The 117,008-nt window shown below is 49.8% G+C and overlaps 5 protein-coding genes across 9 annotated transcripts; 2 read left to right on the forward strand and 3 right to left on the reverse strand.

Annotated features, from left to right (window-relative positions):
* Positions 1-18,944: 18,944 nt before the first annotated feature.
* Positions 18,945-31,398, reverse strand: LOC122384963 (breast cancer type 2 susceptibility protein homolog). Its single transcript, XM_043372831.1, has 14 exons — positions 31,279-31,398; positions 25,618-29,958; positions 25,150-25,238; positions 24,403-24,597; positions 24,002-24,152; positions 23,693-23,863; positions 23,157-23,364; positions 22,597-22,829; positions 22,004-22,150; positions 21,676-21,812; positions 21,054-21,300; positions 20,509-20,688; positions 19,826-20,012; positions 18,945-19,303 (listed from the first exon to the last, which is right to left on the reverse strand). The coding sequence occupies exons 1-14, from the start codon at positions 31,279-31,281 to the stop codon at positions 18,945-18,947; spliced, it is 6,648 nt and encodes a 2,215-aa protein (XP_043228766.1). The 5' UTR covers positions 31,282-31,398.
* LOC122384933 (translocator protein-like) lies at positions 31,348-44,493 on the forward strand. 5 transcript variants are annotated; one of them, XM_043372769.1, is made up of 6 exons: positions 31,348-31,492; positions 32,118-32,227; positions 32,402-32,522; positions 32,695-32,789; positions 33,258-33,474; positions 44,392-44,493. In XM_043372769.1, the coding sequence occupies exons 2-5, from the start codon at positions 32,132-32,134 to the stop codon at positions 33,429-33,431; spliced, it is 486 nt and encodes a 161-aa protein (XP_043228704.1). In that variant the 5' UTR covers positions 31,348-31,492; positions 32,118-32,131; the 3' UTR covers positions 33,432-33,474; positions 44,392-44,493. The 5 variants fall into 5 exon arrangements, with proteins under 5 accessions (XP_043228704.1, XP_043228703.1, XP_043228708.1 ...); XM_043372768.1 differs by lacking the exon at positions 44,392-44,493 and having other exon boundaries at positions 31,350-31,492; positions 33,258-34,217; XM_043372771.1 differs by lacking the exons at positions 31,348-31,492; positions 44,392-44,493 and adding an exon at positions 31,840-31,858 and having other exon boundaries at positions 33,258-34,217.
* Positions 35,769-37,585, reverse strand: LOC122384932 (hydroxyacid-oxoacid transhydrogenase, mitochondrial-like). Its single transcript, XM_043372767.1, has one exon. The coding sequence runs from the start codon at positions 37,303-37,305 to the stop codon at positions 35,908-35,910; it is 1,398 nt and encodes a 465-aa protein (XP_043228702.1). The 5' UTR covers positions 37,306-37,585; the 3' UTR covers positions 35,769-35,907.
* LOC122384964 (protein O-mannosyl-transferase Tmtc3-like) lies at positions 38,966-72,799 on the reverse strand. The gene is made up of 15 exons (XM_043372832.1): positions 72,761-72,799; positions 71,632-71,817; positions 59,245-59,381; positions 58,838-58,919; positions 54,204-54,303; positions 51,122-51,237; positions 50,706-50,878; positions 49,266-49,518; positions 44,798-44,946; positions 44,427-44,648; positions 42,437-42,530; positions 40,809-41,102; positions 40,143-40,424; positions 39,676-39,870; positions 38,966-39,384 (listed from the first exon to the last, which is right to left on the reverse strand). The coding sequence occupies exons 1-15, from the start codon at positions 72,797-72,799 to the stop codon at positions 39,121-39,123; spliced, it is 2,586 nt and encodes an 861-aa protein (XP_043228767.1). The 3' UTR covers positions 38,966-39,120.
* A 28,773-nt stretch (positions 72,800-101,572) lies between these two features.
* LOC122384965 (uncharacterized protein K02A2.6-like) lies at positions 101,573-105,235 on the forward strand. Its single transcript, XM_043372834.1, has one exon. The coding sequence runs from the start codon at positions 101,573-101,575 to the stop codon at positions 105,062-105,064; it is 3,492 nt and encodes a 1,163-aa protein (XP_043228769.1). The 3' UTR covers positions 105,065-105,235.
* The last annotated feature ends 11,773 nt before the right edge of the window (positions 105,236-117,008 follow it).

A 117,008-nucleotide genomic window follows, 5' to 3' on the forward strand; every position in this document is an offset into this window, starting at 1 on the left:
TATGAGCATATTTTTAATTGACCGAATCCTCAATGTAATCTGAATAAAATGACAATAGCAAAAATTCGGGTATATTCGATCACAGATCTTTGTCAACCGATACCAGCAGGCGCCACAATTGTAGATGTCAAAATACTTTTTGTTCAGTACACATGCACAACAGTAGATATGTCCTCAGGGAAAAGATTTATGGTTGGTACTTCTAAAAGTCGCAGCAGTCAAACATAATATGTACAGGGAAAGCAGTCAAACATAATATGTACAGGGAAAAACCTATACACAAGATTAAAGTGCGTTTTGCCTAAGCATATACGAATTTAAGATGAAACAATACTTGCGGATCAATTAAATGGGCAGCAAGTTACACTCTTACCCTGGACAAAGTTAGGGCACATATAACATTTACACTGTGCGAAACAATTAAATGAGCATATTATACATAAATGAACTTATATACGTAAATGAGCATACATGAGCGTATTATCATACTATGACTACTCATACCCTGGACAAAGTTAGGGCGCATACAGCATCTATGAAAACGATCTACACAATCACTTTTTAACGTGGTGAGCTCTTGAAAATGCTACCCTACTTTGGAAGTAGCTGCCAGGAGGTGCTGTTATCGTTAAGAGCTGGCATCCTATCGCGGATGTGATGGATTCAGCAATCCTCCTGTCAGCTTCATCCTTACATTTGCGTACGATGCGTGCTATCAGAGTCGTGTCCGTTGGGGTCAGGTCTGGGTGCTCGTGCGCGAAATGTTCACCCATTGGTGTGCCTAGTTTCTTGTTGGTGCCATCTCGTAAGTGTTCGTTATATCGCAGTCGTATTGGCCTACCGCTTTCTCCTACGTAAGTTTTGTTGCACAGACTACATTTCAATTCGTACACTACGTTTTTCGTGTGACACTTTCCCGCAGCCCAGCTTGACATGCGTGGCAGTGCTGTCTGCCTGAAGGACACGGTGGGTCTTTGAGAGCTGACCGCACTAGCTGTCTTTTGAGTGTGTTTGATTTGTCCATGCTGCAAGGATCGGAAACCCTGATGTTTTCAGCACTTTTTGGACCTTGGAGGCCACTTCATCATTTATGAATGGTAGTTTGACGTAAACTGTTCCCCTGCGCTTCCTTTTGTCCCTCTGCACCCCAGCTACCCCCCTGTTTGCACGAGAGCATTCCCGTAGCATTCCTCTCGGAGAGGAATGCTACGGGAATGCTCGTAGCTACGGGAATGCTCTCGTGCAAACAGGGGGTAGCTGGGGTGCAGAGGGACAAAAGGAAGCGCAGGGGAACAGTTTACGTCAAACTACCATTCATAAATGATGAAGTGGCCTCCAAGGTCCAAAAAGTGCTGAAAACATCAGGGTTTCCGATCCTTGCAGCATGGACAAATCAAACACACTCAAAAGACAGCTAGTGCGGTCAGCTCTCAAAGACCCACCGTGTCCTTCAGGCAGACAGCACTGCCACGCATGTCAAGCTGGGCTGCGGGGAAAGTGTCACACGAAAAACGTAGTGTACGAATTGAAATGTAGTCTGTGCAACAAAACTTACGTAGGAGAAAGCGGTAGGCCAATACGACTGCGATATAACGAACACTTACGAGATGGCACCAACAAGAACTAGGCACACCAATGGGTGAACATTTCGCGCACGAGCACCCAGACCTGACCCCAACGGACACGACTCTGATAGCACGCATCGTACGCAAATGTAAGGATGAAGCTGACAGGAGGATTGCTGAATCCATCACCATCCGCGATAGGATGCCAGCTCTTAACGATAACAGCACCTCCTGGCAGCTACTTCCAAAGTAGGGTAGCATTTTCAAGAGCTCACCACGTTAAAAAGTGATTGTGTAGATCGTTTTCATAGATGCTGTATGCGCCCTAACTTTGTCCAGGGTATGAGTAGTCATAGTATGATAATACGCTCATGTATGCTCATTTACGTATATAATGTTCATTTATGTATAATATGCTCATTTAATTGTTTCGCACAGTGTAAATGTTATATGTGCCCTAACTTTGTCCAGGGTAAGAGTGTAACTTGCTGCCCATTTAATTGATCCGCAAGTATTGTTTCATCTTAAATTCGTATATGCTTAGGCACAAACGCACTTTAATCTTGTGTATAGGTTTTTCCCTGTACATATTATGTTTGACTGCTTTCCCTGTACATATTATGTTTGACTGCTGCGACTTTTAGAAGTACCAACCATAAATCTTTTCCCTGAGGACATATCTACTGTTGTGCATGTGTACTGAACAAAAAGTATTTTGACATCTACAATTGTGGCGCCTGCTGGTATCGGTTGACAAAGATCTGTGATCGAATATACCCGAATTTTTGCTATTTGTCATTTTATTCAGATTACATTGAGGATTCGGTCAATTAAAAATATGCTCATAATCATCAGACGTTGGCTCAATCTACACCATTGAGCAGTGGTTCCATCTCGACGGAAGTGGCGCAAGACGTGGGTATATTCGTAAATATTGAATGTGTTTGGGGCTCAGGCACATGGGAGCGACATGGTCAACGCCTGTGGTAAACAAAAACGGTAAAATAAATCAATCACAACTCAGGCATTTTGCAAAATGCCTGACCCGCCAGGTATTTTGTAAACTGCCTAGGCAGTTCGCAAAATGCCTGGTGGGTCAGGCAGTTTGCAAACTGCCTAGGCATTTCGCAAAATGCCTGGCGGTCAGGCATTTTGCAAATTGCCTGGGCATTTTGCAAAATGCCTAGCCGGTCAGGCATTTTGCAAATTGCCTAGGCATTTTGCAAAATGCCCGAGTTTTCACTTTGCCTGTAACATATATATATATATATATATATATATATATATATATATATATATATATATATATATATATATATATATATATATATATATATATATATATATATATATATATATATATATATATATATATATATATATATATATATATATATATGTTACAGGCAAAGTGAAAACTCGGGCATTTTGCAAAATGCCTAGGCAATTTGCAAAATGCCTGACTGGCTAGGCATTTTGCAAAATGCCCAGGCAATTTGCAAAATGCCTGACCGGTCCAGGCATTTTGCAAAATGCCTAGGCAGTTTGCAAACTGCCTGGCCCACCAGGCATTTTGCAAACTGCCTGAAATTATTTTCTCAGGCAGTTTGCAAAATGCCTGACATCGAACTCACACCAGCGACGATGCGTAAGCATCTTGTAAGTGCCGCCAACAGGGGTTAATCACAAGCGATACGCACCAAGTGGGAGGACACACAGTGAGACATTCTCTGGGTAGCGCTGCCGAGTTCAAGGTCACTGAACCCCAGGTAACGCGAGCGGCCCGGCCGCCGCGCCGGCTACCGGGCGCCCGGCGCGGTTTTATCGGTAAACACGCGTTAAACACGGTTATGTTTCTAAGAGCCTTGATAACTCTGGAAATACTTTGTGTGGATATTGATCAGAAAATAATGTTCTTTCGATGTATGGTAGCTTGGTTGGCGAGCCACACGTCTACATTATCAATGCATTGTGACTGTGTAAAGATGAACATGCCCGCTGCATGTAAAACTTGTAATTTCTAAGCGTCTATTTATTACAAAGGTGTGCACGTGGGTCGTGGATGACCAAAAACTTGCTTTTCTGGAAAAGCGGAAAAGCCACATGTTCTTGTTGTCTATGGAATGTATCTCATATCATTCCATTCCAATGCATTGCCATTGTTTTTTAAATGCTGTTTTTCCTGAAATGTACCAAAAATGGCTGATTTCTCAAGATAGGTATAGACTATTTCTTTCCACGTGACACGTGATTAACAAAAATGTTTATTGGATACGCTTGTCTCTGTTCTATCGAACGCTGGCAACCCCGTGTCGCTGCGGCCCTCTCTTGCCGTGATGTAAATAAGCACGGGTAGCGAAGAATGTCGGGTCAATATTCGGCCGGTCGCCGCGTTTTTCCGCACCCATGTTTCTCTGTGCCATGCTCCGCGCCCCATCGCAGCATTCCTACACACGAACGGCTACAACTCCGTATACGAAAATTATAGGGAGACGTTGGCTCAATCTACACCATTCAGTAGTGGTTCCATCTCGACGGAAGTGGCGCAAGACGTGGGTATATTCGTAATATTGAATGTGTTTGGGGCTCAGGCACATGGGAGCGACATGGTCAACGCCGGTGGTAAACAAAAACGGTAAAATAAATCAATCACAACTCAGGCATTTTGCAAAATGCCTGACCCGCCAGGCATTTTGTAAACTGCCTAGGCAGTTTGCAAAATGCCTGGTGGGTCAGGCAGTTTGCAAACTGCCTAGGCATTTCGCAAAATGCCTGGCGGTCAGGCATTTTGCAAATTGCCTGGGCATTTTGCAAAATGCCTAGCCGGTCAGGCGTTTTGCAAATTGCCTAGGCATTTTGCAAAATGCCCGAGTTTTCACTTTGCCTGTAACATATATATATTTTTTGCATACAATAAAGGTTGTGTCTATCGAGCTAACGTATACCTATTTTACCGTTTCGGATAGTCATGGATGCTTATTTTTGGGAATAAAATGTCCGAAGCCTGAGATCGTTTCCTATTTCGTGCTAAATATTCATCAAAATCAAGGTGTTTGATAAAAAAACACTGGGCTGCAAATTGGATTAATTGGATTTTATGAAAATTCAGCGAAACCTGTTTTTCATACTCGTATTTTGCAACTAGTAAATCATGCATTAACAATGACGTTATATCTTTGACTGATGCCCCATGGAAGGCAAGTCTGGCAAAAACAGCCCCTTCACTAGCTGACAATGGCGCGCCCCTCTCAAGGAAAAAGGCGCCCCCTCGAGCACCACCACCACCTTTTCGCTGATATCTGGCTACGCCACTGCCACCAGTGCTCATTTACCGCGGATTTGCTTTGTCTGCATCAAATTGTCCACAGAGAAAAATCGTGCTGAACTTCTGACATTGAGTTTGGGGTAAGACGGGCAACTATGAATCCAATGGGTCTGCAATGGTGAAATATTTTTGTTGCTGTAGGAAAAAAAAGAAGCATTTCTAATAAGAATATGTTCGATTCTGATACTCACAGACATGTGAGCAATATTCCTTCGGCACAGTTTATTCTCGAATAATGAATGTGAAAAACTGTTCTACATGGTTTCTGAACTAGGGCCTCTATACGAGCATACGCCTTCTGCACGAATCTCGTATACTGCCATTTCCGAAGCACTTGAGACCAACGAGCGACTGTATCAATGCGGCTAATCTCGGGCATTTGGTGTGAGCTGTGCTGGTCGGTGAAAGAAGCTGGCCGTCTTGCCCTACCCATGTGACCGTCTTACCCCATGGGGTGGGGTAAGACGGATTTTTGAAAGGTTTTGCAAAAATAGCTGCAGTTTATTTGTTGAATCAGGTCTAAGTCACATCTTCTGGCAAATGGAAGTAAGATGTCAAAAAAAAGTTTTCACTCAGTTTCCCTTTTCTATGATGTTTCTAACCGGCCGAAAAATGGCTCCAAAGTTAAGGTGTCCGTCTTACCCCACTTTCCCCTACATTAAACAATCAAAACAACAAAAATAACCATTGCCGAGTATCAATACCTATCTGCTCGTTGCACACCGGTCAGTTGATAGTCAAATTCTAACATGAATTACACGGGATAGTTTCGTTCTTGTCGATGAGACCACGCCCAGTTACGGTATGTGCGATTTTGTCAAAAACGGTCGGAGGTTGTACCTATTATGACGTCGTAGCTCGGTGACCTGATATGACCCTATTTTTTTTTTTACCAAAAGTTGCGCAAAGGATGTCCCAGAGGCCATTGAAAATTTAAGCACGATCCGACTAATAGTTCGGTTTGCATCGCAAAAAGGCTCGGGCGACCTGCCAGGGCGAGGGTTAATTATAATCTTCGCCATAGCTCATCAAAATTATGACAAAATGCAAAAACGATACCAATATTAATGCACAAGTCAGTTTGGAGGCCGCATGCAAAATTTTAATAAAATCCGTTCATACATTTTTCAGTCATGGACTGAAAACAAACAGGTAAATATCTTTCTGCCTCACCCTGTACATAGGTCATTAGTCTGACCTGGAAGCCGAAGGTCAGGTCAATGACCAAATATCAGGAAAATCGAGACCTTGTAGAACTTCTAAAAGTGATGTTTTATGTTTCTGGAGTCCTGATTTCAAACTTAAGAATTATTACGATCAAAGAATATGTGTATCCATTTGAGTAGATCAAACGAGGTCAGGTCAGGTCAACCGGCGTCCCGTCGGCTATCCATTAGTCACTATAAACCATCGCTGTCATTTTTGTAACATATTGCCAGAACTAGTTCCGGAATGTTTATATCTGTGCTTAATTTGTAATCAGCTCATAAAAACTACGCTGAGACGTTTTGAAACGCCAAACGAGGTCATCTAAGGAAAATAACTTTGACCTGAGTCCCAGGGCTGCGGAGTCGGAGTCGGAGTCGGTCGGAGTCGGAAGTTTTGCCCTGAGTCGGAGTTGGAGTCGCTAAAATCTTACCGACTCCGACTCCGAAGTTAACACTGCATTGCTCAAAGTCATGCCCGACACCTGGTTGCTTCATGATATTTTACTTGTTGACCTTTCAAAATCTGATTTTGTTGAAGCTAAGAACATACCCCTGTTTTGGACCAGCGTTTTCATTGAAAAAAAAAACTGAAGAAGGCTGCTGCGTCAAAACCTGTTTTTATGTATGCATGCTATTTAAAAAGTAGGCACTTATTTGCAACATTGGCCTTGGAACGCGCAAAAGGTCGCTTCAGGCAAGATAAAAAGATCTCCGACAATTAATTTTATTTCATTATATGGACTTGCTGGGCATTGTCCGGAATCGCAGTTGGAGACTGGAGTCGATTTTTGAAGCCGCATATCTTTTTGGCCGTAGTCAGAATCTGAGTCTGAGTCGGAGTCACCTTAAAATCAATCGTCTCCGCAGCTTCATGTGACCTTGACACCCACCCTATCAACAAGTAAACACAGGTAGTTAGTTTATCACAAAGAAGTGTGGAGATGACAAGATAATAGCCATTTTTAGAACGGTTATCTGGAACACACTTTGTGACATTCTGTGCGATCTGGTTAAATTAGGTTTATAACTGATTCTTAGTAGTTTTCATCTTGGGCTGCACCAGTTGTTCAATTCATGGATGACTGAGTGTCGCCACAGGAGGTCCCCCGGTGGGTCGGGGCAGCGCAGGGGACGGGCCCCGCCACTGAGCCGACCATCGGATGTGCCCATTGTAAGAGCGTACCGGGCAGCGGAGCAAATCTCGGACCCACCTCAAGGGTATCCTCATCAATCAGCTTCCCACCCCTGCTGTCTCATGACAGGGGCAGCGGTGACCGTTAGGCGAGCCGGGCCTGCGCTGTGAATAGGGGTGCGCGCCACCTCCCAGACGGTCTGGCGCTCCTGCACCCCGCCCTCCCGGCTGCGGCCGGGCTCCCGGTGCTGGACCGCAAAGCGCTGGCCGTACATGTGTCCAGTGTTGACATAATCAAGTCGCTTTACATGACCTTGTTTATAGCGTGTACCAGGTACCTATAGTTTGTGCACAGTGTGACATGATCTCTCACGTGACTACGATGTAGCGGTTGACGGTAGCCGTACCAAGGTCAAACCAATTAAGGTGTTGACATGAATAAAATCAGTCTCTATTAATTTATGTTTAAATCGGGGCAGTGCGGGGCCCTCAGAGGCATTTAAAAGCTAGTCTTGGGACTGGAGAGAGAGAGAGAGAGAGAGAGAGAGAGAGAGAGAGAGAGAGAGAGAGAGAGAGAGAGAGGGGGGAGGGAGAGAGAGAGAGAGAGAGAGAGAGAGAGAGAGAGAGAGAGAGAGAGAGAGAGAGAGAGAGAGAGAGAGAGAGAGAGAGAGAGAGAGAGAGACCATTCATTCAATAACAAACAGATGAATATAACAAATCAAGTAGGCAATTGGCGCAAAAGTGCTACGCACTTAAATCATGGCGCCGCTTGCTAAACGAGAAGTACTCAATGTATTTAGCAACAATAATAATGATGAAACACAATGGAACAAGAAGAACGGAATAAAAATATTTATGTTGCAAAACATGCCAAAGTGATCGACCGGACCGCCCAAGCCCGGCAACGCTCTACGACCCCGGCGGCACTGCAAGGCTGCTCCGCACCGCGCCCACTCGTCCGACCACGGTAGTGGTGAGGATTGGGACTGGGATGTTGCATTATAAGCGATGGGTATGGATGATGAAGGATTGGACAGCGATGGCAACCACACGGCCCTCCTCACGACTCAGGTCTGTACCGTGGATAAGGATGTCGAGTTGTTTGGAGGAAGGGAGAGTGGAAAAGTCAGTGCGGATGACGGGCGATACGGTGTTGTAAGGAATGTTTCGCTGAGTATGATAAAGTGGACAGTAAAGTAGAAAATGTTTTGTGTTTTCAGAATTATAGCCGCAAGTGCAAGAGGGTGAAATAGCTTGTTGTGTGGAGAAAAGATGAGCATTAAGTCTTGAAGTATTCAGTCGTAGTTTTGTGTATAAAATGTTGCTTGTTTTTGTGCCTAGGAAATAATACAGAGGTGGACGGGGTTGTGTAATCAGTTCTTTTAGGTGTTTTTTGAAAGCAAAGTAGTTATTGTTTGTACGTAGATGTTCGGGTTATGTGTTCCAGACTCAGAGGCTTGTAGAGGATGGGACGAAGGATCGGTAATAGGATGTGGTTCTGGCCAATGGTAGGTATTGTTTGAGCTGAAATATTTCGTAAAGTTCGTGTTGTGTTTTGCTGTCTTGTGTTGGGAATAATGGTCTTAATAAATACGGGAACTATAGGATTGAATATGAATTTGTGATAAAACTGAAGTTTGTGGATTTTCCGTCTGTCGGTCAAAGAAGTCCATCCTAGTTCTCGTCGCAGTCCGTTAGTCGATGTCCGAAGTCCAGTCCCAATGAACAGTCGTGCTGCTCTGTTTTGTGCTTTTTCTAGTCGCATGCCGTCAGTCGTTGTGATGTGTCCGTCGTAAGTGATGTCACAATAGTCGAGGAAAGGTTGAACGTAAGTAATATAGAGTGATGAAGCATTCCTTTAGGTATGTGTTTTGCTATTGGGTATAAAGGGCCCATAGAACGATTAAATTTTAGAAGGACGTCATTAATGTGTGTGTGAAAGCGTAGAGCTGCGGATAGTGTGAGGCCGAGATGTTTATGGTCATTTACTATTGGAATGGGGTTAGCGCCGAAAGTGAGGGTTGGTCGATTAGTTTGTTGTCGATGTGAGAAAGTTTGTTGTGTGGTTTTCGTTGCATTGAATGTTATAGCCCATGTTTCTCCGTAGTTGTGTATGATGTCTAGGTCTTTCTGTAGTGTCATTTGTGCGTCGTGAAAGTTGTCAGTTGGAGAGTAAGACGAGTATAAAGAGCAGTCATCGGCATAAAAAACATTTTGTTTGTGGTTTTGTCACATAGTCCGTTTAAATATAAAATCGCCAGAAATGGCCCTAAAACCGATCCTTGCGGTACCCCAGCGTCAAGTGTCAGTGTCTGTGATGTAATATTATTAATGTCAACTGTCTGCTGTCGGTCCGTCAGATAAGATTCAAGCCACGTCAGTAAGTTGTCCGTTATTCCAAACTCCTTTTTACATTTAATAAGAAGACCCTTGTGCCAAATCTTTTCAAAATATCGAGAAATGTCTAAGTATATTATGGTGAAGTCGCGTCCGTTGTCGAGAGATTTGTACAGTAAGTCTGTTATGCATGTAAGTTGCAGTTGAGTGTTGTGTCCTTGGTCGGTATCCACTTTGTCGGTCGGTTAGAAGCGAAAATTCAGTAATGTGTTGATATATATGAGCGAATATAATTAAAAAAAAAACTTTTGATATGCACGGAAGTTAACTGATTGGGCGATAATTATTTAATTCAGACGGAGTTCCTTTTCGCTTAAATATTGGTCGAACTTTAGCCTTTTTCCAAGATGTGGGGTATATTCCGGTAGTGAGAGATTTGTTAAAAAGTTGTGTCAAAGGTTCGTAAATCAGTAATGCTGTCATTTTTAAAATTTTCGTAGGTAATCTGTCTGAACCACAAGCTTTATTAGCGTCTAAGCTGTTCAGGGTTCGAAGGACTTCACCAGGGGTGATGTCAATGCTGCTGAGAGTGGGTACTGGTTCAGTGTTTCTTGCTGTGTATGTTTGAAGTTGTGCAATGTGTGCGTTTGTGATGTCAAGTTGTGCTTGTGAGGCAAAGTATGTATTCAGCATGGTGGCTTTGTCAGTGTCAGTTGTCGCTGTTGTGCCGTAGTGTTGTATAAGTGTCGGTATGGAATGGTTTTGTTTATGACCTGTTATGTCTCTTAAAATTTTATGATGTTTGTGAGGGTCGTGTTTGTTCTGAAGTAGAAGTGATACTTTATTTTTTACAAGTTCGTCGTAAAGTTGTCTATTCAAATTTGTCATGAAGTTGCGTTGGGTTTTCCATTTTGCCCACGCTTGTTTATCGGTTTTTCGTTTTCGGGCAGCATTAAATAAACGTTCACGTTTCCTAATTTCCTTCAGAAGTTCTGGTGTCACCCAAGGTTTGTCATGTCTTGGTTTGCTTTGTTTTATCGGTATGCACTCTCTGGCTGCGTCAATTATACGGTTAGTAAAATCAGTCGCTGCGTCATCAGTGTCCTTGTTAAGAATAGATGTCCAGTCTGTTTGTTGTAAAATGTGTGTTAATTTATCGGCGTCTGTATTTGCATAGTCCCAGTACTCGGTTACATAATTGTCATCATTCCTTTCTTCCTGGATTGATAGCGTCACAAATACAGGAAAGTGGTCAAGTGTTGAAAATGAAGAGAGAAGTCCGCTATCAATGATAAATTTAATATTGGATGTGACGAAGAGGTCTCGTAGGTTGTGTGTGTGTCATTTTCAATACGCGTAGGTTGGTCGATGAGTTGCGTTAGTCCAATGGTGTCAGTTGCGCCTCTTAATTTTCGGTCGAAAGCTGTCAGTCCACTATGTTGATAGGTATCTGGAGACTGGAGGGAGGAATAGGTTGCCAACATTTAAGTCACCTGTTAATAATACATTTGGGGAGTAGAGATGTGCACGAGTCACACTGTCGGTTAGTCTGTCTATAAACTCTTCTTGTCGATGTGCTGGAATATTGGGTGGGAGATAGATTAAGCACAGTAGAAATGTAGAGTCTTGTTTTTATTTTTATCCAAATCCATTTTTCACCAGGCAATTCGAGTGAGGAAATTCTGGAAAATGTGAGTGAGCTGTGAATGTATACTGCCGTGCCTCCTCCGTGTCTGTCTCTGTGTCTTGTAATGGTTGGATGAAAATTGTCAATAGTATATAGGTACGGGTTAATTGAGTCGTCCAATTTAGTTTCAGTGAGTGCGAGAATTGTGATTTTATTAACGTCGACAAAATTTGTTAGCTCTTGGACTTTGTCTTTGCCAGTGGCCGTTATACTGTTTATATTTACATGGGCTATCGTAATATTATTCGATAATTTTTTGTTATTTATTGGCCCAGGGTTCGATTCAATTCCTCCGATAACAAAAGAATACGCATGTCTGGAGGATAATTAAATAGTTTCAATGATGCATGGTTTGAGAGACATAAATGAGGCCACCAGAGGCCGGTGTGAGGCCCTCAGCCGCCGGTTGGGATCCTGAGGCCGGTTTAGGGGCCCTTAAAGGCCAGTAGAGGGCCCTCAGTGGTCAAGGTGGGCGCTTGACCGCCACTGAAGGGCCCTCAGAGGTCAGTGTAGGACCCTCAAAGACCGGTATGGGAGCTGTTAATAGCTAGCGTGGGTTTCTCGAGCCTCGCGACAATCGAATACGGGCCAGGGCCCCATACGCCTATGGGGGCCCATCGGTTGTTTGGGAGGGGGGGGGGGCAAATAATATGATGGCCCCCCTGATTTGCCTTTGGGGGGCATGCCCTGATGGCCCCCCCCCCCTGCGACCGCCACTGGATAGGCGAGACGTTTAAAAGATTTTTCTACCTACGGGCGGTTTAATAATTTTATCCCGTGCCGCCAACGTATTTCATGTAATGTCTACTAGACGTTTAACAGTTTGTTAATCGTCAAAGTAGACGTTTAACAACTGTTAAACGTCTAAAACCTGTTAAACAAATCAATTACTCAACATCTGATAATTTTCTCTCTTAGCACGTGAAGCAATTGTAAACACTGGCTACGGTACGGGATAAATGACAGATATAAGATATACCGCTACAAACAAGCATTGCAAAATTCACAAAACGCACCGGCATGGTTTCTAATAAGGCTGAAACAGACTTTTTCCGCAGTCAGGAAATCGCATGCGAGAGCCTATTCAAATATATCAAATCACGCTCGCATCAATCGTACGCACCTCCCGCATGCGTTTGATGCGGGAAGTATTGTAATGTATTTGAATAGGCTCTCGCATGCGATTTCCTGACTGCGGAAAGTCTGTTTCAGCCTTGATCATTTTATTTGCTTAAATGCCACAATCCAGAAACGGCTATATTGTGATGCATTGTTGCTGATTGGGGTAAATAGATAACGAAGACATTGAAAGCAGTGATTTTTTTGCAATGGGTGAATTTATTGAGCTAGGTAGCTTTGCTTGCAAATGCTGAAGTATTGTTTTTTTAACGGTTCTCCATCCAGTCATATTCTCCGAAAGCACGTTACTGACGTTAATACGTTTCTGCTTACCTAAATAATAGAGTAGTACCGCCGAAACTGGAATATTAAATGCATTATCTTTACAAACGGAACTCATACTCATAACGTTAATATGTTAATACTCATGACGTTAATACGTTTCTGCTTACCTAAATAATAGAGTAGTACCGCCGAAACTGGAATATTAAATGCATTGTCTATACAAACGGAACTCTATAACTCATACTCATAACCACTGGCGGATCCAGGGGGGGGGGGGGCACCGGGGCCATGGCCCCCCCCAAAAGCCTGAAAGGGGGGGCCAACATATCTTTTGGCCCCCCCCCCCCAAAACGCTTGGAGAAAAATTAATGTGAGAAGGTTGCGTAGTAGATACCTACTAGAATCAGCAGCGTGATTCAATAGCGTAGAGAAAGTCAGGGGCGCGGGAACTACTTTCAGACTGGGGGAGCACACCATAATAGAGATCAACCTAGGGTCCCCCCAAATCTAGTTTTCTCACCGGTTTTAGGCCACTTATTTTTCATCCCTTGGCTTTTTCAACAAAAAAAAAAACAGTTGCAAAAAAGGACGGTATTCCGTCTGAAAGTTGTGGGGGCACCGCCCCCACTGGCGGATCCAGGGGGGCCACCGGGGCCATGGCCCCCCAAAAGCCTGAAAGAGGGGGCCAACATATCTTTTGGCCCCCCAAAACGCTTGAAGAAAAATTAATGTGAGAAGGTTGCGTAGTAGATACTATTATCAGCAGCGTGATTCAATAGCGTAGAGAAAGTCAGGGGCGCGGGAACTACTTTCAGACTGGGGGAGTACACCATAATAGAGATCAACTTAGGGTCCCCCCAAATCTAGTTTTCTCACCGGTTTTAGGCCACTTATTTTTCATCCCTTGGCTTTTTCAACAACAAAAAAAGAAAACAATTGCAAAAAGGACGGTATTCCGTTTGAAAGTTGTGGGGGCACCGCCCCCACTGGCGGATTCAAGGGGGCCACCGGGGCCATGGGCCCAAAAAGCCTGAAAGAGGGGGCCAACAATCTTTTGGCCCCCCAAAACGCTCGAAGAAAAATTAATGTGAGAAGGTTGTGTAGTAGATACTTACTAGAATCAGCAGCGTGATTCAATAGCGTAGAGAAACCCAGGGGCGCGGGAACTACTTTTAGACGGGGGGGGGGGGGAGGTCACACCATGATAGAGATCAACCTAGGATCCCCCAAATATAGTTTTGTCGTCGGTTTTAGGCCACTTATTTTTCATCCCTTGGCTTTTTCAACAAAAAAAGAAAACATTTGCAAAAAGGAGCGGTATTCTGTCTGAAAGTTGTGGGGGCACCGCCCGCACGGCCCCAGAGTTGGGAGGGGGGGGGGGGGCAAGCTGCCACCACTGCCCCCTCCCCCCGGTTCCCGCGCCTATGGAGAAACTACCGGGTTTACTAGCTTCCTTCATAAAGTGTCGTCATGTCTTATCGTCACCCGAGAAGGTCTTATTGCATAAATATCGATTGAGCTGTCAAGTTAACAAACTTGCCGTGGCAGCCTGACCTGACATGACCCGGCAATTTTTCATTCACGGAATATGCGCAATAAATTTTTTAGGAAAACTCACTGAGTTTTCGTTGAAAAAAAAAAACTTGTTTTGTTTCGTAATTGTACAAGAAGCATATGAGGGACCTTTTTGTCCCTTCCTGCGAAACGGTAAAAGACTTATTTCGGTCACAGCTCAGGCCAATCTCTAAGGGTCAATCGGGTCACTTATTTCTTTAAAGGGTCCTTACGGCATCCAAGGACCAATTCCGGCTTTTGAGTGCGCCACATCAGCATTTGATGCTACGACAGATGTCGAAATCTGAATATATGTTACAGGCCGTATGAAAATTCGGTCCGTTTGCAAACGGCCTGGCCCAGTCAGGCTATATGAAACTACCTGAAAACACCGGCCGTTTGCAAACTATGACCTGAAATATCAGACCCTTTGAAAACGACCTAGTTAGTTTCGGCCTAGCGGATCCAGGGGGGCCACGGGGTCATGCCCCCAAGCCTGAAAGGGGAACAACATATATTTTTTGTCCCCAAAAACACTTAAGAAAAATGAATGTGAGAAGGGCGTAGTAGGTAGAGAGAAAATACCGTATCATTAAAAATCTGTGAGCTTGATAGAAGTGTTGGTCTTGTCTTCACCCAAGAAGTTCTTATTGCACACTTTAACCATGGATGAAAGAACCTTCATCCCCTGGTTCTCCTTCATCCATGCTTTAACTCTCGATCGACGTGTGAAGTTATCGTGTAAGGTATCATGAAGCCGATCGCGACGAAACTTTAGTACCCTCATGGTGACAAAGTCTGAAAATTTCATGACCCTGACCCAAGTGAACTTTGACTTGTGGCCTATTTCTCGAGACTATCCGTGCGTTCGGAGAGCATGGAATATTCACCGTCCCCGGGAATATTCCCCGTGCCGCGTTCGGAGGCGTATCTCTCTGAACGGCTAATCTCCGGAAATATTCCGCGCGCATGGAATATTCAACGGATTCCACGTGGAATGTGCCTCTCCGAACGCACCATATGTTTGGCCATGTTGGAGGCCATGTTTGGCCGGAATAGCGATTCGGCGTATGTCGGCTCACATTATCCGCGCTTTCATAGTCTTTTCGTGGTTTAAAACGCTCAAACATGTGATATGATGTTGCTCCCACGCATTAGGGCGGATGCCAATGTCACCTTACGGTCAAGTCAGGTCATTGACCTTTGATGACCTCGGTGCACTTTTCCGAGTTTAACATGCTTCTAGGATAGTTTCGTTTAGCTGATTTTGAATTTAGCATTTTGCAGCCATTTGAACATTTACAAAGTAGTTTTGATGCCTTCGTATCATGTTACGTAGCTGCCAGTGGTAGTGGACACCTGCTATACGGACGCCCATAAGTACCCCTACTGGTTGATCTGACCTGACCTGCCCCGACATGGTCTAAACGCATGAAGACATTATCTATGATCCAAACTAACATGAAATTTGTGATCAGCACAAAAAAAACGTATTACAGCCTTACTTTAGGAGGTTGTGACAGGTCCTGATTTTTCCGTCTTTTGGGTCTGTGACCTGACCTGGGCGGTGTTTCACGGCACGCTGCCAGCCGCTGCCAGCGCTGATGGCACTTTTGGTTTCAATGGAGACATCAACAAGCCTATACTCACAACACTACCGAAGGCTGACCTTAGCTCGCGGAATGCGCTGTCAGCGGCTGTCAGCACGACCGTGAAACACCGCCCTGGAAGGTCAACCAATGACCAAGGACCTTAAAATCGGGTATCATCGGCTTCGTCTCGTCACTCACGGGCAACACGCCTGTTTTTTTTCCGCGAGCTATAGCTTAATCAGGGGCCGAACGGCAGGGGGTCCAACCGACACCTCCCAGCCCGCGAAGGCTGCGCCACGCACCGACCCGGAGCGGGCTAATTGGTCGACAAAAGCAATTTGAAGTGTTTTCAAAGTAATATTTAGGCTCGGGTTGGGTGGGCTACCATTTCTATATTTTTTATTTTTAGTTTTAAAAAAATATCGTTTCAGGGCTGTGACGAAAAAATAAGTGGCCTAAATCCGATGAGAAAACAGGATTTGGGGGTACCCTAGGTTTGGTTACTTGCAGGAGTTGGCCCCCCCCAAAACGCAAGTCTGGATCCGCCAGTGCTCATAACCAGGTGACAACCAAAGTTGGGGCGTTTTACCGGTACCCGTAATGTAAAACGCCCCGTTTTCAAAGGTCTTGCAACAGCTCATTCATGCTGGAATGTAGCATTCCAGTGCTTTACATATTATTGTGTTCAATAGTCTAAAGATGACGCCTATAAGCATATGGTCCAATAACTAGCCTAGCGGTGACACACTTTCTTAAAGGGACACTCCCACCTTAACATTAGTTTTGAGTTGAGATAGCCAAATTGGTGGCCATGGCCTGCAAATACCGGTTTGGGCACTCACAACATCGACAAATGCTTTAATTCGGAGATATGGAATTTCAAACTTGCAGTTTTCGGATTCTAAGGGGCTAGTGCATTGGTATGCCCCTTAGAATTTGTGACGTCAGCGGAGATCTAACGATTTTTAAATCTTTTACTAAAACATTTGGTAGCACGCGGTGGTATATGCTGCTTTGCGCGCAACAAATGCCGCACTTTCAAATAAAGTCGCTAGGAACAGCGGAGATCCCGAAAAGTAAACAAAAGTAAAAGTATAATATCTTGAAAACCGGTGAATATTTTTCGATGAAATTTGGTAGATATTCGTTTTCGCTCTTTCTGAACCGAGCGAGTAGCGACATCACTTTCGTGCCAATTCATTAACTTTTTTGAAGGTGGGAGGGTCCCTTTAAGGGGACGTTTTGCACGGTTCACCTCTACCTAAGAAATTGCTAAGATCCGCAATCATAAAACATGGCTCACAGCAGGGCTGAAGCATGAAATACGCAAGCATGACCGGTTATTCAGGCTTGCTCAGCGCCACGACTCAGAAAGCCATGCAGTTCAGTTCGCCGCCGATGGCGACAGCATGGTCGGGTGGTTCGTTTCGCGACAGGGTCCGGCTGTTTTGTGCGGCTCGGCGGGGCGGGAGGGGGGAGGCAGGCGACGCGTCTGACAGGCGACACTTGAGCGTCCCGGGAATCAGCTGTCACCGTGTGGCGCGGCGGGCCGTCCCTCCGACCCTTCCCATTGTTACCTGACTGTGGGCGCCGGCCGCCGGTCCTCCGGAAGGGTCACTTTGGTATGCGAAATCTTCACCGCACTTGCCCACTGTCAGAGAGTGCACTGAGGTACAGTAGTTTCTAACAGCTCGTTCGATTGGTCTGCCTGCTCAGCCAATCATATTCTGGCAACCTTGAGCCTTGGGACCCAACGTCGCTATGGTACTTCCGTATAGCCTGAGGCACCTGGGTACTTATGAATCTTGGGTCCCGTTGGATCTTGGGTCCGACTGTACTTGGGTACATTTGATACACACCCATTCCGGCGCGCTCCTTCAACTGCCCTCAAGAAAACAAAACTGAAATGATCGACTACGTCATCGGACCAACTTTTACATTTTCCCCACTTGACTCAGATGAACCTCCTGAATGCTGCGACTAGTCAAACTGTTGAGAGCATTGATGACTATTACGTCATAGATTTTCCGATGACCATTCATTCCTCTAGCAATACGTTTACAAGAGGCCATTTCTACTTCACTTCTGTTTCGGGTCAGATTGCAGCAAAATGCTCAAATGGCTCTCAGAGGACTCCTTTTGACTCCTTTTTGGTCATGCCGAAACCATCATCATTATCAGGTGTAGGCTGGGGGAAGTGTGTCGTGGCACCATCAAAATGGTTTTAATTGAAAGCAAAACATTTCATAATCCAAATCACGTTCTTTTTCATTTGGAACGCATCGGACTCAAAACGTCGCACATTAGCAAATTGATAAAAACATTTGTTCGGCTTCCTTACTCAAACTCAGTTTGATCGGTATCTTGAGGACACATCAAATGGGGGAAGGGAATAAAAAAAAAATTGTTGATAAGCGTTGGACAGGTTTTTGCCGGCCAATCCTTCAGTCACGGATTTGTAGCACTCGGCAGGAAATACGTAACAACTGCACGCGTTCATGGCAAAAGGCATTGTATTCCGATCAACAAGCAACTATCATCACACCACCGTCGGCACTTCAGCGCAGCACCATGACAAATATCCGAGGCGTTACCCGACTCAACTGAACATCAGCACGATTAATATCACGGTGGTCTCGTACTCGTGCAGTGCGGACATATCACAGCGCTCGGACAACAAATAATGGCGAAACAAATAGACTAGCGTCCGCCGCCGCACAGCGGAGGGCTCACAGCCGATCTACAGCTCATACTAGGCAAGGCACTGAACGGGTACACATCAGGTTCCAGAACATCCCTGCACCATGGAAATTGGAAGGCACGCGGAGCGTGAGTAGAACTCAGCAGCTTTCAGGAAGCTCGGTGATGAGTGTATGACAATCAACACTGGTCATTCTCTGGACCAGTAACGGTATCGTTTACCCGTTTCCACTGCCAGACTCCAAGATGGATGTCTAACTGTTCAGTGGCTACACTGGCCCCGCCCATGTTCCGTTCCAGCTGGGACTCAGGGGCTCAGCTCGACCAGACCTTCGGGGACTGGGATACTATGTAGCCGCTCGAAGCCCCGTCGATCCCACCTCAGACCAGCGGGGACTGGGGTACACGATGTAGCCGCTCGAAGCCCCGTCGATCCCACATCAGACCAGCTGGGACTCGGGCTCGATGGGCGGACTGTCGGTGGCCGCCGAGGGCAGCTCCAGTTTGGCCAGTCGGATTATCTCGGCCGCCGCTCCGCTGTCTCCGCCGGCGGTGGTGGACGCGGCGGTCCCGCCGTCCGTCCCGGCTCCGCCGACTGCCGCGCCGGGCCGGTGGTCGCCGATCGTGGGGCGCGGGCTGCGGAACGGGCGGCGCAGGCCGGCCGGCACGGGCGACACCAGGGGACTGATGGGCGGCGCAGGGCCGTACCGAGTGAGCGCCTGAAGCCGCCGCTGGGCGGGTCGGACCGAGCCGTCGCCGTCCGCGCCGGCATACAGCGCAGACTCGGCGGGACTCCAGCCTACGGGCAGACAGGGGAGAGAAACACACGGTCAGACAACGCCGCATCGGCGGGACTCCAGCCTGCTGACATGCAGAGGAGCAGTCAGTAGGAGTCAGACACCACCGCCTCAGTCAGACTCTAGGCTCTAGCCTGCTAGCAGACAGAGCAAAGAAGCAGACGGTCAGAGCTGGCAACCGGCAACGTCCCACGGGTGGAAAACGATGACTCCCTACTAAAAAAAATTCATAGCCTACGTTCTAGCCCGAAGTGAACAAAGAACCCGTAAATGCGACTGTTCAGTTGCTAGGGTGGAAACAGAATGAATTGCTGGATATTTAGGACACCAAACTCCTTAAAATATTCACAATCTCACCATCAAACAGCTGATTTCCGGCAAAGGTCATATGAGTCACATCGGAAATACGTGAATCAATCACAGCTGCAGCTGCATACCCCAGTTAAGTTTATCCACTTATTTGATTCCGTTACTGATAAACAGCTTTATCGCCAATGTAAAAACATCAGCGTGCCCGGCTTTACCTGCGCCGGTGGGTGTGCCGCCGCCGGCCGGCTGTCCCGGCCCGCCCGGTGTTCCGGGGGAGGGCGCCCCGTACGGTACCGGCGACCGGAACGGACCGACCACCGCCGGGGACATGGTGCGGCCCGGAGCCGCCGCCAGCGCCGAGTCCAGCGCGGCGCCAGCGGACGCCTCGAAATCAGAGCACTTCTGTAAAGGAGAGGTACGGGGTTTTAGCGACGGGAACAGGAAATAGATCGTTGAGCAGATGCGGAAATGCATAGCTACGTCCGGCCAGCTGCGCTGCAGTTTCCATGACGCATGAATCGTGAGTTCACAAGCAGATGTGCTTCCTCTATCGAATTCCAAGACAGATAACATACGATGAATAATTGCAGATGGACTGATAAGCCATTGCAAAGCAGACTTTGTAGGGTCTACATCATATTACACCTGCCAAACGTTGTAAGCCAAAGGTGTGATTTCGTCGGTTTCACCCGCTATCGTAGCCACCAGTCACTCTCAGCTCAATCATTCAGTGTATCTCTTCAGGTCCCTCCTTAGCTGGTGTGACATCGTCAGCCCTTCTCCCCCTCTCCTCGCCAGTGTATAATAATCAGCAACCCTTGTTCCCTCCCTCACCCACACAGGTGTGATATAATCGCTCCCTCCCTCCCCCACCGGTGCCAACCATCACCCGTCTCACCGTCATGGTCTCGACCAGCAGTCTCAGCTCGTCGTTCAGGCGCCGCGCCGTGGGTCGCCGGCTGACCTCTGCCCGGTCAGACAGGGAGCAGAGCGGCGGCCGGGCGCCGGCGGAGCACAGCTGGAGGTTGGAGAACGCCAGCACCGCGCCCGGCACCACCAGCTCGTCCAGACCCAGCGACTGCGACAGAGAGGTTATGCTGTCGGCTGTCGGGAGTGGTGGGTAGAAAAAAAAAACTAACCGGAGTTAAATATTATGATTGACTAGACATACACTGATGTATGATAGATAGACTGGGGAAGTTAAGTTATACCGTAAATAACTACAATTTCAACAGTCAGTAGCATATAGCATAGTATTGTTTAGCCCCGGTAGCATTTCACAGTACTTTAGAGCCGGTCTACACAGGCCCACTCAAACTTCAAGGCCGAATACCTGTAGTAAAACAACCATCTCGCTACCAGCATAGCCTACGACACCCCACTCAAACGAAGGCCGGCCACTGACCTATTCCACCGTCCCGGCCACCTCCCTGCCCCGCTAACCTTCAGTCCTGGCCAGCAGACGGCCGCTAGCAGCGTGCCCCCGCGGTCACAGAGGTGCACCGTCTGGCTGTCCGCCGCTCCCGGCGTCACCCGCACCACCAGGGCTGCCACGTCCAGCTCGCCGAACGGAGGCCGGCCGGCGGCCAGCGATACCGCCGAGGCCAGCACGCGCGGCGGGCAGCTCAGACCGGCCGGGCCCGGCTGGACGCGCAGCTGGGAGCCGGCAGAGAGCTGCAGCACGCCGTTACTGAGGGGCGGGGGAGTAGCGGTGTTAGAACTGGGTGGAGGGAGGTGTCATGTCGGTGCTGAGAGAATAGCACGATAACATGGTGCTTCGTGGGGACGGTGTTGGAGAAAATGTCATGCAGGCTGCAGATACTACCGGGTGGGAGGGATGTCGTGCTGTTACGACGGCCGGGTGGTGGCGATGCGAACAGATGTATAACTAAATAAAAGACCACGCCGGATACCAAATATTTACAAATATGTAATAGTGGGATAATTCGGTTTTCAAACCACTAGTCTTACCTACAAAACTCTTGACTTCGTTTTTCACAAGCTCACTGGTGCCGATACAGCACATCCTAGCCCGCCGCTTCTAGTCTCTAATCGTCACACGTACCGTTTACCGTTGGCAGTCACCCCCAGTAGGGACACGGATTTGCCCTCTGCCAGGAACGTCTGTAGTTCGTCCGACGGCCGCCAGAGTGTGAGGATGGCGCCACTGGCGGGCACGTTATTCTTGCCGGCCAGCCGGATCTAGTGGGGTTGGGCCGAGGGGGCGTCAGTAACCTGTGGCGAACATGTGGCGAGCATGGTAGAGTAGATGTACGTACATATGCTGCAAACAGCACACGACATACACATGTTCAATGGACAATGTTCTACCCAATTACAGACTCGGTGAGCTAGTGTGATCGCACCACCCACAGACCAGTCCTGCGCCCCACCTTGAGGAGCGGCGCGGCCGGCCTCAGGGCCTGCGCCTCCTCCTGTAGCCGGGCTCGGAACTCTGCCTCCACCCTGCCGCGGTGCTCCTCCTGTCTGTGGCGCTGGTACTCGGACGCCAGCTCCTTCTGATGGTCCGTCAGCAGCGCCTGGGGATGTCGGAGGTCGTTAGCTATATAAGCGGTTTACAGCAGCGCCTGGGGACGTCAGAGGGCGTTAGCTACAGCAGCAGATAGATAACAGCGCCTGGGACAGCTGAGGGATAGTTAGCTACAGCTGCAGATAGAGAACAGCGCCTGGGGGGAGGGGAAACGACGACAGGAATACCTAGCTATAGCAGGGGATATGCACTGGCAACGCCTAGGGGCGGCAGACAGCTACATCAGCGGATGGACAGCAAGGCCAGGGGCGACAGAGATAGTTAGCTTCATCAGCGGATAGACAGCGGATACAGCAGCGACTCATATTAGCATCAAAACCTGCTGCTCAGCCTCACTCACGGTCATCCAGAGCCTCTAACCAATTACTAATCCTGTCAGCTACTCATCTCCCAGCTGTCCTCTCCCAACATTCCACCATCCCCTCGTCCCCTCACCTCGACGCTGCCAGGATCGGCGGCGGCCGCCACACACTCGTATATCTGTTGTCCGGTGCTGAGCTGACGGACGGCGGCGCGGCTGACGGGCCGGCGCACCACCCCCGCCCCCGCCGGCCGCTCCTGGCTGCCCAGCTGCCGCTCCACAGCAGCATACAGGCGCTCCATGCGGGACTCACGGGCCGCCTCGGCCGCGGCAGCGCGCCGCCGCTCACAGCGCGCCGTCCGGAACACTGGGGAGAGGTGGGGGTGGGGTGGTGATGCGCGATGTAGGAGAGGGGATGATGACACGGCAGGTGAGGGATAATCGTAGCACAAAGACTTGCGAAGCTAAGGAGTCAAGTAGACCTTCGACCAAAGAAAAGCTTTAGAAAAAGAAAGCTTTAGAAAAAGTTAGCTTTAGAAAAAGTTTCATCCATGAACTCAAAGAAGTGGATTCGGTACTGGACGAATATAAAAGATTAAGGTGTGTCTAAATGTTCCATTTCACAAACTTACGGACTGCTGATTGTCAAAAAGTCTCTCAATAAAAGCAAAAGCCAGTTTTCAATTCAGCTTACCTCCACCGCTCTCCCCCTTCTCATAGTAGAGCACCGGGTACACCCGTGCCACAGCGACGTCCAGTCTGGCAGCCGAGCCGCCGTCTGGCAGCACGGCGCTCAGACAGCTGGCGAACGGCGCCGGGTTGCTATGGTAACCGAGCCGCGCGTCCCAGCGCGCGCGACGACACGAGTTGGTTGAAAACCGCAGAAACGTCTCTGAGGAAACCTGCGAAACGGGACGGAATGGTTCTTTTATAAGACAACTACTAAAGCAGCCGTAGCATAAGCTACAACCAGCAGCTTTCATTCCTCCCCAGTCGACTAGCCGACGGATAACTTTCTGAAGTCGAGTACCGAACAGACCGCCCGTTCCACTCTCCCCTCTCAGCAGCCCGGCCGGTGAGCTCTGTACCGCTCTTCTCTCACCTCGAGCGGCGAGCAGGGCTCCTGGTCCTGGTGTCCCGTAGGATACTCACAGCCCCTCGGTTCTCACCTCCAGCGACGAGCAGGGCTCCTGCTGCCCGGTAAGATACTCACAGCCCCTCGTCTCTCACCTCGAGCGGCGAGCAGGGCTCCTGCTGCCCGGTCAGCTCGGCGCCGTGCACCGCCAGTTTGAGACCGGGCCGCAGCCGGCCGAGCCGCACCAGCCGCTGTAGGGCCGAGTCTCCCTGGGCGGGGATACAGTACCAGCCGTCCGACACCACCAGGCGGATTCCCTCGGCCGTCTGAAAACGTAAACAAACAAGGCATCATGCCGGTGTGCTGACATACGCCTATACTCATGATCAGTAACGGCACACACTACGCAACGTCATACACTATACAGTTGCATTGAGTTGCATCATGTCTGTATGTGCTCTTACCGTGTTCACTTCAGCCACACAGAGTATGAGCGTCTTGGCGGCGGTGTCATCGCCCTCGGTAATTCGGCGCAGTGCCGGCCTCTGACATCGGTCCAGCTCTCGGTCGTAGCGGTACCGCAGCTGGCGAATCACCTCCTCCACCGTCAGACACCTGGAGAGGGGATGGCGGGAAGAGATTATACGTGAGGACGGTGGCAGATGAATGGATATCTGCGTTAGATGTTCCTGACAACAATGTTACAGCTGGATCATCAGCATCGTTCAGCGATCGTGTGGTCATCCTGTTAGGTACGCTGTGCAGCATTACATATCTAAAAGCTAACAACACGAGCAGTATCCCCCCTCCCCGCATACACACACAGGCTCATCGGCCGTCACCCATCCAGCCCAGCCGTACCCACCTGCCGGCCATCTCATCTGGGAACTGGCGCTCGTAGGCGGCCAGCTTCCAGACCACGTGTCGGAAGGCGTTCTCCACCCATCGCTCAGGTACCAGGCTCGGCTGGACCCCGCAGGAGGAGAGGAGGGCGGAGCGTAGCTCGGCCACACCCACCGTATCGTCGTCGGCCGGCACCACCACACACCCGTCCGCGGAGCTGGGAGGGTCGGAACGGTGGTCAGAGGGGTCACAGGGGTCAGAGGTCAGAACGGGTCAGTAAGGTCACTGAGATCAGAGGTCAGAGCGGGTCAGGAAGGTCAAAAGCCAGAGGTCAGAGGGGTCAGAATAGCGGGTCAGAGGGGTCAGAATAGCGGGTCAGAGGGGTCAGAATAGTGGGTCAGAGGGGTCAGAATAGCGGGTCGGAGGGGTCAAGAATAGCGGGTCAGAGGGGTCAGAATAGCGGGTCAGAGGAGTCAGAATAGTGGGCCAGGTGCCAGACGGGTCAGAGCCACGGAGTGCAGGTGTTCGAAGAGCGGAATCCGAGGAGTCGAAGACTTAGACGAGAATATATCTATAACCATAATCTAGCTACCTAGGTTCTTGATAGACAATATTTAGATAGATAGCTCGAGTGTGCACTGCCTGAAAAGCTAAATTAGGAGCACAAGATTCACAACTACTAGAAATAATAAACATAAAACACCGATAAAACGCCAGATTGATTGGTGATTTCGACGTAGGTCAGTGCCTACGACGATAACCGACTCACATCATTGTCTCGGTGCATTTGAAGCGATACGAGGGCGCGGAGGCGAAAGTAACATCCAGAACTTCGGCAGGAACGTCCAGTGATTGCAGCTGCAAGAGACGACAGAGGTCAGTGTGATCTTGAAGACAGCAGCCTCACATAACCCAGGTTTACGTAATTCGCAAAGCAACAACAAACGATTCACATTCAGTTGGCTGATGCCTGTTTAGAAGGTGAGTACCTTTCATACAAAGAGAGAAAAATGTACAGGTCATTCGAGCAGTTATGCGCGCTACATAGCCGTATTGTTCACGCGATACATGCTAGACTCCAGATACCCCTTTACAAAGAATGGACACTGCTATAGTTCCGGGGTTCCTGTCACGAGCTTTACCACTCTTTCTCAAGACAGTGAAACGCCTCATGCAATAGTTGCGTCTTTATCAGCCTTAACATACGTCCAGCCGATATTCCGCCCTTGCCACTCACCTCGTCCCGAGTGAGGTTGGCGGGCCGCGGTCCCAGCGCCTCTCTGAGCGACTTCCTCCCGGTGCCGACCGCAGCCGCCTCCTGTCGAGTCTGCATCAGACTGCCGACCGATCGGACGACCCGCCGGTCCGCTCCCGCCGCCACACGCTCCGCCTGCCGCCGCCGCTGTTCCGCCCGGACCTCCCGCCTGCCGTCTCCAGAGGCGCTCTCAGTTGGGGCTGGAGAGGCAGCCATGACCGCTGGAGGCTCGGGCGGCGGCGGAGCGGCCGGTGTGTGCGACTCCTTGGCCGGTGCGTGCGGCGCCGGTCCGCTCCTGTACGGGGTGCGGAACACGGCCGGCTGGGCCGAGCGGCGCCGGCGTCCGGCGCGCCTAGGCGTGCCCAGCACCGGGCTGGTGGAGCGCTCCTCCTCCGCCAGCCGCTGCCGATCAGTCACCACCTGGGTGAACTCGAACCGGTCATCCAGCAGCTGAGTCAGGCCCACCGTGTTCGACTCGGCGTCGTCATCGACACACCGCGAATCGCTATGATCGTGGTCAGAAGAGACGACTGTCGCTGGTGGTCCCGGGCTCGTTGCGATGTGAGATGTCCGATGTGAGCTTCCTCCACGACCACGCAGGCTTTCAACAGGAGCAGCACGGCTTGTTGCGACTGGAGCAGAGGTTGCAGTACTCGTTGTCTTGGACGCACAAGCGTCCGACTGTAGATCCGCATTATCATGTGAAAGATTGTCACGGCAAAGGAACCGAACCTTAGGTTGCCGAAGAGTTGTCACGACTGGTGCGACGGCTGCCCCATGGCTCGTTGTTTCGCTTACGGAGTGCTTTCCATCAACCGAAGAGTGGGCCGGGACTGGTCGGCGACGCTTCAGCCCCGGTCGCGCACATCTATCAACGTTTGGTATCTTAAAGCCACCATTACTGCTCAGTTCTGCTCGAGGCTTTTTCAACGCAGCATCCGTCACTGGCTCAGGTCGTTCACCAGTGGTGGAGGAGTCTTGTGCGACAGTTTCGGTCTCCATAGTTTCCTCCACACTTGCCAGCATCGCCTTGGCCTTCCTCAGGGCGTCTTCGGATACCTGGACGGAATTCCCGGCAGCTGTGGTGAACCCACAAGGACGATCGACAGCCAGTCCGCTTGACGGGTCGGCGTAAGGTTCATGGCTGATACTGTCCAGCACAGCTTTTGCGTTTTTCATAGCCACTTTGGACACCTCAACGGGCCTTCCACCAGCAGTAGAAAAACCACCGTGAGGCCGCCGATGTTCCTGGAAGGCACTCTCGCTTGGCATCGTTTCATCATCATCACAAATTGTCTCGACGTTCCTCACATTTGGTAACGTCTTTACGGAACCACCGCTTGTTCCGGCAATAGCATCAGGGTTCCCCAACCGAGATTCTGCGTTGTTGTCTGGCTTCAATGATTCGTCATCATTAGCAACACTGTCAAGAATCGCTTTGGCTCTCTTCAGGGCAGCATCTGATACAGTCACAGACTTCCCACTTGCTGTTGCAAAGCCTACATTTGGCTGACATGGACGTCCTACATGAGGCTCTGCGACGTTGTGCACATTCAAAGATGCGTCACATTCACTATCAAGCATTGCTTTGGCTTTCTTGAGGGCGGAATCTGAAACTTTTACCGACTTCCCACTTGCCGTTGCAAACCCAACAGGATGCTTCGTCTGAGGCTCTGCGACGCTGTTAATCTTCAAGGAAACGTCACAATCGCTGTCAAGCATTGCCTTCGCTTTCTTGAGGGCAGCATCTGAAACTCTTACCGACTTCCCACTTGCCGTTGCAAAGCCAACAGGACGTTCTGCATGAGAATCTGCGGCGTTGTCCACCTTCAAAGATACGTCATACTCACTGTCAAGCATTGCTTTGGCTTTCTTGAGGGCAGCATCTGAAACTTTCACAGACTTTCCACTTGCCGTTGCAAAGCCGACAGGATGCTTCGTCTGAGGCTCTGCGACGTTGTCCACCTTCAATGTTGCGTCACACTCACTATCAAGCAATGCTTTGGCTTTCTTGAGGGCAGCATCTGAAACTCTTACCGACTTCCCACTTGCCGTTGCAAAGCCAACAGGACGTTCTGAATGAGAATCTGCGGCGTTGTCTACCTTTAATGCTGCGTCACACTCACTATCAAGCATTGCTTTGGCCTTCTTGAGGGCAGCATCTGAAACTTCAACAGACTTCCCACTTGCCGTTGCAAAGCCAACAGGCCGCTTCGTCTGGGGTTCTGCGACATTGTTCATCGCTTCACAATCGCCGTCAAGCATTGCTTTGGCTTTCTTTAGGGCGGCATCTGAAACATTCACAGACTTTCCACTTGCCGTTGCAAAGCCGACAGGATACTTCGTCTGAGGCTCTGCGACGTTGTCCACCTTCAATGTCGCGTCACACTCACTATCAAGCATTGCTTTGGCTTTCTTGAGGGCAGCATCTGAAACTTTTACCGACTTCCCACTTGCCGTTGCAAAGCCAACAACAGGCTGGGACTCTGTGACGCTTCGTGCCTTCAATGATTGACTCACATCTTCGTCAAGAAACGCTTTTGCCTTTTCCAGCGCCGCGTCTGATACTTTGACAGGCTTCCCACTAGCTGTTGAAAATCCGCAAGGAACCTGCATCTCAGGATTTGAATTACGGTGTTCTGTCACGATCTTGAGAGAGCCTACATGGCCAGACATGACATTTTCTTCAATTGTGGCACTGTCACCTGAAGCCTTCAGTTCACAGCGCATGGAAACATCTATCTCAATAGCTGGATCAGAAATGTGATCAGCAAACACGTGCTCGGCATTTTCCAAGACAGCTTTCGAGACAACCACCGGCACTGCTGTGTCCGCGTTTGAGTCTGTGTCACAACTCATAGGGTCATTGTTGAGATTCATGCCACGACAAGCTGCTGCTGGAGCGGACAAGTCGCCGCAAGTTGATGGCCCATCAACCTCTCGCATCAGAGCGACGGCTCGTTTCATCGCCTGATCGGAGACAGCCAGCTTACGTCCGGAAGCAGTGCTGAAACCGGCGAAACTTCCACGATCGTCTCCTAATGCTGGCTCTGGCACAACTAGTGGGGGCAGCACGCCTGGATTCTTCATCTTGTCAGCACCAACAGCTCCGATTGATTCTACTTTCTTGCTCTTTTCCAGAACCACTTCCATGGGTGATTGTGGTGCAAGAACCGCGTCTGGACGGCGTTCACGTCTTCGCCTCTTTTTGTGACTGGACAGGACCGGGGAGCAGCCGGGTTCATCATTTTCACTCTCAGCGTTATCGGCGGCGGACCACAAGCGCTTGGCTGGCGGGACGCGTCCATGACGGTCAGGTGGCCGTCCGGCGGGGGTCCGATGTTCGCTCCCCAGCGCCGGGAGGGCGCACCCGGCGGACGTCCTGCCGGGTGCCGATGTCACTGGCCGGTTCGAGTTATTCGTGTTGTTGGGGTCGGTGCGGATCATGCTTGCTGGTGACTGAACAGATGGGGAGGCAGTATGCGGGGTTTTCAACTGTCCCGCCACTGACTGTAAACTGGGGACAGTACCTCGACTTGAGGTTATCGTCGCTGAGCCGAGTCCCGCGGCATGAACACCTACGTGACCGGAGCATTCTGCCCTGCCGCTGTCAGGAGCCAGCTGAATAGGACCAGTGGTCTCCATGGGCTCACAGACTGTGTCCATGTTCTCTTTAGCCTCATTCACTTCGCGAAAGGGAAGGGATGGAGTTCGCTCTTCACCCTTCACTGTCTTCTCACCACGCGCCACCGTCGTCGCACTAGGTCGGTCGGGAGTCACCCTGACTCGACACTGCGTGAAGAACGTATCGCCGTCGTCCTCGAGGGTTTCCATGGCCGTGACCAGGCAGGCCTCTACGTCCTGCTGCTCCGCGGGAGTCAGCGCCGCGTCTGCGGCCGCCGCGGGGCGCTGATCTGCCGGCGTCTGCGGGCTCCGAGCGGCGATGACGGGTCTCGGTCGACGGCGTCTGTCGGGTGTATCGCGGGCGATCTGGCTCGCAGATGGGTACAGGAAGCGGCGCACGCGCGGCGCGGACCGAGAGGAGTCCCTCGGACGGGTCGCCGCCGCCGGTGTGCCAGAGGACTGCGGGACAACATTTGTCGCGGCACTGCCAGAAACATCAGAATGGTTTGAGCTGACTAGTGGCAGTTGCTTTACCCCACTGCTGGTTTGGCTGAGGCCCTTTGGGGCAGCATGCTCTGATATCAGCGTTGAGCTTCTGTCAGCTAGGCAGCTTGATGGTGGCATTGGTGGTGCTGCATCTTCATCCCAGAATGCAGCATTCAGTTCTGAGTCCCAGACAATGCCATCCTCCTCCATCACCTGGTGAGAAAAGATGATAGTAAGGTAAGATGATAACATGATTGTGAAGAAATGAGATAAGGAAGTGGCAGAGATGCATAATATAAAAAGCAGGCGTGGATGACAGGTTGAAACTTATTCACCACAACTGTGTTGCATTGTGCAAATGATGATCAGTAAATGGTGCAAAGCTATTACCCTTATAGCTAGCTAGAAGCATTAGCTTCAAGCATTTCCCTACCTCTTCAAACATTACCCTTATGATAACAGACACATAAAATTGTACCATGTAATAGGATGAAAAATCAGTCACCAGATATAAAATAAACACATACAGCATAAAGCACCTGTGTCACCAGTTGACAGTTGCACCAGTTCAATTTACAGGATATGGGTTACCAGAGGGCACTTGAAGCAACTGACAACAACTACTTCACAGTTTTGGCCAGAATATATAGCTTGATTGGGATTATAAGAAAACTCAAGACAAATTCCAAAATAAATGTAACTCAGGACAAATTCCAAAGTAAATGTTCCACATCCTTATATTATGTAGGGCCTGACCAATGCCAGCAAGTCATACCCTGAGTTTGATAATAAGATGTTTTCCAAAAATTTCAATGTGCAACAATTTCCATTAGTGAACTTTTAGGAAAGGTGGGTGGTCAAAACTCAAATCTATCTCGATCTGCCACTGCCACTATTGCTATGTGCACTGCCAAGATGACCCTCAAGTTTACACCCACCATCTGCTGCAGCCCCAAAACTTGGCAGGCAGTACCTTACATTCTCAAATATCAACCTGAGGTTCTTCATAAAAATTTGGTCTAAGGGCCTGTTCCAGCGCCTCCAGAAACCTCCAGAAAGCTCCAGAAAGCTCTAGAATCCTCCAGAGAGCGTTCCAGCGCCTCCAGAAAGCTCCAGAAAGCTCTCGCCAAAGCTCCAGAAACCTCCAGTAGCCTCCAGAGAGTTGAGAGGTCCAAATTTCTCTGGAGGCTCTGGTCTACAATTATGGTGCACATGTGACAATCACGAATGTAAACAAAGGACATTTGACTGATTATTTTACAACTTGAATGTAAAGAAAATTACATTGCTATAATTTTATTTATCTTTTTAACTAAAATTGAAAACAAATTTTGCGTTTCAAGAGAGAACAATCGTCATTCTTTTGGTATCTATGACGCCAATCTCCAGAAATCTCCAGATTGCGTTCCAGCGCCTCCAGTAAAACCTCTGGTAGAGCCTCCAGTCAAGAATTTCTTCTGGAGGCGCTGGAACAGGCCCTAAGCCACAGCTCTGTTCAGTCACTGTTTTTGTCAGCATGCTGTCGATTTTTACCATATAAGGAAGGTATTTCTGGTGCTTCTTGGCCTCTCATTGATGAAATGAAGAGACTACGTGAATTTGACCGATGAGGAGCCACGGAATCGCAGCATGCTTGCAGCCTGCTGATAAGAAACTGTGACCGAACAACACCCTGGTGAAGAAGTGAATCAACCACAAAAGTCCAACATTGATAAGTCAATGTGAAACTGTGAAACATGAGCAATAGGTAGGTACTTATCCAATCTGCAACTTTAATTACAGTTTGAGTTTGTTGGTTTATTTTTTTATTATCACATACAAGTGAGTTACAAACCACGGTATTCTTACACAACCCACCACCTTCAGATATGAGCAAGAGGTTATTTTTCATACTCCTGATAACCCACCACCTCATAACATTAGCAGCATTGCTTTTCGAAATTTGAGTGCAAATGGTAGATAATAGCATTAAAATTCAAAGCACAATAGCTGCAAACAGCAATGTCGCCCAAATCCCAATGCCCGCTGGGCGCGCTGGCGGCTGGCCTCCTTATCCCGATTCTTGCCACTGCATGGGGGGTTCGTGCAGGGTTCGTGGCTCGTAGCTCGTGAGGTGATCTCGTGAAGCAGGCGTGGCCCTCTTGGGCGTGGCTAGCGTGTGTGTAGTTGCAGAGTGGGTGCTGAACTGCTGAGTTAGGTATATTGATATTGTTAAAGCCTTGTTACACTTAGCAAATATTGATATTGATATAGGGTTGATTTTTCGATCTTAATTTACAATCAGTTTTTCCGCTGAGTGTTTTTCACCCTTGTAATAACTTTTCACATGTTTCATGATGCTCATTGAAATGGTTATTTGTGTGAATCCCCAGAGGACAGAATCACCATGGGTTACGAATGGCTGCTGGCCACTGGGCTGCCTCATATAGGAGGAATCGCTGGGGCGTTGATAACGTCCAAAAATGTTCCCACCTGGTACAAGGTGAGATTGACTTGCATGAAGTGGTTGTTGTCTGAACTCTGAAGAGGGTACGGCAGATTTACTTGTGGCAGTCCGATATTTTCATTTTGTAATTGTTACTTATTAGTTATGCTGAAGTGCTTAGTGGGGAGTTTTTACATGTGTTGTAACAGTTTCGGTGCTTCTTTATTTCAGGGTTTAAAGAAGCCCTCTTTCAATCCGCCCAACTGGGTGTTTGGTCCGACCTGGACTGCCCTGTACACTGGCATGGGATATGCATCCTACCTGGTGTGGAAGGACGGAGGTGGCTTTGAGGGTGAGTTTGGCTATGGCCTATCGGCTTATGTGTGCAAGCTCATGAAAAATAGTTTTTTAGTGTTTTAACACTCAACCACAAATGCTTACTTTTTTCCCTCCAGCCTTCCCTCCTTATTGCCCACCCCAGCTAGGTCTGCCAGTGCCTGTCAGTGATTGAGTTTGTTTTCCAGGAGATGCCAAGCTGCCGCTGACCCTTTACGCAACACAGCTAGCTCTCAACTGGGCATGGACTCCGATATTCTTTGGGGCTCATCGACGCGGGCTGGTAAGCCGTGTATTTTTATTACGCTGCGTTCCAAGTGTTCATGTCTTGGTTTTGTGCCAAGTCCGAGTGTTGAACGCGATTTTGTCGTTGTCGTCCTCTGGGCCCTGTTCGGCGGCCGGCTAGCACTCTGCCGGCGCTCACATATGTGCTTGTTGCCCCGGCAACGGGCTATTGACCAATAAGAGGCGTGGAAAGTGTAATGTCACTGCGATTTTTCATATACCTGTGCCCCCCGGAGCGCGCTTCTCATTGGTCAATAGCCCGTTGCCGGGGCAACGAGCACGTATATGTGCGCCGGCAAGAGCACTAGCCGGCCGCCGAACAGCGCGTTTGTGGGTATCGTAAGTATGTGAATGACATCACCGTTTTCTCTGTACCGTAAGGTGCTGAGGGCATCCATCACATTCTGCATGTTTGAATATGTGGCTGTTTCTGTCCATTTCACTTTGTCGCTGTTTCTGTCCGCAGGCGTTCCTGGAGATCATGGCCATGCTACCGTGTGTGGGCGCGTGCGTAGTCACCTTCAAGCCCATCAACTCGACGGCCTCCTACCTGATGATGCCCTACCTGTGCTGGACCGGGTTCGCCGCCGTCCTCAACTACTTCATCTGGAAGCTGAACAAGGACAAGAAGGCTGAGTAGACGCCGCAAAGAGTGCGGGCGCTTCCACCAAGTGGTTCGTAAAGTAAGAAGTTATTTTTATCAAGAAGTCGTAATAGATTGCCTCAAATAGCTGAATCCGACTATACCTATACGATACATTACCTATAGCAGGTACTACTAGTACAGAAAAAATGTGTCAAATTAATTACCCATGCGTTTTCTTCGTAAGTTGCTTTTGAGTTTTAATCCCGCAGAGGATTTTAAACATCGTCTTGTGCATATTAAACATGATGCTGTCCTGCATGCCCATCATATGGTTCGTATATCGTACAAAGCTTTTGGGTGTTCCATGGTGATTTTATTATAAGGTTGTGGAATCTTGGATGCTAACCTTCAAGCTATAGATTTGCTGACGCTGTGACCGTCTTCGCCGAAGGAGTGCTGCAAAAATGGCACCGCTGATTGACGCTTTTAGTTTTGAGAGCGCTGTAGCTGTCTCTATGGTCAGTAACTTTGAATATGGGCAAGGGTACTTTTCTGCCAGTTATCTAGCGCTTCTCGTTTTTTTTTTTTTTTTTTTTGTCTAAGTAGAATAGCGATATCTTCCAACGAAATATGTTATCCAAACTTGCCCGTAATTCACTGGGGTTTTGGAAAACCAGGAGAAATGCGGCACTTTTGGGTTCAACGTAGGATGTTGCATGATGTCAGTGTGATCTAACCGATTCTGACATTTGCAAGTCATATATGGTACAATGTATCAACTGTGATTGCCTGCTTTATTAGCATTGAAATATAATTGCGCTTTGTGCTAATGGCTATCAATTTGCGTGCATTTTGAATAATCACTCATCACCAGCTGTATTACAGCTCCCTAAATCTCAGCGAAGGTTACATAATGCATTAACCCGCGCCCCGTAGGGCTACCGGCGGACCCTACCACCCGTAGGGGGGGGGGGGGCCGTTTCGGCCCCCCCTAAGATCTCGGAAAGTTACCGGCCGATTTTCAAAATTCAAACGGCGTTCGATAGCCCCACCCGGGAACTACCTTGGGACCAAATTTCATTGACCTAGGTCAAACTGATGACGTCACAGGTCAGGTCAAAGGTCAGATTTCCACCGTTCACAGGCAATTCAAGAAATGTGCTGTGAAAGCGAGTAAATTGGTAATTTATTGAAAACCATCGATGGTACATTGTTCGTCAAACACATACTTTGCTATCTGAGGTCACTGATACCAGGTCAGGTCACAGCGAGGTCAGGTCACCGGGGGTCACAATATGAATGCGTCGTGTGATACATGTTTTATGGTCCATTTTACATGACAAATGCGATTATGTTGGTTAGGCAGCCTTTGGGGCCAGCCTAGGTCACGTTTTGGTGAAGGTCAGGTCAAGGTCAGGTCAAATTAGGTCAAATTTCAAAGTTGATATTTTTGCATAAAATGGGTATCGATTCGATGCAGCTCGTCACGGGGAGTCTAATGGTGGTCTTCGTTTTGCTCTACGAGTTCTAGAATTGCCAAAAATTGAGTTTGAAAATTTGACGTCATCATTTTTGAACAGTTTTTTCGCTATAACTTGGCCAAAAAACGAGGTATCGATCTGAAATTTGGTATGTAGATAGAAGACGGTAGGCACTATCACATATATTCCGGTTTTTTCGAAACTCAAAAAACTTTTTGGATTTTTTGGCGAATATATCCAAAAAAAATGTTTTTTTGATTTTTGGGGGTCAAAACTCAAAAATTTCAAAAATTCGAGATAGCAGTTTTGTAGCCCTGTCAATTCTACACCTTTTATGTCTTGATCATTTTTCTGTATCTTCAAAGCTGTAGTCCTGACAGGTCTTCTCGCGAAGGTCTTTTTTCGGTCGAAAATGACAGAACATGACGTCACTCTGACGTCATTTGTGGCCAACCTATCATAGCCTCTGGAAAAATTTTTGGTCACAATGTGTAAAATTGATGCCCGGAGGGGTCCTGAAAGTTTGGTGGCGATATCTCCAGCCGTTTAGGAGATATTGACCGAAAAGGACAGGGAGGGGCCGTTTCGGCCCCCCCCCCTACGGGGCGCGGGTTAATGACGCGCTTTTATCCTGATACATCGGTCTCCCTCCACTCTGGCATTTCACTGGTCCCGGTCACTATCAGGACCTTTCGGATCTCGGTGGTTATACAATCGTAAGTGGCTCTTGAGATAATTACAACTACAGTCGCAGATAAGGCAATTGCTGGGAAAACAGTTTTTGGCCGCCAGCTAAAACGAGCGAACTATGTTAACGAATTTATACAAGTTCCCTTTTTTGTGGCAGCATAAAGGTGCTTGCGGCAGGAGTAGCTATTCACGTCATCTCAGGTAAAACGCAGAATGATATTTTTGGGCTATATTATTGTTAGAAGGTCACGGAATGAACACGTGATCCCTGGACCATGAATGCACCGCGCATTACGCAGCGCCCACGTTTATTGCACCACATATCTGGCCATGCTACTGACTTGCCACCATGGGGGCCATCAGTAAACGGTGAGTGAATCCTCGAACATCTTGGCCAGGTCGTCCTCGGACTGGGGCCTGGGCGCCAGTTTGGTGACCCTGTGCTGCGGCACGGTGCCGCGCACCAGCGCCGGGATGTCCTCAGACTTATAGCCCAGCGCCGACAGGCCGTTCTCCACCTTCATGAACTGCATGAAGTCGAGCAGCACCTCGGCCAGGACCTCGCCGGCCTGCGCGGCGCTCTTGCCGGTGACGTCGGCTCCGAGCAGCTCGGCGGCGCGCAGGTGTCGCTCCGGACACAGGGGCGCGGTGAACCGGAACACGGCGGGAGACGTCATCACCACGGACAGGCCGTGCGGGATGATGGCGTGCTGCGCCGAGTAGTCGGCCGGCTGGTGGCTCCGCACCATGCCCGCGATCGGGTAGCTCATGCCGTGGCACAGGTGCACGCCCGCGTTGCCGAAGCCGATGCCGGCGAACGCGCTGGCCATGTGGATCTGGCTGCGCGCCTCGACGTCGCCGGCGTCGTACACGGAGCGGCGGAAGTACTTGGCCATGATGCGCAGCGTTGCCTCGGCCCACACGTCCGAGATGGGGTTACTGCCCTGGTAGGCCGGCCGGTGGATCGGGTTGTCCGGCCGCGGCGAGCGCTGGTTGTACGGGATGGCCGTGTACGACTCCAGCGCGTGGCAGAGCACGTCGAAGCCGCTGTAGCAGGCCACCCGTTCGGGCATGGCCAGCGCGTGCAGCGGGTCGACGAGGCCGAGCGTGGGGCGCAGCTCGCGGTTGGCGATGCCCGTCTTGGCGTGCAGTGGCAGGTAGTCGAAGATGGCCACTCCTGTTGTCTCGGATCCAGTTCCGGACGTGGTCGGAACGGCGATCAGCGGCTTCACCTTCCCCAGGATCGGCTTGCCCTTTCCGATCGGCGGGTTCACGTAGTCGAGGAACTCCGCCTCGGGGTTACAGAGGTACAGGTTCGCCGCCTTGGCCGTGTCCATGACACTGCCTCCTCCGACCGCCAGGAAAGCGTCGAACGGCTGACTCCGGGCGAACCGGATGGCGTCCTCGAAACTCTCATTGGTCGGTTCGACCCGCACCCCATCATACAGCTCGAAGTTAACCCCGTGCTTGTGCAGCGACTCGAGGGTCGCCTTCACAGGCGAGAGTTTCACCAGGTTGGAGTCGGTCATGACGCACACCTTCTTGGCGCCCATGTTGTTGAAGTCCATGCCGACCTCCTGGGTGACGCCGGGTCCATAGCGGATGTTGGAGCACGCCATCTCGAAAGCGTAGTCGGTGGAGGGCGGCGTAGCGGTCGTGTGCCGCACCGCCCCTCCGGAGCCGTGTGCCGGACAGCGGCACGACACACGCTCCATGGCCTGCAGCATCGATAGCACGCGGCCGCGGCCCGACGCCATCGCTGCAGCGGTGCGAACTCACAGCGCAGTGCAGTCACGTACAAACCAGTCGCCACACAACTCACAAAGGTGTTTGCAGGCGTTTGCTCGTTTCTTGCGAGGGCTTATGTCAACTCTGGTCGGTCGTTGTCGGCAATCACTCTCCACACAACTCTCCTGGCGCGGCACAGGGAGCGACTGGGCCGCGGTCCGGTCCGATCCGGTCCTGCCCGGCTGAACACACATGTCTCGGCGGCCCGACGTTCAAGGTTACCCGGCGCCCACGGCCCGCCCCTCTCGCGACCTTGGCGGTGACAGGCGCCGATACCGCGTTGGTAGTCAGGAGGCCGGTGAACCGTCAGGGCAGGGGGCTCGGCTGCCGGGCGGGGAAATGTAAACAAACCTGCGTGACCGCGACATGCGATCGTGGCTTATACAGATATAGCTAGACTACCATTACGCCTGGACTTTTTATCCGTTCGTTGATTATTCTTGCCGTGTCAAGACCTTCGATTGAACGTTCCTCAGATATTTCGAATAGTATGTGCGTGCGAGATGAGGTAATGTGAATATAAAAACTTCCAATCCCTAAAAACTGCAATAAGACGGATCTACTTTGGGATTGACTGTTTGTCAGAGCGGGACTTGAACAAATAACAGCCTTCCATCTAGGTAGGAGGTGTGTGGGCTGAACCTCTAGGATATTATTCCAACCAAAGACTTTCGATATCTGAACACTTTACAGCGCATTATGTATATTAAATGTATCACAGACATTGTCGCTCGCACGGCACGACCTTTGTTTCAGCAACCCTTCCGACTCAGAGTCAAAACTGAATAACGCTTTTACATATACGTCGGCCATTCGCCTCTTTGAGATCGAGCCTTGAAGAAGGTGCCAGTCCCCTCAAACGGGAAGGATATTTGCACTGCTGCAGTGAGAGCTGAGTGCCTTTACGTCGGACACTTGTGATTGGTAACAGTTCAGTTCAATGACAAACTCTTCATAACGATGAGACGTCCTTTTTCGAGTTCAACTCAATACATAAAGGTAAACAACCATCCCCTGAACTACTGATGGCCTTGAATAACGTTGCGTTTCTCTCATACTTCGTTGTCACTTGTCGCGTACCTAACAATACACATAGCAGCCATTGGAACGAATTAACAGTATTAACACCAATGCAAGTCATTCGTGATACACCGCTCCGTTGAAGACACCGCACGATACAATGCACAATTCAAAAAGCGCACCACCTGTCTCGCACGAAAAGCATGTTCATTGGTCATCTTACAAAGTGGAAGTTTAATTATTTATGATAGCGCCGGCCGTTAGGGAGCGCCGATATGACTTGGTCGTCGGGTGAGACGGGGTGTTGCCCAATACTGGCATACGTTCACTGATAGGCGTTCGAAGGTTGGCACTACTGATGGCTGTTTCACAGTCGTCCAGAAATGCAGTGCCGAGTCTCAGTTTTAATGACTTGCTTCGACTAGTTGAATTAGCTCTTGTATGTAGGCGTTCCTGAGATTCCTGTCGAAAGAGGCTATTTCCATTTGTGGGGTAAGTAAACCCAAACCCTGAAAATGAAAGAACTTGTGTTAAATTCATTTGAATTGTATCTTCGCTTCATTATTGGTCTTTCCTTAGTGTGTTCAGCTGTGCACTTTTTACGTAATTGTTAGGCATTACTTCTGGTTTTGTGAACAAAGACTCCCACCCACAAGTCGAGTAATGATACTTATACATTGCAATGACACCCTGATTGATCCACCGGACCGTTTATTTTTAAAGTTGGTAGCGGCATTGTACACAAAATCCAGCTGAACTGACCCTCAGCTGCCGGCGGCCCGGCCGGTCGGGGCGGTAGCGCCGGCGCCACCGGGGCGCGGCAGCGCCTCCTGGGAGTCCGCTGTCCGCCGCTGCTCCCGCACGATCCGCAGGTGTCTCTGGATGTACTCCTCGTGAGGGGCTAAGTGAACCGCTCGCAGCAGGCACTGCTCGGCCCTGGCCAGCTCTGATCGCTCCACGTACACCACACACAGGTTGTGCAGACCCTGCACGTGGTCAGGGTCCAGACGCAAAATGTGCTCGTAACACTGCGGAGAAAGGGCATTGGGGTGTCAGAGCGCTGAATCGCTTGTGATTGTGGTAATGACAGATTTAGGCTTGATCTGAAAGCCCTGAAAACAGACAAAGCTGAGGCTTGGCAAGTGATGGAGTACCTATGGCAAGTGTGATACGATCGTAAAACGAATTTATGAACGTAAATAAAATGTACAATGATTCTAGTTCAGTACAGTTGCGTGATTCGAAGTGTTCATGGTGCAGGGTGCACCGTTAAGCAGCATAGCAGCATTTCGTTTCGAGAAGAAATCGTCACCACTCACTCGCTCTGCGGCGTCCAGGTCCTTCGTTCCGCTGACGTAGATGTCTCCGAGCAGGATGAGTCCCTTGATGTGATCGGGCTGGTACTTGATCAGCTGATGGAGGAACGGCGCCGCCTCCAGAGGCCGGCCCGAGTCACTCAGCAGTAGCGCCAGGTTGAACAGGGCGCTGTCGAAGTCGGGCCTGAGCTCCACAGCCTGCGAGCGAAGACGCCGTGATTGGATGCGATGAGAACGGATCGACCGTTCGATTTCCGCTTTTGTTGCATCGGAACACCGATTTCAGTTCGACGCTCTGGAGTATGAACTATGAAGCATAGCTTATCGTGTATAATTATTTGTCGTTATCGAGCGTCAAGCTGTCATTTCGGCGAGCCTATCATTCGCGCACGAGCTCAGTTCCTGCACAGCTCGAATAGTTACGGCAAAAGTCGTGCTCCTGGTCCCTGCTCTTCCCGTCCCGTCCATACCTTCCTGAAGTGCGTCTCGGCGGCGGGCAGGTCGCGCTCGTCCATGGCCAGCATGCCCAGGTTGAAGTGGACTCTGTCTGCTCCCACCACGGCCGGGGTGAGCTGCAGCAGCCGCCGGAGACGCAGCCGTGCCGTCGGCCGTAGTCGCGCCGCGCCCGACTCCTGGATTATGGCGGCCGAGTTGAGCAGCGCCTGCTGGTGGTCGGGGGCCAGCTCCAGCGCCCGGTCCAGGTGGGCCAGCGCCTGCGCCAGGCGGCCCTGCTCCAGGTACACGATACCCAGCTGGGAGGTGGGGGAGGGGGGGTCAGGTCAGGTCAGGGGCGCACAACATTCGGCTTAGGGAGAGCTCAGGTCAAACGCACGGTATTTAAATGTTGGGACATACGGATGGACCAACTCCGAGGAACATATTTGTATTCCGGCACTCAGGTTACAGTTGATTCACGAGTCAGTTTGCGTCCTACCAAACTTGCATTTCCTGTTCGACTTATCCCTAACTCGTTTTCTCACGGCAAGGTAAATGCACGGTTATCCCGCATCCTGTGACTTGTGTTTCAGCGAGTGTGCAGATTGTCGTATTGGTATCCGTGAAGGACTATCTGCTGGTAGCTACTCACGTCATAGTAGATGCCTGGGCTGTGTTACACTGAGTGTTACGATACTCACGTTATAGTAGATGTCCGGGTTATCGTTGTCGTAGAAGAGCGCCGTCTCGTAGGTGCGCTGCGCCTCTCGGGTCCGGTTCAGACGCACCAGCACGTCGCCACGGTTTATGTAGGCCTGGGTGTAGTCGGCCCGCATGCTGATGGCCTCGCGGTAGAAGGCGTCAGCCTCCTCCAGCCTCGCCGGGTCGCGTGACACCAGGTTGGCCAGGCTGAACAGTACGGTCAGGTGGTGGGGCGGCACCCTCGACTGGTGCGTCCCCGCTCCGGGCCGGCGCCGCGGCAGCAGGGACCGCGCCTATGGAATGAGTTCGGTGAGGTTAGGAGAGCACAGTGGGCTCAGGCGATGGCATCTGGTATTTCCAACATACCAGTGAAGTTTGCCGTCTCATGTGAAACTGTCTCCGCCAACTGAAGCCCTTTCAGCAGTTGATCTCATTATTTCGGTTTGTCAACATGGACCGTGATTGACTGTTTATCAATCCGGAGTGGGCTGCTGCGGCGGCAGGGATCGGCTGGGCCGTCTCTAACTTGTGCCGCGCTCCTGACGGCACGTGCCGGCGCCGTCTGAGTGATGACCTCTGCGTCGGACCGGCGGTGATTAATGGCCCGTGTACCCACCGCTCACCTCCGGAGGGTCGGAAGGAGCTCCGTTGGACGGCCAGGGTGGAGCAACTGGTTCGTTTCGCAACGCATATTGCAACAGGTGTCGAATAATGAGTTCTGGGTGATAACATTTCCTCCCATTTCGCAACGCTACCGCCAGAAAGGTACACAACCGGGACATGCAATACATTCCTAGCTTGATGTTCCAAACTCTGACTTCAAAGAAAAGCAATATAACTACTTAATTGCATTCAGTCCTTGCGGAATGTTCAGATTCTACTGTCTAAAGTTCACGCATTCTGTAAAGTCCCTTGCTCGGCTAACTCTGGCTGAGACACCGTCTCGCCATTCGCATTTCTGCTCTGTTAAATGCATGAGTTGAGACTGCAGGGGCGGCAATGTCGGAACACAAAGCACGTCTGTTTGGTAGTCGGTCCGCACGCTAAGCGGTGACAGAATTCACCGGTCCGCGCGGCCTGCTCAATTGAAAATCAGTTCGGCTCGCTCCGGCAGGCCGAGCGGCGCCGCTGTCAATCTGCTGCCCAAAACACCGTGAGTGATTCGCGGTACCGAGTTAGTGGTTCAGAAAATAGCTGCTCAAAGTTAGAAGTTGCCGCTATGAGTGATACGTTCTGGGAAACGCTCAGCCAAGACGATGGCGTTCTCAAAGGCACGAAGCTATGGCTACAAGCAGTTGATGCCTTTAGCACATTTCGCCTGATTTGAACAACACTAGCTATGCCCCATGCCGGACTTGAATTCCCGTCAAGAATCCATCAAATGCAATGTCTATATTCAATTCCTTGTATTAGTATTTATGTGCAACTTGGGGAAAGCATCAAATGCACTCCAAGCTGGAAAGAGCTGTCGTGAGCTATTACATATGCCTACGCCTTATACCATTAGTTACTTGCATCTCTAAATAATGGAGCCGGAGCCAACTTCCATCATAAATCACGCATGCATGTCTCCTACAGCAAATGCTACGAAGTTCACAATCCACCCAGGCTCACAATGAGTTCTTACCTTGAGGTAAGCATGTTCGGCTTCTGGATACATCTTGAGGCTGTTGAACGCTCTCCCAATGTTGATGTGTGCTCCTATATCATCTGGTTGTACCCTGCAAACAAATAGTGTCAGTCACACATGTCGAGAGTCGCGCCGGCCTCCATTTACATCGTTATCAGTTACTTTTCGTTTAAAATGGGCACTGCATTGCTTCTATCGTCACAATGTTCATTTATTTCAGATAGTAACTTTCTGGTCCGGTAATCTGTGTTATGGACAGTAACTGCTTTCGTCGCATGCTCGGTGAAAAATACTTTTAGCTACATGGGACATCTCTTTTATCATAGGGGAAAGTGGGGTAAGACGGGCACCTTAACTTTGGAGCCATTTTTCGGCCGGTTAGAAACATCATAGAAACGGGAAACTGGGTGAAAACCTTTTTCAGACATTTTACTTTCATTTGCCAGAAGATGAGACTTAGACCTGATTCAACAAATAAACTGCAGCTATTTTTGCAAAACCTTGCAAAAACCCGTCTTACCCCACCCCATGGGGTAAGACGGTCACATGGGTAGGGCAAGACGGCCAGCTTCTTTCACCGATCAGCGCAGCTCGCAACAAATGCCCGAGATTAGCCGCATTTATACAGTCGCTCGTTGGTCTCAAGTGCTTCGGAAATGGCAGTATACGAGATTCGTGCAGAAGGCGTATGCTCCTATATAGGCCCTAGTTCAGAAGCCATGTAGAACCGTTTTTCACATTCATTATTCGAGAATAAACTGTGCCGAAGGAATATTGCTAACATGTCTGTGAGTATCGGAATCGAACATATTCTTATTAGAAATGCTTCTTTTTTCCTACAGCAACAAAAATATTTTCACCATTACAGACCCATTGGGTTCATAGTTGCCCGTCTTACCCCAAACTCAATGTCAGAAGTTCAGCACGATTTTTCGCTGTGGACAATTTGATGCAGACAAAGCAAATCCGCCGTAAATGAACACTGTTGGCATATGAGTGTACCACAAGTGATTGCGAGTTTTTAACTCTATAGTGCTGTACACAAAAGCTTGCACAATACATTATGGATGTTTTCAATGAAATGAGTGTTTTAAAGAAATCAAAATAAAAGATTATCGACTGAACACAAATTCACCAGACTTGAATGGTGGTGTGTAGTGGGAAAGGCAATTCTGGTCCTAACTTTTCTTGCTCGTAGCGCTATTGGTTTGGTCTGCAGAAGGGGTGCCCGTCTTACCTACCCTGACCGTCTTACCCCACTTTCCCCTAAGTTATCATGATGGCTCTCAAGTGTTAAAGACATTTCTTCGTATGCTCGGATAATTTATTACAATTTAAAACGTTGATTTGTTTTGATGTTCTTACTATTTAGATTAGTTTACGTGTTTCAAAGGCCAAAGCTTCCGTGAGTTGGCAAATAGTCAGTGACATTGTGAGAGAATCTAGGTAGAGTTGCTTGACACATCAAAGCATCATGATTGAAATAATATAAACTTCGGCTTTCACGCCATGAGAGGCTCGGCAACACTATTAGCTTTGACCCGGAGGCCGGAAACTCGACGGACATGACTAAGAAATGAGCAAATGCACTAGAAGCTTCCAAAGTGTTGTGATGCTGTTCACCCAGCGGAAGGCATTTCAAGAAGCAACACTGCGAAATAACAGTCCTTTGAATTTTAGTGTAGACAGTTGGTAGTTTGTACTTGGCAGTTTGCATGTTAGAGCTAATGCTGCATTCAATTTCCTTTTTAATTGTTTGTTTGAAAGAACAAGGAAATTACCAATTTTCTCGTGCCTCATTTTGATTGAAAAACAATGCAGAAAATTAATATTCGATGGTTAAACTCCTTAGCCACCTTGCTCCTTTCGATATTGCTACACCGCTTTCAGATACTCATGTCATGGATATCATTCAGCTCCTCGAAACAAAACGCACAATTTGTGTTCCCTCGGCGCCGGTGTTATCAGCTCCTCTCGTATCGCTCACCTGGCTGCCTGCTGGAAGAACGCCAGGGCCTCCTGCAGCTGGGACCGGTTCTCGAGCACGTGGCCCACGTTGTTGTACAGCTTGGCGTTGTTCCTGTTGACGCGCAGTCCGGCGGTGAACAGGGAGAGCTCGTCCCGCCAGTCCTGGTTCCTCCGGTACGTCTTGAGGCCGTGGCACACCAGCAGCAGACAGATACAGACGCGGAGGAGGGCGGAATACCGTCTGGGGGGCGGGGCGAGTCAGAGGTCAATATTCAAGTCTCGAGAAACTTGGCAAAAAAGTGAAGTGTTCGGTTCTCTGTTTCCATCAGTTCGATTAATATTTCCAGTCATCATTTTACGTCTTCATTCTTCGGGTACATGTTTACTGACCTGTATCGAGTCATTTTGTGGAATCCGGCGGCCACGAGTAGGCAGAATCCCATGGAGGGTATGTAGAGCACCCGTTCGGCCACGACGAACCCCACCGGGAAGAGCAGGTTGGAGGCCGGCAGGAACGGAATCACCAGCAGCGACAAGCCCTGAAACAGTATAGCGTGTTTTTACAAATGAGCAGTGACATAAGAAAGCGTCGTACAGACTGCGCTGGAGTATGATGGATCAAAACAGCTTGGGAGCCGAGGCCGCAGCTGCCACCACCGCGACTTGTCCTAAATTGCTGCCGAAACATCCGATTAATAATTGTCATGCGATTAGTGGAGAAATAACGTTTTCCCTGCAATATAAATAAATCTTTCATGCATTTAAATCATTGTTTTTTATAGGTTTTCCGTGTATTTAACCGTATCAACCAGCGCACCAACATTTCTCTTCATTTACCAATTCATTGGCAATCGAGTCATCAACATCATTGCCGATTAGAAGCAACATGCAATGTTTCATCAAGGAACACCACCAATTTACATCAGTTCTCCAATCAGAGGAGAAAATCGAAGCATTTCTCGAACGGCTCGGTGATTTCACAGTCGCTCGGAGATCTCTGGCACCCTGGGGAGACTTCACATAGCCGTAATGCCGCCATCGACTGGCCAATAAACGACCAATTACAGTCACTGCAGGAGTTTATAGCTGGGAGTTGGGTGAGGCAGCACACAAGCAGACAGACAGACAGACAGACAGACGGACGGACGGACGGACGGACGGACGGACGGACGAAGGGACGACCATAGGCATAGACAGGCATACACGTACAGACAGACAGATGGAAGCAAGGACAGACGGGCGGGGGAAAGCTGACGGCAGATGGTTTTAAACTCTGCGGGTCGCGATTCAATGCATGCCATGATTCAGTCTCGTCGCTCGTCTCCTCAGTCTTGAAAATTCCGTTTCTTTTTCCGGGACTGATAAATACGGGAATCAAGTCTGAATTTCGATAAAAGCATAGGTCATGCCTTCTTTTCGCTCAATTTTTCGCAAAACCCACCATTTTGCTGTCGAATTAAATATGACACATGTAGCATAGCAGCCAACAGGATCTGGTGGTCGGTTGATACCGTGGTGCCCTGGCGGCTGGCGGCCGTCAGAGCGCCTGAAAGGTAGGCTGTCCCGCAGCGCAGCATCCGAACGCCTGGAAGGTAGGCTGTGCCGCACGACACGCCACCGCTCGCCAGGCGGCGTCTCGTCTCTGCCGCTGTCCGGCGTAAGATCGCCGGAATTTCATAATTTTCTTGGATCTGTTGGAATGATCAGCCGCACAGGTTTCACTACATGTCATTTTTTCGGTTTATTAGTGAATAGAAAAACAAAAGATCCAGGCAAAAGTGACTCCAAGCTTGTCATCATCTTTCTCTGGAAGATATGTGATTGTGCACTGTTGGTTTTCGATCCTCTGAACCAAGTGGATGCGGAGGGCTGGAAATGAGTATTGACTGCCGTTTTCCCGATCTCTGTGCCCCACCCATCCGGGTCCACTCTCCACCAGTGCCGGGGGAAGCGGCGGCTGCCGGACCTCCGATAACCACTATCCCGCCGCGCCGCGTGTGTTGTGGTCCGGAAAATAGACCTGTTCTCTGTGGCGGTATCCAGCGAGCAGGCAGATGGGGGACTGTACCCCACACTACGTGAGACGCCTGATAGGGTGCTGGATGGGATAATGTAAGGAGCAGACTACTGTGGTATCAACATACCCGCAAAAACAGGCTACCCAGTGCCAAGAGGCTTCTGAAACCGACACAAAAATACGAGATATTAGAGCATATGTGTAAATATAAATACAACTCATGCGGCCACAAATAACCACATAAACAAAGCGAACAGCAGTAAGATGAGCGTCATGTATGGTTTTATGAAAGGGGACTTTTTCCAAGAAATATTTTTTAGCAAAAAGGTACACACGTTACCCTTACAAGCTTTAAAGCTTTCCGATGAATTTCGTTAGGACTGGAATATTTCCACGTCAACACCATTAAAAACTGAGTGGCGACGGTCTGCAGCGGTGACAGTTTTCTGCGCTCAGTTTAAATGGGTGCTGCAGCTGCCTCCGGATCTCGAGTGAGATGGAACGGCAAACACCTTTAGATACGCAGGTGCACTGCTATCATCGCTTCATCTATGAAAGTAAGAGAAAAATAAAGCAAAAAGAAAAATTCAATCGACATTTGAACGTTTCAAAAGAATTTTTAGCAAGCTTGTGTGTTCGTAACTTAACCGCTCAGTTGTTAAAGCCGCAGTTTTCTTATTTAAACTTGAGTTATCCTTATTTAAATCACTTCAGTCTTCCATTCACGTAGAGTGAAGGTTAAAAAATGTAAGTGACCTTCCCCTAAATTAGCACAACAGCAAAAGGCAATATTTCATATACTTGGTATTCGTTTAGCTGCACATTTCATGTGCGCTGCAAAGGTCAAATTCGCGGAAGTGCACCGTGCTCGTCAGTCACTGGTACACACATTGCGCATCGGCGCACGATTGTCAACATAGCAGTCGTTTCCCGGGCGTAGGTAATGGTTCCTCACACTGACATAAATGATTGCGCCTATGTCGATTACAGGTAGGAACTGATGGATCACTTCCTCATAGAGGTAGTCGGATGTGATTATTAGCTGTCGTGATGTGTGACATGATTGCGATGTAGGAAAAGCTGAGTGGGGTAATGTTCCTCTGAAAGCATTATTGGTGAGTAAGCAAGGTAAGGCAAGAAAATTAACACGCTTATCATACACTGCATTACCGAAAAGCATTTTAGTATTAAAACAATCAGCATTTTAGTTAACAAGGCATGAAAGTCGGGCGCTACTACGGTTGCACTGTCGGTTAACGACCATCCGTACATAACATTACTAAATATATCAATACTGTATGGGGTAGCGGGCAACAGTAAAAAATATTGCCCGATATGACGGCACTGTAGCCCGAGGGTTAAGACACTTAAGACTGAAACATGTTTTATTGTCCGAGGCGTAGCCGAGGGAAATTTGAGATAAATTTGACGCACATATAACCACAGCCAGGCTCACATACGGACCCGCTCGCTCCGCTCCACAGTGACTGGTGTCCGCCTCTGGCGAGTCATTGGGGAGCGAGGCAACTCTGAACCGCCCGCGCCCCTCGGATCCGCCGGAGCGGACACCAGCCGCTCCAGCAGTGGCGGGGAGGGGAGCGACCTCATCTGTCAGCCCGTTTATGGGTGTGTTGTTGACTCCCCATGTTTACAGCGCCCGAGATAAGACTTGACCACTGATATAAGCCCCGGCGTAAGGCTGTGAAAAACACCGTAATCTTTTACTGCGAGCACAGGGGGAGGCAACATATTGCCCATTCGGAGCGGCTATTTGGTTCGACAAACACCTACTGCGGGTCGTATTGGACGTGATATTGAGGCAAATACAAAATGGCTCGCACCACATAAACATGCCAGTCGGTTGATATTTCGCAGCGTGTCCCGGAGAAGTGCTTCTATCGATAATGTGTACACCAGTCACCAAGTAGTAGGTATGATTCACGACAGATGCACGGCATCAACCTCGTACACGACAAGCGTACAGTGCCTTTTATGTTTACAATAGAAGCCACAAAGAAGCGGATCCGGTCGATACAACTTGAGCGAGCAAAGTCGGGACATGGAAGCGAACACCTTGTTGGGCTTGATGGCGTCTGCCACACACCCTTGCAGAAAGTGGCATTCGTGCAAAGTGGCTTAGCGAGCTGATTAAAAATGCAGACGGTTGCTAGTTCAATATAGCAGCCCTGTTGGACGCAAATTCACGTCGCACCTTCTACTTGGACAAATATTGCATTAGGTAAGCGTGCTGAATGTTGTCACGATGTTGTTTACTGGGAGCTTCCTTTGACGGATATTGAAGATTCTATGTGTATTGTGTAGTTCAATTTGACTGCTTGCCTGCTTATCCGTTCTAGCACTGAGTTATGTATTCAGTTATCACTTCACTTTCTTTAGTGTCTATCTTGTGTGCTTGCTTCTTAATTTTCCTTTGTCACGTTAACTAACATTTGCCCTTCATTTAAGTTAATTTCCTGAAGTACACCGGTTGCACCTAGCCCCTGCAAAGCGGGCTGACGGCTCGTCGCCATTAACCGCTCACTGCCGGTGCGCCGAGTGACACCCAATGAAAGGACGACTCGCCGCGCCGGCCGCTATGCAAATGGGGCTGCATTTTTAACTGGGTAACGTCACCGGGCCGACAGCCGGCGTCAGAGAGCTCGTCCAGCCATGAATAACGCAGTGGGCACCCCCGGCGGACAGCGCTGCGAGCCTGACCCTTCCGGGACAGGTGGGAAACGATTGGTCCCTCGTGGCCATGGATTGGTTCAAAGTTAGCAGGCCATGTATTGGGAAAGTCAAATTATTTTTAGGTATTTTTGGTACTCCCGTCCCACTCACCATGAGTATGACAGACGAGTGTCGATCGTAATCACCGACTGCTCGCCGCAGAAGGAGGCAGAGAGCTGCGGCCACCGCCAGCGGACTGAAGTTGCGCCGGTCGCCGATAGATGTCACCAGCGGCACGGTGCCCATGGTCCAGTCGCAGCAGAGCGGGTCAGGTGCCAACAGCAGGCCGCTGTTCACCGCCGTTAGGTAACTGTGGGTCAGCTGGCGCGTCGGCCAGCCGGCGGCTGCCGCTGGGTTGTCGAACCTGACGGAGACAGCGAGTGTCAGATTTTAGTGAACGTGGAAATAGCCATTCTCTTTCAATGTTACGCAAGTTGTGTGATGGGCTGGCGTGACGTCACAATAAGTTTTACATGTTGAGCAATATCCCTGATTTTAAACAAAAGCGCGTGATTCTCGTGCTGAATCTGTGAAAGTGAATCATAAGAAAGTCTACACGAGCAATGCGGTAACGTGCCGACTCACACACATTCAATTTTCAAACTTCTGCCAGCAGTTCGATGTTTCTGAGGACCTCCCACATACACCCAGCCGGCGCCTAACCCGAACTCTGACGCCAATCAGTGACCGGTTGATTACCCCTTGTCCAACACGGCCCCGGGGAGCCCTAGCTTCCGCTCCCGCGGGCACAGAGCAGCGACACGGCCCTCTCCCTCCCCCTCCCCGCCGCCGCCGTCACAATCCCGCTGCCACCACCGCCGCCGTCAATCGTTCGGCTTCTGTTTTTTTGCGAGAGAGAACAGCCGTTCGAACGACGGACGAACAGCACTCTCGGGATACAGGGGAGGGGGGTGCATTGTTTACCTTCGGCAATCAGAGACCTGCGTTCTCTGTGCCTCTATCTCTCTCTCTCTCTCTCTCTCTCTCTCTCTCTCTCTCTCTCTCTCTCTCTCTCTCTCTCTCTCTCTCTCTCTCTCTCTCTCTCTCTCTCTCTCTCTCTCTCTCTCTCTCTCTCTCTCTCTCTCTCTCTCGCTCTCATCCTCTCGTTCCCGCTCATCTTTTATCACTCCTTCTCTACATTGGTAAGCTAGTCTGTTTATTGGTCCGGCCAATCACAATTTGTCTCTCCCGTCGGTGTGTCGTTTCGATTCATCTGATGTATCAGACCAGCGTCTGATAACTTCCATTCGGAATTTACGTAAATCTGCCAAGATTGTTTCCGTAATCCTGATGCGGGTCAGGTTATAGCCGATCGTCAATTCAATCCGAGGTATTTCGGTCATAGAGCGATATTTATCTTTGGCCTCGCATTCACACGCAAAGGCGCTGAATTGCTAATGCAAATAAAGTGTAATTTTTGACGCAGGAATTATTCGTGCCAAATATGTACTTTCATTATAATCAAACAAGATATAAAGCAATATAAAACAGTAAAAGAGTAACATCCAAAAACACATTTATACGCGCTATGCGCATTTCGCTAACTCCTACCTGTTGAACACGGGCAGTCTGGCACCCATGACTCTGACTCTGGCCAGTAACAGGCTGAGTCCCGTGACGGTCAGTGCGGTCAGCCGCGGTGCCGACTCCGTTAGCCAGCCGGGAGGAGGTGCCTTCCCACTGACCAGTGACCTCAGTAGGTACCGCAGCTCCGACCGCCGCAGCTGGCGGCACGACAGGGACGGCAGAGGGGGACTGGTGTCAGTTCGAGATGCGGGTTCTGTAGTCAGGGGTGGGCTAGAGTGCATTTGGTATGGCCGATAACTTGCATTGACTTTTTACATACCTACCATGAATGACACAGCAGGCACCTAGCCCTTGTAAACCTAAACACAGTAGGCCCAGGGCTCGCTTGAATTTACGACTCAATTTTGAATAGGTCCTAGCCAACAAGCACGGACACTCACCTTCTGCACAACAAACAGCTCATAGGCGACACAGACTCCCACGATGGTGATGCCCTGCTCCTTGCTGAGAAGAGACGCAGTGACGCACACCATAGTGACAAACATCCACCGCCAGTCTGTGAACGAGCAGAATGTGACAGTCACCAAATATACGCCAACAAAGTGAATGTAGACTTTCTGATTTAAGCAAAATAGTTGGACAAAATAGATCACATTTGGCTCATCGAGGCTAAGTCAAAAGCGTGATAATTACGGGATTATGAACAGTAGTGTTATGATTTTATTTAACCGGCATCGGTTTGAAAGTTTTCCTCTTATATTTGTGCTGCTAGAATGTGTACATATAACCATATAATATAAGGGCACTTGCAATGTGATTTTGTATATTATGTACTCAACTAAGTTGTATTATGTGCAACGAGCACATAAAAGCAAAGTTGGGGCAACAATCAACAAGAGGCAGCAGGAACAACATGACGGGAAAATCAGAGAGTGAATATGGCCTCACGTCGGGAGATTGGATCTCACGAGCCACTAACGCGCTAAAGGGCTAAACCTGCGGAAATAGTGTCATCTCAGCCTGACGGCCTATGAAGGAGTGGCGACCCCAGCGCTACGGATGACAATATCCGGCTGCGCGGCTTCCAATGTCGTTTTTATGGGCTTGTTTGCTCAGACGGTGGTGTCGCAGTTCATAAGGGGAAGACTCCTGGATGTGGGGTCTGGCTGATAGCGCGATATCTTGTGAAAATGTGCAATAATGCGGTTACAAATGATATGATAAAAACAAGCACTATCTGAGGGAACGCTTCTGAACGGTCAACTACTTTCACGAAAAAGAACAGAAACAGATCCGTATACTATGCACTACGCAAGATAAAGCATTGATATTTATTACTATGCATGTTTATTTACCTATATCTATTCGTATGGTAAGCAATCATGATATTGCAGCATCAAGTCAAAATGTGTACCTATGTCAGGATTCGAAACATGTTACTCTTCAATTTCCTCAAATATCCGCTATTTTTCTTGAACTCTTGCATTGAAATAAAGGAAGCGATAGGATTTGGTTAAATCTTATATAAGCTCGAGAGCAAACAATTACTGAGCGAGTGCTTTTCTTCAAACTGAATGAGCTCACCATTGTTGTCGGCCAAATCCATCACTTTGTTTGCTACCGGCCTTCTTTGGGGAGCGAAAAATATGAGCTGGTTTCCGCTGCTCTCTTAACAATAACAAACTTAAGTAAGCATCTTAGCCCGTCCTCTCATAGCCTCCAGGCTCCGCCAATCGAATTAGAAGGCCTAGTTTCGGTCGGCTGGTTCAAACGCATCAGGCTAAAAATGAGTCTGACGCATCTGATAAACAAAGACTTGTTTGAAGAAGTGAAGCGAGAAATTAGACAAAAAATATGCAGTGGAAAGTCGCAAGGTGAAACGACATCTAAATACACAATATGACATATGGTTGCATACTTTGTACTATGTACGGTACATACATGATGTTTGTCGCTCAGTACATATGTGTCTTTAAACATACTCGGCATATTTTGCGATTGAGGAAAAGTCTCAGGTGTCACCAGTTCACTATTCAAGTGCTCTAATAAATCCAAGTAAAACGCTACACAGAGCAAAAAAAAAAAAACTGAATGTTTCGGCCAAAGGACAATGAGAGCGAAAGCTTTGTAACGTCCTTGGGAATCTGAAGCTTTTTGGCGAACTTTTACTTCAATACCGTAAGCGCAATAGGTAATAAAATCGTAATTTATTTGGAAGACGCATCCCTAGCAAGCAGCAATCATTCCAGTAAATGACTGAATTCACCACCCGATGGGCCATCAGTCACGGCTCATTTCCTTCACATGCCAACTGCCCCCAGTCCGTTCATCAAACGTCGTCCTACACGTGCCTGTCATGCTGAACCCGTCGGCCGCTTACGTCTTGATTGGTCTCTACCTGTCTCAATCGGTGAACGTTAAAAGAGACTTATGACATCGTCAAAGCTCAAATTATCAATAAACGGAATAATGGTGACTTAACAGGAACTCATTAAGTCTCCGCAGGGTTTCGACGGCCGGTAATGCCACAGAGCAGTCGGTATTTTATGGCGGCGTTTCTAAATAACTAGCTCGGCACCGTGCCGAGCTTCAGAGCTCCTTGCACAACAGCCCCTGGCTCACTAACTAAAACAACGGGGATAGGTACGTGATGAAAACTGAGAGCTACAGCTCAGCGAATCAACCCTCCTTGAATTGGTAGCATAAAACGACCTCTTCTTGTAATTGGGTTAGTCTGTATGAGCCGTGTGTATGACATTGCATTTTACCTTTTTTCAGTCCATTTGCTTTTCAGGGTCAATAGGCCTTGTTTACGATCCTGCCATGAAAAGAAGTATTTTATGAGTATGGCTATTCCTCCTTTTATCATTCAATATTTGAATGCTAACGCCCGAGGCTAGTTCACTTCAATTGTGAATTAAGGCGGCATTAACGACCGTTTGGAAGTCATCAAATAAATTAGAGCTGTTCGAAACAGTGTTTTCGTGAAGTGCGCTCACAAATCCATCACTAGTGGTGGCCCGTCGTCGAGTTACGAGTTTTACCGTAATCTATCTGCCATAAATTTTACCAATTGGCATATCCTGTCACGCTGTGTGAGTTCGACACTGGAAAAGTGGATTCAAGTGAGCCTCATCAGATTGAAAAACATCGTTCTATCCAGGAAAGCTTTTACGGTATTAGCTCAAAAGAATGTAACTGTGCGTTAAGCCCCAAGGCCAAGATTGTATTCAGATATGATGGCATGCGATAAAGGAACCTCGAATGCAGTGTGGAATGGATTTCCTTGGTTTGTAATTACTGATAACCATTTTTAAATAATTTAGTAAGTTATCATGGCAGTATTATTGGTTAGAACCAAAAGTACTTTTCATGTGGTTGTTTTTTTTTTTAACAAGAAAACATTTCAACATGTCTCGAGCAACGAATTATGTTCATATGAGCTTACAGAATGTAGTTAACCATTCTTCATGGGCAAATTATTTCTATAATTCCCTTGCCGCAAGGCACGCTATGGCTTACCTGTCGTTGTTCTCGTTCGGACGGACCTAGTGTAGGCCAGGAATGCAGAGGTGAAGAAGAGCGCTGAGAGCAGCTCTGCTCGGCCCACCACTCCTGTCACCTGCGGGAGAAACGATAGGGGAGATCCGTGTAAGACGCCCAGGGTCGGTAAGAGGCCCCATCGCTTTTTTTACCAAACCAATGATGTTATTTATTTTTTAATGTTCTTGTAAAGCAGAAGCCCTCTTGAAACAACAACTCACGAAACCTGAGGTATCAGGTGCGTCGCAGCGACTTTTGGTAAGCCTGTTTCTGTTTTTGCCCCTTTACTTGCTAGATATATGCATCTTTATCACCCTTATATATCTGAAAAAAACAATGGCTATCGAATGCAATCTTATCTCATCGAAATTGTCACATGTTAGCTTCAGAATAGACCATGTTCTGGTGCGCTGCAAATGTCTCATAAACCATAAATATTGTGACGTTAAAACACTGCATTTTTTTAAGAGGCCCTCCCTTCGAGGACGATAAAACGCCCCCCGATAAAAAAACGCCCCCGATGCTAAAACGCTTGCACCTGTGGCAGGCGTGACATTCTTTTTCAAGGAGTTTGTTTTTGTTTCTTTTTTCTGTTTCCTTTCTTAGAGGTAATAGGTACAATTTTCGTTGGTCATCAGCGTTTGGTTGTGCTAGTTTTCGCATTGTTCGAGCGCTTTGGAAGTGTTATCGGTTTCGATAACACCGTATTTGCTTAGCTTTTCGAAATAAAAGGCCTTGCAGCTGTGTTCGCAAAGCGTCTTTTACAAGTCGACTTGACTTGTAAAACGCCCGAGGGGGGGGGGCGTCTTACCATACCCATAGTGTAAGAGGCCCTTTTGCAACTTTTTCCAAAATGTTAAAGTTTACGGTTTGTGTACCCCCTAGATTCATTTTGAATGCAAATATGTATGGGAAAATGATGCATGCTCACAGCGCATGCACACGTTAGCTCTTAAATATTATCAGTTGTCTAAGAATAGCAACTGAGCTTAAGGGGGGGCCTCCTGCACCACTCTCCCCTATTAAATGTAGCTTAAGGTGCATTGTATTGCTAGGTCAGCACCAGCATAGGGTCTCAATCGGTTTATAATGCAATACAGGCATACGTAACAGCGACGGGTAAAATGGCTGGCAACAATTAACCAGGTGCATATGCCAGGCTAGGGCTATTAAATTTATAGCATAACTCTTGCCAGACGCGGCAGGAAGCAGGGACGTGGCCACGGGGGGGGCATGGGGTCATGCCCCCCTCCCTGAAGGCGAAAAATGAAATAAAATGAAATAAAAAAAAATAAAAAATAAATAAAAACGGCTGCACCACACCCCCAAAAATAGTGGCCCAAATCCGAAGAGTTTTCCTTTTTGGAGGGGGTACGACACTAGGCAGCGACCTGTAGCCCCTCCCTGAGCAAAATATGGGCTACGTGCCTGGCAGCAAGCGTCAGTTACACGGCACCAATCCTCTCCCCGTCCCCGTGCGCCGGCCAGCATTCATCCGTGTAACGGAAAGACAGCGGGGTGTCACGCCACATCCCTGGCCGTCCATCAGACACCGAGGGGCGCCACAGTCCCCCGCCGCCCCAGCACCGCCCCTCACCGCCCGACGGACATGTTATTCCAGTAAAAGCCACCACCGGTAAATTACCATAAATGAAACAAGGTCCCATGTGGCGTATGATTTCATCGTTTTGACAACAGAGCTGGGGTGGGCTGACGGGGAGCCCCCACCGAACGGAGGCCACCTGGGAGGTGTAGGTATTACACGGAAACTGTTCATGCACACAGAAAAATATTGACACCGTTAGCGGTGTAATTGCACAGTACATATCTGAGCACTTGAGGAAAGTTAATTTAGTCCCTTCCCCGCTTAAATTACTCGCGCTTCTAAATGAACACCAGGAAGAAGGTAATAGAACACTGTTAGGAGGTTTGGGTGTTTTACTACATGTAGCAAAACACCCAACCCTCCTAACAGTGTTCTATTACCTTCTTCCTGGTGTTCATTTAGAAGCGCGAGTAATTTAAGCGGGGAAGGGACTAAATTAACTTTCCTCAAGTGCTCAGATATGTACTGTGCAATTACACCGCTAACGGTGTGAATATTTTTCTGTGTGTGTCATTTGGAAATGAAAAATAGTTGAACCAATTCCATATCTGGAATTCGTTCAACTTTCGTTTCGTTGTCATAGGGTGAATAGGTCAAAAACGCCCCCCTTAAGCGCGAAACCTTCTGACACTCAATCCAACACAGATTACTTAAACCTTTGGGCACCATCATGTAGCTCATTCTTTTTACTACGTTTTGAGACCAAGAAAAGACACCTGCGTGTGGTATTTAACCCCCAAAAAAGGTTTTCGCATACCCTTGCAAAAGGGCGTTTTGCCCCATACCCTGGGTAATACGCCCACACCCATGTGCAAAGCGCCCCCACCCCATCTATCAACAGAAAATGATGAACATGGCAGAACTTGACGTCATTCTGACGTCATTTGTGGTCAACCTATCATAGCCTTTGGAATAAAATTTTGTTGCAATGTGTAAAATGGATGCCCGGAGGAGTCCTGAAAGTTTGGTGACGATATCTGCAGTCGTTTAGGATATATCAGCAAAAAAGGACAGGGAGAGGCCTTTTCGGCCCCGACCTACCGGGCGCTACCCTGCACTCTCACCACCGTGCAAAACGCCCCCCTTTCAGAAAACTGGGGGCGTCTTGCCCCATGCATCGAGTAGGCGTCTTGCCCCATCCACTCCATTTCCGGTCAACAAAATGTTGACAAAAAACGCGCCACTACGCCGCAGCATAATATATTCAACAGAATGACAATAAAACGCAGTTTTGAGTGATGTGCACAATAGCAAGGTTTGTGATATAAAGAGGGCATCAAAATGTTAGGAATCTTCTGTAAAAACAACAAAAACAACATCCAAAACCAACATCAGCACCTACCCACGCTGCTCCTCAAGACTCAGAACCGGAAATAGAGACCTACGTAAACAAGCAGCTGACTGTTCTGAAAGACAGGATAAAACACCTATCTGTCGATAAGAAATACGATTTTTTTAGGGGAGGCGTTTAACCCAGGGGTGCGTTTTCCCCACAGTTACCCTATATGACAACGAAACGAACAAAACCAGAACAATTAGGGACACGTTTTTCCGTAACAACAGCGGGGAAAGACATTATGCAAGCTGTAGAGTTCATTCATTACATATATTTCAACCTATCACAACGGTTGATCGTATACCTACACACAGAAAAATATTGACACCGTTAGCGGTGTAATTGCACAGTACATATCTGAGCACTTGAGGAAAGTTAATTTAGTCCCTTCCCCGCTTAAATTACTCGCGCTTCCAATTGAACACCTAGGTAAGAGAACACTGTTAGGAGGGTTGGGTGTTTTACTACATGTAGCAAAACACCCAACCCTCCTAACAGTGTTCTATTACCTTCTTCCTGGTGTTCATTTAGAAGCGCGAGTAATGTAAGCGGGGAAGGGACTAAATTAACTTTCCTCAAGTGCTCAGATATGTACTGTGCAATTACACCGCTAACGGTGTTAATATTTTTCTGTGTGTAGTTACATAGGTTCATATACGAAATACAGTAGTTTTGTGCTCATATTGAAATAGATATCAACAACTGGTAATTACTAGATGATTGTCAACGTGAAAACAACGATGACCGATTTCGTGATCAACATATTGCAAAATGGTACTTATTTTTATGCATCGATTTTTAGAAGCATATATCCGCGACTTGTTACATGTATGTATGTACATGTACAAGCAAGAAGCATTAAAACGGCTCCGTACGCTGGCACTTCACAACATTTTCAAGGACGGGTCGATATCGCTAGGCTTGGGACATAAAACTTGACATCCCCACTTATTGTATGTAGGTACTCAGCATTGCAACGCGTTGTAAGCCAACAAAACGTTGTCAGGCCCCACAGAAACTACGTCGCTGTTGAGAAAGTCAGCCCATTCACTGGCATCTGAAAGCTTAGCCATAGGGTCAACACTTCAGTAAATTGCCTACTTATATTCATTTATTCAAACTGATTAGCTTCCAGCATAATCTCTCTCGGAATAACTTTCAGCACGTGTACTATACTGGCATTAGCCAATAATGTGGGAAGGAGATTAAATGGCGGAAGTTATGGGTTTTAGAATGAGTCGGAGGCCCGGCTCTCGTTCTTTCTTCACTCAACTTGGAGTCTGAAATACATCCTGCTCTGAAAACTCATCACGGCTTAGTCATGGACGAACCGTAGGTAGAATGCACTGCTACTGTCTTCCTTGAAGATGGATACCTAAACTCATTGAAAGTGGATAAACTCATACTATAATGTTTGATCCCAAATTTTCATTATCACACCATTGGCGCCTATATGCAGCTATTATAAGTGCCCTGCTAACCTATTTTCGTCTTTATTCGGTCAGCAAAATCGAGCGAGGCGATACGTAACATGGCGCGCTATCAGTATACCTACAGGGCCGTTTTTCACTGTGTAGGTACTGTAATAGATTTAAAATCTTGTCACCCTTGCCCCACATATAGGTGAAATTGTATGCTAAAACACACCCCAGCTACATAGTTCCCACTTACCGCCTCAGTATGGACGGGATGGACAGCAAACATCATGGCAGCCAAAAAGCTGCACTTCTTCGATACGAACAGATTGCACAGCCTGTGACGAAAGAAATGAAAGCTGTTAGTTTCATATACAAAAGAGTATCATCATTGAAAATGTTAATTTATTACTGAGAATTAGCCAAAAGCGGTCGTCTAAAAATTTAAGTACCCGAAGAAACTGGCAAACATGAAATGGAAAATATTATTATGCACATCTAACAACTTAGCAAACGATCTCTCCCGTTCAATACCAAGGTTCATTGCATTCTACGTTATGTCTATAATAGTATTCGGTAAGCTCATTTAACCCGTTCAATGAGCTTACCAAACTCGGTAAGCTCGGCGCTCGTTTGCCGAAGTCAAACTGTATGTAAACGGACCTGAAGTAGAGGAAGCATACGACACCATGAAGAATAACGTTGACGAGATGGTAGCCCATAGGGCTGAGCTGGTGGAAGAAGTAGTTCCAGCGAAAGGTGAGAACGCAGAGAGGCCGGTACGACTTGTGCGAGTGATCCTGGAACAGAAATACGCCGGCTTATCAAATGCAAATCAAATGTGCACTGCCAATACTTTAGAAGGTGGCGACACATGGTCGCTCACTTGTGGAGTTCTTAACCCTCGCCCGCACATGCCATTTTCCCATCCTAGAACGCACATGGGGGGGGGGGGTGGTTGCCACCCCCCCGCGCCATTTCGTTCCTGTTGGAGATAGAGCTTAGCAGTAAAGACCAAAAAGATTCTTTGGGAAGAGACGAATCCAATGATACCCAGTTTTACCTTCTCAGGTCAGTCATTGACCTTCCAGGTCAGTTCAAACTAAAAAATGTTGCTGTTTTGGGTCACCGTTGGATATCAAGTGCGCTGCTTATCAAATACCGATGACGATGCTGTTTTCTGGTGCCAAGCCAGCTAGAACCTCTTTGTCACACTATCCGACCAGAATTTTGCTGCTGAGGTCATTTCAGGTCAAGTTAGGTCAAGGTCAATTATTTATTATTTTTTATTATTATTTATTATTCAACAGACCGTCAACAGGCACTTGACCCACTAAAAGACGGAGTCACAAGACTAAAAACAATAAATATGGCACACACACAGGCAGCATACACACGCCGGGATAAAAACGCAGATACATATGTAACTAAAATAGAAAACAATGAACAATATAATGAAATAGGCAATGAAGTGAAAATATGAAGAAAAAAATGTGTGAACGACCACTGAGCATAAGTTTTAAAATCCCATGTAAGGTGGGAAAGAAATCATGATACAAGATACACCAGAATAGCTGAACAAACAGTAAATATGAACACAGAGATAAACGATGTATAGGTACTTTAAAAACACGTAAAAATGTATAAAGTGAAATGAAAAATATAAGAAAACATTAAAAATAGACATATTTAAAATCATAAAAAAATATAAAATCAATAAGAATCACCTACCAACAGTGACTAGTAGCCCGGAGGTGGTGGTAAGTTCGCAACGTATTTGATAACATGAGCTTTGTACACAAAAAAGCTGGTCGTGAAAAAGTCGTCTTTGGAATGAGCGAGGAATGAGTTTGTCTCTCTCGCGACACGACAGACCAACCCGTTCTGGACCGTGCTGATTCGGGCGCGACTCTCAGCAAACAGTGCTGCAGTGCGCGTCGGTCGGATAGGCACGCGTAAGGGGAATCGGGATAAGAGTATCTCAGAGTTCAGTTTCTCGGAGAACAGACCCTTTAGGAACAGGAGGTCGTGTTGGGCTCTTCGAGAGGAAAGGAACGGGACACGGAAATGCTTGGATAAATCTGGATAGGTAAGTGATGGGCAAGGATTGTTGGAGTGGTGGTTTAACCAGAGGAGAAACTTGTGCTGAATCCGATCGACGCGAACTGTGTGGGAAGTGGCTGCGCCTGCCCAAATGACCGTTCCGAACTCAAGGACAGAACGTACGTTTGCGAAGTACGCAGCCAACAGAGATTTCGTATTGAATTTGGCTTTTTTAGATCCGGTTTGAAATGAGCGAATGAGAAGCCCGAGAGACCGGTTGGCTCGGGCAGCAATATGGTTTATATGGTCCGAAAAGGTCAATTTTGAGTCCAGAACAATGCCGAGATCACGAATGCTCTTGACGGACTCGAGACTGGTGCCTCCGATGCTATATTTCACTTGAATCGGCTGGCGCCGAAGAGTGGTGGTGAAGGCCTTGCATTTAGACGGATTTAGAGTTAAGACCCATGTGACGCACCACTCCTGAAGGCGACACAGGTCGTCCTGCAGGAGCCGCGCGTCAGATGAGTCTTTGATTTTACGATATACTTTGAGGTCGTCAGCGTACAATAGACAGTTCGAGGTCAGGTTGTCCGGAAGGTCGTTAATGTAAAGAGCGAATGCCAAAGGAGCCAAAAGTGACCCTTCCGGCACGCCGGAAGTGACAGAGATCCAATCTGACGTTTTGCCGTTCACCACAACTCTCTGGCGCCTTCCGGAGAGATATGAGGCAAACCATTTGAGCGCTGACTGTTTTAGGTGGTATGATTGATTGAGTTTGTGAATCAAAAGCCGATGGTTGACACTTTGGAACGCTGCCGAAAAGTCTGTATAAATGGCGTCCGTCTGAAGTCCCTCCTGCATAGCTTCCCACGCCGAGCACAGATACACCGCTAAGTTTGAGGTGCACGATCTCCGAGGAACAAAACCATGTTGTTCTGAACATAGAGCCGAAGACACATGTCGGAAAAGTTGATCATATACTACTTTTTCAAAAACTTTTCCAAAGAGAGAGATGAGACTAATCGACCGGTAGTTCATGGGATTCTTTTTGTCTCCTTTTTTGAATAAAGGAATGATATTTGCCTCTTTCCAGAGTTCTGGAAAAACACCGGAGTCCAAAGAGTTGTTGAATATTTTTGTAAGTGGGACGGTCAGCTGGTCTGCACATTCTAGGATGATTTTTGCGCTGATATTGTCAGGCCCGCATGCCTTGTTTTGGTCAAGTGCCTTTAAAATTGCTGACACTGTCCCTTCTGAAACCGTAAAACGTGGCAAGGTGTCTAGAGTGTATACTGGTGCGGCAGGGAGCGTGTTTAAAGTAGGCACTACAAATTTTGTTGCGAAAGCCCGGTTCAGAAGCATCGCCTTTTCACTGTCATCATTGATGATCGCTCCTTCGTCGTCCTTGAGACAAGGAATTGAACCTGACTTTTTGCCTGTGCTCTTCAGGAAAGTCCAAAAGCGTTTCGGGTTCGTTTTTAGATCATCTGCTAACTTTCCGAGATAATCGTAGTACTTCGCACAGGCCAGGTTTTTAAATATCCTACGTTTCTCGGCGAAGTCAGCGGTAGCATCTGTGCTCGGGTTGCGGCGCATCCGTTTGTGAGCCGCCTCCTTCAGCCGGAGCGCCGCCCGAACAGCACGGTCAAACCACGGTGGGCATTTGCGATTGATAGTCACTGATGGTACGTGATCGGCTATAGCACTTTCAAGCAGAGAGTAAAACATTTCGACAGCGCTGTTGACAGGACGATCATCTAACATGCCCCAGTGAATAAGTGAGAGTGAACGGCGCAGTCCGTTGAAATCGGCTTCCTTATAATTGTAAGCCGTTCGACGTGACACTAGTACAGGGCGAGAGTAAGGTGTCACAAAGTGTCCGACCACTTCTCTGTGATCAGTGTCAAAACAGCTCTCCAGCACATCAATCTGTACGCAGTTAACACCTTATATGTGTTTGTATGTCTGTGTGTGTCTGTGTGTATACTGATGTGTGCACCGATTGTTTTTGGATCCATATCACATGAAATCATGATCTGAGAAGCTTTTACCAAAAATGCAGTAAAAAAAAACTTCACAAAAAGTAAACTCAGCTTGCCTAAAACGCAATTATCTTAGATGACCTAGGTTGACCTTGACCCTGACCTTGACCCCTTTACATCGTCGAACAACATGTTCCATGATAGGTGGGAGGTAAGACTGGCAAAAAAGGCCGAAATCAGGGTGTCAAAAGCTCACAAGGCCCATGGCAAACGCAAGATGTTGAGAATTGGCCATTTGGGTCATGACATGACCTGAAAAACAAGGTCATATCTCCGAAACCAAAAATCACAGAAACTTGAAATTTTCAGTGGACATCAAGAAAGGATAGACGAGCAGCTATACGAAAAATCAGCCTTCTAGCTCTAGAAATGTTGAGTGCAGAGCAGAAAGACTGCCTGGGGGGGTCGCAACCCCCCCCCCCCCCATGTGCGGGCGAGGGTTAACCCGCGCCCCGTTGGGCTCTGCCGAGCAACGCCATTTGTTGGGGCCCCCCCCCTAAGATCTCGAGAACCACGCAACCTAGCGACAAGCGGCAAACGGTGTTGGATAGCCCTATCAGGGAACTACCTTGTAACCCAATTTTATTGACCTAGTTCAAACCGATGACGTCACAGGTCAGGTCAAAGGTCGAATTTTCACCGTTTACAGGCATTTCAAGAAATGCGTTGTAAAATCGAGTAAAATGCATTTCATTGAAAATCATCGATGGGGAAATGTTCTTCAAACACATATTTTGCTATTTGAGGTCACTGATACCAGGTCAGGTCACAGAGGTCAGGTCACTGCAGGGGGTCACAGTGGCCGTTTTCACGACGGAATAGCAGGCATCTATTTAATCCCCATTTGATCCTTTGGTTCCTCAGGAATTTTAGTAGTTCTTTTTAGTAAGTTCCCCAGCTTTCGAATGAATGGTGCGTTAGTTTGCTATTTTTCTATTAAATATCACATCGATTTACTTTATCTAAGGATTTATCACTAATATCAACATAAAGCGTAAGCACAATTATAAAATTATGAAATTATTAAATACTAGTACAATAGTTAAAAAAAGATACTGAGTTGCCAGGCTACAAAGAATATATTCATTTATGGCGCACGACAGACATTTAGAAAGCAGCGCCCTGTTTTGTTGCACGCTGCTAGCCGCTTCCATTGGGTTTTGCAGGCCGACGTCATTGGTCGTTACACGTATGATGTCACGCGACTTGTGGCCTGTCACGGCCACAATCAATCTCCACTAAATGAATGCAACAATGGCCTTTTAAGTTGATCTCTGTGGTCATCTGTCTATGGAGCGACCAATATGAAAGTTGGGTGAATTTACCGGGGTTACATGACTATGAGCAAGCAAATGTGTATCAGGAATGGATTTAGGTGGAGAATTGCGCTGGACCATGAGTGCTCGAACGCTCCCAATTCCACGCCGGTTTGGCTTTGGAGCCGAGACAGACGATGCGGGTCAAGGTCACCGCTGGGGTAACGGTGGATTGGCTGCGCCCGAGCACCCGTAACGCGGCACAATTCTCCATCTATGGATTTTCCTATTCGCTCAGCATTGTGATAGGCGTTCGTAATAGCATTTACTCTGCTCATGTACCTATCCCCGGTTATTTAAAAGAAGTTTTTGTGGGGGAATATCACGGCTTTAGGTACTCGGTGGCCCTATTCACGACTTTCAAAGAATGCTCCGATAACTAAACACCGCACAGACCTACTGCATTAGTGAATCTGACAGAAGGTCTGTGGAATTACATCCCCCCTCACCACACCCCTAAAAACTCATCCAGTGTCCAAAACCACTTTTATCGACTCGCCAAAAAAAAACACACACACACACACACATACACACACAAAGCATGGGGCATGTCAGCTCTCAGTTCATTTATCATTGTCTTTACCATGGTTCAATTGCATTGCGCGATTTAAAGCACGTGAGTGCCTATATAGTATATATGTAGAAAATAATATCTACAGCAAAACATCCAAAATTACAAAGGCTACAATGCTTAAAAAGTAGGTTCATCAAGGAAGCCCATTTTTACTTGCGTTGTGTTGCCAACCATGCGATTCCAACGCGGGCTATTCGCAACGTCTGTTAAGGCACGTTAACAACTGACAAGCCGCCACCGCTGCCACTTATTCATAGATGGTTGATATCGCAGCTTGGGCGTCAGCAGCGCGGCCCACAACGCGTCGGCGCCAGCGCACGCAGCTGTTGGCACTCGGCAGCCGGTGTTGCGACTTAACGGCCGGCCGGCCCCATGAAGGAGAAGCTCTTGGTGAAGCTTTGTGATCGCCTCATAGCCGCCTTGGATGTCATCTTTCTTGGCAGATCCATCCGTTCAGATGGTACGGTGCAGTCTGGATAAAGGACGAAGTCCAACGCCGCTAACCCCGCGACCGCCACCCCACAACGTGGCCGCAGACCGAACGGGCGTGAGGGCCGTAAGGGCCACCCCGCCATCCGGTAGGTGGCTGAGCAGCCGGGCGCAGCGGCGCCTGGGCGGCGGCCGCGCTGAGATGAAGTCCCAAACCGCCATGTCGCCATCACCGCCATCACCATTGCTGCAGCTGTTCCCAACCGCCTCAATCGCCGCCGTTTTGCCAGCAGTCGCGCCGCGGAATGGCAGAAGCTCCAGAGTAGCCTCCAGCGCCCCTCTCCGCACGTGTGCAGGTGCACTGCGGCCGCCGGGTCCGACGTCCAGGCAGAACATGATATTTCCATGCTGCTCCGACGGTGGGCTGGTCTTGTTTGGGCGTTCCTCCACTGTGACGTCGGTCACGCCTGCCCCGGCCAGGGCGCAGAGGCCGACGTGTCACCATCCGGTTGCAGTCCTCAGTCGGGTCGCAACGTGTACCTCTTCCGCAGCGTGGAGCGCGCTCCCGCTGGGCAGCGATACAGCCAAAAGTAGCATAGCATGCGGGCGGCCAGCGCTGCGCCGGACAGCGGACCCGTGCCGGGGGTATGCCGGTCTCGGCCATTAGCGGGGTCGTCGGGGCCGAGGCTGTACATACAGCTGGTGACCGCGTGAGCCGCCAATCGAAGCTCACGGCTTATAAGCTCGACGCGGGCATCACACGCCGTCCCGATGGGAGCTCCACGACGCCGCCGCGAACTCCAGCGCGGCTCGCAGCGCGAAGACCAGTACGGACGGCCGGGGCAAACGGCGTGCGGGAGTCGCAGGCGACGTTCTGCGGACAGAAAGGGTTGGACATAAGCTGGTCGGCAGGACACTCTTGAGCCGAGCCTTTGATGTAATTACAGATGATCCAGAAGCATGCACAAAAATTCATGACACACTATTCTCATTTATGTATTTGCTACATATGATATGATATACCAGCTCATGATCAGTGACGCATTCTGGGCAATATGTTCTAAAGTGAAGTAACTGAAGTTACAGCTTAAAAGCTTAAAAAAAAACAGCTTAAAAAAACACACACACATTCGATAGCTTATGAGAATAACATGCCTTGTGTGCTTAATGCAGGAAAATATTTTTTCACTTTTTTAGAAACAGCAAGAGTTGTCAACAAGCCATGTCAACTATCTAAACAATTTTTATGGAAACTGCTCTAGCTAGCTTAAAGTTCCACAACGTTTCCGGAGCACCGTACCCAAACTCAGTTCATGTTACAAGAAAAAACAGTAATAATGCCTCCTAATTTTGAATGAAATATAGGTATGAGTAATTTGATTTAGAAAGCAACAAATTTCCGCACATCATTTTAGCAAAATTACTATTTTCTTCAGCCATCAGGTTACACAAAACTATAGTAAACTTTATGATCTAGTTTACACAAAACCAAAGCCCCGATTTTAACAAATGTAGATAAAATTTAAACAATTTTAAAAAATGTATCGTGGAGAAAATGAAAAGTGTAGATTTGTAAAGCCGGGATATTTCAATTTCACGGATTAGGCACTTAAAGAAATATCTACACCTTTCTTTGAGCCACCAGCCTTCACCCAAGTTTTACACGAATGTAGTAAAGCAGACAATGTGGCAACTCAAAATTGTGATGGTTTGAGATAATTATGACGGTAAAAGAAAAAGCAACACAAGGTTCCTTACCCTCGTTTTTTTTCACATGGGTTCAGATGAGGCTTCAACTGTTGCCGACCTGAGGAGCTATAGGGACTTGAGCTTTCCAAAACTCAATTTCTAAGGGCACTGAGCAGTGTTTGGCTTTCACACGAATGCGATAGTAAGTTATATGAAGTTGACAAAGCAAGCAAAGCAAAGCATGATGCCCCGCGCGTCCGCCCGCGACCACGCCCCGCGTCCGACTCCCGACCGCCGCGTGACCCGAGGCGCCCGGCGGTCACGTGACCTACCGGCCGGGACTGCAAACGGCCATCACCACCATTCTTGTATGACGTCATATCCTACTGAGGTGCTGATTGGTCGGAATTAGATACCTGAAGGTAATTATCTGCCGTAGTTATTTTTGTTTCATTGTTTTGCGTGTTTTCTTATATGAAATGTAATTAAAAAATTTGTCATATTTTAATCACCATTAAAACATAACTGAATAGGTATAAAAGAGAACTCGATATATACTTTCCTTGTTTTTAAGAATTCCGGAATTAGATACCCGAGGGAGCAAAGAGGGAGCAAGTTGCCACGCTGATTTAATACCTCATAGTCGAAAGGTGGGCTACTAGAACTAAAAATTGCTGTGTTTGTAAATAAATAAGTGATTTGAGGGCAAAAAATGCCCGGATTTAAACTTCTAAAATTATTTTGAACATAAAATATTTCAGTTTGAGGGATGTTAAGGCCTCTAAGGGTAGGTACTTTTTAGGTATCAAATAAGTTCCTCTGCGAAAGTTCCGTCGTGAAAACGGCCAATATGAAAGTGTCGTGTGATACATGTTTTATGGTCCATTTTACATGAAAAATGCGATTATGTGGGTCAGGCAGACTTTTGGGCCAGCTTAGGTCACGTTTTGGTCAAGGTCAGGTCAAGGTCAGGTCAAATTAGGTCAAATTTCAAAGTTGATATTTTTGCATAAAATGGGTATCGATTCGATGCAGCTCGTCACGGGGAGTTCAATGGTGGTCTTTGTTTTGCCCTACGTGGTCTAGAATCGCTAAAAATTGAGTTCAAAAATTTGACGTCATCATTTTTGAACAGTTTTTTCGCTATAACTTGGCCAAAAAACGAGATATCGATCTGAAATTTGGTATGTAGGGGAGAGCGGGGCAATGGCGGACGGTGGGTAATGCCGGCCACCCATCTCTAGTGAGTACTTTGTCCATCACTAATCAGCTGATGTTGTTTACATTTCAGTTGAGCGCCATTCTAGCACGTGGTGCAAGTTTGTCACGGTAGCTCCATTATTTTCATTTTTATAGCGCTAAATGTGTTTTTCGTATCTGATTTTTAATTTTTGTTGCATCTATTTGCTGACTGTGAAATGTGTTAACGCATTTTCAGAAGTGCTGCTTTGCAATGACCTTCAATTAAGCCTTTCTTAGGCGACTGCTGGAGATGAGGTGTTTGCGACGCAATGCCTTTGACTGCTGCCTGCTTTCTTAAAATAAAGCTGACCTCGAGGTAATACCGGACACGTGTCCGGAATGACTCCACGCGGTTTTGTTTGCGACTTCTGTCGTTAAAGCTCAACGTTTCGGGTTGCTGTGTTTACGGCTGTGTTAGTTTGCTTGCTGTTTACGGTTGTGTTAGTTTGCTGCTCTGTTGGCGCCGCGCTGTTGTGTTGCAGCGAGTGCAGTGTTGTGTTGCAGTGCAGTGCACTGTTAACTGCTGAATACAGTTGCCGTTTCTTAATTCTCACTTAAATTCCCATCGAAAGAACGGTTTAAGGATGAATACCAGTGACGATATTTCGACTTTTTGTGCTATTGCACTTAGTGGCCGGCATTACCCCTCGCTTTTTTGCACCTCCATTTTTCACCACATTTTCGCGTAGGCTCTGAATCTGTCATCAGTGATCTGAGATACTAAAACTGGGTGTTATCTGAAAGCCTATTCCTTTGGCTATAACCACAGTCAAAATCACCATAAAATAGCTTCAAATAGCTAAGCTATTGAGCAAAATGCTTATGGTGTCGCCATTGCCCCACTCTCCCCTATATAGAAAAGCACAGGGTCTATCATATATATTCCGGTTTTTTCGAAATTCGGATTTTTTTGGATTTTTTTGATTTTTTTCTAAAAAAATCAATTTTTTGAATTTTTGGGGGTCAAAAACCCACAATTTTGAAAATCCGAGATAGCAGTTTTGTAGCGCCGCTTTTTGTCCACTAGACCATATAAAGAACTTTGAAATTGCTTGGTAACTGTAAATTTGGTGAGCGTTTCAAATTGCATGTTTTTTGCTCATTTTTGCTCGAACATGACCTCAGTTTGACCTCAATAACTCCTGACCTAAGATGACCTAAGACTTGAAATTTGGTGATAAGGTGTCAAATTGATGCCCGGAAAGGCACTGAAAATTTGGCGGCGCTGTGCGCCGCCGTTTTCTTGCTATTTAGGAAAAACCACAGGGGGGGCCAAAATGGCCCCCCCCCCCAACGGGGCGAGGGCTGCGATCAGAAGTGGGTCTTTGTTGCGTATCCTCAACAGGAACAATCTGTTCTGTCTTGGATTTTCATTGTCATGAAGCTTTTTCAATTGCGTGATATCAGCAATCAAGCTATAGCGCGTGTCGTTCCAAGTTGTCATTCATCATGTCCATTACACATACCATACTGCAGCAGGCAGTCATCATTGAAATTGAGCCCGTGTTCAGGCGTGCCACCCTCCCGTTTCGTTGTCAATAGTGGGCCACTCGACACGCTTGACCGTCACGTATTACATCCACTTACAACGATTGGTGCGTGAGCGACCGACCCGGGCTGGCCAATACCAACACTGGCAGTTGTCGACACCAAAGTAGACCAATGTCGCAGTCCAGTGCCAACTCTGGCGCCGGTACAGACTGAGCAGCCAACACAGCTTAGCAGTTCATCACCTACCAATGCTGGCAGCAGCCGACACTTTCACTAGTGTAGTCCACGCACCAACTGCCTTCACCATTTCACCGGTGTGGTCCAGTACCGACCTCAAGACAATCTGACCAGTGCTGTCTGACAGTTATCCCGACTACCAGCAACTATGAGTCACTGGTCTGTCATAGTTTGACCTTTGGGCAATGACTGTCCCCTCTGCGACACGTCTAACCAGTGACCATGCAGTCAGTGATCACGGACCGCTGCTGATCTGTGATGGTTTGAGCAATGACTGTCCACCAACACTGCACGGATGATGCCGCTTCTCCTTAAACATTGACAGCGTCAAATGACCGCTCCAACGTCAGCGTAAGCCGTGAGTACGGAACGACCTGCATTCAGCATTATCAACAGCGAACCGGCCATCGCCGGCTCTGGCTGCCGGAATCAGAACTGCCGCGAAGTAATTATGCATCCACACCAGTCGTTGCCCGGTTTTAAACTAGTTTTTTACATTTATTGTAACTAGAAAGTCGAATTGCTTCGATTATTTGAAATAGGGATGGAGATCTACCCAATACAACACCGTCAACACACACGTTGATATTCTAGTAAAAGCTTTGGCCATGTGGGTACCTGAAGTAAAAAGTAATAAAAACCGACGGTTTGTTCCATTATATAACACGCACACGCCTTGAGACAACCACTGGATGGTTGCATGATTGTTGAATCCAATCACCTGATGCCTTTTGTTCGAAGTCACGAAACCCAGCTTAAATAATTATATTATCGTGTCCACAGTAACGAGTAAGGACCCTTCAATGGTAGGTGTCCTATGTAATTTGTGACCGTTGTGAAAAAAAACCTGAGCGCCGTCACCTCAGTGCCTCGGCACCACGTCTGGGAAAGGAGGGGGAGGAGGGGTAGCTGTATTGGCTGGATCGCGTGACCGTTGCCAGGGTGATGCACGATGATTGGTTCTCAGGAAAGTGCCGCCGTATTTACACCGTGAGAGGACCGAGCGCGATAGCCTGCCGTAACTCAAACTCGGAACGAATACGGCGAGAGAGACGGTCGCAGGAATGGCGAGGGTCAAAGTGTAACGTTGATGAATAGGGCTCGAGTTTGAACTATTCGAAAGTATGTAGAAAATGGTTGCAGCATAGAAAGTGTCATCTAAAAAAAAAAATATGTAGATTAAAAGATCGACAGAAACACCACGGCTATTTAGGACATATAACATGCTTTCAAATTAATAACTGCCCCATTTAACGGCCTATCTGTTATTAAGCCAAGACAATATCCCCTCATCACGGCTTGATGTCTTGTTCAAAGATTGTAGGAATTTCACACCTAATGTCGTGATTTACGAGCGTCATTTATCAGCAATGCACGGCACGAGCCGACTTGGGGAGAGCAGTTGCAAGAAATTCCGGCACTCATTAAACTCGGATCAAATCCAGATGACGGCAGCTATTAGCGGGAGCGCAAAAGTTAAACTGTAATCGTCTCTGTACGGTGCTGCCAGCGTCCAGACGTGAGCATCGCTGCAGCATGGTAAAACATCCTGATATATCAACATCAGTTAAACAAGAAGTAAAAGGCTTGCAATTTCGGGACGTTACGTTATAATAGTGGCATATATACAACATGTATTCGTCAATTAGCTTTGTGCACATATTTACTTATTAGTTCACGCAGTTTGGTTAGGAATCTGATCTATCAATGCGATTTCACCATATCAAGCGCAAAAAGGAAACGTATCATAATCGCACCATAGGCATTGCTCCGTTGGTATACCTACTGCGTCACTCCTTTTTACGATGCGTGTCATACACAGGACGGCACCCCTTCCCTCTCCGCCCAGCAATCGTGCAGGTGCTGGTGGGCAGTGCCTGTCACAGGCCTGGTGCGCAGTTACCGCGCCCATTCATCGTCATTGGACACTGCCATTGTTCGTGTGGCGACAATGGCGACAATTGTGTGCCAGTGATTGGCCTACCTTTTCCATGGGTGTTCCCCAGAAGTCGTTGCTCAGCAGACTGGAGACGGGCGTGTCGGGACGCAGGTCGCGGTTGCCGTGAATCGCTCTGACGTCATCAAACACCAGGTCACAGTGCAGGGCGTTCTGGTAGCAGAGCGTCACAGCCAGTGCTAGCAGACAGGGGTACGACCAGCGATGCAGCATCTGTGGAAGGAAAGGGGTATAGCGTGAGATCGGAGTTAGTAAAACTCGTGGCACATCGCGTCACTCTCAGAGCTGAGAGTGACGCGATGTGCCACGAGCATCACAGCTCTGTGATGTCACGCCAAAAACAAAGGTCAAGTCGTTCCCGGGCCTATCCGTTGTCGCCACGGCACGAAACATTTCTAACGGAGTAATAACGCACGTAGCCCTCTATCCGCCACCCCACCCCAGTCGGATGACATCCGGTTCAAGGTCAACAATCACGTGACAGGCGGGCGGCCCAATCACAGCACACGGACACGGTCCGACACGGACGGCCTCGGGCGCCAAAGGAAACGACCTGACCTGACAACTTTACTAAAACACCAATGATGACTGCATTTACTAAACGTTAAGTTACATCATGTGTCAGAATTTTGAATGCCATGCCATCCCAACTAAACCTATGAAATAAGAACTCCAAGAGTTCAGAGTCGCCTCCTGACGTTATGAGCAGTGTTCCTGGGACGTCCAGCTCGCTCGTACAGGTTGATGTCCACTTTGTCCAGTCTGAGCATACCTCAGAGATGCACTCTGTTCACAGAAATAATGCATCTGGTCGGACCTGGGACAGACGCGGACATTTATCAAACTAATGCGTGCGGCCGGCACGGCGACTTTTTACAGCCTCGGACAGCGGCCCGACGATCCATCTCGAGATATTACAAAACTCGGCCGAAATATAGATGCAATAAGCAGGCGCGTGCATTTATCTTGATACGAGTGCTGTTCCGTTGAGGAAGACGGGCATCTGGCGGCTAAATTGGGCTTCTCCCAACGGACGGGGCCAATCACACTGCAGGGAGAGAGAGTATGAACGGCGGCGTATTCCGGATCTGAGGGTAGAGTATGGAGCAGGAGGTGCTCTGACCTCGTCCGTAGTGCGTGCACTGTCCGTACCTACATCTCCCCGGTCGAAGAGTAGCAGACAGACTGGCCACATGGTACACATCTCCCGGTAATATCATCGTCCCCTAATAACTTGTTATGAATAGCCATCTCTCAGCGCGGGCAATATCGCACTGGCCCGTCACACGTAATGCCGGGCTCATAAGGATCATCGCGGCGAGGTGAGCTGCGGGAATTTCACCTCTGCTGCAAATGACCACTGGTATACGCTTCCGGCATGGCTTAAGTGTCTGTATGCTATATTGTGAGCAATACGGAGGATCAGGCAACACCCACTGACTTCAGCCTTCATACGTATTTTAGCTCGGAGCAGGATCGACCCGGCTAGCTACTGCTCATTTTTGCCACACACAAAAAAAAAAACTGCGAATTGCATACAAGAAGTAAAAAACCGACGTACCCATGCATGTAGTTGGAGAATTAACATTCTTTACGTACACAGACCGTCCTAAAGAGAAAGAATATGGATCGACACCGATCAGCAGGATCTTAGAAATTACACATGTGATAGGTACATACGTACGTGGTCGTTTGGGTCGAGTGTTGTCCCTTGTCAGGTCACAACCATGAGCGAGAATCAGTGCTCAGTTCCTCCTGGCTGCATAGTGTGGTTGTTATTCCAGGGGATGGGTTGGTTTGTTTTGCTCTCCTGTGTAAGGAGCAGCACCACTCCAGGGCACGTTCAAGCACCCGAGTTCAGAACAAACTATCTCAGTTATCTGCGTCTGAGGGACCCAGACTGAACCCTATAGGAGCCTCTAAACATGACTCTCATGAAAGGTAGGACAGCACCGATGCCAAGCATTGCATACGTGTGGACAAAATGTAAGACAAAGAGTTCATGCTATTCATTTGTTCTTATTGCCCGACTAGGAACGAAATGGATAGCAAAATAAGCCTAGGGAATGCGAGTATTCAATAATAGGTGTATGTGTTCACTTGTTTCTGAAATAAAAGTGTCAGCGGGAAAAAAATCAATAATAGGTTTCTCATTTCTGGCGCACAAAGTTTAATTGCCTGTAGGCTGTATCTAACTCCACAAATGCCAGAACCATACATAGTTCTCCCGGTGGACAGCACCGTAAGTGAAACAGCACGAGTTGGCACTTCATTTCCTGAGGCGGCTTGCTATCGCCTGGGGCCGTCCGAGTCTCTCTTGCTAATTGCGCCGTTGGTCTTTACGATCGGCGGCGGATGACTGAGCTGGCGCGGTGTCCAAGTTCTGGCGGCCCGGTCTGACACCAAGCTGTCCCCGGAGAGGTCCGGACGGAGCGGCCCCCTGATTACGTCACAGTCCGGGGAAACTGCCGGAGACGAATGGTCCCCCCGGAGCGGCTGCGGTACGCTGGAACCGAGCACCGCAGGGAAATAACGCCTAAAGTCTAAGAGTTTTTTCAGAAGGGCGTATTTAGCAGACGGTGATCGAACAATGCTCGACGTTTGAGCACAAACAAAACCAATTTATGTGCTATCGACGAGAAGATTAAACGTCATAGATCACTGCATCAGCGAACTTCAGTTCGTCAAGTTATCAAACCACTTTGACGATTATGACCGGGGCTAGTCGTTATTCTGACTTCTGTCAATAACTGCCATGAAATGGGCCTCAGCCACTGCATCGTCGAGACAGCTCGACGCCCGCACTTTACATTCGAGTCCATCCAATCCCAAGGAAACCGCACTTATTGTATTGTCCAGCGTTGCAGCTCACTCCAGCAAATCATGTTTGCCACCTCATCTAAAACATTCGAGCATCTCTCGCGCTCTGACTACATAGACTCCAGGCACACCTCACAAACTCATCACACCTCACACTTCTACCTGATGCACTAATCCCTTTCAGAGCTGCCTTCTGCAATGCTTCATCGATCCCTTGTGCCGGCTTAATATCGTCCCAATGAACCCACAGCCGGCTGCGAACCAGATCCCCGGCTTAACCCCATCACACTCCCTTCCACAGCCCCGCCACGGCGCCCGGAAAACAATCCACACCGCCATAGGCGTAGGAACGTTCTCGAAAGTGGGGGGGCCAGGGTCCCAGAGGTCCAAAACCTAACCTACCCCCAAAATCCGATTTCTCCTCGGATTTCGGCCACTTTGTTTTCGCAAACATGCTCAGAGGTAAAAAAAAATCGAGACAAAAAAAGAAAAAAAAATTGGTTGAAATTTCAGGGAGTCTCCCGTCCATAAGCTCAAACTGATGGACGCGTTCCCCTGGCCTCCGCAGCCGTTGGCACCCATGCAAATTCCAGAGGCATCCAGCAACTTTTTCATTACGAGCAAGCGTGAAACGTGCAAAGCGAGTCTTTTCAATATACCTATAAAAATCAGCATGAACGGCCCAGCTAGGCTCAGCCAGGCCTATAACGTTTTTAAGAGGTTTTATATCAGCGACCACTGCAACTGGGCTGATTGACTATCACTTATCAGAGGCCGGTGTGGGATTTTTAGACGGTCTGGGCCTTCAGAGGCCAGTTTAACCCTCCACGGCCCGGTCCTATTACTATAGGTTTTCTACATACGCGCTGGCCGAAGGGGCGGGCCGGCGGGTACGACCCCCTCGCCGTTTCGCCCCAGGTGGAGCTAGCGCGTCGCGGTAAAACGAGCGTGTGCGCCGTTACGGGACGCAGAGATCGATACCCGATTTTATGGTCCTAGGTCAACCGGTGACCTCTGACACCGTTCCGTGCTTCTATCCTCAGGATACTGAAATCCTTCTCCTCCACACCGCAACCCCCTCCGGGCTGGACAGGCAACTTTATCTCATGCGGGCTGCTCCCTTGGAGCGGCACCGCTGCTCCCGAGGGAGCGCACCCCGTAGCCGGGTGCACTGAGTGCCTTGGGGCTGGGTGGCCTGTCCTCTGGACGGGCTCAGCCCCGGCGACTCACTAGGGTGCCTGCCCAGACCAATGTCTCCCCCTATATCCTATCATCCTTCCGGCTCTGAAATGGTCTCATTGGACCGAAAGGGCCTAACCCAACAAAACAAACAAAAACCGGTGACCTCTGAGGTCAGGTCAAGTGCCTCAAGGCACGGTTCCGTTTTTGGTGAATAACTTCGCAAAAAATGGCCGCAGAGCCGCGATTTTGCCAGCATCGTGTTCGCCTCTGTCAGGCGCGTCGAATGATATACTTTTTGTTTGGGTGAGGTAAACTTAGGGTGTTGACCTCGGGTCACGGTCAGGTCGGCGTCCCCAGGTCACGAAATTGGTCGAAGGAGGTCATGTCGCATATCATTCGATTCGGCAGGTCTTCTTGAGTCCATAGGTGGCTTTCCCGACTCGCTAGCTCAATTTGATCGGTACCTAGTTATTGACGAAAAACTAATAAGACCCTTATAACTTCATAAATGACGTCGCGCAAGGTCAACATTGCAAAAGTGACGCATCGAACCTTGCAAGGAGTGCATGAAATCACGATTCGGTGTGCTTGAGATAGTTGGAGATCGATCATTCCCGGCGCCAGAAAAAGTTTTCAGTTTATCCCCATTGACCTCACCTAATGGTGAGGTCACGAAAATGACCTGACCTCATATGAACTTAAGGAAAAATCCGAGATATACATTATACAAGTTGAAAGACTCCTATTGGATACTAGGTCCTCCAAGGTTCATTTCCCTGTGAAATCTCCTCTGGCAGTGAGGGCGTTGCGAAGTTGCGACATCTGAAGACCGTGCAGAGGTTCACTTATGACCACATGGGTCAGTGACCTGATCTGACCCGAAAATGCGGTTGGTGTCAAAAGATCCCGTTTGATTCAAAGGTCAGGTATGCCAAGCTTCAGCTCTCTATCGCCGGCGTGTTCGGAGCTATCGCGAAAAAAAACTATGGAGGGGCGGCACCCCCCCCCCCCCGGCTGGCGAGGGTTAAGGCCCTCAGAGACCAGTACAGGGCCTGCAAAGGGCAGGATGAGACCTTAAGATGCCGACTTGGGCCATCAGAGGCTAATGTGGGTCCTTACAGGCCAGTATGGGCCCTCAGAGGTCAGTGTGGGACCCTAAAATGCCGGCATGGGCCGGTGTTGGACCCCAGAGGCCAGCAGAAGACCCTCAAAAACCAAGATGGGCCTCAGAGGCCAGCATCGGGTCTTCAGAATCCAGTGCAAGGCCCTCAGAGACTAATGCGTGTCCTTACAGGCCAGCATGGGCCCTTAGAGGTCAGTGTGGGGCCGTAACAGACCGGCATGGGAGGGACTTGGAACCTAGAGACCAGCGGAGGGCCCTCATAGGCCAAGGTGGGCCCTCAGAGGCCGATGCGGACCGTTGGAGACCGGCATCGGATCTCCGGAATCCAGTGCGGGGCCCTTAGAGGTCAATGTGGAACCCTAAAATACCGGCATGGGCCGGTGTTGGAACCCAGAGACCAGCAGAAGGCCCTCAAAAACCAAGATGGGCCTCAGAGGCCGGCATCAGGTCTTCAGAATCCCGTGCAAGGCCTCATAGGCTAATGTGGGTCCTTACAGGTCAGCATGGGCCCTTAGAGGTCAGTGTGGGGCCCTAAAAGACCGGCATGGGCCGGCGTTGGACCCCTCAGGCCAAGGTGGACCCTCAGAGGCCGATGCGGACCCTTAGAGGCCGGCATCGGGTCTTCAGAATTCAGTGCGGGGCCCTCAAAGGCACCTAAAGGCACCCCAGAGACAGAAATGAGGCCACCAGAGGCCGGTGTGAGGCCCTCAGACGCCGGCTGGGCCCTTGAGGCCGGTTTAGGGGCCCTCAAATGAGGTCAATGTGGGTTCTCAGCGGTCAATGTGGGCGCTTGACCGCCACTGAAGGGCCCTCCGAGATCAGTGTAGGACCCTCAAAGACTGGTTTGGGAGCTGTTAATAGCTAGCGTGGGATTCTTGAGTCTCGTGACAATCGAATAAGGGCCAGAGCCCCATACGCCCATGGGGGCCCATTGGTTGTTTGGGGGGGGGGGGCAAATGATATGATGGCCCCCTGATTAGCCTTTGGAGGGGGGAAGGGCATGGCCCTGATCCCCCTCTGCGACCGTCACTGCACTGAAAGTGGAAGGGGGAGGGGCAGAAACAGACATTGCTGGCCCCCAGCCTGTTTGAAACGAGGCTGAGGCACGGTCACCCTGGCCCCCAGCTAGTACGTCTTTGACGAACTATGCCGACCCCAAGCAGATAAGGTCAAGCGTTGGTCGTTTGTATACGCATTCTCCTGCACCGTGCTAGTATTGTCTTAGTATTGCCTATACCTTTTTAGTGCTCGCTGTCCCGCGCCTCGTATTCAACAAAATGCTGTCACCAGGACTCACAGTCTTGTCTCTGATATGGTTTCCTTCATTGAGTGAAGGAAATTGCGGTCAATAACGCTGTAGAAACAAAAAGGAATCCTCATTAAAGGGCAAGCTGAATAGTTGTCAAGTTACCGGGTGGTAGGTTAGGTACAGACAGACACTTAAGTCAGCAAAAAGTGGGGGGGCCAGTTAACATTGCTGGCCCCCCCACCTCCGAAAGTGGGGGGGCCATGGCCCCCCCGGCCCCCCCCCTGTTCCTACGCCTATGCACACCGCGCTGAAAAATAGACGGCCACCGCGGAGGGCATCTGGAACATCCACGGAAATTTATCACCGATGGCTATTTATCGGATGTCTCGGTAATCATGGTATATCCGGGTCCCATGAAACGGTGAGAGTTGACCAACATAAAACTGTTGATAAAGTATATTTGTATCCATCTTTCAACTGTCAACATTTGTTCAATGTACCTATATCTTTAGATATCGTTATCGCTATTGCGTTCATCGTGTCGATATGTTTCAGTGGCGGCCAATCATTGCGTCAGAAAAAAAAACTTTGTGTAAAATCCAGTCGTCCCAGGCACTCAGGCTGAGTGTTCTATCAGCGCCTGTTTCCGTGTAGGTCCTATACATATAGCCCACCACTGCGCCGGCCGCAATCCACCAGCGCCGCCGGGTAGGTATATTGGCTCTGTACTGCGGCCACAATACAGTCATTTCCGACCTCATTGCGGCCAAATGTCGCCGTTAAACGGGCAATGACCGCGTCAAATTAGTGGCTTCATTGCGTTCAATCGAGCCGTCTGTGTGTAACATAGAGTCGGCCGGTAAAACTGGATGAAACTGTCGAGCCAGCCGACACGGTCGTATATCTATGTTTTATATGGTTGATATACGCAATATTACTTCACCAGAAGGAGCCAATCATCAGCCTCATAGCTCCGATAAAACTTCACTAAAAGCAACTAACACCATGATCGACCTACCTGCTTCGATCCTGGCTAAAAATAGCAAGATCAAATTTCCTCCAATAGAAACCGAGGCCTACATCTCCGTTTCGATTATCGGTCAAATTCACAATTCTGATCCTAGGTCAATATTTCTGCTGTGAGATCCCGATCGCCAAGTCTCTCATCCAGAAGAAAAGTACGGCTAGTCGACCAGCCCCCCAATCTAATGACGTCACACCAATCGATGTGACCATGCGACAATAACCAATCGCTGTGTGTGGTCCGACACATGCGCCGCCGAATACCACGGGATACGAGCCAAAGATGGCACAGCACGGCAGGTTGCGATCTGAGTCGGTTTGTGGTATATCGGTGCCGGGAACGTTAGGGGACGGTGGCCGGTCTATAAACCACAGCAGCGGCAATGTAGGGGAAGAGGCCACGTGGGATATCGGGGTGGGGTAACAAGGCACATGGGAAATTTGGGGGGGGGTAGCCAGTTTGCATCAGGATTGGGGAGGGTGGCCGATGGTATCGAAACGTGGGGATGGGTGGCTTATAACGAGGGGCACGGGGGACTGGGGTCGTAGGATACACTGAGTGACTGACCTAACGATCGGAGTTGTCGAGTTGCATGGAGCCCCTGTATTGGCTCACCCGACTGGCCTCGCACTGAACGGTTATTGTTATGGCCTGCATGGCGACTTTTGTATGCTGCAGGACCGTGCACACAAGTTTAAGTGGATTTATTTATGAGACAACTTCTGTAGCGACTGACAAGCTGCTTTCAAAACACCGAGAAATACGAGCCGATCTATTGGTTTTATATCATTCAGTGTAGATTGAACACGTCAGCAGCTTACGAGACAACTTGGCAGCTGTTCAAAACTTGCATGGTAATGTGCATCAATATTGACTTTTACAGCAGCACATCAACTAATGCATATTGAGCAAATACCGCTAAATGAAGGAATTATAGAGCTTAAACGACTCTCTAAATAGCGTTCGTATAACATTTTCTTTAATATATCAACGCAAAACGCTGGGAGTTATCGGTGAAGTTAACAGGTCTAAATTTAGCCACCAAGTGTTAGTTATCCTGCTTTTGCCCGACGTTTGGTTCGTCTTTGGACCATTGTGTGTGCGCTTATCTCTGCAGTCGTTTTCCATCTGCCTAACCTGCATGGGTTACCCTTTGTTGGGTTGGGCTAACAATAAGTCCGTCAGGGAAGACATTTTGCAGTTTGTGACTTCTCGGCTCTAAGAAGAATACTCGGACGCTTTCAGAATGAAATCAATGGTCTCCACTGGCACTGAAACGAGATCTCGGCGGCAAAAATATGGAAATGGGACGTGACAGCACCTTTTGTCTCCGTTCGGTTTCGATGTTATATATTTTCAGAGCGTTCTCTCGTAAAACTGTTCTTCGAAATATCAACACCCAGTAACAGGGGGAATGCTTTTTATGACATAAGTGTCAAACCATGCGCTAGCTGTGGACTATTGCTCAGTGTCGTCCTATCTGGAGTATTTTACATTTCCGTCACTTTTTAACAACCAGTTTTTTAAAGAAAATCATTAAGTCAAGGGATGAGTAAACCTAAAAGTTCCTTAAATGTAGAACCGTTGGCGCCTTAATATCTCTTAAGCACAAAGGCATCCTAATTTTCTTCTCTTGGACCAGCAAGCCAAGCATTGTCTTTCATTAGATTTCTTGGTAATGTCAGGCAAAAAAAAAGGTTTAAACTGCTACAACTGGGATTCTAGCTTCGAGATTATCGTAGCTCTAACTGGTTGAAGGACGCTAATTCAATGCCGAAGTATTTAACAAGACTTTTGGTATAAAGTACACAAAGAAATAAATGACATTCCATAATCCCTCAATGCGACAAAGGAGAAATAAAATGGAATAAAAATATAACAGCCAATCACGAGTGGTCCGTCCCAAGTGGTCAATACCACATGAAATGGTGCAGTGCTATATTGCAGGCGTTACCAGCGCATTATGACTATTGCTCGCCAAGGCTGCTTATTAAGTACTCTTCCAGGTCATTTCTCAGGGCCGATATTCTCTGGCTAATGCATAACTCATGAAACAACAAACCAATAAAATAAAAACATTCCCATTCATCGCTCCATCCAGCCGGCCCGATGCCGTCCGCCGGCCCCGCGGTGACTGGCCATTAGGGCAGCTATATGACGGAGGGCCGGGCCCGCAGGCAATGAGCCGTGGCAACGCTTCCAGGCGAGTGGCCAGGCCGGTCACGTGACCGGAACAGCCCGTCCGTCACGGCCGGCGCAGAGTGGTCACGTGACCGGAGCGCTGCACACCGCGCCGCGCTGACGGCGGCGGACCGACCGGCCGGGCGGGCGGCGCGGTGGGCGGGAGGGACAGGCCAGCTATGGGGGTATGATACGGCCCGGGTCTAATGGGACGCGATGCCCGACTGTGGCGCGCACATTAGGGCACGAGGCGCCCCTGCCATCCGAGCCGCCTCCCCACGGAAACAGATGATCGCACCCCACCGCCAAACTAGCTGTGAAGATAGACTGGCGGTAGATGTTCTCGGGAGGACAAGAAATCCGAACAATTTCATTAATGTGACGTCAGTTTGAACGACTACGGTGGGCATCCCAGACGCTACAGATTACCAAATACATAGTAGCCACACGAATCCTGTGATTAAAATGACGGGTCCAAAGGTATAAATAGCAAGCTCTTCAGTCGCACAGCTCGCGATTCAATGCAGCGCTCTTGCTTGATGCATTCAGCTTTCTAAAACACCATTGCCTGCCATCAACAACACTTGATAACATATACCGTGCAACCTTTGTTTGACACATTACTGACATGTTTGTGGCTGCCTTACAGCTCATCATAAAGAAACGACTTTGCACTGCAGCAATAATACCGGCTAGTAGGCCTTGCACGCCACCTTTGTCTTGACGACAGAACCGAAAATGCACTGGCACATTGGTGGCACGTTTGTAAAGCATAACATCTGCCGTTCCATTGGGTTGCTGTCACGAAGGCGGCTATCCCGTGAGCAGACAGTAGTCGCAAAAGACAACTGTTTCTGCATTCACTGCAAGCTGTTGAAGTACAAGGGAAGCGTCAGGATTTATCGTGGAAATCACACTCGCCGGAAGAATTACACTCGCATCAGCTTTATCTCTCAACATCGTAAAGCTAAGCCCGATCCTCATCGTCGTAAGCTTATGGAAATGTCAACCTATCTCAACCCCAGTTGACATTTTAAATAAGCTCGGTGTAAGCTAATGCGAGGAGTCTGGACTATGTTCCGAGATTCGAGGAACCCGGTGCCGTCCCACTTCAACCAGAATCTACCGTGGCATGCAGTGGTGCACCCGCGTCATCCGCCACGACGCGCGGCTGGTGGAACTGTGGACACCTGCGCTGGTAGGCCGACCCGCATGACAGCCCTGCTGAGCGGCACAGTATACAGCGCAGCGCCGAGCGCGGTATGCTACTGCGGCGCACTGGGTTACCATCAACGGAAGCATTGGAAACAGCTAGGTACATTATTTCAGCGACTGGAAACAGCTACATAATTTCAGCGTTGGTGCCCCACTAATATAAGTAAGGCGCATGACTCGTCAGCCACGCACCTAATGGTGTATTCTTGCAAAAGCCTGAAGCTGTGAAAAATCGTCGCATGGGTGCAATTCAATGTCATTTGGGCCTCGCTCCCTTTTCAATGGAACTGCACCGATTCAGCGATTTCCTGGAACTCCCCGTCACAGGGCGCCGGTCTTCTCGGTAAAACTGCCGCCTGTTGACTGTTGTCGGATAATTGAATCAGCACCGGCCGGCCGGCCTGCGCCCCGGAGCAGACGGAGACGCTAATGAGCCTATTGGCTCCGAAAGCCCGACAAACGGCGGACGGCTGGCGCGGATCTGCGAAACGTCGCTGGACGATATTTATGGCCGACAGACTGCACTCATCGCCCAGAAAGTGGGTAGTACTTATCGCCCGATGCACAATATTTATCGACAGATATAGGTGGGCGGTACCTACTTATCGCTCGAGAAGAGCGTATAACTAGACGCTGTCGATCGATCGACGAGCCGTGTTAGTGCTACAGTATCGACCACCGACTCAAGTACCGAACCTGGAACCTAGACAGCTTTTGTACGGCTGAAGGTTCGCACTTAGAAGATAATCATCGACCTAAGGGCCATGCATGGGCGACAGTACTACAAACATAGTCTCATTGACAAATGGCTGGAATGTAAGCACGTCTGTCGGCAGTGCCCAGAATTATACGGTGACTGTGAGCACGGTCCAGCCTAAAGACGGTGTTTGCGCTTACCAACAACGCTTCCGTCTATGAACTGAATGCACTGATAATATATGGTCCCCGCTAGAAGATCCGTCTGGCACGCTCTATGCGGTAAAAGGTTGTAGCGGTCGCTTTGACACGAATTGTCGGCTGGCACGGCAGCAGCCACTCAGAATTATCACGGATTATAACAACCGGACGTCGTTATGTAAGAATGCCACATTCATTACGGATGCCACGACCGGAATGCAGCCTCAATGTGCTCCTGGAAAGCCAGACCGCGTCTGTATTAGCAATATCACCTTACATCGAAGTTAGATGGCTTGGTGTCATACGCTGATGACTTCCTTTGTTGTCATATTAATCAATGTAACATTACCATGAAGTTAAAGTAGCATGGACTCCGGCATCGAGCTTGACACCTCTACATACAGTGTCCTAGATATCACTAGCATCTAATTTGATGAAGTAACGAATAACGGTGCCGAGCTCATAAACCAATAACCAACATGTCAAGGGATGCCAGTCAAAAGATGCAGTCTAAGGCTACATACAGCAGAATATCAATCTTATTTGTAAACTAATAGGAAAAGGTGCATTGAAGCATTGGAATGTAAAATTTCAACGAACAATACCATGTTAGACAATGCTGGATTCACATCAAACGATGGCAACTAAGAACGGGTAGCGATCAGACAATGCCCTGCTCCTCCTTATGAGTTTGCCCGTTGGGGTGTGCCATCTCGAGTGGCAGCCGCAGTCCATTAGAGCCGACCCGGCCACCAGACGAGCTGGTTTCAGAGCTCGCCACCCTGGACGGCTTCAAAGTTGCCGCTCGAGCTTTGATCTGGCCTCGGTGAGGGACTGCGAGCTGTTGGCCGTCCCCAGGTGGCCTGTGCAGCGTCAGTGCCTCATTGCAGCTAACCGCTGGTCGCAAAAATGCGGTATGGTGCTAATCTTTTGTTGGGTAAATTGGCGGAGCATGCATGATGCATGGCAACCCACGAACCCAGCCTGGGAACTGTAAATTTAAAAATTACACATCACTATGCGCAGGGCAGCTGCTGAGAGGGCTCGGGAGAAGTCGCGGTCACTTGACCAGTCGGCAGACGGCCTTATTGAATGCTCCGAGTGGAGCCAATCGGCAACGAACGCTCCACAGGAGCGCCATATCGATTCGACGCACGGCGCGGGCTCCAAATTGTGTTGACATTTGCCCCCTCAGGGAACTCTCTCGACCTGTGTGCATTGCCGGCGAGAATTCACTTCTTGTTCAATTAACCCTCGCACGACCAGGCCATTTCTCATAACACGAACGACCAGGGGGGGGGGGTTGTTACGACCCCCCCCCTGGCGTTTCGAAACGGAAGGTCGTAGAGCTTAGCGGAAAAAACCAACGGATTGCTCTCAACGAGATCTCGCGAATGGTGGTATATTTTTTGGTCCTAGGTCAACATTTGACCTACTTTTGACCGGTCAAAGGTCAAATTTTCGGAAAAATAGACTTTTTCAAATTTTTCGTGGCGATTGCGGCATAACGGTGGGAGATATCGACTTGAAACCTTCACTATCGTGTTCCTTGATCAATTCTCTATCGTTTGGTATGTATTTCGTTTCCCTAGCTCTAAAAATGGCGCGTTGGGAGCGCCGGAAGTCGGCAAGGTCACAGTCGGCGGCAGAAATTCGAAAAATCAAAATTTAAATTTTTGAAATCTGATTGTATTTTTGGATTTGGGATGTCCATTTGCTCCTTATAGAAGCTAATATTGCTGCATATTCCCATTGAGGTGACAAGAATTAGCAAAATAGTGGTTCGGGCGCTTTTCAAAAATAGTACCGGACGCTGTTCCTCTTGTGACGTCATAGCTCCGTGACCTGACCTGACCCGGTCAAGTTTCTTATACCATATGATAGCCAATACTTGCCCCAACATGCATGGGAAGTTTCATCACGATCCATCAACCGATGTCCGTACAACCGGCAGGAAACCTTGGGCGTTGGCACTCAGTTTGTGAAAATCCGGCCGGAGGCTGTTCCCTTTGTGACGTCATAACTCCGTGACCTGACATGACCCGGTCAAATTTTTTTTATCAAAAGATGCGCAAGGTTTGCCCCATAAGGTACCCAAAATTTGGCGGCGCTGCGCGCCGCCGTTTTTGCACTATTTCCGAAAAACCTCAGGGGGGGGGGGGTTGATACAACCCCCCCCCCCTAGGCGTTCTAGGGTTAAGGACGTGTAAATATTTCCTGGAAAACCAAGGGCACTAAATCCTGAATGATTCGTGCAAAGCATGATGATGCTGGTAATCTTCAAATGTCGCGATGGTGGAATAGCGTCCGAACAGTAAAACTCTTGCAGTCTGCAGAGCATATCAGTCCTCTTCAGTCTTTAGACTTAATTTTGTGTTTGTGTGAACGGTTCTGCAAAGATATAAAGCATTAAGAGTATGGTTGAAAATTGAAATACCTAGCATGTGGTTACAGATACGTCTTGCTGGCATACAATAAGCTTTGTTTGCCTGATACAACATCGAGCAACAAGCGTAGTTACGTCGTGCAAAACTTGAATGCCATAGCACCTTAAGGTGTGTAGGTACTGTGTTAAGTGCAAACCCATCAGCTAAAAAGTTTAGCAGGTATTGCGTCCGACAGAAACGACCCGCACATCACACACAGCACAGCAACCATCACATAGCACAACAGTGACCATCACATAGCACTGCAGGGTTGCAGCAATCATAACATCACACAGCACAGCACCATCACTTCACATAGAATGCGTCATCGCATCACAGTACAGCGTACATTACTTCACAAAGCACAGCGACCATCACATCACACACAGCACAGCAGCGAGCATCACATCACACAGCACAGTCTCTATCACATCACGCAGCACAGCGCCCACTATGTAGACCACACAGAGCACAGCCTCCATCACATGCCTACAGCACAGCCTCCATCACATGCCTACAGCACAGCCTCCATCACATACCTACAGCACAGTGTGCGGGGCTGTCGGCGTGCTCGTCACCTTCGACGTCCGGTCCCGTGATGGAGACCTCAATGAGGCGGCCGCCACGGCTGGTCCCCGGCGCTAATTAATTGGAACACTGCCCCGGACCGACCGACGGGGAGGGACACCGATGGGAGGGTCACTAATCCCCCGTGGGCTCAATAAGGTACTATGCAAATTGTGTAAGCTAAGCCCATTACATGTTACTTGCATTGCAGAGTGTGCACTGTGCACGCTGCGCTGGTGGGAGATACAGAAAAAAAAGAGCGGCGGTCGGAACGAGTAGTAAAGTAATCTTGGTCGGAACCCGTGCATGACGAGGGCTTTATGAAGCCCCAGCGCTGCATGGCAAAAAAAAAGTGAGCAATTGATTTTGTTGAGCTTGAAATCAAACGCATGTATTGAAAACCAGCAAATAAGAAAGCTCGTATATCATACTTTTTAAAAGCACTGAGTTCGCACTGAGCACCTCCTTGAGTAATTTAGAATTATCTGCCAAATGACAAATAGCCACTGATCGTTGTTGCGATAAGCCTTTCCGGGCCGGACGGTCCGGCCGATGGCCGCGGAAACAAGGCACAGGTTGGCGAGTCCGCTGTTAATTACGCGCCGCTTTATATGTTTGCACGAGTACCTCGGCGGACTTATTGCCAATTATCCCGGGGTCAGCGGTGGCGTGTGTGACGACATCGCTGCAAATATTGGACAGAACCTCGTCCATAAAACACGGCATGTCACATGCTTGTTTAGCATGCAGACTATGGAAAGAACTCGTGTAGTTATGACTAATGAATGCGGCGCAATCAATTTCAGTACGGCCGATTTTTACAAGGCACGAAGCGTCGTTTCCAAGCGCACAGGTGCGTAGAAAAAGTGAGTGTAGCTCCTTGAACATTAAAACATTACATTCAAAGATTTATTTAATCAAAATGTTTTGGATAAAGCTATTTTATATGGAACATCAAAAACAATACACACTCTTACATAACAGAGGACGGTGGAAGGTAGAGGAAGAGCTCCGCGCACGGGTTGACTGAAGGCAAGAGACAGAAACAAGGTTTGATCTTTAGTGCTGGATGAGTCACGGCACCCGTCACGGGACATCGTGTGCGAGTCGTGACCTGCGTGACCCGTCCGTGCCGTGGCCACTGCCCTGGTCCGACGTGACCAGACCTGCAGTCACTGCAGTCCTTTGACAAATTACCGAACAACTGGAAGCCAGCTGGGCCCTGGGCGCCAATGCGGTCACGTAATTGTATTTGTTAGAGAGCAAACACGTGCACAATGCAATCAGCGTCTGCACTACTATAGGCAGAGCACATCCTTTAGAAGAAATCCGTTTTACTGACGCTAAGAACCACAGTCATGGAAAGTTATCGTGCATGCGTCACCAGGAAAGAAATCATTTTGCCATATTTCCCAATAATTATGCCCCAATCTGCAGTCATTACCAAAACAAGCAGCTCAATGTGTCCCTGAAGCCTCCAATTGGTGCCTCTGAACGCTGCGATTGTGCTTTCCCGTGAATGTCACGTGAACAAAGGACTGGAGCCTCGTGATCACGCCACGAGGCCAGTGTCTAACGTACCGGAGTTAGCATGGGTATGGCAAAGGTTTAACGCCTTTATTTTCTGTCCGATTTAAGTGAAACGGAGCTTTAAAGTGGAAAAAATTGCTGGTTCATGGTCCCTCTGCCTCTCCCTACCTCGGGATCTCTGGATCTTGTGAAGGCGCGAACTGAATGTGACCGCCTTTACGCGAGTGTCTCCCATGCATGGCCAGAAGTAATAAATGGCTGTACCTTCCTAAATCCTTCTGAATATCCAACACCAATTAAATATGCAACTTTTAACCTGGGGCGGTTTTTCATTTAACAAATCTCTCTTTAATTGAATTATCCAGCCACATACGCATTAACATCCCAAACATATTGCGCCAAACCGCAAGAGGGTCACGAGTCTTACCTTGCCGTGGCTGTCCGAATCAAGAACGTCTTCGAGCCGCAAAAACTTTTCACGATCCTACCGGGTGGATCTACGGATTGTCTCCAGACGAATGTCTCTGAAAACACGTGAGGATCCAACCAGCGCTGACGAGGTCGTGACACCTCGACGGCAAGCCTGAGGCAACTGATGTCGCCGGCCTCGGTCAAAGCCCCAACACCGACGCACCGATGCCAGCGCCTCTGGCGGCCGCTGGCGGAAGCGCCGAGCAACAGGCGGGGTTTACGTCCGACGGCGGACGGGGCTGTCGATACCGACGGTCGGGGGGGGGGGAGCGTGGGGGACGGGAGAGGAGCACAGCTGCCTACAGGTGGATCGCGTGGCGGGGCGGAAGGTAGTGAGATTCGACGGGTTGTGGTTTGGTTTGATGACCTATACTTTGGTTAGCAGGTGCCAAACATGCGCGAGAATTATCAGCGCACTACGAGGTCCCGCTCGTACACATCGTTTCTTAATCAATAAAAAAGCGCAACACGAAAAACATATATACTACCGCATCAATAGTACCAGTTATGTAAGGCTCTGAAGTCGTTTAGGGGTACCTGGGAAGTTGGGGGAACGCCGAATACTTTTTTCTGACGCCTGTAGCACGCAACGTAGACAACATAAGCTATTCTTGTTGGCGTCATTCGAGAGGCCAGTCGTTTGCCTTTCAAACATACCAGGCGCATTTGATGAATTCGCATACCGTTAAGCACACAAACTAAGAATATCAAAGAAGTGACTTTTTCGGCGTTGCCCCGGACTGCGGGGAAAGCCGAAAATGGGAAAAATGATCTACGGGGAATGCCGACATTGATGTTTTGCCATTTTATCTCAAACTTTAGGTATCCAGAATTCATCAAAGCTGACACGCGTTTAAGATCTTGAGGACGCTTGGTGCACACTGGAAGTTGTAATTGTGTGATATAATAAGAAAATGCCAGGTAAATCATTCCTTATAGGTAACAGGCCGTTGTGTCGGTTGAAAGTGTAATTTGTGTGGCTAAAAATACGCGTTGCTATTCTACAGCAGTAAAGTCCACGTAGCGTGCTTTAACGTGCGTAATTGCACGTTTTCGGCATTACCCCAGCCAGCCATACTTTCATTTGCAGGCCCATTACTTTTCAACGTGCTGTATAAATTTCAAATAGGCAGCACACTTATGCAAAGACATGCTGAAGATTACTTGACCGAATTGGCCAGACAAACGGTAGCACTGCATAATGAGTAACAAATGCAGCTTCAAAGGCGCATGTAGTACAAGGGAAACGTACCTTGAAAACGCTCTTGGTGCCCTCACAGCCGAAGTTTTCCGAATGACGACTCGTAACAAACATGCGATAATTGTAGTCACTTAAGATTCAGAGCATCACTGACAGGTGGCATTCATGTCGTACAGTTTTCGAAATATCTCGAATTTCGGCTTTGCCCCAACTCCGGCATTGCCCCAACTTCCCCTACTGGTGCTACTTCGAGAGACTTCAGTGTCAACAGTCGTCCATAATACAACTTCAACTGCTTGTACAACTTCGTGTTCTATGGCAGAATTGTATGCGATGCACAGTGCACACAACATAACTTCATAGGGTAGTGTGGGGTAATTTGAACATATTTTTACGTCTTCTCCGTTGTACCAAATTCCAGTTCAACCCTGGATGAAGAAAAACTGCTTCAGTAGCCAGTGGCGGCGGAAGGTAATTTTGGATGGGGGTGCAAAGTTTTCTCAAGGGGCCCCTCTGGAAGTTTTGGGCCCCCCTCATTTTTTTTTTTTGAGTGATAATTATTGATTTATGAAAAACAAAGATTTTGGAAAACTATCCCCATACACACAAGTTCTGTAAAAGGTTTGAAATTGCAATTTGCAGTGTACATACCTATCTCAAATAATGAAAGCATAAAGAAGCAAATGCAGCTGGTTTTTTATCGGCCAATCTGATAGTCTAGCCACCACCTGCAGCGTCTCAAACCACTTTGCTGGATCCGCAGTGGACCATTGAGGGCCCTACGAGACCGTTCTAAGAAGACCGTGTTTAGAAACCCCTTGGAAACCGACCACATAGAGACTCCTCCAGAGACCTACATGACTCCCCAGACTGAATGAGCCCTCTGATCAGGGTCGGTCCCTTGAAAGTTGCTGAAAGGTTTCAGAAGGCAGTATAGGCTCGAAAGTCTTTTGAGGGCTCTCGGAAACCGGCATCGGACCCCAAAAAAGCCTGTATGGAGGCCCTCCAAAGCCGGGATGGAGGCCACAGGAGCCGATGTTAATCCTGAAGAGCCGGTATGGAGGACTGAATAGAGGAAAGGGGTCTCCGTGGGGCCTTCAGGGGCAAGCGTTTGAGCCCAAAAAGCATGTGTGGGGTCTTAGAGGCAGGTAGACCCCTGGGGTATGCACGGGGTCCCAGGAGCTCGCGTGCAAGCCCAAATATTCGGCTGGCGGCTACCAGAACCACCATGGGGATTCTTAGAAGCCGCTTAGATCCACATTTCATTGGTCACGAGTCCCAAGAGTCGATGTAGGAACCATAAGAGCCGTGTAGGGTCCATGGCCCTACACCGACATTGAGACTCTCAGAGGCCGGCGACGGGGCACCAAGAGCAGATAAAGTGCCTCAACAAGCCGACATGGGGCCTGAGAATCAGTGTGGAATTCCAAGAGCCTGCGTGAGCTCTCGGAGACCTTCGTATTTCGTAAGGTCCACAAAGGTCGTTGGGTCCTCTGAATCTGAACTCTGCGGGGCCCTCAGAGGTCAGCATGTCTCCTGGCACCTGCCTGCGTTGAGTTGAGACCCTCTGAGGCTGTCGTAGGGTTCTTCAGAGGCCAGCGTTGGCCCTTGAAGCCTTCGTTAGGCCCTAGAAGCCGTCAAGAGGGCCCTCAGAGGTCAGCATGGCCCCTGGAGCCTGCCTGCGTCGAGGCCCTCAGAGGCCGTCGTGGGGCCCTCAGACGCCAGCGTGGGCCTTTGGAGCTTGCGTTGGGTCTTAGAGACCATCCTGAGGGCCCCGAGAGGTCGTCGCCAGGGCCCTCAGCCCCTCAGGGACCGTCCTGGGGTCCTCAGAACCGTCCTGGGGTCCTTGTGAGGCCCTTAGAAGCCTTCGGGAGGATCATCAGAGGTCGTCATGAGGGTCCTTGGCCATAGTGAGGGTCTTCGTGGGCCCTCAGATACCTTAGCAGGGCTCTCAAAGGCCTTGGTAAGACCGCTAGAGGCCATCGTTAGGGCCCTCAATAGACCGTTGCAGGGCCCTCAGATGCCGGCATAGCCCCTGCAGCCTGGTTGTGTTGGGGTCCTCAGAGGCCGTTGCTGGGCCGTCTGAAGCCAAATGGGCCCTCAGACTTGAGTTGGGTCTAGGGCCGTCACGAGGGCCCTCAGAGACCGTCGTAGATGCCCTCAGAGGCCAGCGGGCCCCTGGAGTCCTGTGGGACCCTCAGCGGTCGTCATGACTCATGAGCGCCCTTAGTGGCCGTTATAGGGCCCCAGGGGACAGAGGTCGTCGTGAAAGCCCTCAGAGATCATCGTAATGGCCTTCAGAGGCCGCCATAGGGGCCCTCAGAGGCCAGCGTGGCCCCTGGAGTCTCCTTGGGGCTCTGGAGTCTCTGTGGGACCCTCAGCGGTCGCCATAAGCGCCCCAGGGGACAGAGGTCGTCGTGGGAGCCCTCAGAAATCGTCATAAAAGGGCCCTGAGGCCGTCGTGGGGGCCCTCAGATGCCGCATGGGGACACCAAACGCGCCGCTCGGGACACTTCTACCCGGTGTGGGGGCCCCAAAGACTAGCATGGGGCGCTCCTGACCATAATTGGACATCCCGGATGATTCCACATCAGTGTTCGTTTCCCGAATCCCGATCACTGGTTTTCAGGAGAAAATGTACTGGATGGTGCGACGGGCCCCTTGTACGAATTTTGGAGGTGCAAAAAGATATGTTTGCACCCCCATGTTTTTCGATGGGGGTGCAGCTGCACCCCCTGCACCCCCTATTCCGCCGCCACTGTCAGTAGCGCAAGTGTCACTTGCTTTCACCATGCAAGCCTCATTTTTGGACGAGCCGAGCATACCTTGAATAGCATAGCCTCACTTCTCCACCAAGTCACGGTGTGTTCAAATTGCCCCACCGTGGGGTAATTTGAACATACTGCCTTTACCTGTCGTAAAAACGATAGTCTCGCCAGCAACGATGTTGTTTGACCCATAAACAAATAGACAGAACAATTCTAAACATACCTTCACTTGACAAATCAACACAACAGCAAAAATAACAGTTGCAGAGTATCAATATCTGCACGCTGCACACCGGTCAGTTGACAGAATTCGCCCCTCTTCAATTAACAGAACGTCTATCATTTTTGTTCGATAAAAACTCTCCCAACCGTACTACATCTGTTAAAGTGGTGCCAATCGAAACCTGGACATTTGGAGTTCTGATTTTGTCCGATGTCCAATTCGGAATTGGTTGGACAAAGGTAGCAGACTGGACAACATTGGACGATGGCTTGCTACACTTCAGCGCTTTTTATAAAGTAATCGTGCATAGCATCGATTGGCGAATGGAAAGCTTGTTAAGCTCTCAATATAATGAACACTTTTCGGCTGGTAAAATTACATGATAAGCAATATAAATGACTGTTTTGAGTGTTGATAGCTGCATAATTTTCGGACATATTTGGACAAATAGTTGACTTTAACATTTTTGGACGGAAAATGAACCAAAATGCCGGACATTAGACGGATATTAAACGTAAATTTTCTAAAACTGGCCTCACTTATCTGGTACTGCCTTGGGTCGAAAATATTGGCAAAAAAAAACTGGGAGCGTTGTTTTTTCGGAGCTATCCCTGTCTTCATTCAAATTCTCACACTATGTTCAAATTACCCCACGCTAAAAGTTATTTTGCCATTTTAAAAAACAGGGTTCAAAAGCAAATTTCTTGGATTGAAGGCACTGATTAAGTCATTATACAACAAAAGCCGTTGCGTATTAGGCGCTAGCAATGCAAGATTTTGCGCTGCAATGAAGTGGCAATGACGTGTTGTTAGGCGTTTTTCCTTGCGAAATTGATTTTTTACACTGTGCGTCAACATCTTCATTCCCTGAAACTTTAAACCCCGTTCATATGATAGCCCTTTTAGTTACGATAATTTCCCTCATTGGTCTTATTGTCATGCCACTTATGGATTTTCGTTAATTTTCTGTTATTCACACTATGTTCAAATTGCCCCACATGTTCAAATTACCCCACCCTACCCTACTCATGAAAAGTTAATAGGTTATGTAACTGCTTGTATAAAGAAAATTAGTTCCGTGGAGTTCCTCGGGAATGCAATTTTCCTCTCCGTTGGTGAATTATCCCGATGTAGAAAGCCAATTTCAGGTTGGGTAAACTAAATCAGCACTAATATGACGGAGTTTGTGGCGGCGAGATTACGTTAGAATGCCGCCCACTGCCGGCCGAGGAGGAGGTCGGAAGGTCACCGTACGATTTCGTGTCTGTGGGGGTACCAGGGGACGGACCAGGTCAAAGGTGATGACATCCTGCACGGGCCGCTGCATCTTGCCTGGGATGTTAGGAAACCAATAACTGATTTTAATAACTCATTTAATTATTTCTGTTCATAATTATAAATAAAACAGAATCCCAAGACAGAGGGCGAAATTCCGGCCACTTGCCAGCGTTCTATTGCGTAGTAGTAGATGCTAGAATGCATTCTGGTGAACTGAATCGAAAAGTATACCTATTAGTTATACGTCGCCTTAGCTGTCACTGCATTGTAAATAACAACTGATTGCGCGCGAAGAAAATGTCACTGATCTCACATGATCGAAGTTGCTTGTTAGATTCAACAATAAGCGTAAAAAGGATATTCTTCACTCCGATTACATGCAGGCACTTGACACGAATTGTCACTATCGCATGTTACGAAATGCATTTCATCACATAACCATAGGTATCACCGAACAACAGCATCTTTTCAGGCACCCTAATAACAACACCTGGGGCGATTTATAGGGGATTTCTTTGGTCCGATATTGTAGCTTCGCCGACGTCGCGCTGCTAAATCACCGCCGGCTGACGATAAATCTGGCTAATTGCCAGGTGGTCGGCGGCTTCTGGCGCACCAAACAGCCAGCGGGAATTTCGCTCGGCAGTTGGGCTCGGCACAGAGCCACTCTTTTAGCCGGCCAGCGTCATAAGTCACGGCAAAGCTGAAAACCCGAAATCAGAACCTTCCGGCTTCGGAGAGGCCTTATTTGGGCAGCGTTGGCAGACAAAATAGGAAGGTGAGTTTATTGAGCATAGTATAGGAAGTTTGTGAGTGAGTATAGGTGAGTATAGGAAGTTTATAAAGTCGTGCTGCTGAGAAAAAGCAGATTTACTCATGCATCGCTATCAAACCAGGGCATTTAACATAAATAAGATAATTCAGTTTTTTTCTCTCTGTTCGAGATGGAGTAAAACTCAAAATAAATTATAAATTTTATAATATTAAAACTATTGGGGTTTTATTTTTATCGGTTATTGATAGTTGACAACGCCATTGGTGCATTTGATCGACGTTCAACATTGGCAAGGTTGAAGGAAGGTCAGAAAGGTCACACCACGTTTACGCCTTTATAATGAAAAAAAATGAAATGATTCTGACCTTCCGGAAATGATATTATCTTTGAAGCAACGGCTATATTTTCTGTATTTTATTTTCCCTTTGTAGTTGAGAGCACAGTATCAGAGGCCTGTTTCACTAAAAACTTGTATTTACAAGTGTGGTAAAAATCAGTAAAAATGTTTTAATCAAGAACTATAGCATGTTAAAGATATTGCTTCTTTGTATCAAATATTGTCTAGTATTCATGTCAAAAGCTGCCTTATTAAATTATATTTAATGATGCTGTTGGAAAAAGATATAAATGATAATTCACATTATCCTATTATTGTAAGAAAATAACACGCAAAACATTTGACAGCAGAAGACTGTTGAATGCAATTATGACGCGCGAATGACAAAACATGACGATATTTTAATACCGCTTATTTTGCTTCTTAGGGTGTGTGCTAAGTAAAAATTGAGCATGAAACGACTCAACAAAGCATAGTTGTTCTAAATATATGACTGTTTTGCATTATTGCACAAAAACAATCAAAATTCCGAACGTCAGGACCACTGGAATTTCAGGTTTGTAATTACGATGTTTTCTTTCAAGTTTCTGGTCTTCGTGAAACAGAAAGTTTGCGATTCCCATGTTTTCTAGCAAACTTTTTCTTGTAAAAAAGTTTGGAAATTTTAAACTCAAAATTCATGTTCAAAGGTTTTGTGAAATTCAAATCTCAAATGTTGGTAATTATTTCTTGTAAACTCAAGCTTTTTCTTTGTAAATACAAGTTTTATTTGTTAGTGAAACAGGCCTCAGGTGGCGAAGAATCAAACGCTGCATTTCCGAGGAGCGCTCTGCTGATCTGAGGCGGCGTTTGGTGCGGATTCTGGGCAGATTTTCCAGCGCGGGCGCGCAGCGGCGGCACTCTCGTTATTGGATTCCGGAGCGTCGTCGGGCCACAATATGAACAGGCACCGGCTGCCGCCGCCACTGTTCAGGTGTCAAATGTGTAAATCACCGACAACCGAGCGCTGTTGGGCGCGCACAACAGACGGCGAAACATGTGGCCTACGTGTTTTAATTTTAGAACTGGAAAGGAAATGACTTGCTATTTTGAATAACTAAACCATTTCGTAGACAATGAATTGTATACGATGCACAACCAATTACGTATAATTTCGCTAACATAAAATACAATTGTAAGTCTCAGAATCGCCTATCGTTGAGCGTATCCAGCATCCGTTTAACCTTGCATTTCAGTCGCATCTCCCAGCCTCTCCAAAGAATGGTCAGTGCCCAGTTCCGTGATTAACTGCGGCAATTTCCCCTTTGGATTTTTACAAATGGCCAATCAGTAGTGTTCAGTGCTGGAGACAGAACATTTACAGAAAGTTTTGGAGAAAACCGCTCCAACAGACTATATTATGGTAGAGTTCAGTGCAGGCCTTTCTACAATGTCACTCTGACCTGAGCAGAAGTTAGGGCAATACGAGACCAACCGCAATGCTATGCTGAATACCGAAACATCCTACCGATACCTTCAATTAAGCCTCAATGAAAAAGGCTGCGATTGCCTGGTCCGTGCCATTCGGTCGTGTCAACTAGATCAGTCTTCCGGAAATGTTATTAAAAAGGGATATGGGGATACTGAGAAGCGCCCTGCAGCAGCGTATGGTAGTCTAGAGGCCAATAACTGCCTGGATATCAGCATATCAACTTCACCGCACCCGCTGACCACACAGCTGACGCCCCAGGTAACTCGACCGTATCCATAGCATCATCAGAGCGGACAGACAGGCCATCCCATCTCAGAAACTTGTCCGCGTCGGACAGCGTGGGCGCTGACGAACCCACCAAGTTATCCCGTGAACCCATAGCAGCCGTCCGTATATTGTGGTGAGTTCTCGTGGACATGCTGATTTTGAAATGGAAACTTTGTTCACAACAAAGTTGGTATGCGACCGTTTGTGTTTCGGAACCGGAGAGCAGATATGCATTGCCTTTTGGAAATTAGTCTATATATGAATGTTCCCCAATCCCCATACAGCCAAGCCATTTCTTTTCACTCAGTAGCATATGAACTGCATCTTTAGCTCAGCGGTACGTCTATTTCAATGTACCGCCAGAAGCGCACCACCCACCAATCCGAGAAATCGTCTCAGGCCCCAGAGCGAATCCTCACAGCCCTGAACATCACAGGGGTATCAGCGGCCTCCACGCCTCTCCAGAGCCAATACCGCTGCGAGAGGCACTCCAGAAACCTATTGGGAATGATTGCATTGGCAAATAAGCACTCAGCCGGCGAAGGATTCAGTTTATGTATGAGGCTTGTGAGTTGCGATAACCGATGATGGTACTGAGGGGATGCATAGGACGGAAAATCGACCGACGTTCTATCGGAAATAGTTCACATAAGCCTCAATAGGGCACCGCGAGTACGCCGTATGATTGCTGTGAAGCTGGTTAATGAATTGTACCATTTTATTTTTTAAGCCCGCACAGCTTGATGCATCTCAAAACTCTACTAACATAGGCATACCTGCGGCAGATGTGCCTGTAGACCTGCCCGACCTCTGTGTCTAGTTCTTTTCGACCCTCCCTAACAGTGAGTAGAGCGAAGTGTTCAGTATCTCTCCCCGCAGACAGCGCCACGGCTAAATGCTCGCGGCAATGCTCGGCTGAGTTCCACCGTGGACTAGTAAGCGTCATGCATTGTTAAATGTGCATGCGGACACTAGCCTGTCGCGAGAAACAAATGCATCGTCCTCAATAGCCCATCTCAACACTCAGCAGACTGAAAGCTCCGAACTTTTCCAACTGATCGCCCAAGTCCTCGATTCCTGCAGATCACTGTTGATTGAACCCAAAGCCTTCGACGTCGCTCTGGTAGCACTCCATATCTCCGTAATAGCAGCCACTAACTGCCAGTTAGGTTCCTAAGCCGTCGTCTGACAGCTCCATCCCTGCTATCTAAGCGACCTGAGTAGCATCGATATCATCCAATCTCCAATCGCTACGGGCCTTACTCTGGCTCAAACCATCCCCACCCCGCTGCCATTCCCCCTCCCAGCCGCCACGCCGCCCTGCCGGTCAGAGTGGCGATTTGATAACGACGCCGTTCAGATTGGCCGATGAGATTACCATTGAGAACAGCTGACCGACCGGCCCGATCGGAAACGGTCACGTGACCGCTGGCGGGCAGACGCCGGTCGCAGGGACAAGAAATGAGTTTGGTTTTGGGGTGGAGGTTCACGCAGCAACAATAGTAATACGCTAAGTCTCGGTCGTAACCAACAACTAGCAAATCACTTAAGGAATGAGAGATACAATGTCAAAGAGGGAGAGAAGTGTATGACATCTCACTTTTTCGGTTGTAGCAAATAGAAACGCATTATCGAAATTGAAAATAGCAGCCCCACAGCAGCCATCGCTTCAGAAGCGCTCGCGCTTTAGGCGATTCCCACATTTTCAATTGGCTCGCGCCACGTCTCCGCGGAAGCAAAAAGCGGGAACTCAATCCAACAAGGAGACCAAAAGTTGGTGCGTGCCGGCCAAAATTGACAGAAGCGAGACGCTGCCGGCGCGGCGGGGCCGTCCAGTGGCGCGTGTGGCCGACGGAACGACGGCAGAGGCGGCGCACTTCTGCGGCAAAAACGCGCCGACTCTGGCGCTGCTCTGTTGATTGGATAGTTTTTGCGCCGATTCGCAGCAGCGTTCGACAGTTATTGGATGGCCAAAGGCCAGACACTTCATTAAGTGGGGCATGTAGAGCCTGTAGCTAGGCAACACACAGCGTTGGAAGAAATAACAGATAAGTGTTATGATAGGGGCCCGCAACCCCCGTTATGAGAAGGGCCCGGCCTTGGCCCGCCGAGCGGCCGCCGGCCGGCGCCGGCGGAGAGCGGGCAGTGTCGAGCGAGCCGTCAAGGTGTGCGTGCCGTCCGAGCCGGCAATATATGTGCAGAGCGGTGCGTGTCGTGTCAGTGCGGACTGAGGATCCGGCGGGCGCAGAACAGAACATGGCGCGGTCGGTAGTGTGATCGGTAGCGTGCGACACCGATTCCGAGATATACTGAACTACGTGCAGCCGTGTCGGATCGCTCGCGTCAGTGATGGCGGACAACGCACAACTCGAGCGCCTGACGGCGCTGTTGGCCCAGCAGTCGGAGCAGGCAGCGCAGCGGGAGGAGCGGCTCGCCGAGCAGGCGGCGCAGCGGGAGGAACGACTCGCAACCATGCTGGAGCGGGCGCTGGCGAACCAGGTGCAACAGCCGATCGCACGGAGCGAGACGGCCGTCACCGAGAGCAGACAGCCCGCTGCAACGCCAGCGAAACTCCCGTCGAGCGCTATCTCGACGCCGCACCTGACCTCCTCCGCGTCCCTCAAGGAGTTCGGCACGTGGCGCCAGAAGTTCGACGACTTCAGGCTCCTCACTCACCTGGAGACGTTGCCTATCGCGGAGCAGAAGGCGGCCCTGATGTCACTGCTCGACGACGAGTGGACGCGAACGCTGCGATATAGCCTCCAGATCCCTTCGGAAGCCGACCTGAAGACCGTGATCGACACGATGGAGGCTCATCTGCGTGGTCAACGCAGCATCATCCTCGACAGACGAGACTTCTACTCGCGAGTGCAAGAACCGGATGAGACGTTCGACGATTTTGTATCGTCTATTAAGGAAATCGCCGCGTATTGTGACTTTTGCGAAAAGTGTGCGGACGATCAGTACCGTGACAGGATCGTGGTCGGCATCCGTGACGAGGAGGCGCTGAAGCGTATGCTGCATGAGCCGAAGCTGACGCTGCAGAGGGCGGTGGACATTTGTCGTGCGTGTGAGTCGGCGAACGCGAACAGTGCCGCAATTCTCGGCGAGCCGGCTAACGTGACAGCATTGTCGGCGTACCGTCGGTCGCGTGCCCATCCATGCTCCAACAGTGCGCGTCGAGACGACCCCTGCCGACGCTGCGGTCGGGCTCGACACGCTGACGGCGTGCGCTGCCCCGCGATGGATGCAGCATGCCATGCATGCGGAGGCTCCGGTCACTTCGCAACGGTGTGCGCCAACCAGCCGCCCGACCGCGGTCCCCGGGGCGGCGGCCGTGGCTGGCAGGATGCCAGATCACGTGACCGCGCGGCCGGCGCACGGTCGTGCCGAATCCCAGATTAGCGCGAATTTAATCAAAAACCCGACTTTCGATAAACTGTTATTTATACCTATCAATGGGTAGGAAATTGTCCGAAGTTATCGGATAGAACCTTATTTTTAAGCCACTTTATCATTTGAGGACTTATATCCCTGCCGAAAGTAGACCCACGCTCCGGTTCCTGAAATCGGGCTATGGTACTGAGAAATATGTCCAGTTTTCAATGTAAATTTTACGGAAGCTTCGAGAAGATATATGAGAAAATAGCATATCACCGGATAGCACAATTCATGATGAAGCTGTTTCTGCTATCATGGTAGCTTTTCAATGAATGGTTTCTGAGTTTAATGAGTTAGAACAGGAGCCCTGCATGTGTATCGTTCTCACAATAGTATTTCATAAAGAAGTTGGAAAATGTCAAAATGGATAAAAATGGATATGACGAATAGGGCATGGCTGAACTCTCCGCACATTTCTGAACATAAGCGAGCAAGTTTCAGCTGCCACTTTTTGCCTATTTGCCGTCAATTCAGCTTTGAACATGTCTAGTCGGCCGCCCGGCGTGACCTGACCAAGGTCGGGGGCGGCGCGGCCGGACAGGTTCCAGCCTAATTAACTATCTCAAGCACACGGAATCGTGATTTCATGCACTCCTTGCAAGGTCCGATGCTTCACTTTTGCATTATTGGCCTTACGTGACGTCATTTATGACGTCACTAGGGTAATAAGAGTTTTCCGTCAATAACTCCTGATCAAATTGAGCTAGCGAGTCGGGAAAGCCACCAATGGACTCAGGAAGACCTGCCGAATCGAATGATATGCAGCATGACCTCCTTCGACCAACTTCGTGATCTGGGGGGCTCTAACCTGACCTTGACCCGAGGTCAACACCTTAAGTTGACTTCAGCCGAACAAAAAGTATACCATTCGACGCACCTGAGCGAGGCGAACACGATGATGCCAAAATTGCGGCTCTGCGGCATTTTTTTCGCGAAGTTATTAATAAAAAACGAATCCGTGCCTTGGGCCACTTAACCTGAACTCACAGGTCACAGGTTAATCTGAGACCTTAAAATCGGATACCAGTTGCTGCGTCTCGTAACGGCACACACGCTCGTTTTTTCCGCGAGGCTCTAGCTTCATCAGGGGCGAAACAGCGACGGGGGTCGTACCCCCCCCCCTTCGGCCGGCGAAGGGGGGTATTTTGAAAACCAATAGGTCCGGCGAGGGGTAAATGTCAGTTTTGGAACCAGAGAACCATTTTCAGTGGATCCGAGCGGCGCTGGGATTAACTTCGCGCTAAACTGGTGTTCGGCCACACTGTGCGGCGACCAGCCGCCCGGCCGTGGCCGGTCAAGGTTACGCCGCGGGCGGGGCACGGGTCCTGGCGCGGCGCCGGCAAACGCGGACGCGGCCGGTGACCGACCCGAAGTACGACAAATTGTCGGAGATATCTACGTGGACCAACTGACTGCACGCCGCACGCCGCGGATCAGAGTGACACTCGTCCATTCGACGGGATCGTCGGCCGTGTTATGCATGCCTGATACCGGGGCGGAAGCTACGGTCATGGGCGCTGACATGGCTGCGTCCCTGGGTGTCGCAACGAAGATGACCGGGTCGGTAGGCGGCGAGATCAAGTTTTCGTCAGCCGGGAGCACGCCGCTGACCTGCATCGGCCAGTTCAGCGCCGCGGTGACCTTTGGCGACTGCCAGACCGCCACAACGGTGTATGTGTTGCGAGAGGTCACCGGATTCCTGCTCGGCTGGTGTGACTCCGTGCGTCTGCGGATCCTGCCCGCCAATTTTCCGGCCCAGATCCCTGTCAACATCTGGCGCAGTCAGTCCGTTCCAGACCAAAGCCGCGGCAGCCACGTCCGCTCACAGTCGATCGGCGCGCGGCCTCTGCAGCGTCCCGACCGTCCGCCGGCGCCACCTGTCGACGAACACCTGGCGCCGCCTACTGGTCACCCGCTGCATCACGTGGCCGCGGCCCGGGCGGCGGGCGGCACGGGAACTTCGGCGGGTGGCACGGAAGCCCCGGCAGGCGACACGGGTGCCGCGGCGGGCGGCACGGGAGCCGCAGCGGGCGGCACTGGAACCACAGCGGGCGGCGCGGGAGCCGCAGGATCCAGCACGAAGCCGTCGTCTCAACAAACAGCGGCCAGTGCCCAGCCTGTGTGGGAGCACGAATACGACCCGTCAGACGATGTCATCAGAGGTCATGAGGCGGCCCTGAGACAACAATTCAAAGACGTGTTCGACGGCAATGAGACGCTCTGCGAGATGGCTGGTGGCCCGATGGTCATCGACCTGACAGACGACGCAGTCCCCACAGCTCTCACCGCTGCCAGAAACATCCCATACTGCTGGAGAGAGGAAATAAAGAGCCAGCTCGACGACTTGGTCGCCAGAGGGATCGTGGCCCCGGTGAACTACCCTACGGAGTGGTGTCACCCCATGGTGCCAATTGCGAAGCGCCAGGGAGGAGCCAGACTGGTCGTGGATATGACCGCCATCAACGGGTTCGTGAAGAGACCTGCCTACCCCGTGAGACCGATCCACGACGCAGTGGCGTCTATCGACGGGGACGCGCGGTGGCTGACCACGCTGGATGCCGCCATGGGATACTTTCAGGTCCCGATCGCCGAGGAATCTCAAGACCTCACCTGTTTCATAACTCCATGGGGCCGGATGAAGTTCCTCAGGGCCCCGATGGGTCTCATCTCGTCAGGTGACGAATACAACAGGCGGGGCGACGCAGCACTCGGAGATATACCGCGAACGCTGAAAATCGTGGACGATCTGCTGCTGCACGACGCGACCTACAGCGCCCATCTCTCTCACGTGGTCGCGGTCCTCAGACGCTGCCGAGAGACAGGCATCACTATCAACCCGCGCAAATTCCAGTTTGCGCGGCCGTCGCTGGACTACTGCGGCTACCGCATCTCGGAACAGGGCTACACGGTTGACGACCGCAAGCTGCAAGCGATCTCTGAGTTCCCGCGGCCGGAGAACCTCACCGATCTCAGATCGTTCCTGGGACTCGCCAATCAGTTGGCCGACTTCTCAGCAGACATCGCCAGTGCAGCTCAGCCCCTCAGAGACCTGCTCAAGCAGCACACCGTCTGGAGATGGACTGAGCAACATGAAGAGGCATTCAAGGACGTCAAGAGAGCGCTGGTGTCGCCACCCGTTCTGGCCTTCTTCGACCCGCAGCTGCCTACCAAGCTTCAAACGGACTCTGCACGAACCCGCGGTCTGGGTTTCGTTCTCCAGCAGCGCCACGGAGACACATGGAAGATGGTGCAGTGCGGCTCCCGCTTCCTTACAGATACAGAGTCGAGATACGCGGTGGTGGAGCTGGAGTGCCTGGCCTGCCTGTGGGCCCTCCGCAAGTGCCACATCTTTCTGGCAGGACTTCCACAGTTCGACCTCATCGTGGATCACCGCCCTCTCGTCCCGATCCTCAATTCCAAGAGGTTATCAGAGATCGACAACCCTCGCCTCCAGCGGATGCGGGAGAAAATGTCGATCTACAGCTTCACTGCTGTATGGCAAAAGGGGGCCTCACACTGCATCCCGGACGCCCTGTCACGCGCTCCAGTCTCCGATCCAGCAACGGGAGACGAGGTTGCGGAGGTGACGGAGGCACTGCACGACGCCGTGGTCGCTACTCTGAGCGCGACCTCCGAGGACGGTGTCCTAGTCGCTCCGCTCCAAGACCGGACTCTGGACTCGGTTCGGGCGGCAGCCGCCCGCGATCCCGAGTACCGAGCCCTCCGTGACGTCATCCTGGCAGGATTTCCCGACCACCGACACGACGTGGCACCAGCTCTGCGGCCCTACTGGGGTGTCCGCTCAATGCTGGCGGTCGACGACGGGCTCATCGTCTACGGAGCGAGGCTCGTGATTCCGGCCAGTCTACGCCGCAACGTTCTCGACCGGCTACACGATTCTCACCAAGGAATGGAGAAAACCAAACGCCGCTCACGGCTGTCCGTGTATTGGCCGGGGATTGACCGGGACATATGCAACACCGTCTCTGCATGCCAGAGCTGCAGGCAGCTCGCTGCCAGTCACAGCAATGAGCCCTTATGGATGGAAGACGATCTTCCCAGCCGCGTTTTCGAGTCGGTATCGGCAGATTATTTTTATGTCGCCGGCCGGACCTACCTCGTGTACGTGGACAGACTGTCAGGCTGGCCGTATGTAACGGTCTGCCCCAGGACGGCCTCGGCGGACCACCTGGTGAAGCAGCTGCGGCGGCTGTTCTCTCAGACGGGTGTTCCCACCGTACTGCGGACAGACGGCGGACCGCAGTTCGCCTCCTCCACGCTCCGGCGATTTCTGGACCGGTGGGGAGTCCGCCACGAGATGTCATCCCCACGGTACCCGAGATCCAACGGTCACGCCGAGGCTGCCGTGAAAACGGTGAAGAAAATAATCGTGGCTGCCTCGGCGAGCGGACGGCTGGACGACGATCAGCTCGACCGAGGTCTCCTCGAGCTGCGAAACACGCCACGGGCCGACGGCAGGTCACCAGCCCAGACGCTGTTTGGTCATCCGCTGCGGTCAGGCGTGCCGACCCATCACCGAGCATACGCACCTGAATGGCAGCGCGCCGCCGACGCGTGCGACGCGAGGGCGGCCGACCTCCGAGACGACGTACAGCGCCGTCACGACGCCACAGCGCGCCCCCTCTCTGGACTGCGCGTCGGCTGCCGCGTCGACGTGCAGAGCACCGAGAACGGCCGCTGGGACCGTACGGGTGTGATCGTCGGCGTGGGACAGCGCCGCACCTACCTTGTAAAGATGCCAAGCGGACGCATATATTGGAGAAACAGGCGTTTTCTGAGACCACACCGCCCGATGTTGGCCAGCGGCGCGGAGCCGCAGCCACCGGAGGTTCCCGGCGCGGCGCGGGCGCCGCCGACCCGGCGGGAGGCGCTGCAGCAACCGCCCACCCGCCGAACGGCGGCGGCGCGAGCGGCGGAGCCCCGTCAAAGTGGTCGCCAGCGTCGTGAGCCGCAGCGACTGCAAGTCCGCTGGGACACCAACACATATGACTGATAGCGTGTGCACGCTACGAATGCCCCGACATGTGTTTTGTTATTGTAACTGCATTTCGTTGTATCGCGCGATAGTTCTCGTCTTCCTTGATGGATGCTTCGCTTAACGGAGATTACTTTTGTTTGAAGACATTCGTCTAACATATCAAGGTATGCTTTTGTTAGAGCGAAGGTCTTGGGGGGAGGTGTTATGATAGGGGCCCGCAACCCCCGTTATGAGAAGGGCCCGGCCTTGGCCCGCCGAGCGGCCGCCGGCCGGCGCCGGCGGAGAGCGGGCAGTGTCGAGCGAGCCGTCAAGGTGTGCGTGCCGTCCGAGCCGGCAATATATGTGCAGAGCGGTGCGTGTCGTGTCAGTGCGGACTGAGGATCCGGCGGGCGCAGAACAGAACAATAAGAAGGCTATATGCAGGGATATTGTATAAGTTATCGTTAATATTGTTAAGCTATCGAGAACTAGAAACGTTACTTGTTTGGAACGAGGGTAGGCACACTTTCCCATAGGCATACTATCCCAGAATCAAAGCTGGATATAACGGCATACTGCGTAGTCACAAATACAATAGGCTTGCATAAAATATGCAAGGTGCATACATTAAACCCCCAGAAAGGAGCAGGGCGCGCCGTCCGTTGATTTATGACGCCTTTATATCTATCCTATGCGTAGAGGCGGGCCGATCATCGATTGCGTAGGTCATCCAGCTCCATTGGTCACGCTCGACAGGCTCGGGCGGCGGTCACAATAGACGTTATCTTCCGTACGAGGTTCTGTCCAATATTTGCAGCGATGTCGTCACACACGCTACCGCTGACCCCAGGATAATTGGCAATAAGTCCGCCAAGGTATTCGTGCAAACACGCATGGAGTCGCGTAATTAACTGTGGATTAACTAGCGGCCGTTATTTCTTGGCGGGTCGAGTTTTGTTGGGCCAGAGCACACTTCAACTGCAAACTTCGACCGGTAGTGGCTCATTTCGTGAGGTGCTGAACGAACTACGTGCTATGCATTGCTTCCACATATGCACCTAATTGGCAATTCCCTCTGGTGTATTTTATTCGCCATTGTCCGCCATAGCACAGCCTGCCAAGCAGGGGATTTGTGACGCTCCCCCTCTTAGTGACCCTGCCCTCCTGTCGGTCCAGCCGGGGCAGTGTTCCAATTAATTAGTGCTGGGGACCGGCCGTCGTGGCCGCCTCATTAAGGTCTCCATCACGGGACCGGACGTCGAAGGTGACGAGGACAGCCGACAGCCCCGCGCGCTGAGCAGGATCTCCGCCGAGCGTGCTGACGCCGGATGTGACGCAGGTTTCAGTGAAAGGGGTATCGAAATAAGGAAAATAATACATAGATCGCATTCTATTTCGTCCATAATCACCAGCGAAAAAAGATAAGGCTCTGACATATTAAAAAAAAAACTCAAGCATGTAGTGTACTCACTACTCTTCAGGCAATTGGAAAGAAAAACAACTTAAGATTATCTAACACCTGAATCGCTATAGCTGTTTCACTAAAGTACGCTATTGTAATCGTTGTTGCTAGCTAAAGAACAGCTAACACTTGAATCGTGATACCTTGTTAAGAAATGCTGAGAGTTTTGTAGCTCGTCACAGGTATGGATTATGAACACTCGACAAACACTTAAGCTTTTGAAGCTTTTGATGGCCCCTTGACGTGTTTTCCCTGAATGCTAATGTGTGGCCATTGGCTGATGACAAACCTAGCGTGTTACAAAACTGGATCTGCAGAGCGAGCCTTTCAAACACAGGTGAGCTCAAATACATTGTTCACATACGACGTGCAGCTTAGCCTTTGTAAATCAATGAACGATGTCCGAGCTACAAATATTTGGACACATCCTCTGCGGCCCAAGCACTCGATGTCTGCAGAGTGTAACAGTGGTATATGACCGACCATGTCATCTGTATCATACTGCAGCGGCATTTATTGTGTTCGTAATATTATCCGTCTTTAATAGAGCCGGCAGAGCCGGGTAGTTGCCACCCGCAATCCATGCCACTGGAGCGTGCCGCTGTCAAGGAACCGAGTGTCAACACACTTCTGAGACTCCGTGCCGCGCGTCGAATCGATATGGCACTCCTTCACACAGAAAAATATTGACACCGTTAGCGGTGTAATTGCACAGTACATATCTGAGCACTTGAGGAAAGTTAATTTAGTCCCTTCCCCGCTTAAATTACTCGCGCTTCCAAATGAACACCAGGAAGAAGGTAATAGAACACTGTTAGGAGGGTTGGGTCAATTACAGAATACCGGAATACCGATACCAAACCAAATACCAACCAAAACCGTGCGGAAATACCGAAACTGAACCAACTTTGAAAGATGAGGGAAATACCAACTTTTTACCAATTTCTTAGCCTCTTATACATTAGTTAGGGTTCATGATACCAACAAAATACCAAACACATTAGGATTGAAATACCAAGTACCAAGTTGGTATCGGTTTGGTATCGGTATACCAAAAAGTTGGTATCCGATTGACATCTCTAGTGTTTTACTACATGTAGCAAAACACCCAACCCTCCTAACAGTGTTCTATTACCTTCTTCCTGGTGTTCATTTGGAAGCGCGAGTAATTTAAGCGGGGAAGGGACTAAATTAACTTCCTCAAGTGCTCAGATATGTACTGTGCAATTACACCGCTAACGGTGTTAATATTTTTCTGTGTGTTTGTGGAGCGTCCGGTGCCGATTGGCTCCACTCGGAGTATTCAATAAGGCCGTCTGCCGACTGGCCAAGTGACCGCGACTCCTCCCCAGCCCTCTCAGCAGCTGCTCCGCGAAGAGTGATGTGTAATTTTTAAATTTACAGTTCCCAGGCTGGGGTCGTGGGTTGCCACCTGCTCCGCCAACTTACCAGACGCAAGAGTAGCACCATACCGCAGTCTTGCAGAGCTAGTTGCGTAGACGCTGATGCTATGCCGGAGGGATGTCGGGTAGAGATTTTCCGGACATTCCGTATATTCTCAGTCATAAGCCAGCCATCACGTATACAATTTAGCATAAAACTGACCAGCAGATAGCTGCAATGAAGCACTGACGCTGCGCAGGCCACCTGGGGACGGCCAACAGCTCGCTGTCCCCCACCGAGGCCAGATCAAAGCTCGAGCGGCAACTTTGAAGCCGTCCAGGGTGGCGAGCTCTGAAACAACCCCGTCTGGTGGCCGGGTCGGCTCTAATGGACTGCGGCTGCCACTCGAGATGGCGCACCCCAACGGGCAAACTCATAAGGAGGAACGGGGCATTGTGGTGTCTGTTTGAACAGCTCCAAAGCAGGATGGCTTTCCAGTTTCCAGCGAGTGAATAACTGCTACAGAGAGCTACTATAGTTTGCATTGGTTAGAAGCCCGCTTCATTCCTCCCCATGGATTACTTTTTGTTTTACATAAGTTATTGTGTCCTGTGCTTTGAGACCACCGTGATCTTTTAAATCCAGCTTTTTTTTGTCAAGAGGTGCGTCCCGCCATCACCTGTCTGTAGGTGGCACGAACCATGCCAGCTGAAGCGCTGCCCTGGAATTACAGCTTCTAAGGCCCAATGCATGAATTCATCCGCACATGACTACTATGAGTTTCTATGCCGGCAAGGGTTTTGATGTGATGCGCCATTCCGGCTTTTGCGGTGAGAAGTGCGGTGACTGAAGCACGGCGAAGGGTTAATTTCGTATTCAGCGCATGTTCTTTCCGCAATAAAGACTGGGAATGTCCAGATCGGCGTTCAAAACAACATTCCTTCGTATTTTTCTCGCTGGTTTATGAGCTAGGGTCGGGTGGATTGCCGATAAGCGACCAATATTGGATTGGATGACGATATATTGAGTTATACGAAATATATCTCAGCAACATATAACCGTATACAGTCTGCAAATCTGCACCTATAAACACATGCATGGGTACTGAACTGAGTATGCATAAAACATGGCTTGATGGACATAAATAAGCGTGCAAAAAAAAATCTCCAAAAACCGCAACGCAATATGTCATGCCATGGACCTGCTCAGTGCATTAGTTAGACAGTTACACCGGTTACACTAACACCCTGATTCCCTTAGCTGCAGCAAGAGCAGCGAGAATAGTGGTGGTGAACATTGAAGAGGCTGCAGTGATCTTATGTTGCACAGTGAGCTGCCTTTTGCCTGCAGATCCCTTCCGAAAGGTGGTCACATACAGCACTATAGTTCGTTTTTCTTAAGTTTGCCCCTCACTGTAAACGTCTTTTTGAACACAGCACGAGAATTGCTAGCTGAATTACTGAGAAAACTGATTGGCGCACATTGATTTCACCAGATTTCACAGACGATCAATTTTATCAAATTTGTTTACTATTTCACAGACTCATAGCTCGTAGTTGCCCATACCTACAGTTCCACAGTGATAGACGACTTCTCAGGAATTATGTCTGAACTAATTAATAAATTGCACGGCGTTTAACATTAACGTTACATCGTTTGTGCTCAAAACTTATTTTGAAAATATTGTTCATATATCCAATACATTGTGCGCCAACCAGTTTTCTCTGTAATTCAGCTAGCAATTCTCGTGCTGTGTTCAAGAAGACGTTTACAGTGAGGGGCAAACTTAAGAAAAACGAACTATAGCAAGTGTCGATGATGGCTCCCTCTCAGGTTTTACTATGGAGGTATTGTGCCTTCCCGCGGCCGCCACTTACCAACAACTTTTTGATGAGGCAGAGTCTCAATCGTCAGAGCACGTCCATCTCCAAGTACCGAAATCAGTCAAAGCCGGTCAGTCAGTCAAAAAGTGCCAGCAAAGTGCGCAGACTTGGTTGGTTTTCGAGTCAAAGGACTTGTTGGAGATCGCTTTTGCGCCGCGGGTCGGCCGACCGGTGCTGATTCAATTATCCAACAACAGTCAACAGGCGGCAATTTTACCGAGAAGACCGGTACCCTATGAAGCAGGATTTCCAGCAATGCCAAGGCATCGATCGCTCCAAGAGTTGCATCGAAGTAAAGTGCAAATTGAGTTGGGACTTGGGATAGATCCGGTTTGGTCACACTGTGCGAGCATCTGCTACAGTCAATAATAGATAGGTGATACATTTCGCTTTTATGGAACATTTGTTCAGCGTACTTTTAAGTTATGCACTGCAACTTGAGAGCAATATGAAACAACATGACGAACAGCCAATCTAATAGTCCATCTTCTGAGAAAATCAAAAATATTAGCATCATTTACAAACGCAAAGTAAGAATATATTTGCCTACTCGTTTCAGGTCTGTCAGCCGTGCCGCGCCGAGCGGTTCTAACTGGTGATACTGCGCCGCAACGCTCAGCTGTCCGCCGGCACAGCCTGCCAGGTCAGGCAGATGGTCCGACAGTGGACGCAGCTAGTGACGGTTTTGAGGTTCTGCTTATGAGTTTACATATGCGTATTGTGCTGTGACTTGTGAGCATGGCTAGTGCTTACGCATACTGATGATAGATATGTGCTTTTTCACTTTTATCACACATTAACAAAATGACAGTTTATCTTGCTGATACCATTTCACTTTATCGTAATGAGTGATGCTGTTTCCGAAGTGCTAGGGCCGCCTGAGTAAAAGTTAGCATCGCTGTAAAGCTGTCCAGTAAAAAGACAATAGCGTCGTTACAAATCAGCTCGAGAGAAGTTGCCGAAGTCCACATGAGCGAGTGGCTACTAACTTTGACCGCCAGCGCTCCGCCAGTATGATAGACGGGCATTGACCTCGCAGCGGAAGACCCACATGGCCACAGAGTGGTCGTGCGGGAAGCTTTACCCTCGCCGCCGCTATTTACTCCAATACATACGTGGAAACGTCTTGAATAGAGCCTGTCCGTTTGCACCTCCGCACGTGTGAATGCGTCTACGGGTGTGCTTACGCTTCATCGCTTACGATGGACACAACGATACCTACGTGTAATGTGTGTGTACGCTGGCTAATCAACGAATGGGAACAAATACTCAGCAAATGGACGATGAACGAGGACTGATAGTTACTGAAGCGAACCATCTTGAAAATAATGTTATGCCAAAATAATTTCTTCCTTTCTGTTTAACCCCATACAGTTTTAGTTGTAAAGTGTAACGATTATAAATAAATCCAGGGTTGTTATGCCCTAAGTTATCCTAGCTCTAATTAGTAGAATTCGACCGATAAGGCACATTCCGCAATCCACCCTCTTCATCCTAAACATGAATGTATCACCACCGTTGCTCGCCTTGCCCGATCCACCACCGTTAACACTTCAGTCACGTGACACTCTGCGCCGGCCGTGACGGACGGGCTGTTCCGGTCACGTGACCGGCCTGGCCACTCGCCTGGAAGCGTTGCCACGGCTCATTGCCTGTGGGCCCGGCCCTCCGTCATATAGCTGCCCTAATGGCCAGTCACCGCGGGGCCGGCGGTCGGCATCGGGAAAGAGCGATTAACGTTGGCGTCGCCGGTGCCTGCGTGGTGTGATGAGCCTGAACTGAGGGGCCGGACCTACCCGTCTCTTACCTCGGTATCCGGGAGGATTTGGCGTAGTGCGGCCTCGACCTCCGCCAGCTCCTATTGCGTGTGTTCCAGCTCTCCCTAGCTGAAAGACGCCGGAGTTGACGGAAGGAGACAAAGGAAAAATAAAGAAAAAAAAAAAACGAAAAACATGAGCGGGCCGCCGTCTGACGTGCCACTCACGCACTGGAGGCGCCCGGCGGCCGGCGCAGTGTCCTCGCCAGGCCGGGCGGGCTGTGTTTGCTTACCCGACCGCTGGCGCTTATCTAGCCTCCAATTGGCGCCCGCACCCTCTGTGGCCGGCTCCCTCATGTGCCGGGCACCTCCAGGAAAACGGGGGGCCGGTTGCACCTCTAACGCCAAGCGTTAATGTATTTTGCACGGAACTGACGTGAAAAGACCATTAACGTTGGCGTCGCCGGTGCCTGCGTGGTGTGATGAGCCTGAACTGAGGGGCCGGACCTACCCGTCTCTTACCTCGGTATCCGGGAGGATTTGGCGTAGTGCGGCCTCGACCTCCGCCAGCTCCTATTGCGTGTGTTCCAGCTCTCCCTAGCTGAAAGACGCCAAAATTTGCCCAAATGTATGGGCACGATGCCGGCAAGGGGCGGCATGAGGTATGCCATGCGGGCGCGGGGGGATCATAAGTACCCCGGGACTTTTGGGGTGGAATAAACGAGCTCGGTGACGGCCGCTGTGAGGTCACGGGATAGCATTAGCAAACGTTTAATGCGTCACCAACCGGCCACGCTGGGTAGAAAGTGAGTGGAAACGGGACGTAGCAGGGGCGCAGCGCTGGATTTCGCGCCCGGTATCGCTAGACAAACTTCCATAGCTCTCTGGGACTGAGCCACTGGGTTCCCAGAGACACACGGCGCACATGCCGCCCGGGCAAACCACTGAGCCGCGAGGGCTGCCAAGAGCGGGTGGGAGGCCGGCGGATAACGGCGTCGCCCATACGAGTGCGGGCAGGGAGGAGAGTGGGCGCCTAGCAAACAAGCGCGCGGTTGGCGATCGCCGGCGGTGGCTGGCCGCAGTCCGAGCCCGAGGGACGGCGCGGCCTCCGACAGCGGGTTAGGCGGCGCGGCGGTGGGAACGACATGGCGAACGGGCGGGGCGGTGCGGTCAGCGGCGGCACGACTGATGTGTTAGATGGCAAGGCGGCGTGAGTCGGTGCGTTTTCTAGCGGCGGCATGGCGGCTGTCGCTATAGGACTATGTGCGGTGAGCCGGTCAGTGACAGCGCAGGGCATGGTGTCAGTACATACGTGACGGTCGTACGGTAATTGCGAAACGTTACGGTGCGGCGTGCGTATACCGCTGCGCTGGGCTCAGGGCTGAGGGCTGTCGGCAGGACATGACAGTAGTATAGGCAACGGATAAGACGCCCGTGTCGGGCACGGCACGGGTTGTCCGGAGAGGCATGACAGCAGCGGTGGGACATTGTTGAGGCGTGTTCGACAATCGACAGTGTAAGTGGAGTTGTTGGACTGACGTGAGATCAGAGGGACGCCTAGTCAGTTTGGCACAGTTATGGGGCAAAGTCAAGTGAGAACCGTCGTCTTTGAAGTGATCCGGCGAGAAGCGCTGTTAATGTAAATGATAATAGAATATAACTGAAATACAGATGCAACAGATGTGCAATGGTGGATAGGATGCGCCACCTAGGTAGCTTGTGACTGTCTCACAAATCATGTGTCGGGAGGGGTATTGTTTATCTTTATTGTCTCCTAACATTCAGGTAGACAAAATTATTCCTGGTAGGGACGGATACCTACCTCATAACGATGCGTACAAGTCCGCCGATTCCTGGAATCAAGCTGGTCACCGGGCGATTTGGCCCGAATTGTCACACCGGCGGTTTCCCGCACTCTAACAAACACAACACGAGGCTGCGCTTGTCCGCGGCGAGCGAACGCGGTACAAGAGCGCTGAGGTGGAGGGGGGGGGGGAGGGCGCTGAGCAAACAGGCGCCTACGAGCAACGGCCCGAGACGAGAGGGTTATCAGGCCGGCCGCGGCGGCGGGCGCGGCAGAACGGGTGCTGTCGGCGGGCGGTCTAGGCGGCGGGTGGGGGACGGCGTGGTACACGGGCCGCCGTCGGCGTCGGACATGACCGTTGCTCTGTCAGCGGCGGAGTGACGTTGACGTGTGACAGGCCTGCGGCTAGAGCGCTGGCATGACGAAGGGTCTGTCGGCGGCGGCATGACAGCCGGGGTGGCTGGGTAGATGATAGGAGTGCTTGTGGTAACGGCGGGATGGTGGTATGTGACAGAGGGGGTGGGCCTGGCGATTGCCGTGGTAGGTGTGCCCGGTGCCGTTGGCGGCGCGGCGGCGCGGCAGCGGTTAAGACGTACGGGGTGGTCCGGGCGGCGGCCGGGATGGGTAGAACTGGAGTGTCAGAATGGCGGCGGTATGTGGGAGACGTGTCGGTCCGGGCGCTTGGGCTAGACATGATCGTGAACGGTCGGAAGCAGCGTGATAGCAGTACCTACATATATGGCGGACGGACACTCAGTGCGTTAGCCATGACAGAAGTGTCAGCGGCGGCGTGGCAGTGGTTCGTGACAGGCGGACAGCCTGTGCAGCGGGGATGATAGATGATTGTCCGCAGCGGCGTGACAGTGCCAGGTTGTCGGCAGCGGCGTGACGGCATCGGCGTGGTAGCGGTATGTGACGGATAGGCAGCTCGTGCGATGAACCTGACAGGTCGGCCGGTGGTGGTGGCTTGACAGCAGCATATGACAGACGCGGTGACCGTGTAACGGGCATGACCGGCAGCAGCGTGACGGCTCGTGACGTAGCGGCGTAGGTGGCAACAAAGGCGCGATGCGCAGGCGCGCAGCCCCCTGTGCTGAAGATACATTGCCTAACGCAGCGCAAAGGTCCGGTGCCACCTAGGATCGAACCGGGACACCCTGGCGATAGTCCTAACGGCACACAAACGGATCCGTCACGCTAACCACCACACAACTATGGACGCAGCGTTCTGCGACAGATGAGCGCAAAACAACGAGCGCTGGTGAGGAGGGCGGCGCTAAGCAAACAGACTTACGGCTGGGGGCCACCGGCCCGATACTGATAGGGTGGCCAGGGGCCGGTCGCGGCGGTGAGCGCGGCGAGACAAGTGCACCAGCTAAGGGGGGACGCCAGCAAACAAACGTGCGGCTGGCGCGGCGGTGGCCGGAGACAGCCCGGTCCCGGTCCAGAGAGGCGCCGCCATGACTGGCAGGGTGACCAGGGGGATGGGTAGACGGCTCTGACGTCATGGCTGCGTCATGACGTCATGGTGGACGGTCCGCTGTGGCCAGTCCGACCGGCCACAGCGCGGCGGTCGCTGCTGTGCGGTGACGGAAGGCTGACGTGGGGACGCAGTGGGCGGAGCTTGGAGGCTGTGTATACGGTCCGACCGCACACAGGGCCCGTGAACAGCCCTCAGGGGTGGAAAATGGCAAACGGGAGAGACGGCCGGCGGTGATAGCGGTGGTGAAGAGCGCGGCGGGCATGACAGTTTGGTATGACATGAAAGATCAGCTGATCTCGGAAAGGTCATAGCTAGTTAGTGTTGTTGTTATGGCGAGTTGTTTCGTCGTCAGTGTAAGAGAGGGACGCGAGTATATGAGCGGGCGAGCGCGATAGAATGGGCACCGGTGGGAAAGGCAGCGCTAAGCAAACAGACGGGCGGCTAGGGGCCGCGGGCGGCGGCCCGGGATGGGAGGGTGGCCAGGCCGGGGTGCGCGGGGCGGGGTGGGGCTGGCGGGAGGAAGGTCAAGGTGCCGCCGGGAGACGACGAAGGCACGGCCGGCGGCCTCAGGCGGTGGCAGGTGACAGTCCGGCTCGGAGAGACAGCGCGGCGGCCGGCGGGGTGGCCGAGCGGCGGTCGGCGGGGCGGCTGGGCGGCGGGCGGCCGGGCGGCCGGGCGGCGGCCGGGCGGCGGGGGGGGGGGGGGAGGGGTTGCCGCGGCGGCGGTCGGCCGGGCGGCGGCCGGCGGGGGGGGAGGGGTTGCCGGGCGGCGGCCGGCGGGGCGGCCAGGCGGCGGGCGAGTCGTGGCAAACGGCAGGACAGCCAGCGGAAGCGTCAGGTGTGACGGTGGGCTGTCGGCGGCGGCATGACAGCGGTGACGACGAACGTAGCGGGCGCGACGGTTGGGTGTGTCAGCGGCAGCGTGACACGTTGGGTGACGGGCGAGGCAGGGGCGGCGGCGGCAAGACCGAGGTCTGGCGGCGGCGTGACGGTGTAAATGACAGACGAACAGTCCGTGTGACAGGAGAGGTAGTCAGCAGCGGCTTGACCACGTATGACAGACGGGACAGGCCGTGCAACGGGCGAGATAGTTGATTGTCAGCGGCGGCGTGACAGCGTATAAGACGGCACAGTCCAGGCGACTGACGATAGAAACCATGCTAGCGGCGGCGTGACCTCCTAATAGCCGACGGGAAATCTCACCGGCGACGGGTGAGATGGGCGTTATAGTAGGGCAGGGCGGACTGACCGTCCGAGAAACTCTCCTGACATAAGCATGGGATATCAGCTGCGGCGTGACGGCGCGGGACGTGTCGGCGGTAAGACAAGCAAAGGAGCAGTAATCGCCACGTGATCGCCACGGCAGTAATCGACACACAAGTGGAACGTGGACCACTCTGAAATGTTCAACACAACAATACGAGGGGGCGGTAGGTACGCCGGCACGGAGCGCCCGCGGGCCTAAGACTGCTGGTAGTGGGGTCGCTCGTAGTCGTGACAGCCTGGACACAATGGGGAGACGCCAGCAAGCAAAGGCGTGACTTACCGGATGCCCTTTCGCGTGTGGAGCGTCCCATCTCCGGGAGATGATCGCAGCGGCTGGAGCGCGCACGCACGAAAAACATGAGCGGCCGCCGTCTGACGTGCCACTCACGCACTGGAGGCGCCCGGCGGCCGGCGCAGTGTCCTCGCCAGGCCGGGCGGGCTGTGTTTGCTTACCCGACCGCTGGCGCTTATCTAGCCTCCAATTGGCGCCCGCACCCTCTGTGGCCGGCTCCCTCATGTGCCGGGCACCTCCAGGAAAACGGGGGGCCGGTTGCACCTCTAACGCCAAGCGTTAATGTATTTTGCACGGAACTGACGTGAAAAGACCATGAATGGTGAATAGTTTATTCGTTTGTTTTGCATGAGTTATGTATCAGTCAAGGGTTATTAGCTGTAAGATATGACCCAGAAGGGTACTTATTAAAACAGCCATCACTCGCCATCATTCGCCATTATGTTTGCAATAATGCGCGCTATTAGCGCTATGAGTAGCGACATGCAGAGCCATATTGAGAGAGAGAGAGAGAGAGAGAGAGAGAGAGAGAGAGAGAGAGAGAGAGAGAGAGAGAGAGAGAGAGAGAGAGAGAGAGAGAGAGAGAGAGAGAGAGACAAAGAGAGACAGAGAGAGAGGGAGAGAGAGAGAGAGAGAGAAAGAGAGAGAGAGA

This window comes from Amphibalanus amphitrite, unplaced genomic scaffold (genome assembly GCF_019059575.1).
Source record: "Amphibalanus amphitrite isolate SeventyFive unplaced genomic scaffold, NRLGWU_Aamphi_draft 000204F_arrow, whole genome shotgun sequence".
Classification (NCBI taxonomy): domain Eukaryota; kingdom Metazoa; phylum Arthropoda; class Thecostraca; order Balanomorpha; family Balanidae; genus Amphibalanus; species Amphibalanus amphitrite.

Coding starts and splice junctions, on each gene's coding strand:
- LOC122384964 (XM_043372832.1), bottom strand. CDS start 72,799: ATGTGGCCAGTCTGTCTGCTACTCTTCGACCGGGGAGAT. Junction 44,649..44,797: donor CACAAAATGACTCGATACAG/GTCAGTAAACAT, acceptor CCCGCCCCCCAG/ACGGTATTCCGCCCTCCTCC. Junction 39,871..40,142: donor CCGAGACGCACTTCAGGAAG/GTATGGACGGGA, acceptor CTTCGCTCGCAG/GCTGTGGAGCTCAGGCCCGA.
- LOC122384963 (XM_043372831.1), bottom strand. Junction 21,301..21,675: donor GTGACTGCCAACGGTAAACG/GTACGTGTGACG, acceptor CCCGCCCCTCAG/TAACGGCGTGCTGCAGCTCT. Junction 20,013..20,508: donor TGCTGGTCGAGACCATGACG/GTGAGACGGGTG, acceptor TCTCCTTTACAG/AAGTGCTCTGATTTCGAGGC.
- LOC122384932 (XM_043372767.1), bottom strand. CDS start 37,305: ATGGCGTCGGGCCGCGGCCGCGTGCTATCGATGCTGCAGGCCATGGAG.
- LOC122384933 (XM_043372769.1), top strand. CDS start 32,132: ATGGGTTACGAATGGCTGCTGGCCACTGGGCTGCCTCATATAGGAGGA. Junction 32,523..32,694: donor GGACGGAGGTGGCTTTGAGG/GTGAGTTTGGCT, acceptor TTTGTTTTCCAG/GAGATGCCAAGCTGCCGCTG. Junction 32,790..33,257: donor GGGCTCATCGACGCGGGCTG/GTAAGCCGTGTA, acceptor TTCTGTCCGCAG/GCGTTCCTGGAGATCATGGC.
- LOC122384965 (XM_043372834.1), top strand. CDS start 101,573: ATGGCTGCGTCCCTGGGTGTCGCAACGAAGATGACCGGGTCGGTAGGC.